Here is a 144179-nt window from a genome sequence, read left to right on the forward strand (position 1 = left end):
TCCACCCCCTGTGATGGGTCTGATGTCCCTGGCCTGTCCTGTGAATAGAGGAGAGGGGCTGAGCAAAACAAAGTGCTCATGTGCTCCTGAACCAGTTGTACCTGGTTCTCTCCTAGTCCTGTACTGTCAGAATGAGATTTAGCTGTATAAATAAGGGGCTGTGACCCCAAGTAAATGTTCTTGTTTTTGACTTGAAACTACCAGGGGTGTGCTGCTGCTGGGGGCCCAGGGGAAGACTTGCCTCCCTGGGCCCTGCCCTGCCCCTGGATGCCTGGAGGATTTTCCTTGCTGGGAGATGTTTTGCTCCATCTTTGATGCCCAGGACTTCCTGGACCTTGTTCCCTTTGTTCTTGCTTTTTCCAAGATTTGATGTTGTCATGGGAGTCTGGGGGCTGAGCAGCGCCGAGGGAATCCCCCTTATGGGGATCCCCCCTCCTTGTGGGCTTTTGCGGGACCCCGCTCGTTTCACTTTTACCACGCGCAGGTGCCCACCCTGCGTCTTCTTTTTGTTTTTTGTACTGAATGCGGGTGCCCACCCCGCTTATTGGAGCATTTTGCGGGTGCCCACCCCGCTGAGGTATGCTATTATTCGAGGATGCCTACCCCTCGTTTCTGCCTAGATATTGCCTCCGCTGCCACGGCATAACAGGAAGTCAGGCACTGTAGTGCCTGACGGCGGGCGGGACTTCCGCTTTCAAAAGGAAGTCCCGCGCACGCCGCCGCCAGAGAAGCCGCCCGAAGGAGAATGCTGTCGCCTGCCGGTGCGGGGCTCCCATTGCTGAGGGAGAGCCCCGCGGGTGCCAGGCAGAAGCCGTGGAAGGCGGAGGGGGCGCGAGGCACATTGCCGGTACCTGCCCCTGGCGCAAGTGCTAAGGAGAGCACCGTGCGCGGTCCCAGGAAGCCCCGGTGAGTGAGGCAGGGCTGGGGTCGCAGCGTGATCAAGTGGTGTGCCTGATCGAGGCACAAGGCTATTTTGCACTTCAGAGCGGCCCCGTCTTGCAGCGGGCCGCTCCAACAGTGGGCAGATTTTGCTCCTGAGCGCCAGTCCGTTCTAACAGGGGGCATGTTCCATTCCAGAGCCTCCATGGTTCCAATGAGGCCCCAGTTGTTTCAGGGCCCGTGTTGTCCCCAGCTTTTGTCCCCAGAGCCTAGATGGCTCTAACATTTGGCCATATTTACTTAAAGGGCCCAGTGGGGTCCTCAGGGGTCTGTGCTACCCCAGTTTGGCAACATTATTTCAGGAGCCAGAGTCCTCCCAGGCACATGTTTGTTTTCAGAGCCTAGAGGGGTCCAACGTTGGGCGCAATTTGTCCTAGGGGCCAGTGAGGGCCCATGTCGCAATTCTACTTCCCAGCTGCGCAGCAATTAGTGCCAGCTGCACCGTTTAGGTGCAATTCTTGTGAGAGTCTCTGAGAGGGACAGAAGTGGCACAGAGGTGCCAGACCTTCCACAGCTGCGCAGCAATTAGTGTCAGCTGCACCTTTTAGGCCCCCATATTATTGTTCTCAGCTGCCCAGCAAGTAGTGGGCAGCTGCAACGTTTAGGTTTGCGCAGTGGCGCACCCTTGACTTTCGCTGCCTAGGCAGCCGCCCTGACTTTGTGGACATAGGGCATTTGAGCCCCCCTATTTGAGATGGCCAGTGGCCAGGGGGATTGTTACATTTATAGGGCGCCAGGCCCTAATGTGATTTATGTGCTAATATGATTTTGGTGCTAGGAAATGTATTGTGTATAGTATGTTTAACGCACCCTATTTGACACCTCTAAATATGGTTTATGATTATGAGGTTGTTTTGCCTAGTTTGGGTTTGTGTTAGTGAGATTATACTTCACTGTGTGATTTATGCCCCTATTGTGATTTATACTTAGGTGGTTAGGGTCTAATGTATTTAGACTTGTGGGATACTGTGCATAATGTAGTTTATGTCACAGACTGATGCAAAGTACAGTGATTACCAGAGTTTACTGGTTGTACGGTTTATGATTATTTTACTTTTACCAATTTCTGCTAAGTGCTGATCCTGACAGTGGCCCACGTGGCCCTGTCATGTGTAAATAATCCCTTGTGAATATTGCCTGTGCCAGTTGGCACAGTGGATGTTATGTGTTTACTATTCTAATGGGTTATGAGAATACAAAGGCTATTTTTATATAACCTTGTGTGGAGTTCCTTTTGTAGTGTGCCTTGGATGTTGTTGCTGTGTGCGTGCACAAATGCTTTACACATTGCCTCCGGGATAAGCCTGACTGCTTGTGCCAAGCTACCAAGGGGGTGAGCAGGGGTTACCTTGTCGTGTAACTCCCTTGCCCTGACTAGAGTGATTGTCTCTGCCTGGCTTTGGCGCAAGCCTTAGCCAACCAGAGATCCCATTTCTAACTGTTTGTAACCCGGGGCCCGATAGGGGCCTCACGTACACCTGATCGGTTTGTCTGAGGCAGAGCGCCCTTAGGACCTTTGCGGTTCTTGTTGGGGGTGCTGTGGAGCTTTTATAAGGTAATCTCAATAGCATTTACCACAGATTTAGAGACCGCTAGTTCAATCATTTCGAGCAACTCTGGATCAATGGCACTTGGCTGTCCCACCTCCTCCTAACTCCCAATTAAATGGTCATCAGCCAGTGTAAGTTTAGGGAAAACCTACCAATCATGCCTCGAATAACTGTAAAGGTGAATGAACTAAGTGCTCGGGGTGTAATAGGGCAGCGCTGTCACTAATCAGCTGCATAGCAAGGTGTTTGAATATGAGCAAGTCGGCCAAATTAAAACTGGCTGACGCAATTCACCAAGCAAAAGCATTCAAGCACAACTGTTCCCGAAGCTGTTTGTCGATCTCCATCTCGGAGCAGTGCGCAACAGTTACAAAGAGGATTTCTCTCCCATACACCTCAGCCTGCAGTCGCTGTGAGAAAGAACATGACTTTTGAGTTTGGGCGGGAGAGAGAAAAAGCTGCGCCGACCGCACATGAGAGCGCAATTCCCTCACAAGCCCTCCCCGAGCACCAGCTCTGAGAGAGGTGACTGAACGGAGTGTGCAACGGGGAGGTAAGGGAGAGAAACTTTAAAAGACTAATCAATTAAGGCATCAATACGTGAAAAAATATAATTATTGAGCAAATAAGTGACTAGAAAAATGAGTCTAAGAAAGGCACTTATCTGAAGCTGTCATGAGCAGCAAAGAAAGAGGGCTAGCGGAGGATGATTCTCTGTTATATACTGTTATGGACATTACTATTGGTTGAAGAGATAACATATTTTTTTGTATGATTGACATAGGATTTGTACTCTTTTTGTTATGGCTGCTGTGAGTAAAGTAAAGGAAGCTTAAAGCATTTTTGAGCCTCCGGGTCCTCACATAGAATTGCATTTATGTAGCGCTTACTACTGCTGTAGAGTGGTACACTTCTTCGAAACCCAAGGTTGATGGTTAGAAAAGTGATTGCTGATTATTGAGATTAGTCATTTGCTCTCAAGGAAAAAAATCATTGTTTGCAGCAATTCACATACAGTCATGTGAGTAAAAAGGATTTACCCAAAAAGCGGAGAACTGCAGAGTATGGAAAATGAGGAGAGGCTCACAGAAGAAAAGAAGATGAATAAATAAAGAGTTACTCATGGTCAATGTTTCATGTTCAACATTAAGTTAAGCAGCCCAAGCACAGAAAACAACCTCTATAATGCGTGCATTACAACGCAATGCCTTTACCACATATCCATTACCAAGCAATGCCTTTACCATGCATTGCCTTTACAACGCAAGACTTAACCACAAATATACCTTCACAAGGAATGCCTTTACATAGCACGGTAAGTATATACTAGGTAAGTATGTGTGTTTAGTATATTTAGAAGTTAGGTATGGGGATGTTTATTGGTTGGTAAGGGTGTTTTTAGGGTATAGGGGTGATAAGGGTATAGGGTGTTAAGGGTGTTTTTAGGGATTAGGTGCGAGTAAGGGTATTGGGTGGCAAGGGTGTTCCTAGGGTTTAGATGTGGGTAGGGGCTTCGGTAGTAAAGGTGTATCTGAAAGAGACATTTAGTTATAGATTCCTTACCTTAGAATTACCCCAGGCATCAGACTGGATCCGGAGAATTTTTCTCTTAGCAGTACCCTTGCGCATCGGTAGGTAGCTTCGGTCGACTCCGTGTCCGGCGGCGTGGTCGCCGGGATGAAGTCACGGTGTCTACTTAGACGCCGCCCCTGTGCGCTGACGTCAGTTCTTTCTTTTTCTGCGCCAGCCTCGCGCAGATCTGGAGAGAGATTACACCGTAGTCACTTTTTGACAAAAAAAGTAATCTTTTGCCGACATGTTTTTTCGGGTCATCGACTCCTGGTGCACGATGGATTTCCCATCGTCAAACTGGCTTCAAGCCCTGCGACGTCTGTCACAAACTGATGTCTGTGATGGACCCACACCTTGTGTGCCTCTGGTGTCTGGAGCGCGACCCCGACCCGAAGTCGTGCTCCGACTGCCGTGCCCTGCATCCGAAGTCTTTGCAGGAGCGGTCCTGAAAGCTTTTGAAGGCCCGGCAGTCGGCTCCGCGTTGTTCCTGGTTTCGAGATTGGCCATGGAGCCACCACACCATGTCCAAGTTTTGGCACTCCTCGGTTAAGTCGAAGCACAAGAATAAGGTGAAGAAGCACAGTCGCTCTTCGCCTTCTCCCAGTCGGTCAGCTGAGGCGACGTGGGATCCGGAGTGTTGTCACTCTAAGGCTCTATCTCCGGCACCTGACTTAGGGACGACTCCGCGCCTCCCCCCTTTTTCCTGGAGCTGGAGCATCCCCTGCCCAGTGTCATATGTTTTAGGAAGCCCTCCACCGTGTCTCTGGGCAGCCAGACTCTGCTTGCGCGCCTTCAGGCCCCGCGGAGCGGGTTGGGGGCCCGCACCTTCGATGCCGGTGGCCCTGGTGCCGGTGGGCCCCTGTGGATCCAGGCCTGGATCCGGAGCAACGCCAGTCGACCTTACTCGACCATCCCTGGCAACGACACGCCCGGCATCAGCTGTGCCCCTGGCCGGCGCAGCCCCATCCTCATCCCAAGGTGGACCCCGACCAATGTCAACTGATGTCGGATCTGACGCCGGAGGGTACTTTTGTTCCTTTGTTCATCTCAGGTGTTCCCTATCACCCTGAGGGTGGTGATGAGGACGGGGAGGGGTCGCTGGACCCTTTGACAGACCAGCTGCAAGAACCGACTGGAGAGAGGAATTGGGTGAGGACAGTGTTCTGGATACTTCCCCGGACCTTGGCATGCTTTCTCACCTACCATGGCTACGGAAGAGGGAGTGTCCTATGCTGTGGTGGTGCGTGGAGCCCATGGCAACTTCCTCAGAACCCCTATTGCCCTTCAATGAAGCCCTCACGGACGTCCTTCTGGGCACTTGGTCCAAGCCCAGCACAGGTGCTCCTGTGGAACGGAGGAATGCCCGCCGCCGCCGCCAAGCTCCAGGCGATCCCCTTTTCCTCACCCAACACCCTGAGAGCTTGGTGATCTAAGCCTCTTCTTCCAAGGGCACTTTCCCTTCTGGATCATCTTGGGAAGCACATGTTCTCTTCCTCCAGCTTGGCACTGCGGTCCGTGAATACCGTGTGCCTCTTGAGCCGATACTCCCATACAATCTGGGATAAGGTGGCGCAAGTGCTGTCTCAGTGCCGCGAAGAGGCCCCGCTGTTCTCTCCCAAGTCGTGGCAGATGGGAGAGACGCAGCAAAATCGACAATTCACTGTGGACTGGATACCACGACTTACTGGGTAGAACGATTGCCACGTCAGTAGCCCTTTGCGAAACGCCTGGTTGAGGACGTCTGTTTTTTTGGAGGATGTTCCGTCAACTCTGCTGGACATGCCCTTCAATGGCTATCACATTTTTGGTGAGAAGGCAGACTCAGCGCTGGAGCGCTTTAAGGATTCTTGAGCTACGGACAGATCCTTAGGCCTCGCTGCGTGCTCCTGTCCACCACAGTTTGCCTTTCGCCCCTTTCATGGCCACGGAAAGGGCACCCTACCACGTCCGACCCAGTCCAGCCACTAGTAGCTGCGGACGTGGGACCCAGCAACGCGGTCTGGGAAGCAGCCGGCGGGCCAGTCCACCCTTTCCCCCCTGCAGCAGCCTCCAAACCCTCCGAGTCTGACCTTTCAGGCCCATCAGCGGCCAGTGGGTGGCAGGATTCACCATCACCTATCCCACTGGCAAACCATCCCGTCAGACAGGTGGGTTTTGCAGATAGTCCGAAGGGGCTACTCCCTCCCCTTCGAGACTACCCCACCCTCCATTCTACCATCTTTCGATTGCATGTCGGAGGATCATTTGGCGTTCTCCACCAGGAAGTTTCAGCTATGTTGGCCAAGGGCGCTATTGAAAGGGTCCCTGCGACAGAAGTAGGCCGTGGTTGCTATTCCCGCTACTTTCTAGTGCCCAAGAAGGTCAAGGGCCTGCGTCCTATCCTAGACCTGAGGGCCCCCAACCGCTTCCTCCGGAACGAGAAGTTCAAGATGTTAACCCTGGCTCAGGTCTTGTCTGCCCTCGACCCTGGAACTGGATGGTGGTGCTGGATTTGCAGGACGCCTACTTTCATATCCCTGTCCTGCCAGCTTACAGACGCTACCTATGGTTCACTGTAGGTCACAAGCATTTTCATTTCACCGTGCTCCCCTTCGGCCTTACCAGTGCCCCTCGGGTGTTCACAAAAGTGAAGGCAGTGGTCGTAGCTCATCTGCGCAGATCAGGGGTCCTAGTCTTCCTCTATCTCGACGACTGGCTGTTGAAGGCGGGCTCGCCCCAGGCTGTCATCTCCCACCTCCAGAGTACGGCGGAGCTCCTGCATTCACTGGGGTTCACTATCAACATGCCAAAGTCACACCTGACTCCCTCTCAGTTGTTCCTTTTCATCGGAGCCATTCTGGACACAGTGAAGTTTCGGGCCTATCCTCCTGAACAGCGAGTCCAGGATATTCGGGCTATGATACCGATGTTTCATTCTCTAGCCCGGATTTTGGTGAGAATGACCCTGAGACTGATGGGCATCATGGCATAGATCATGCCAGGTGGCATATGCGGGCTCTGCAGTGGGCCCTGAAGTTCCAGTGGGGGCAGCATCAAGGGAACCTCTCCAACTATGTCCTGATCTCAGAGGGAACTGCGCAACAACTGCAGTGGTAGTTAACGAACCAGCATTGGGTCAGAGGCAGATCCCTTCACCTTTGGACATGGCTGGAACATCAGGGCATGACCCTGGTAGTTCAACACCTCGCTGGGTCTCTGAACACCAGAGCGGACGAACTCAGCTGTCGGTACCTGGTGGATCACGAATGGCATCTTCACTCAGAGGTGGTGCAAGGTCTCTTTTAGCAGTGGGGAGAGCCTTAGTTAGATCTGTTCGCCACCGAAGAGAACGCGCAATGTCAGCAGTTTTACACGTTGGAGTTTCTGCAACGCTTTTCGCCACGAGTGGAACTGCGGCCTCCTGTAAGCCTTTCCACCTGTACCACTTCTGCTTCGATTGCTCAAGAAGATCAGGCACGACCGGACCCAGGTCATTCTTATGGCCCCGGACTGGGCACAAAGAGTCTGGTAACCCCCAGCACCTGAGTGGGGCTATCGATCCTCCGATCAGACTGCCCCTTCAGGAGGATCTTCTGTTGCAGCAGCAGGGCATGGTCCTCTACCCGAATCTGTCCACCCTCCACCTCCTTGTGTGGAGATTGAGCGGCGACAGTTGACAGCTTTTAACCTTCCTCCCGAAGTCTGTAATGTCATCTTGGCAGCCAGGCATCCCTCCACTAAGACGGTATACACCTGTGGATGGAACAAGTTTGTGGCATGGTGCACAGCAAAGGCTGTAGATCTCCTCTCCGCTGTTCTTTTGTTCCTTCTTTCTTTTGCCCTGCATGGCTCTGCTCTAGGCACTCATAAAGGCTATCTGGCAGCCATTTCTGCCTTTCTTCGGTTACCCAATCAGTCCTCTTTATTCAAGTCCCCTATTGTAAATAGATTCTTTAAGGGCATTATTCACCTCTTTACTCCATCTCCTTTGATAATGCCTCAGTGGGACATGAACCTTGTCTTGACTTACCTTATGTGTGCTCCCTGCGAGTATTCTCAGGCTCCTTACTCTGAAGGCTGCTTTTCTTGTTGCCATCACCTCTGCTCGCAGAGAGAGTAAGCTCCAGGCCCTTTCTTCTCAGTGCATCCAGACGAAGTGGTGCTTTGAAAGAGACCCATGTTCCTTCCAAAAGTGGTTACACCTTTTCACATTGGACAAACCATTACTTTGCCCACCTTTTTCCCCACCTCCTCACCCTTCCAAAGAGGAGAAGAGATTCCACCGTCTGGTCCCTAATCGTGCGCTGTCCTTCTACCTTGACCGCACTAAAGATTTCCGGGTTGACGATTAACTTTTCGTTGGCTATGTAGGTGCCAAGAAAGGGCGTGATGTCCAAAAGCGTACCATCTCAAGATGGATTGTCCTTTGTATAAAGATTTGTTACGCTTTAGCTAGGAAGGAACCTCCAGTGGCCTGCGGGCTCATTCCACTAGAGCTACGGCAGCAACTACTGCTTTGTCACGTGGAGTCCCACCTATTGATATCTGCCAGGCGTGGCCATCTATGCACACAGTACAAAAAAGGGGTTGGTCTGAGTTTCAAATATAACATACAATTCAAAATGGACACACGATCACCATTAAATTTGAAACAGGTCAGAAAAGTAGATCAACTTATTCATTTCATTCATTTTGGCATTTTATTCATTTGCAGCCAAAGTTATGAGTTAGCGATTTAAAGTATATACATGTAATTGTAACATCATTACATTCGATATTCGGAATAGGTGCTCTCTGTGAAGAGGGGAGGGTAAGTGAATAAGTGAAGGGGACAGGGTAAAGGTGTTGTGACATAATCGTTACATCCAGATTAAAAATTGAAAAACCTCTACAATCAAGTTAATGGGCAAAGGTTCCCAAAAATCACATCACACATAGATAACGAGAATGCATCTCTTATTTAGCTCCTATGGTGTGTCAAAATGGAGGCGTACATTCACCAGACATTACTTCCTGAATAGTCAGGTTCGGTCTGAAGGGACGGCTATTTTGCCTGTTCTGTCCTCCAGGATTTTCTGGTGTGAACTTGGTTCGCAGACCCTCTCCAGGGATGGTATTGCTGTGGTATCTATTCTAAGGTAAGGAATCTATAACTAACTATCTCTTTCAGATGAACAAGTTACTTACCTTCAGTAATGATGTATCTGTAAGAGACATGGGTTAGTTATAGATTCCTAACTGCCCCACCCATCCTCCCTGCTCTGCGAACTTACTTCTAGGGATAGGGACTCCTTTACAAGGCCCTAATTGTGGCGCACCAGTGGTCAGTGTCTTGCATGGCTCTGCGCTTCTGGTGTGGAAAGTCATGTAGGAACTGATGTCAGTGCGCAAGGGCAGCATCTAAGTAGACACTGCGACTTCATACCTACGACCACGACAACGGATGCGGAGTCGACTGATGCCACCTACCGGTGTGCAGGGGTACTGCGAAGAGAACATTCTCCGGATCCAGTCTGACTCCTGGGGGTAAAGTATGGAATCTATAACTAACCTATGTCTCTTACAGATACATTGTTACCGAAGGTAAGTAGCTTGACCTTTTAGGATTTGGGGTGAGTAGTAGTATTGGGTGGTAAGACTGTTTTTAAGGTTCAGGGATGTATAGGGTAAAGGGTGGTAAGGGTGTTTTTAAGGTTATGGGGTTGGTGAGGATATTGGGTGATGAGGGTATTTTTAGGGGTTGATAGGGGCATAGCATGGTAAAGTTGTTTGTAGGGTTTAGAAGTGGGTAAGGGTATTGGGTGACAAGGATGTTTTTAGGGTTTAGGAACAGGTAAGGATATGGGGTGCTAAAGGTTATTAAAAATAATTGTTTTTTGGCGGTGGTTGCCAGTAGGTAGCTATAGTTAAGACCATGTTTCCATAGGAAAATCATTTATTGACATGCCTATATTTTAGCGACGTTCGTCAAATCTTCACGAAATCTTTTTTTAAAAGTGCCCCAGTGATTCTAGTTGCGCCTGGAAAAATTCAGGGTGATCCCTCAAGCGGGAGCTGAGAAAAGGGGGGTGGGGTTTAAAAGAAGTGCATTTCCCATGTGAATTCCCATGGAGTCTTTAGACTCGCCCGCAGCCTGAACTGCTGGACGGAATTGCACCAGATGTGGCAGAAGGGTAGATTTTGTTACTGTGATCATGCTTTTTGTTATTTGGTGTAAATCCGTTCAGTAGTTTTGAAGATATTAAACGAAAAGTACATTTGTATATATGGGCGAAGCCTAAGCACACATCTCATGATGGGGTCTGATTGGCTGCCAACACTTCAACCAGGAAGTGATGGCAGCCATCTTGGGTGCCAATATACATGATACCCCTCCCTTCTATGTCAGGACCGGAGGCTTCGATTAAGCTTCTCATTTCTTTACTACAACATTTCAGCAGTCAATCACAATAACATAAACAAAACTATATTACCCATGTTTCCCTGTTCCTCCCATATCACATGCTCCAACAATATGCAAGCCCCCATTATAAATATAAATATAACAATTGTGTGTCCTCTTTCTTTTCTGCTTCGCAGCCAGATAAGTAATTCTAATAATATATGCTAATGATATTGTGGTTAACGCTTAGTGTCAGATTGATCAGTGTACCTGTTATTTACAGTTCTTTCAACGATGATTGTTGTACTTTTGCGGCATGAGCCTGGTCGTTGTGTGACCTTATCCATGCCTATGTTCAATGTGTTTATATGTTTGTTTATATAGCGCTCGACTGCCGTGTCGTCTTGGCGCTGTGGTGTGTGAACAGGATCAATGGACTGTGTTAACCGGAGACCTATGCGGAAGTAAACAACCATGTTTTCAGACCCTTCCTAAAAAGCTGCAAATTGTGTTGAAGTTTCATGGCCAGAGGCATTTTGTTCCAAAGCTTTGCCGCACATTGTGATATCGCCCTGCCTCCCCATCTTGCCCGTCTGGTATTTGTGATCCTAATAAGACTCGGACTAGCAGATCTAAGAGCACGGTGGGAAATATAAAGTGGGAACAGTCTTTGAATGTTTTCACCACCGCCACCGTGTGGTGCCTAATGCACAAGGCATAGAGATTTAAATTCCACCCCCTAGTTGACAGGAAGCCAGTGTAGCGATTTAATTCCTACTGAAGTTGACTGTCCTTTGGGTATATCCAGAAGTAGTCTCGCTGCGGCTTTCTGTAAGGATTACAAGTTTCGCATTTGGCACTTGTCAATGCCCAAAAATAGGCTATTGCAATAGTCTAGCTTGGACAGGAAAAGTGCTACCATCGACATCTTTTGCAACTCTTGTGAGATGAATGGAAAGATTTTTCTCAGGGTTTTTAGTAGAAAAAAAATGAATGAATGCACGCAGTGGCGATGCTGATATTCAGTGAATGAAGGCGTGCTACATCAAGAGGATTCCGGTTTATATATCCTATTGTTAACGTTAACAGTGGTCTGTCTTCTATGACACTGAATTGAGCCTCGGTGGCGAGCACAGTCCTATTTCCTGTTCTGCCATAGCCCCGCAGCGCGCATGTGTAGAATTCAAATACGATGCTCACAGAAACTGATCACAGCGTTCACAGGCATTTCTGCACATAGCGCCGTGATCCTGCAGTCTAGCATGGTGGTAGGCAAGTAATGCTCCCCCTACGTCCTGTCTACAGAAATTGTACAGGGTTGTAAGAATTGGCATAGGCTCTACCTAGAGTGGTTTTGTCCAGGCAGCTTCCTCCGCACTTAATCTGAGACAGATTCTCTTGCCTGGAAGGGATTCTTTCCACTCCCCCTTTACTTTCTTGACCCCCAGTGAATTCAGATTTTCTGTCAAGAGAATGGCACAATGGGAGCCTTAAGAGTCGGAGGTAGAATGCTACCATGATGAGGTTAATGACCAGCTAAAGATGGATTTTGTAGATGCACTAAACTATAATCTAGTGCATTGACTGGTCATGGCGTAATTGTCAAGATAAGCCCCTTGACAAAACAGGACCGTTGACAAAGATTCTGGAGTTGGCATGCCATGCCAAAGAGTCCTATTCTCTGGGGAATATGGATGATCTGATTGGCTGAGCGCAGAGGGCCGTTTGCCTGATAGGCAATACAAACTGCGCCATATCCATGGAACGCCAGAGATCTCTCCTCATGAGGATAGACCCAAAGCTGAATGATTTTTCCAATTCGGGAGCTGACCCAGTGGCCGATAGTCTATTGTTCGGAGGTCCCTTTGTTAAGGAGCTTTCTAGATTTTGTGCCACCTATTCAAAAATTGTCAAGGCCCAGATGTCACTAAAAAGGGTGTTTTGATGCGACCTTTTTGACAGGTCGCTACGTAGGGCGTGCACCAGGCCAAGGAACCTACAAAGGCTCACAACAAGGATATTACCCCTGGGGCAGAGGTGGTTGGTATGGAGACCAAACAGAACCCACCTTCTACCCCACACGACCCAGAGGTGGCTGTCCCCACTTCTGCCGCGGCTCCCAATGCGGTCAACAATTTGTGATCCAGGACACAGGATATTCTGGTAAGAATTATTCCTTTTTCTGAAGTGATATTGGGGGGAAGAGTGGGTTTGTTCACAGACTACTGGAAGCGCAACTCCATGGATCCATAGATACTAAAGACCATACAAGGTTTCAAACTGGAATTTTATGACTCCCCAATTCAGTCTGCCCCCCCCCCCCCAAAGATAAATGTATTTTTCCCAAACAGAACAGTCTTCTATATGACTCAGAAATTCAATCAGTATTAGAAAAAGGGGCAATATGTATGTCCATACCGCATCCCAAGGGGTTCATAAGCCCCATCTTACTGGTTGAAAAGAAGGGCAGTGGTCACCGTCTAGTTCAAAATCTCAAAGATGTCAATGTCTGGATACTATACAGACATTTCAAAATGGATGGCATTCATTTGCTGAAGGATATTCTACAAGAAGGCGAATGGATGGTCCGTTTGGACCTGTGGGATTCCTACCTTTCCGTTCCCATTTTCCCACCTCACAGACGGTTTCTTCAGTTCATGTGGCGAGGTCAGTGCATGGAATTCATATCCCTTCAATTTGGACTTTCATCAGCCCCTTGGTGCTTCACCAAACTGATGAGGCCAGTGGTGGAATCACTGAGGGCTCGGGAGTGTGACTAATAGTTTATCTAGACAATCTTCTCCTGATGGCCCAGGGCCCTCAGATTCTCAGGACCCAGCTGTCATGGACTGTACAGCTTCTTCAGAGTTTGGGATTTCTAATCAACTTGCCGCAGTGTGTCTGGTCATCGGCTCAACTAATGGAATTTCTGGATTTCCAGATAGATTCGGTCCAAGCTCAATTGCTCCTTCCAGCCCAATAGATTTGCAATATCAAGAGGGAATTGAGGTCTGAGTTGTGCAAACAGACTTTATCATTGAGGTCGATCTCCAGAATTGTGGGCCTTCTGGCTTCCTCAATCCAGTCCGTTTTTACAGGTCCCCTACATTACAGAGCCCTTCAGAGATAAAAAATTCAACATTTGAAGGAGGGCCTCTCTTACCAAGACACCTCGCGATTGGATTATGGACGGAGTAAGTCTCCCTATTGGGGCGGAGCCAAGATGGTGATAACATGGTGGCTTGAACACATGGAATCTTGCAATGGCTGACTCATTTTTGGCACCTCCACAGAAATAGTGATAGAATCGGATGCCAGCCATTGGGGTTGGGGGGCGAGGTGCGGTGCAGTGTACATAGGGTGTCGGTGGTCAGACGCGGAGCTGGGTCTCCATATAAATTGCCTGCAACTCCTGGCGGGCTCTTTCACCATCAGGAGTCTCTCTCCTTTAAAGACTGACTGTTGTGTATTGCTGAGGATGGACAACATCTCAGCGGTTCAACACGTCAGCAAGTTATTATTATTATTATTAAGATTTCATAAAGCGCATGGATGCCCTAGGGCTTCCCAGCGCTGAGCGGTTGGGTGCTGAATACGGGCAACCATGTCTTAAATATATTGCATGAACAACCAAGCCTTGATCTCTTTGCTGAACTGTAGTTCTCTGTCCATCAGTCTGTATTCAAACGGCATGGAGTTCCAGAGTTTGGGAGCTAGGTGGGAGGGAGATCTTCCTCCCAATTTCTCCCTCCTAACCTTTGTATATTTTAGGCGTTCTTCCGTGCTAGATCGCAACCGCCTCTTGGAATGTAGGGAGAAACTAGCCTCCTGACTTTTTTCTGGCCTTTATTGTGCCATGCTCTGTGGATAATAACCAGTACCTTGAATTTTATTCTGGCCAGTGGAGTCTGAGTAGATGCTTTTTTACTGACTCCCGTACCGGGACGTTACACAGCAGCCTTGCGGCTGCATTCTGGGAAACCTGTAGTCTCTGGATAACATATTTAGGTGCCCCGAGGAACAATGAGTTTCCATAATCCAATCGCGAGGTGACTAGAGAATGGACCACTGTCTTCCTTAGTTGTATGGGAATTCTATCTAGTATTGTATGCAGGCTTCTGAGAAGTCCGAAGCAAATTGCTGTGACCTTCTTGGCCTGTGTCACCATAGGAAGATCAGTTTCTAGCCAGAATCCTAGGTTTTTTACTATTTCTGTGGGGATGGGTGGGTTACCTAGGCATGCAGGCCAGTCTAATATGCGCCCGGGCACTGCTTTGTTTCCAAGGAACAGTAGCTCCGTTTTATCTCCATTTAGCTTTTATAAACTTATTGTCATCCGCTCTTTAACTTTTACCAAACAAGAACATATTCTCTCAACATCCCTGCAATTTTTTGGGTCCAGGGAAATAACCAACTGTGTATCATCTGCATACGAAGTCATGGATATGTCAAATTCCAGCCCAATCTTAGCAAGAGGCTCAACATAGACATTAAAAAGTGTTGGACTCTTATGACGAGCTTTGTGGAACGCCACACTTCAGAGACATGGTTTTGGAAAGAGTGGTATTTTCCTGTACTTGAAATGTCCGGTCACTCAGGAACAATGTCAATCATTAAAGCTCCATGCCGCTGATCCCAATGTCTGAGAGCCTTCTGCATAATATACGATGATCCACTGTATCAAAAGCGGCGCTCGGATCTAATGAGAGGAATGCAGCTGGTTTTCCCTGGTCCAGTGATTGTCTTAGCTCATCCACCACAACCAACAGGGCAGTTTCTGTTCTGTGTTGTGCCCTGAAGGCATTGGTTGATTTCTTGAAATTCTGACAGATTTCTGTTGACATGTTTTTCTAGTAGCTTGCCGACAAATGGTAGCAAGGAGATGGGGCGAAAGTTTCCTGGTTGCGATCGATCTGCATTGGCTTTTTTCAATAGAGGCTTTATCACAGCATGTTTCCAGGCAACTGAGACTATGCCTGTTTCTAGGGACTGATTCATAATCCTCATTAAAATGAATCTCCTCTTGGACCTGGAGAGACTTTCTCATCCATTGATCCTATCCGGTCAGCTCAAGTTGATAGCTTGGCTGGTTTCATGGAAAGATGGTATACCCCAGGCATTTCGCAACAAGCTGCAGCTTTCATCAGTCAAACCTAGACAAGTAGCATCCACAAACAATATTCCTCAGCTTGAAGGAGATGGTATGCTTGGTGCAATGCATGGGGTGTTGATCCTGTGGGGACAGAGTATTGTATGCTAATAAACTTTCTTTCAGAATTGGCAGCTTCTGGTTTAGCATACAGAACTGTGAATAATTTCAGATCTGCTATTTTCGCAGGGCATCTCCCAATAGAAGGAAAACCAGTAGATGGGCATCCTTTAGTCTGCAAACTAATGAAGGGTATTCGTATGATTAACCCTCCAAGGCCCAGGTTACGTCCATTTGGGATGTGAATGTTGTTCTCAAATTCTTCGAGCAATGACCAGCGAACAGGTATCTGTCATGCCAACAGCTTTCGGCCAAGCTCACAATATTATTATGCCAGATTTCATGCAAGAGAGTATCAGATGTGCGAGCTCTGGATTTGGTAGGTAGAGTTTTCTCTCCAGAAGGCGTTTCATTCACTATCACACGCTGGACCAAATCTAATTCAAGGATGGTAACCTACCCGAGTTTTCCAGATAATACTCACTTATGTGTGGTTCAGTGTTTAAAAGATTATGAGGTTGCTACTTGTGATGTGAGACAGGAGTCTGGGGAACAACTACTTATTGCATTATAAACTCCCTTTAGCTTCATTAGCCAGGTGGGTGAGATGGCTGCTGGCAGAGCAGGCACTGGCATATCTGTCTTTGGTGCACATTCCACCAGAGGAGCCATGGTATTTAAGTGGTATGCTCTGGGCTCTCGCGTAGGAGACATTATGAGAGCTTCAGACTTGTCTTCAGAATTTACATTTAAGAAATATTACTATATATTACTATATATATTACTATATTGTAGAAGTGGCGTCTGTGGTGAACCACAGCTTTGAACTAGCATAATCGGAGCATCCGGTCCTGACATAGAATGAAAAGATTTCTAGCTAACATGTAAAGATTTTTCAATTCTATTAAGGACATGGAGACGAGGATTATCCAACCTATTAGATGCATTTTTTCTTTGGTGCGTTGGTAAAATTTAGTAGAAATGTTATAACAATGTGTTGATATAAAATTGTGCTGTTGTTTTCTTCTTCTCCCACCGGATAATTATTGACAGTACTCTGTAATATAGATTTCTGATGCCACACATTACATTGGTGATTTTCTATTTCAGGAAACGACCAGAACAACAGTTGAGAGGATCACCCTGATTTGGTGGATTACATTTCTATGAGAGGAGTTGTGTATGGCTTGTTGTGTCGCTGCACTCTTGGAGACCCAGTTCAGAGTTCTGTTGCGGACCATGTTTGGTTGTTGTACATCCTTGTTGGATTGCCTGAAAGCTTTGAGTACACGTTTGGGCTGAATGGAACTTCTGTGACTATTACCCTGTTTCCCACTGGAATATTCGGTACTTATGGTCTTATCTCACAAAGAAAGAGGACACAAATCGCTGACATCTAGATTTATATGGGGGGGCTCGCATATTATTGGGGCATGTGATATGGGATGTACATGTAAACATGGGTAATGTAGTTTGTTTATTTTATTGGGATCCGCTGCTGAAATTTTGTAGTAAAGAAATGAGAAGCTTAATCCTCGCCTCTGAATCCTTAATAAAATAAAAAATTCTTGATGTGTAAGCTTGAAACTGTTCATTGAAATGCATTGTAATGAATGACATGTTTTGAGGGTCACATAAAGGAGAACATATTTTTGTTACAATATAAATTATTTGTTGATGGTACCATATTAAGTTTAGGAATTGTGGTGTGTTCTAAGTTGATTGTTCTCTGTGGAAAATCGTTCTGCTGGGATTTCATGAATCATGTTTGAGAAAAAACTGTTTTCTCATGATTTACCCATAGAGATTATGAAGGGTGCCCCAGAAGCTAAAATTAGAGCATATTTTCTGTAAATTCCCACTATCTTTCTCAGCCATATGAAAATGAAGTCTGACATTCTCAGTATCATGTGCTCCAACAGGAACAGCCTGTCAATTGCTTCCCTTGTATTCTATTACAACCTCACAGAGTGTTCTAAAGAACAACCAGAGCGCTAACAGTGTTACTTATGACAAAAGTATAGTACACATGAAGCTATGTTGATTGAGACAAACTGGTAGAACTTGAAACATTTAATTTAGCAAGGAACAAAATGTGGGGGTTCTGTTTGTCATAGAAATTATGGTTAGTGCTGAAGAAAGACATTAGGACACATTTTAAGTGAGTTCTCAAATATCTTTCTCGTTATTTCATTAAAACATTCTGACATGCAGACTGAAACATGCACTTTCAACACAGCAGCAGACTGCCTGTTGACTCCCTGGTGATCAGCTGCTTTACTACAGTGTTCTAATGAGCAACTTGAGTGATAACATTCTGAATTTATGCCAAAAGTGTGGCACATCGGAACACTATCGTGATGGAATCGAAGTGGAAAGATGAAAGCATTTTCTACTGAGGATACTGCAGTAAATGAGGAACTTAGGGAGCTTCATAACAAATAAGTCTCCAGAGAAAAAGGAGCCCAAATATAGCACAGATATCACCCAAATATAGCCAGAGTACAGCCCAATGACACAAGTGTGCAAAACGCGTACTTTTAAAAAATGTTTGCAGTTTTATATAGGTCTGTCTTGACCGGATGTATAGGCATCAGTTACATTACACAAGGACACCTTCATTTTGGTTTTAGGCATGGGGAGATTTGCCCAGAATACATTTTTTTTCTAGCTAACGCGTCAAGAATTTTCAATTCTATTTAGAACACGGAGGCGAGAATTATGCTTCTCTTTCTTTACTTCACTTTAAACAGCAGCCAATGAAAACTTTAAACTACATATCCCCATAGCCTTAGCAGTCCTTCTGTCCACCAATCACAGGATACCAGTCTGACATTATATAAGACCATCAAACTGTAGTCTTCCCTCTTTCTTTGCAACCAAACAATGGAAGTCCATAAACTTGAACCACCAACAGATCTCCACAGGTCCCTGGATCTTGTCCATCGAACCACTCCAATTTGCGACAAGGAACTATTTCGTCATCACCCGAACCCTCAGGTCGCCTTGGTCTCGTCTCCTGAAAAGAATTCAGAGCCATAATATTCCATGGCCAAATTAACAATAAATCATATTAATCCAGAACAATCATGTTAAGATATCTAATATATCAAAGGTAATGAATCAATAATCTGTCAAGTCATCAGTAATGCCTAGGGTGGGATAATCCTTGCCTCTGTGTCCTTATTAGAAGCATTAGCAAGAAATGTTTTTATTCTATGTCAGGAAACAGAGGCTTCGGATTATGGCACTTTAAAGTTGAGCCACCACATTAGATTTAACATCAACAATAGGCTTGTGATATAAGATTTTGAATGTTGAATCCACAGACCAATCCGCCGTGGCTATAAGGCCTTCCAGTCGAGAAACGGTAAGTAAGGCTCTACGTCAGTACATTGTATGCCAGTAACACTCAACATTATTCCACTCTGCACCACTCTACTGTATAGTACTTCACTGTATGCCACTCCACTCTACACCACTCTGTGGTATGCTATTGGGCTGCCTACCAATACAGTCTTTCTCAGTACACTCTACAACACTCCACTGTATGATATCCCACTCTACATCATTCCACTCTGTCACTACACTGTACTCCACTCCAGTCTACGCTATTCCACTGTATGCCACTACACTGCACCTCACTCCACTCTGCTGTACTCTACACTATTCCAGTCTATGGTAGAGTCTTCTAACCACAGAATCCTCACCCTGTAGTCCTTGTCACGTTTCATGAAGAAAAACAATATCTCGATTTGTATTTACATGGGCACTGCCCTGATGAACATCAAAATGTCTCCTTCCTTGTTCCTTTTATGACTGGTAGCTTCTATTTCCCTAACCAGTATTTCTGATAGAGACTTCTAACCATAGAATCCTCAACCTGTGAATTTCCCTAGGCGCCTGACTGATCTGGAAACTTTAAAGCAATTTGCTCGTACATTAGTAGGTGGTGTTTTGCGGCTCCATATCCGCTCCATCCCACCTCGGATGGTACAACGGACACACACACATACACATATATATATGCAAAAAACTCTTCCTCCATAACAAAAGAAGCAGGAGCCTCGAGGGGTCAGGTAAGGCGGGTTTATTCAACATCCAGGGCAACATGGTGGCGGCAAATGCATTTCGGCAGGAACGCCTTTTTCAATACCCTGCACCAAAGTCCTTCATGTGTGTAATGTCCGCTGCCTCTTAAATGTGTCTTGGCGTGGACCGCTCCTCCCCCGCTAATTGTCGAGTCCACCTGCAGCAGTCCATTAACATCCGAGGACTACAGCTCCCGGCAAGCCATATGTTCAGGGCAAGTCGGGCTGGTGGAATGGGGAAAACGTGGAGTGCAATCTCCACCGCGGCCACAGGACAGACGGAGACCAGGCTTTGATTGCCCCAATGCCGAGCAATCCGTCCTCCTGTCCCCTCATGACGCCACAGCCCCACGCACATATTTCCATCTGCAGGGATCGAATGCGCAATGCACAACGTCCAAACGAGGCATAATACCTCACTGCTTACAGTCCCTTGTGCGCGGAGCGGGAGCTGGGCTGTCCTTACCAGGAAAATGAGGGCTCCAAGGAGCGTGCGCCAGCATTTGCCCAGTTCCCTTAGTTGTGGCGGTGCTCCTGAACTGCGCCGCTGGCAGGCACAGGATACTCGTGCAAAAAACTCTTCCTCCATAACAAAAGAAGCAGGAGCCTCGAGGGGTCAGGTAAGGCGGGTTTATTCAACATCCAGGGCAACATGGTGGCGGCAAATGCATTTCGGCAGGAACGCCTTTTTCAATACCCTGCACCAAAGTCCTTCATGTGTGTAATGTCCGCTGCCTCTTAAATGTGTCTTGGCGTGGACCGCTCCTCCCCCTGCTAATTGTCGAGTCCACCTGCAGCAGTCCATTAACATCCGAGGACTACAGCTCCCGGCAAGCCATATGTTCAGGTCAAGTCGGGCTGGTGGAATGGGGAAAACGTGGAGTGCAATCTCCACCGCGGCCACAGGACAGACGGAGACCAGGCTTTGATTGCCCCAATGCCGAGCAATCCGTCCTCCTGTCCCCTCATGACGCCACAGCCCCACGCACATATTTCCATCTGCAGGGATCGAATGCGCAATGCACAACGTCCAAACGAGGCATAATACCTCACTGCTTACAGTCCCTTGTGCGCGGAGCGGGAGCTGGGCTGTCCTTACCAGGAAAATGAGGGCTCCAAGGAGCGTGCGCCAGCATTTGCCCAGTTCCCTTAGTTGTGGCGGTGCTCCTGAACTGCGCCGCTGGCAGGCACAGGATACTCGTGCAAAAAACTCTTCCTCCATAACAAAAGAAGCAGGAGCCTCGAGGGGTCAGGTAAGGCGGGTTTATTCAACATCCAGGGCAACATGGTGGCGGCAAATGCATTTCGGCAGGAACGCCTTTTTCAATACCCTGCACCAAAGTCCTTCATGTGTGTAATGTCCGCTGCCTCTTAAATGTGTCTTGGCGTGGACCGCTCCTCCCCCTGCTAATTGTCGAGTCCACCTGCAGCAGTCCGTTAACATCCGAGGACTACAGCTCCCGGCAAGCCATATGTTCAGGGCAAGTCGGGCTGGTGGAATGGGGAAAACGTGGAGTGCAATCTCCACCGCGGCCACAGGACAGACGGAGACCAGGCTTTGATTGCCCCAATGCCGAGCAATCCGTCCTCCTGTCCCCTCATGACGCCACAGCTCCACGCACATATTTCCATCTGCAGGGATCGAATGCGCAATGCACAACGTCCAAACGAGGCATAATACCTCACTGCTTACAGTCCCTTGTGCGCGGAGCGGGAGCTGGGCTGTCCTTACCAGGAAAATGAGGGCTCCAAGGAGCGTGCGCCAGCATTTGCCCAGTTCCCTTAGTTGTGGCGGTGCTCCTGAACTGCGCCGCTGGCAGGCACAGGATACTCGTGCAAAAAACTCTTCCTCCATAACAAAAGAAGCAGGAGCCTCGAGGGGTCAGGTAAGGCGGGTTTATTCAACATCCAGGGCAACATGGTGGCGGCAAATGCATTTCGGCAGGAACGCCTTTTTCAATACCCTGCACCAAAGTCCTTCATGTGTGTAATGTCCGCTGCCTCTTAAATGTGTCTTGGCGTGGACCGCTCCTCCCCCTGCTAATTGTCGAGTCCACCTGCAGCAGTCCATTAACATCCGAGGACTACAGCTCCCGGCAAGCCATATGTTCAGGGCAAGTCGGGCTGGTGGAATGGGGAAAACGTGGAGTGCAATCTCCACCGCGGCCACAGGACAGACGGAGACCAGGCTTTGATTGCCCCAATGCCGAGCAATCCGTCCTCCTGTCCCCTCATGACGCCACAGCCCCACGCACATATTTCCATCTGCAGGGATCGAATGCGCAATGCACAACGTCCAAACGAGGCATAATACCTCACTGCTTACAGTCCCTTGTGCGCGGAGCGGGAGCTGGGCTGTCCTTACCAGGAAAATGAGGGCTCCAAGGAGCGTGCGCCAGCATTTGCCCAGTTCCCTTAGTTGTGGCGGTGCTCCTGAACTGCGCCGCTGGCAGGCACAGGATACTTGTGCAAAAAACTCTTCCTCCATAACAAAAGAAGCAGGAGCCTTGAGGGGTCAGGTAAGGCGGGTTTATTCAACATCCAGGGCAACATGGTGGCGGCAAATGCATTTCGGCAGGAACGCCTTTTTCAATACCCTGCACCAAAGTCCTTCATGTGTGTAATGTCCGCTGCCTCTTAAATGTGTCTTGGCGTGGACCGCTCCTCCCCCTGCTAATTGTCGAGTCCACCTGCAGCAGTCCATTAACATCCGAGGACAACAGCTCCCGGCAAGCCATATGTTCAGGGCAAGTCGGGCTGGTGGAATGGGGAAAACGTGGAGTGCAATCTCCACCGCGGCCACAGGACAGACGGAGACCAGGCTTTGATTGCCCTAATGCCGAGCAATCTGTCCTCCTGTGCCATCATGACGCCACAGCCCCACGCACATATTTCCATCTGCAGGGATCGAATGCGCAATGCACAACGTCCAAACGAGGCATAATACCTCACTGCTTACAGTCCCTTGTGCGCGGAGCGGGAGCTGGGCTGTCCTTACCAGGAAAATGAGGGCTCCAAGGAGCGTGCGCCAGCATTTGCCCAGTTCCCTTAGTTGTGGCGGTGCTCCTGAACTGCGCCGCTGGCAGGCACAGGATACTCGTGCAAAAAACTCTTCCTCCATAACAAAAGAAGCAGGAGCCTCGAGGGGTCAGGTAAGGCGGGTTTATTCAACATCCAGGGCAACATGGTGGCGGCAAATGCATTTCGGCAGGAACGCCTTTTTCAATACCCTGCACCAAAGTCCTTCATGTGTGTAATGTCCGCTGCCTCTTAAATGTGTCTTGGCGTGGACCGCTCCTCCCCCTGCTAATTGTCGAGTCCACCTGCAGCAGTCCATTAACATCCGAGGACTACAGCTCCCGGCAAGCCATATGTTCAGGGCAAGTCGGGCTGGTGGAATGGGGAAAACGTGGAGTGCAATCTCCACCGCGGCCACAGGACAGACGGAGACCAGGCTTTGATTGCCCCAATGCCGAGCAATCCGTCCTCCTGTCCCCTCATGACGCCACAGCCCCACGCACATATTTCCATCTGCAGGGATCGAATGCGCAATGCACAACGTCCAAACGAGGCATAATACCTCACTGCTTACAGTCCCTTGTGCGCGGAGCGGGAGCTGGGCTGTCCTTACCAGGAAAATGAGGACTCCAAGGAGCGTGCGCCAGCATTTGCCCAGTTCCCTTAGTTGTGGCGGTGCTCCTGAACTGCGCCGCTGGCAGGCACAGGATACTCGTGCAAAAAACTCTTCCTCCATATCAAAAGAAGCAGGAGCCTCGAGGGGTCAGGTAAGGCGGGTTTATTCAACATCCAGGGCAACATGGTGGCGGCAAATGCATTTCGGCAGGAACGCCTTTTTCAATACCCTGCACCAAAGTCCTTCATGTGTGTAATGTCCGCTGCCTCTTAAATGTGTCTTGGCGTGGACCGCTCCTCCCCCTGCTAATTGTCGAGTCCACCTGCAGCAGTCCATTAACATCCGAGGACAACAGCTCCCGGCAAGCCATATGTTCAGGGCAAGTCGGGCTGGTGGAATGGGGAAAACGTGGAGTGCAATCTCCACCGCGGCCACAGGACAGACGGAGACCAGGCTTTGATTGCCCTAATGCCGAGCAATCTGTCCTCCTGTCCCCTCATGACGCCACAGCCCCACGCACATATTTCCATCTGCAGGGATCGAATGCGCAATGCACAACGTCCAAACGAGGCATAATACCTCACTGCTTACAGTCCCTTGTGCGCGGAGCGGGAGCTGGGCTGTCCTTACCAGGAAAATGAGGGCTCCAAGGAGCGTGCGCCAGCATTTGCCCAGTTCCCTTAGTTGTGGCGGTGCTCCTGAACTGCGCCGCTGGCAGGCACAGGATACTCGTGCAAAAAACTCTTCCTCCATAACAAAAGAAGCAGGAGCCTCGAGGGGTCAGGTAAGGCGGGTTTATTCAACATCCAGGGCAACATGGTGGCGGCAAATGCATTTCGGCAGGAACGCCTTTTTCAATACCCTGCACCAAAGTCCTTCATGTGTGTAATGTCCGCTGCCTCTTAAATGTGTCTTGGCGTGGACCGCTCCTCCCCCTGCTAATTGTCGAGTCCACCTGCAGCAGTCCATTAACATCCGAGGACTACAGCTCCCGGCAAGCCATATGTTCAGGGCAAGTCGGGCTGGTGGAATGGGGAAAACGTGGAGTGCAATCTCCACCGCGGCCACAGGACAGACGGAGACCAGGCTTTGATTGCCCCAATGCCGAGCAATCCGTCCTCCTGTCCCCTCATGACGCCACAGCCCCACGCACATATTTCCATCTGCAGGGATCGAATGCACAATGCACAACGTCCAAACGAGGCATAATACCTCACTGCTTACAGTCCCTTGTGCGCGGAGCGGGAGCTGGGCTGTCCTTACCAGGAAAATGAGGGCTCCAAGGAGCGTGCGCCAGCATTTGCCCAGTTCCCTTAGTTGTGGCGGTGCTCCTGAACTGCGCCGCTGGCAGGCACAGGATACTCGTGCAAAAAACTCTTCCTCCATAACAAAAGAAGCAGGAGCCTCGAGGGGTCAGGTAAGGCGGGTTTATTCAACATCCAGGGCAACATGGTGGCGGCAAATGCATTTCGGCAGGAACGCCTTTTTCAATACCCTGCACCAAAGTCCTTCATGTGTGTAATGTCCGCTGCCTCTTAAATGTGTCTTGGCGTGGACCGCTCCTCCCCCTGCTAATTGTCGAGTCCACCTGCAGCAGTCCATTAACATCCGAGGACTACAGCTCCCGGCAAGCCATATGTTCAGGGCAAGTCGGGCTGGTGGAATGGGGAAAACGTGGAGTGCAATCTCCACCGCGGCCACAGGACAGACGGAGACCAGGCTTTGATTGCCCCAATGCCGAGCAATCCGTCCTCCTGTCCCCTCATGACGCCACAGCCCCACGCACATATTTCCATCTGCAGGGATCGAATGCGCAATGCACAACGTCCAAACGAGGCATAATACCTCACTGCTTACAGTCCCTTGTGCGCGGAGCGGGAGCTGGGCTGTCCTTACCAGGAAAATGAGTGCTCCAAGGAGCGTGCGCCAGCATTTGCCCAGTTCCCTTAGTTGTGGCGGTGCTCCTGAACTGCGCCGCTGGCAGGCACAGGATACTCGTGCAAAAAACTCTTCCTCCATAACAAAAGAAGCAGGAGCCTCGAGGGGTCAGGTAAGGCGGGTTTATTCAACATCCAGGGCAACATGGTGGCGGCAAATGCATTTCGGCAGGAACGCCTTTTTCAATACCCTGCACCAAAGTCCTTCATGTGTGTAATGTCCGCTGCCTCTTAAATGTGTCTTGCGTGGACCGCTCCTCCCCCTGCTAATTGTCGAGTCCACCTGCAGCAGTCCATTAACATCCGAGGACTACAGCTCCCGGCAAGCCATATGTTCAGGGCAAGTCGGGCTGGTGGAATGGGGAAAACGTGGAGTGCCATCTCCACCGCGGCCACAGGACAGACGGAGACCAGGCTTTGATTGCCCCAATGCCGAGCAATCCGTCCTCCTGTCCCCTCATGACGCCACAGCCCCACGCACATATTTCCATCTGCAGGGATCGAATGCGCGATGCACAACGTCCAAACGAGGCATAATACCTCACTGCTTACAGTCCCTTGTGCGCGGAGCGGGAGCTGGGCTGTCCTTACCAGGAAAATGAGGGCTCCAAAGAGCGTGCGCCAGCATTTGCCCAGTTCCCTTAGTTGTGGCGGTGCTCCTGAACTATATATATATTTTTTACTGGTGGTCCCCAATAGGAAGTTAAAGTTAGGACCTAGCATTTTTTACTTGGCTATAACTTTGGCGTCTTTGTCCAATCTTCATGAACTTTTCCAAAAAAAGTGGCAAGGTAGGTTACGTGTGTCATGCTAAGTTTGGAAACCTTTAGCCACAGTTGCTGCCCGAACCGCTGAATGAAGTTACACCAAATTTGGCATGGAGGTAGATGTTGGTTCAAGGAAGTGTCTTTTGCTTATTTGATGTAAATCCGTTCAGTAGTTGTTGAGAAATGTAAGTTTAAAATTATAGTGATATCTCCGCTCACAAAGTCTTCGCGAACAAAGTCGAGCGTGTGCAGTGAAATGCACTGCTGTGATTGGCTGCCAACACTTCAACCAGGAAGTGTTGGCATTCATCTTGGAATTCGGCTTCACCGAGTCCCCAAAACAAAAGTGAAAATAAAGAAAAGGGGGCAGGGTAGGAATACCCTGACCCCAAGCCTTGGTCTTGGGGTCCCCCTGGGAACTCGCCACAGCATAAAAGTGTTAAAAACAAATTGCAGCAAACTTGTGATATTTGTAAGTACCCGGCAAAAAAAAAGCAAGCGCTAGCTCACGCGCTTGTTTTAAAATAGGCCCCGTGGGCCAGGTATTGGGATCATAGAATCAATATAGAAAGTGGGCGCACTGTACCCCCTCATAGGGCTTATTAAATCCCCGGGGACTTTCATCTCCCGGAGGCTATTATTAATGCAGGCAGGCCCACTAGACCCGCCTGCAGCCTCAGGGACCGCCACCTCACCGGGGTTATTGCGTCTTATGTGGGGTGGAGGCCTTGCGGACCCCTCTGCCCAGGGACCGCTATCTCCCCTGCACCATGAACTATCTAATTTCCATGGCTCCGTGTACGACGGAGTGGACAGAGATCAGAAAGAAAGAAACTAACATCAACATGCAGAAATGGGCATATATAGGGGCACAACATCATATCTGAGGCAGGACTGATGCAACACTGAGCTGAATGATACTACCCTACCAATGCGCAGGGGAATTGCTTTAAAGTTTCTGGATCCAATGTGGCATCTGTGAAAATTTACAAGGTGAGTAATCTGCGGTTAAATAAAGTCTCTACCAGAAAAGGTGTTATTGAGGGTAATGTAAGGTGGATTTGTAGATCCCTATTTATCACTTGTGAGGGTATCCAGGCGCTGAGTAGTTGAGTGTAGGCATGTGGTGGGGCGGAGAATTCAAGAAGTGAGGAGGAGGCCCTGTTGAGTTGGGGGAGGTCATTCCAGGATTTGACGGTTTAGTCTGAGAATGATCGACCTCCCGTTCTGCTTCTGTGGATGCGGAGTGTGTGTACGAGTGAGAGTGAGGCTGAGTGAAGTTGTCTGGTGGGTTGGTGGAAGTTAGGCCAGTGATTGAGGTATGCAGGTCATGTGTTGTGTAGTGACTTGAATGCGGGTATGAGAAGTTTGAACTGGCAGCGCTTCTGGATGGGGAGGCGGTAGAGATCTCTGAGGAATGGTGATGGTTCGGTGCAGGAGGTAGAGGACGAGTCTGGCAGTGGCATTTTGAATGGTTTGAGGTTTTTATAAGAAGATGGGTTGGGATGCCGGTTTAGAGTACACAGCTGTAATCCAGTCTGATTGTGATTAGGGCCTGCATGATGGTACGTCTGATGTCTAATGGGAGCCACTTAAAGATTTTATGTTACATGCGGAGTATGTAGAAGCGGTGACAGCGTTGACCTGGGAGCTCAAGGTGAGGTTGGTATCAAGGCTGAGGCCTAGATTCCTAGCGTGGTCAGTTGGGGTGGGTCTGACTCCAAGATCGGCGGGCCACCAGGTGGAGTCTCAAGGTGAGCTCATATTGCCAAGATCAACACTTCAGTTTTGTCAGTATTGAGTTTGAGACAGTCTTCTTTCATCCAGTTGGCCACGCTGGTCATGCATTTTTTTGAAGTTAGTCTTGGTGGTAACTGGGTCGCCTGCAAGGGAAAAAATTAGTTGGATGTCATCGTCGTAGGAGATGATGATATTTCCGTGGGACACGATAATGTGTGCCAGAGGAGTCATGTATGTGTTGAAAAGTGTGGGGCTGAGTGATGATCCCTGTGGGGCTCTACAGGTGAGGTCCTTCAATTCTGACGTGAAGGGCATGAGCCTGAAGCATTGTGTTCTTCCGGAGGGGAAGAAAGCTATCCATTTGTGTGCTGATCCTTGCATTCCCGCTGTGTGCAGTCTGGCAATGAGTGTGTATGGGCAGAGACTGTGTCAAAAGCAGTAGAGAGATCGAGTAGAATGAGCACGGCCATCTGTCCTTGGTCGAGGATGGTGCATATGTCGCATGTAGCAGAGATGGGGGCTGTTTAGTTCTGTGGTTGTTTCGGAATCCTGTTTGTGAGTCATTCAGGAGTTTGTAGCCTTCAAGGTGGTCAGAGAGTTGTCTGTTGATGGCACCCTGGATGACTTTGGCTGGGAAGGGGAGCAACAAGATAGGTCGGTAGTTGCTGAATACTTCGGGGTCGGCTGATGGTTATTTGCGGAGGGCTGTGACTTTGACATGTTTCCAGCTCTTTGGGAAGGTGAGTATTAGAAATGGGATTCCTGGTTGGCTGATGTATACACCCAGTCCAGGCATGAACCACCACCCTAGTCAGGGTAATCTGGATACACACTAAAAGATAACCTGTGCTCTCCCTCTGGTAGCTTGGCACAGAGCAGCCAGGTTTATCTAAAGAGGCAATGTGTAAAGTCTTTGTGCAAGACAACTACAGTAACCCAATGAATACCCCACAAAAAGACTCCACACATGTTTAGAAAAATAGATTATTACATTCTGAACAAAACAAGACCAAAACGACAAAAATTCTATGTATAGAAGTTGAGATATTGAATTTTAAAGGAATAAATGCAGTAAAGCGCTTAGAAGCAAGTAGCGCTAAAAAGGTAACTTAGGTGGCCCTGGGCCAGGGCAAAGTTAAAATTTGGGCTGACCGTGATGGAGCACCACCGTCCACAGGACCCACGCAGGCTCCGGTGAACAAAGTACCTTTCCTGGTCACAAACAGCAAGATGCGTCAATGAGAAGGCCTGCAGGTGCAGGATGTATCGATCTTCTCCACCCAGTGAAGTAAGTTCCAAAGACAGGTGCCGGAGTCTAGAGGCGTTGAGCGATTCGTTGAATTCTGTAACGCACTCTAGACATGCATCAATCTCAACAAGCTGCAGCGGCAGTGACACGCTGTCCTATGCGTTGATCTCTTGTGGCAAAGGACTGGTTTCGAGGTGGTTGCCGATTTTACTCCTGCAACCAGGTCAATGCGCCCGCTCTGCTGCACGCAGACAGGAGATGCTTCAAAATCCGTGTTGCAAGTATCAGTGATCGGGGAAGCAGGGAGACATACATGTCAAGACGGTGGACGCGTTCTGTTGACAAATGTGTGACTACAGGGACCGTCCTCCCCTGAAATCCCCATGATGCCATAACATTATTTAAGCTATCAATGGCTATACCAGAAAGAGTCCGAGCACTATGGTCTGTATGTTGCGTGCATGTTTCATAAAAAATTAAATCAAAGCATCGAAATAGGTAAAAAGCCTTTCTGGTGCAGAGTAAAAATACCAATTTAGGTCCTGAAGAAAGCTGGCTGACCCTTCACTGGCATTCCAAAGGCTAAAACTTGTCAACCTAAAGATGTTAAGGACCATAATATCCTAACAAACATCTCACTGTTTTTAATCTTGCCATAGAACCCGCTCATTAAAATAGGAAAAGGGATCTATAGGAATTTGTAACACACCTAATTCCCTGCATATACCTCCAAATAGCTCTGCTTACAAACTTGTAGAACCTGCCCAGTTCCATTAGGTGGTACCTAATGGTACGCAGGTGGTACCTGTGGTACCTAATGGTACACAGGTGGAACCTGTGGGTGAGGACCCAAAAACATATATAAAAATATATACCTAAGAAATGTGGCGTGGGCACTAATTTACTTTGGTGCCATCCGCACACTCACTTGTGATATTTGAAACATTCACGGACACCACAATACAATAGATGGTATAGAGGATCATTTGGGTACACCCTCCGTTTTGTGAGTTAGAGCAAGTATCAGTGAGCTAGGGACATGAGCAGGGGTAGAGACTTCGATATCCCTGAGTCTCAAGCAACAGGAGGTAAGCCAACAATCCTTGGAGATCACTTGGAGTGAAGGCAGAATCCAACTCTTCTTCAGCAGAGTCCGCGAGCAGCAGGGTAACAAACAAAAAAGTAGGCCTTTCAGATCAGCAGTCCCGTTGAGTCCTTTAAACAGCACAGTAGTTCTTCTGGAAGAGCGTCAGTAATTAATCCAGTAGTGTATGTACTTTTCTGGGGTCAGCTCAAACTTACTGGCCAAGATGCCCGTTGTATGTAGATAAGGTAGGCAGCAAGACACGTCTTCAGGTAATTAAGATAGATTTATTAAGTTAGTGCAGCAGAGCGGTACACCTTGCCAGCTGACCAGACCATCAACTGACAAGACTGGAACTTTCACATACAAGTTAGAACACTCATGGATACTATGGGAGACTGGGAAGGTGGGAACACAAAGGAAGGCCAACTGACACCAAGTAGCCACATTGAAGGAAGCACAAATATACAATATATCTTCTTCCTTTACAGAGAAAACAAAAATGAAAGACTCAAACACAAAATAAGAGCTTAGAGCACGGAAAACAACAAGAAAGGAAACATAAAACACGTAGGAGGTTAGCGACCTCTTGGACTTCCAGATCACGAAGGCAAAGGGACAGGATCATGATGAGGATCATGATGAGGATCATGATGACCACCTTCTCCCCTTCGATTGACGAAAAAAACAAGAAGAGCCAGTCTACTCTCTACAATCCGTCATTGTGGCCAGCAAAAACGGGAAGAGACAGTTTACTTTCTCCGATCAGTCTTTGTCCGCCGCGGCTTCCCGTTCATAGTTGAAGGTAGAACAGTTCACCAAGTGCCTCCAATGCTCAAAAAGTTCTGGAAGGATGTTCCCGAAGAAAAATTTGCAGCCAGTTCTCTTACAGTCCAAGATGAAGTTCTGGACCAGGTGTCTCGGTTCTGGTTCTTTTTCTCGGGTTATGAGCCTCTAGTTGTGGTTCAGGCTTCTAAGTTACCTTTAAATTTTATTTCTTTTGTGGACAAACTGTCTCAGTACTGTGGGCTATAAGGCCCGGTTCTAGTCGCGGAACATTTATCAAGAAAGGCCTTCTCACACCAAGTAGCCATATTGAAGGAAGCACAAATATACAACAATGCCCTTCATTGCAGTGTAATATGTCTGGTCCCCCACATCTTGTGTAAAAAGAGTGCCTCTCCACCATCCTCCAATGTGGGTATGTACCTCCACAGACTACCACCCCAGAACCCCTCTGGGACCTTGTGCACTCTTAGAGCCACTTCATAGCCACAAACCACTTATCCACGTCATCCCCCACCACATAACTAGGTAGCAAATCTTTGGGTATTCTGTATCTTGACTCGTGAAGACACTGCAGGTACGCTACCACCATTACTGTTGCTGGACCCCACTTGAAAGGCTTTGATATCCAGCTCTGTGAGGGTGAGCTCATGAGTACGTTTTCTCTCTTCCAGAGCCAGCCTCTTCTTCTCTACAGCTTGTTCCTTCTCAAATTTCAATCTTGCAAGAACTACCTTCAATTTCCTTTCCTCCCTTCTGTGTGCCAGCTCCTCTGGGGGAAGGTCCTGGAGGAGGTACTGCTCCCTGGTCTGGGAACCACTACTGCTCCTGGCAAGTTGTAGGCTCTTTCTACAGACAGTCCCAAATCCATATCAGATTCAAGGATTAGCTCATCCTCTAAAATGTCCTGCTTCTCCACTGCATTGTCATTCCCCACAACCTGGGTCTCTGACCAGGCCCCCAGATGCTTCTTCAGCTTCACCTTCCTGATAAAGCCCCTATTAGACACTTGAAATTCCTTTCTGTAATACTTTAGCTGTTGCACAGTGTAAGACTCTAAGCTGGCCAGCTCAAAATCATTTACTGCAGGTGAATACGCTGTTCTTTCTGAGTGAGACATAGTTTAGCTGCTAACTATTTTCTCCCTGACTTTTTGATTGTTCTGCTAAACTTTAGCAGAACAATCAAAAAGTCAGGGAGAAAATTGAAAAAGGTTTGAAAGTATAGAGTTGTAGTGAACAATGAGTGACTATATGGTATTGCACAAACACAAGTTATATCCTCACCTCTGATCACCAATTACACACATGTTTAGGGAAGAAACACATGCACTTTAGCACTGGTCAGCAGTTGTAAAGTGCTCGGAGTCCTAAGGCCATAAAAATGATTCAGCTAAATGTGGAGGCAAAATGTTTGGAGGAAGACCAATCTAAGGATGATAGGTATAACAAGGGAGGTCATTATGAAATGAGTGCAGCGCTGATCATGGCTCTTGTCAGGTTGTAGATATGGTGGGGCAGGGGTCAATGGGAGTCCCTGCATAGACTGTCTTCAATGTTGCGGCAGTGTTCTTGATGGATAGAGGGTTCCATGCTGTCAGTTGGTAGTCTTGTGATGTTGAGGTTAGCAAACTGGAAAGGTCGATGGGAAGTTGTTGGGTTTCGAAGTTGCTGTAGATCCTGGTGATTTTCTCAGTCGTCAAAGAGGTTGTTGCAGAGTGCTTGTGTAGGGGTGATGGTTTGGTACTCGCTGTTGGGTTGGGGAATTCGTAGACAATGGTGAAAAGGTCCTTGCTATTGTTGGCGCTAGATTTGATTCTCAGGGTCAGGACCTTTTTCTTAGTCTCTTTTACTTGATGGTGATAGTGCCTAAGTGTGGCCTTCTAGGCATTTCTTGTGGTGGTTCCTAGGATGATTCTCAATTTCCTTTCAATTTGTTTACAAACTCTCTTTGATTCTCTGAGGTCAGCGTTCTACCAGCTGGCTTGCTTCTTGGATCTTTTGAGCTTTTTGCAGGGTTGCCAGGGTATTGGCACAGGTGGTGATCCAGTTGTTGAAGTTGTTTGAGTCTCTGATGAGGTCTTTGGTGGGGTCGGGTAGTTTAAGTTGGAGAGTACTGAGCCAATCTGTTTCTGTAACATTATTTCAGCAGTAGGGTTGGTGGGTGTCCCTGCTGTGTGGAAGTGGATGATAGAGTGGCCCGTCCATGTGAGTGGGGTGATGTGGCTGACTTTAACCTTGTTGCTGGAGGAGAAGACAGGATGCAGAGTGTGTCCGGTGTTGTGGGTAGGGCCTTGTACGACCTATGTGAGACTGATTTCTGTAGACTTTCGAGCAATCCCGTGGAGTTGGTGTCCATGGGGGTCATCGAAATGAAAGTTGAGATCGCCTAAGAGTTTGAAGTCTTTGGTGCCAATGGTGAGGGGCGTGGTGAGGTGGGTGAGTAGGTTGCTGAAGTGGGTGCTAGGTCCTGGGAGCCAGTAGACAAGGGTGCCTTTGATAGTGGTTTACTGTCCATCTGAAGCTTGAAGTGCATGTGTTCCATAAAAGTGACTTGTGACTTGTGTAAGAGGTACACTTGATGGTGTCTCTGTAGATGAAGGCGAGTCCTCCTCCTGGTTTATGGGGCAAGTCCTGGTGCAGGATTTCCTATCCAGTAGGGTTGGCTGTGGCGATTTCCGGCAACGATGTGGGAGTTGAGCCAGGTTTCGGTGAGGAACAGGAGGTCCGGTCCATTGGAGTCGATGAGATCCCAAATCTCGGTGGAGTGCTTGCCGAGTGAGCATGTGTTGAGAAGCATGCAAGATAAGTAATTTGTTCCACATGCTGTTCTGCTTGCTGACAATGCACATGAAATGATCTCTGAATCCCAAAACATCATCTTGGTGGGTCATGGCAAATGTTATTTATCCATCAGTGTCCAACCTGACTGATTTCAGGCCATAATTTTGTTGAGCTACCATTGGGCACCCTCTAGTCCTGCAGCTGCTTCCATGAACAACCAGCAATTTCCAATAGCCTACCTGTCTTTTAGGCATCCTAGCAGCCCTGGCCTGAAAATGTAAAAGATTCAAAACAACAAGCCTATTGTCATTAGGTCTGCCCTAAATACAGTTTTAGCTTTATTGTGTGCCTCATGCTTACAAAAAAAAAAGAAAAAATCATAAGAAAATACATACAAGCATATCTACATAGGAAGGCTCTCTTCCAGCCTTATCATCCATTGATCTGTTTGAGGGTCATTCAAACTTAGGAGGGCGATTATGATTGCGGTTTTTCCGCATCCTCCGGACCGGCGGAGGCCACCGCCGGCCCGGAGGATGCGGAAAAACCGCTGCAGAGCCTCCAAAGACCCACCGCCATATTAGGATGGCTGGTGGGTCTGGAATTCCGTCTGCAGCTTTTCCGCCGCGGTCGCCTTCCGACCACGGCGGAAAAGCTCTAACATGGCTGGCGGTGTCTATCAGACACCGCCAGCCATATTAGGATGGTGGTAAAGATATGCTTTTCCGCGGCGGCTTTTCCGCCGTGGAAAAGCATACGGACTTGCACTTCGGGGGCCCGTTGCGGGCCCCCTGGGTGAAGGGGGTGTGGGGGGTGCACATGGGGGTTACCTATGGTACCCCCCTGCATTTGCGTGCACTCACCAGCAGGCACCGCGCGGTGCCTGCCGCTTTGTGCATGCAAATGCGATGCATGCATTTTTAACCTTGCGGCGGGTGCAGCTTGAAGCTGCACCCGCCGCAATGTTAAAGATAGAGGATGTGACCGCCACCCTGGCGGTCACATCCTAATCTGCTCGGAGGGAACGCCGCAGCCCCTGCGGACGTTCCCTCCTCCTCAGGGGTCGCGGACGGACTCAAGTCCGTCCGCGATCCTAATCGGCCCCTTAATTTCTGCCAACCACCTTCTACAGGATGGGTAAATGACTCCTTCCAGAATGAGCGACTGTATTTTGCTTGTGCACATGTGACATCTGCCTTAAGAGTGATCTACTACAGTGCTGGCACTGGTTGCTCAATATAATCTTTATTCACTTATATTTTTAAACGTGCACACCACATTTTGAAAGTGGCATTTTTCTTTTTTTTCCTTTTAATGCCTATATTATGTTTGCAAAAAATACATACAAAATGCAGGCTTTCCAAGGCCAGACTGATTGATTTTGCCAATGTGTGTTTTTAATTTTAGACGAATTTTATCGAGCAACTTTTTCTGGGTGTTTTTAAATATAGATTTTAAAAATCTCATTCTTGTTATGCCAAACGTCAGGCCTGTATCACCCAATTTAAGTTAAACATGTTTCATAATCCTAATTATGCAACATGTTTAGTAATTTTGATCATTCTCACTTTCCAAATATCATTTGAGAGTTGCCCTCTCTTTGCATGTATAAGACGAGTTATCTGTTTTTGAAAGTGTGCATTTAATCGTATATTCCTCCCTTTGGATTTAAGGCCTGTCATATACTTTCTAGGAAGCAAGATCCTATTTCTGTTTAACGAAGTATAGCTTTCTCCTTTTCTGCCTGAGCATTGTTACAGAAGTGTAATGCAGGAAAGTCATGGAGGCATTTGCTCCCATTACTGTGTAACCACAACTAAATCAACACATTCCAAGAGAGTTATGAACCCTGACATGGGCCAAAATCCACCAGTGGGCCTTTTTTCAATGACAACAGGCAAAAGTGTTATATTTTCCACAAAGACAGTTCACCTACCAACACTGCATGCAATTAGCAAATTTTGCGCGTTCAAAACGATTTTCAGTGCATTGTTGTTCCAGATTTATAGGCAAGGCTGCAGTCTGGTAACTCTCTTGAGCCCCCCCCCCCCTCTCTCTCTCACCCTCTCTCTCTCTCTCTCTCTCTCTCGATATATATATATATATATATATATATATATATATATATATATATATATATATATATATATATATATATATATTTATATCTATATATCGAGAGAGAGAGAGATAATATTGTATTTATGATTTCTATCTCTCTCTCTCTCTCCCGAGATATAGATAGCAGAAAATTACGTTCTTTCTGCAAAAAAATAGTCCCATCACAGGGAATGTCTCTTTGGGACCGCCAAAGCCTCTCACCTCCCGAACCAGGGGATCATAGATACTCCCCCTGCTCAGTTATTACACTTTTCCTGTAATGCCAGGCTCAACATTGTTCTTGAAGTTGCTTTAGCCTAACAGACAACTTTGGTTCTACCGACCAAATTTGGTTTTGCAGTCCCACAATGGCCGCCAGAAGAAAAGGTCCACGGACCAATCTGATTAAATTTTTTTTTAATTTTGGGTCTATGGAAGGACAGTTAACCTGGGTTTCTGCCGGATCTCCACTGAAATGTGTTAGTTATGCTTACCCACGCACAAAACACCTACCATAACATGTTCCATCTGCGAAAAGAGCTATGAAGAGAACAACATGGCAAGTGGCACGAGTTATAGTTTTTGCTGGTGTTCCTGTATCTTTTGCAATTAGCTGGGTAAAGTTTGCTTTATTAGTTTAGAAGATTCACAGGGGCTGTTCGGGTTAAAACAAATACGAGCTCCCATAGTTAACAATTTGTCCATCTATTTCTCAAAAAATGTTGTACCTGGTTTCACTAAATTTCGAAGCCAACTCGGCTTACCCAGAGGGCATTTTTTTTATAATTTGCATACATTTGCTCTAGACTTGAGGTCTTTTGTGCTCAACATATTCGGTTATTTGGATTTCAGGCCAAATAAGGATCCCTATATAATTGAGCTTTATACACTTGCATAGTGACTATTTTTTGTATGTGCATTCTCCTGATCACTGGAGTCCACGCATGCACTTCAATAGATGAGTCCTAGCACATGCAAATCTGTGAAGCCTTCTGCAGAAAACACCTGTCACTTAACATTAAATAACTTCCACTAAAAAGAACAGTGATGAGGGGGAGAATTGAAGTGGTTGGTATTCCTTTTAGAAAACTGACCAAATTCACTACTGAAGTATTACATGATCCATGGATGGTAACGTGTTTACAAACAAGTGAGTGTCCGACAGATGAGTCACATTCATTTCGAGTAAGGAATAGGTCTCTGTCCGTCCATTCATATCAGTAATCAAGTGACCACAACTCGTGAATAAAGCTCCCTCCCTGGGCTTCATTTCTACCTACCGGTAAATGTTTTATGCAAGATGTGAACTGAAATAGTAAAATTAGCAAAGATATTGTGCCGTGAATTAACCAAACGATAAGCATAGGAGTGGTTCGGTCGGGAGTGTAACAATTCCTTTGCTCAATATAACTAATATATCATAAACTTTTAAATCACATACATTACAGACTTTATGTAGGATTTGTCCAAAAATGTTCAACCAAACTTTTTAAGAATCAAATTAGGATAAATAGACCACACCATAGAAGAAAAAAAGTCAATTGTATTGTATGGATATGATATTTACATGTCAATTCATATGGCTGTCAATGAGGAAATACAATCTACGGCAATAACGTGAATAAAGTGCAAGAAAAGTGACATGGTGAGAAGTGAAAAGTGCTACACACATATTATACAAACAAATACAGTTTATGTTGAACTGTCCATTTCTTTAAGCATGAATCCTGGGACCCAATGTGACTTTATAGTAGGGTCAGGGAAGCTACATGGACTACCGTGACAGCGGGAGTCACCGCCCACCTCCTGTTCAGGAGGAGAGTTCTCATTGTTTGTGGCATATTTTGTGGTTAATGCCGCGATCTTCTTTTTCTGAAATTGTGGTTTAAATTTAAATTGTGGAGGTTTATCCTGTTTCTTTATCTTCAAGTCATACAAGCATTGTGAGTCCCTTTTCGGTTTCTCATACTCCTCCTGTCTGCACTCAGAATGCCCTCATTTCAGATTGTTTTTCAGATGTGTCCTGAACGGAACGAGAAGGACGAGTATCAGAAAGCTAATACCAATCAGTTGCTTTCAACTGTGTGAAATCACACAAATTATAGCATCTGTCAGATGGCTCCGATGGTGGAGAACCTCCTAGAGATCTAGACTTTTCTTTAGGTTTGGGTTTGTCCCATTGTTTTTTCAACAAACTCCGGGGTCTGCTTGGCAGTGTGCTTGTCAAAACCATGTTTGCCAAGTTGTGATTTATTGGCTCTGGTTCCCAAATTATTGCAACCTACAGAAGTATATACTTCAGTAATAATTATAGGTAACTCACGTTTCTGGTTAGCTGGTGCAACGTGTGTGGTCCACTTGTGTATAGCCAGAGAAACTGCTTCACCTTTAATGTTTGACAGAATCAATGAGGAGACTACGGGAACATTTCACATTAATGTCATCCCCAAATCCAGGGCAGCAGCTGCCCTGTCTTCGTTCTGTATTTGTTTTAACACCACCATTAAGACTGACGTAGTTGGATTACCATGTGTGATCGTATAGACTGTAGCAAAGACTGTGCACCAAGTGTTACATTCTCCTATTTGGGGACTCATCCCAGGGGTAAGCATGTAGTCAATATTCTGTGCTTGTCTTGTGATCCCTTAATGGGAAACACGGTTTCAATTTGATCCATTTTTTGGGCTATCCAAAAAGGAATTTCCTTGTGGTTTGTGGGAATTTAGGCCATAATTGAATGTATAATTACAGGACTTATTGTAGGTACAGCAGGATACTGTGGTTGCCCTGCCAAAGTTGCCCTTGCTGGGACAGCCATCAAGGTGCGCCAAACAGAGTTAAGCATCAATATAGTCTAACTAGACCAGTGTGTAATTGCTGTAGCTCATTAACATTGAGACCCTGTAGATTAGGTAATGGTGTATAACCAGCTATCGCTGGCCAGGTGGCACCTTGATTATTAAGGGGACCTATACATACAAGAGAAAGTGTGTTATTATTGCACCTTGGAACCAATTATGATGTTGCCAATCTGAAAGTGGAATTTCTAAGAGCTGATATGCTCTGTATGCTTGTGGTGCTGTAACGTTAGTGTATTCATGAAATGTTTGTGTATTACCATCCACAGCTGTAAAATTGACCCAAGAATGAAAGACTTTTAAGCAATAGACATCATGGGCTTCAGTCACAAAGATTATGCCACCTCCTATATCGCCAAGGTCATGTAACGTAAAAAGCATGGACAGCAGGTATTCAAGTGTCAGCAATTAGTATAGGCTGTGGCTGCGCCATAAATAAAACAGTAATGGAAACAAAGTGCAAATACAAATATGGGTAATCCTTTTAAAGGTTCAAGCTTGAACAACCAACAGAGAATTGGTACTTCCTAACAATACTGTGGAGGATTAATCCCAAACACCACAGGCGTCTCAAGAGGAGATGTAATGGTACTAAGTACAACTCTGGAGACCCGTTAACTAAGTACCTGACCAATCGTTGGTAGCGCCATGTCACATGGATTATGCAGATAAGCAGAATTGTGCCTTGGGATGACAGGACTTCAGAAAGTAGGGACTGAGAGCCAAATGTACAAAACCTTTTGGAGGTTGCAGACAGGCCAGTTCGCAGAATCGTCCCATTTAACCTGTTACCGAATCACAATTTGGGTTTGCGATTCGGTATTTGGAAGGGGAATGTTGAGGGCATTCCTTCCTAATACTGAATCGCAGCGGTATATATGAATGTTGTGCGACCAAAATGCAGTTGCAAAACATTTGAATTTTACCACCAAATTCAATTTGGTGATGACCCATTCGCAAATTCTTCAAGGAACCCCTTCCCCTTTGTGAATGTTTGTAAAAGCAGTTTTTAAGAGCAGGCAATGGTTACATGGACCACTGCCTACTCTTAAAAAATCACCCTAAAACACCTGTTTTCCAGTAAGGAAAACGGGCTGCATTTCAAAAAAATAGATTTATTTATTTAAAAACAATCACATACATGGAGGTCTGCTAACCCCAGTAGGCCACCATCCCTGTGTTGGCTGCGATTCCTAATGGGTCGCAAATTGTGACATACCTCATTAATGTTCATGAGGTAGGTCTATTTACGGCCCACAAGAATCTCAATTGAAACACAAACGAGTTTCATACATTCGAAATAGTGATTTCCTAAAATTGTGATTTGTTGTAAATCGCAATTAGAAAATCGCTCATTCAAATCTACGTACGTCTAGCACTGAGTCTCTATACAACGTCAGTATCTGTCTGCCCAAATCCTGGCTAGCTCACAGTGCCTCACCTGAACTCCTATTCTTCCCAGAGTAGCAGGTGATTTTGGCAAACCTAGAACACGACCTTCTAGTCCCCAAGGGAACCATGGAAAAAGGTCATCACCTTTTGTCTCTCACTCATGCATACCCTTAGTAAACAAAGGAAAGACATGATGAAAGTTTGTAATACATTTATTGAAACTATCGTAGTCTATTATGAAGCATATGTGCTGTGATAAGTAGGCAAATACAACTAAGCAATGCAATCAGTATTACTCGCAGACTGTATATAATAAACAACCCCAACTTGGCAAATTATCTGTCTGTCTATGCCTATTCTTACTGTGTGTGCCAAGGAATATATTAGTGAGCTCTGGGATTAGCAATGGACCCCATACCTTGTGTACGTGGTAAGGTGGTCTGCATCATGAATATAAACTCAGTTTACACAAGGCTGCTTGTCAGGCTCTGAGAGCATTCGTTCCAGGACAGGTCTCTCTTGACGCAATTCTCCTCTCTGACCCCAAGGGTACAAGACAAAGTTAATATGATAACAGCACAGTTTTGGAAAGCTGCAGCTGTACTATCATCTTATGCCTAAAAGATTTGGAGTTGTTGCTGACCAGGCAAAATCAAACAGTACATTATGTTGTTATGTATTCCAGGCAACCTTATACAATATGTGCAGACTGACTCCCGAGAAGAATCACTGAATAACAAAACAACATGTACAGCATATTCCTAAAATAATGGCATCAAAACAAATGTGTTATGTGTAGCTGTGCAAGTGGGCTCAGCAGGGGCATCACTACATTAATGTTGTTGTTCTGTTTGAAGAGTATAATGTAATACTCTTCATCTTTTCTTAACCATGGTTACCGCCTTATCTCGTGCATTTCACTTATTTTAATAAGGTATCACACTTCTCCCTTGCTAAGGCACATCTATAAGTGGGGCTTCTGCCCTTGACGGGTTGACTTTAACTGAGTATTTCTTCTTGTCAGATTACCCTTAAGAAGTAATGATCAAAGGTTTTGTAAATTAAATTCATAATAATTTCTAATTTAATTTTTGATGACTGAATTTCTAGATTTCCATAACTATCTAAATGTATCTCTTAGATATCTACTGAATCAGAGCTCTTGGTTACAAGATCAGAAAATTGCAGAACTTTCTATTCTATTAGTATTTAAAGACTATCAAATAAAATGTATATTAATCTGAATATTGATGTGATACCCAGCAGCCTTCTGCCGTGTAAATTAATTCCTGTTTTTCCTGATTCTGTTAAGTCCTATAACTCATGTCGTGGATGCGTTAATTTTAGCTATAATACAAGATGAATATTTAACATCAGTTCACTTGCTCCAAAAAGGATAGAAACGTCATCAGTCTTTTTGACTGCTGACCTTTGACTTCTTCCCACATGAATTCTGTGCAAGTTGCTTCATTCATCGGGTTGACAGCAACAATTTGGTATAATCATTAGTCTCTGAGCTACAGGAGTCATGTAAGTATCACATGCATTCACCATAAAAATCGATATTATTCAAGCGTTTGTGCTGGCTCCAGCCAAAATCACGCCGCGCATCACATTTTTCTACATCATCATTCTACAGTTTCCAGCATAGCTAGCTGCACCATGTGCTGATTTTAAAATAGAATCCAACAATGAGCCTGGATCCAAACAAAAAGGACTTATTGCTTGTATTTGTGTTTGACTATGATTGATTCAGAATAGCCGCATTTGCTCACTGCTTGTCATTTTGTACATCAGATGTGCATCTCCAAATCTGTATTATCCTGGCACAGAGCCACACACGGGAATGCACCAGTTATGTGCTGACGGCTGGTGGCTTCCAGGCTTTTGAATTCCCTTTGGCTATCATGGTGCATAACACATCCGTCATTCACATTTGTGACATCCTGCTACAAGACTCACATATTCCAATTTAAAGTTGTAGCTATGTTCTTATATTCAAGTGGAATATTTAGGGAAGTAGAAAGTGAATACAGTCATTCAGTAGGCTTTATCTGCTGGGTTTGAGAAATGTATTAGTTTTGTCCTTGATATGAGGCAAAGAGCGACTTATTATCAAACTGTAGTACCATTTTTGGACATGTGCCATATAAAACCTACCTCAGGTTGCCATGCAAAATGAAGCTTACAGCCGCCTTTTTTGAAGTACCCATTGGGGAACCAGCAGCCAGATTCATCATTGAAAATTGCGCTCGCAAAGGGCCAGATTCTGAGAATCTGGCCCTTTGCGAGCGCAATTTTTGCATTTGTGATTCATCACCCCAAATGCAAAAATCGCTAATAGCAAAATCGCAAAATTGCGAGGAATTGCATTAAAGGAATCTCTATTTAAGATTCCTTAAATGCAATTCATTAACCATTTTTTATTTGCGAATTCGCAATTTTTGGCCGCTATTTACCGCAAAGTCTGACTTCGTGGTAAATAGCGAAAACTTAGAAAAATGCACTTTAGTGCATTTTTCTCTGTTGTATGTTACACACACACATGTCCTTTGGACATCGGTGTGCGCAACATCAGTCTACATTTTCATTTCAGGGGTGCTACAGGGTGTCCTTTGGACACCCCTGGCACCCTTGAAATCGCATCCTTATTTGCGATTAGCAAATTGCTAATCGCAAATAAGGAATAACTCCCCATTCATTCCTATGTACCTTTAGGCCCATAGGAATGAATGGGGAGTTATTCCTTATTTGGGATTAGCAATTTGCTAATCGCAAATAAGGAAGCTGTAGGAATCGCAATTTTTTTGCGATTTCTACATGAATCCCGTTTTCAAGTCCTTAATAGCGATTCCTTAATAATCGCTATTAACTCCTTGCATGGCTCCGTCATGAGCATCGGTTGAGCTGTGCTCATGACGGAGCAGTTCCGTCATGGCCCGCTCGGCACGCAAGCGCGGCGCGGATTCCGCGCCTGCGCTGAGCGTTCCATTGAGCGGGCGGGGCCATGACGGAACCGCTCCGTCATGAGCACAGCTCAACCGCGGCTCGAGACGGAGCGGCTCCGTCACGAGCATGCGAGCGCCGCTCGGCTGCCCCCCTAGCGCTGCGGCGGAATTGCCGCCGCAGCGAAGGGGTTAAGGACTCGCAAAACGGGACAATGATAAATCTGGCTGAATGTGTCCTACGTGCAATAAAGTAAAAGATGGCACATTAAAAAAAAATGCCTTTGAATTTGACTTCATAGCTGTGAACAGCTGTGCAGTTGGACCGGTTATTGAAAAATGTAATTTATTCATGTGGCAAACCAAGTGAAGCTATACTGCCTCTTATTATATTTTGTTTCCCCCACCAAGTCGCTAAAAGAATGTGTTATGTTTGGAAACTTCTTCACAGAAGCAACCAGAGCCCCAATTAGCATATAATCCCTACCTGACTCGGGCACTTATTAATACAAAAGGTTTTTTGACAAAACCTAGAGAGAACTTGGAGAGAAGAATCATGAGGCTAGGTCAGCATGAAATAGAACATAGGGCCATGTGTACACATTTTATGAATAGCGATTACCTAATTGCGATTTTCTACAAATTGCAATTTTGAATTTGCTGTTCCTATTGTATGAAGCACATTGAGTTTCATCTAGTGATTCCTAGTGGGTCGCATATCAACCTAACCTTATGAATAATAATGAGGTAGGGTCCATTAAGAATTGCAGCCATCACAGGGATGGTGGATTACCGGGTCAGCAGACCACCATGTCTGTGATTGCTTTTTAATAAAGCAATCTTTTTTTATGCAGAACATTTTCCTTAAAGGAAAGCTGGATGCTTTAAAAAGAAACATTCAAGCTTTATTTTTTAAGAGTAGGCAGTGGTCCATGGGGACCCCTTCCCATTTGCAAATGGTTACCACCTTGTCTGAAGTGTCAGTAAAAGATTAATGTTTTGCAACTGTAACATGGTTGCGAAACATTCATATCTTCCACTGCGAATCAGTATTAGGAAGGGATGCCCTAAACATGCCCCATTCAAATACTGATTTGCAAACCCAAATTACGATTCAGTAACAGATTACCAAATCGCAATTTGGCTTTTGTACATTTTCAAAACCTTTTTGCGGTCGCAAACAGCCCTATTCTGTGAATTGAGCTGTCTACAACCTCAATAAAGGTTTAGTACATATGGCCCATAGTGCCAAAGGTGATGCGAAGGACTCAATTTGGTACTAATTAACAACTTGTAAGAGCAATTCAACATCACACTACCTGAAAGAGACCCAAAAACATCACAGTAGCTCAACCCAACTCAAATAGCTGATGTAGGCATGAATATACATCTCATCGTTGCATGCAAATTCCCAATAATGTAGGTAATGTATTATGCAATGATTAGTGGAAATGTTTACAATTATTTTGTTCTTTTTCAGATTAAAGTCGGGCTTTTTTCAGGACAACAATTAGTAAACTGGTGCGTTCAGTTTCAGACTGTCTGGTACATTTAACGCTGCCCACCCAGGAAACAGGTTACCCTCGGGAAACAGGTGCCAGATGCAGGCGTTTACCTTGATGAGGTGAGTAAGGCACTTGCTCACTAACCGCCGGACTATCGACACGCATGTATCCTAATGGTATTTTCAAGTTCCTCATCCCCAGGGTTTGACTACAGTTAGCGCCCCCCTCCATGGGGCATCGCACACTTGCGATCGAAATAAGATACCAGTAGTCTAATGTTTTTTTGCCATGTTTCCTCAAATTTCCACTCCTATAAGATTGAGTTTTATTTAGTTTTATTCATTTTAACTTAACAATCACATTGTCTCCTAATACTTTTTCGAGTAATGAGAGCCTGCATGCTTTCGGTGTCTCTCTCTCAGTGGGTCAATTTTGGCAAATAGTATGAACATTTCCCGATAAACACACCACATTACCAGCGTCACAAGTGTGATAGAAAGCATGTGTGTTATGGCAAGTAATGGTTGCCTTTTAGACACATGAGTGTCTACTAATTGCATTATGGTTATGGGTGGAATGAATGTAATGAAAATCCAGGCATGTGGATCATGAGTCATTGCAACTGGTAACCTAATGCACACATTACTGCTTTGGGATATAAGATCTCTTGATTAAATGATTATTAACCTTATGCATTTTTCTTTCAGACAAACTCGATAGCAGAATCGTAAGTTTGCGGTTCACTTCTCACTGAATAAGTGCACCTTAGCGAGTGCACTTGTTTTTCAACTGGTCCTGAAGAAAGCCTAGCTACAAAGCAATAAAAGGCTGAAACATGTAGACCGAATTATGACCGTACCACAGATGTTTATGATCAATTGAGTCACAGATAACATCCCTGCCTTTTGTTTTTCAACTTTGCCCTACAACCCCACCAATAAATTCGTAGTTGACGTAGAGGCAATTTTAAACCTGACCACTTGCCACTTTCTCTGCACTGTCTTCACAAATAAACCTGCTTCACTGTAACTCAGGCGTCAAAGCACACCTGGGACGCACTCGGCGTCTCAGGTGGGAACCCAGTGATGAAGCATGACACCAACTAGGTTGATGGGTGAGGGTTCTTCTTAAAAAAAAGGAATCTCTCCCCTTTTTCTCCCTTCTAAGCAGTGATGCAAATTCCGTATTGCTTCTTCTGTGTTGATTGTGATAAAAATTGAGCACCAGGATCTTGAACTGGACCATCGTTGCTAGCTCAGCTACAAAAATGCTTTAAAATGTATATAGTGTGGGTGTGTACAGGTGAAAGTGTGTTTGAGAGAGAGCGTGTATACGTGTGAATATGTGTGTTTGTGTGAGCAAGTGTGTGCAGCAGTGTCCGCCATAAGCAAATAGTGGTGGGGCGGGTGTGGTTGTGCCGTAGGTGTCGCGCGGGGAGGGGGTTGGGAATTCAATATAATTTTTTTTAACTACCTTCAGTCGCCAGCCGCCTCTAGCGTTGCGCCGCTTCTCCTCTTCTTCCTGGGTGAGGTCCCAGCAGCCCCTGGGACGGACACCCATCCAATCCCCTTGCTGCAGAGCAGCTCAGGAATTGGTCTGAGCAGGCAGGAAAGATGGGCTGCTCAGACCAGGGAGTCTGTGGGGTTTCTCCAGCATGGCTGCTCAATGTAGCTGGGCTGGAAAAAACACAAGTGCGCCTATGTATTTTGGCCTGCCTGAGACGGCCGGCCAAAACACATATGCGCACTTAGGGAGTGAAGTGCATGTAGCGCTCTTCCCCCTTCTTAGCCTCAGCCCCGCCCCTCCCAACACCGCTGGCTAAGAGCCAGCAAATGTAAATTAAAACGATGCAAGAACATCGTTTTAATTTACATTTGCTGGATCTGAGCCAGGCAGTGGGGCGACCATCCTCTTCCATTGCGGAAGAGCCACCACTGAGTGTGTGAGGGAGAGTTAGTGAAGATAGTTAGTGTGGACAATGAGTGAATGCCAAAGAGTTACTAGTGTGAGTGAGAATAAATGAGTACAAATGAGCGTGAGGGATTCTGAGTGAGAGTGAATGAGTGACAGTAGGAGTGAATATGACAGAATGATTGTGAGTTAATGAGAGAGAGTGAGAATAAATGAGTCTAAATAAGAATGAGTGAGAGTAAGAATAAGTGCAAGAGAGGGAGAATGAATGGAAGTAAGTGTGAACGACTGAGATTGAATGTGAGTGGGTGTACGTAAGTGAGCATGAGTGAGAATATGAGGTTATGTTTGTGAGTCTGCCATTGGCCCTGACACACTGAAGGTAATTCTAAACTTATAGTGGCACCGATGGCAAAATGCTATTGCTAGCATACTGGAGGCCGTTGTTAGCATGACAAGCACATGTGTCAAAATACTGGCTGTGATATAGTAGCGGTCATTCTTGTCATAAGGGCACGCTGTGGAAAAATGCTGGCCTACTGAAGGTAATTCATGACACGGGTGCCCACGCTGAAAAATGTTGTGCTGGCATACTGGAGAAAATTATTTGCATTGTGGCACCCATGTCACAATGCTGGTGCTGGCATAACGGAGGACAACCATGGCATAAGGGAGGAGGGCGGCCATGACAAAATGCTTGCCCCGGCATACTAAAAGTCTTTTTTTGACTGGTCACTTATGGTATATGTCAAAATTCTGGCACTGGCATTTTCCATGTTATTGTTTTGCCCAAGAGGGCACCCATGACAACAAGTGGGCTTTAGCTTCATTCTGGTATGTTTTTACATACTGGGGCACCCATAGCACATTTTGAAAGAGATGGTGTCAATTCCAGAGAAGCCTCAGGCTTTCTTCACTTGGCAAACCATGAATGGACTTGAATATTTAATGATTTCCCTTTCAGGGCCCATGGCTTGTCAGCAAATGTATGAGAAAATGTAGCTTTAAAATGCACCACATGACCTATTTTTTTCAGAAATTTCTCAGGGAAGAGCCAACCTGATTCCTCCCTAGACGAGGCCGAGCTCACTCGATCACTATAATTTGGTGCAAGTATTACGCCTCACCGCTTTCAAAGATCACCAGCTACCACTGCAAGAACAGAACGTAAATAGTGTCTTGATGAACACTGTTTACTTTCTTTAGCTTCCATTAAGACCAGGACATTTTGTTTTAGGTTTTGTATAATTAATAAATTCAGCTGTGCAATGTGCACTCTTCTCTTTAGATTTTAAAAATGAACTTAAAAAAAACACATTTTAAGCAAGTTGTTGCCATTGTTCATTATTGTAATCGGTGTAGCAGGTGATACATGTGTTTTATCACCACATAACACAAAAGAGCACTGGGGACCTACATTATTTATACCACAATTCGTCAGAATGTAATTGTTCCACTAGTGTACACTACAATGAGGAATACAAGGCACTATCACTTGTGCAAAAGGAGGTGAAGATTGTATTTAAACACATGATTTTCCATTAAGGTCTGGAACAAAGGATAATTCACAACACAAATAGTGGTTCACTGTGGAGTAATTTGAATAAGTATTGATCAATTAAAGGATGTGTTAATCAACCGTAGAGCAACTAAATCCAATATATAATACAGCCTGAACAGCACTAATCTACCCAAGTAAACTTTTAAAGCTTTTATGCGATAGCAACTACTGAGTACTCAATTAGAGTGATCAGACAGAGCAACAAGTGACGTATTTATACAAGTGAATAAATGACTGTGCACTCAGGAAAGTACATAAGAAAACATGGTCAGGGAGTCTCATTGTTTATAAATTTACAGCGTTTGGATCTCTAATATGATTTTAAGGTCATCATGAGGACTTGGAATAAAGAGCCAGTATGGAAAGAGGCCAACTGGTACTGGGAATGAACTACTTGTAAGGCAGGGCATGCCAAGGGTCAAGCAGAAAGTGCATGACACGAGGATCTTGGTCATCGGAATGTAATGTTATTTGGCGATTGATGGTGATACTGAGCAAGAACATCTTATTTACTGGGAAGTTGCCTGGGGTAATTGGCCCACGCCTGAATCTTATCACCACACGGAGGGACAAATCCAGGGAAACTGTGCTTCAGCGTGTATCTAGGACTCTGGGACAGCTAAAAGGGTCAGAGTACTGTCCAAGAGCGAATCTGAAGGACTTAAGTTAGGAGAAATAGATTTTGTGGGAGAAATTAATTCAACCCCTACTAGTAGACCAACTTTGCCGTAACCGTGAAGCGGCACAGTGGACTTATTTGAATGCGTATTGATCAATTAATTGACATATAAACTTTCTATGAAAAATTCATACATCCATTAATTGATCAATACTCATTCTGATAAATCCACAGTGAACCACTGTTTTTGTGTTATCTTCTTTTTCATTTTGCACTCTAGGCTCTTCAGAAGAACACACATTGTTTCATGTAATGCAAAGAAAAAGGAGTATATCATGCATCACCCTAATGTATGTGGTATGTAAAATAGACATTTGTCTGTGTTGTGTTGTTATATTATTCATGCACTTTTTATGGAACTTCAACTATGTCATTTATTAAGATATCACGAGGGTTACGGTCGAGTGACATTGCTTCCAGGAAAGATTGAGTCTCAAAAGTCATGTAATATAATCTCCTGTGATGTTATTAAGGTCAAAGAGTGGGTGGTGTCACCCCTGCCACCCAGGCATTTTGGCAAAAGGGGGAGTGGCAATGGGTTTGGTAGAGTGTAATTACCTTCTCTTCCACGAAAGCATTTCCTTTTGCTTGAGGTTAAGAAAATCATGCCAGTTGGTCTTTTGTCATCTGCTATTCAGTCAGGCGATAATGTGAAGAAAGTTTGATGAGCTGTAGATGAATCGTAATCACTGGTGCCCACCCCCAACACACAGGCCTCCAATACAAGTTGCCACTTCTGAGGTTGCTTGCAGATTTCATTACCCACATTATTGGAATCAACTAAAAGTATTCACTAAAAAGTGTACTATTCTATTCTGGTAATCTTATTTAGAGCGTTGCTACCCAAAGACCTCCCCGCACTCACTGAGTCAACATGCAGTTGACTTATCCTGCTGAGGTACCTACCATAGAGGCAGGTCTTCAGGGCCTTACAGAAGGAAAGCTCATTAGATTGCTGGCAAAGTTCAAGGGAAAGGGTGTTCCAAAATTTGGGAGCCTGATAGAAAAAGTAGTGGCCACCCCACCGAGATCTGTCAAACTTGGAGATCTGTAGCAGGTGAGTTGAGGAAGATCTAAGTGACCTTCCAGGAACATAAGAAGTAGCCAGCAAACTTAATAGGGCAGGACCTTTCTTATAGAGTGATATGTGTAGAAGACATAGGGCCTTGAATTGAACACGCTTCTCCACAGGAAGCCAGTGAAGATCCCATAGAGCATTTTTAGCCGAGATGCCTGGGGATATTCATCAGAAGCCGTGCGCCAGCACTCTGAATAGTTTGTAACCTTTTTGTCACATAGCGAGGTGATCTAAGGTGCAGAACATTGGCATCATTGAGGCGGGAGATGTCCTCGGCCTGAACAATTAGTCTTCTGGCTAAGAAGGGGAGTAGGTTTAATACATTCCTTAGCAACCTCAAGGCATCAGAGCAATTAGCCGCCAGCTTTTGTGCTTGGTGGTCCATTGTGAGACTAGAATTTACCCACATCCCAAGGCTCTTAGTCACCCCTTTGGGTCTGGGAAGTGTTAAAGAAAATAAGACACAAGCATATATCAGGAGACTAAAATACACTCAAAACCATCTCAAGCTGGATTGTGAATTTAGAACTAACAACTGAGCCTTTTACCCATTCTTTGTCTAGTAAAATAAAATGTTATCATTCATGTTCTCAGATAGGATTTTAGTAAGGTGGTTTTGTGCTCTTCCTGTCAGTAACCTCATGCAGTCGTGATACTAAGTGCATTCGGTGAGTCGCATCATGTCCCTGATGGGCTTCCTGGTTGCCAGGAAACCAGCAGCAGTAATCGGCAGCACTTTATCTTCATGGTACATTTAACTAATGCTGAATTACAACAGAAACTGTAAGAAAGAGCAATGCACAGGGCACGTACATTGGGTGCATTCACTGCAGTGATGGAAAACACGCACGTACCTAGCAGGGACTTTAAATGGAAGCTTACAAGCCAGGAAGGCTAATGGTGGACCACTGAGAAAGGTAGTGCCAGGAAAGGTTCGTGTTTCTCTGCATTCTGTCAGCAGCCTCTGTAAATATTTGCAGTTAGAACAAAACACCCTAAAGCAAATATGAGAAGATAGAAGGACCCAGATGGAAAAGGGAACAAAAACGAACTTGCTCCTACTATGGCATTATTTTATAATGAGTTATTTAATGTAAACAACAGCCCAACAAAAGGGGAGACTGCTATCATATCTGGTTTCCTTAGTGCATCAGATCTAATCGGAATCGGTTCTTTCAACAGATGAGAACGTGTGTGCTATGTAATCTGAATTTCTCATTGATTAATCATTGTTGATGGAAGAGACCTGGGACAGAGAAGAATAAATGCTCCTGCGTTGTCGGCCATTTTAGACAGTGCTTAATTTCTGCGCGTGTTGCAAACAGTAGGCACCGGAACTCATTTTTAGGAACTTATTTTTCATCATCAGACTTTGATCCAGAGCGAGAGAGAGAATGACAGAAATGGGGTAGAGAGAAGGAGGAAGGAAAAGATAGGATAGGATAAGAAAAGATAAGAAAACAATAGCAAAGCAGGGATGAAAAATAACCTGCACGATGGAAAAGACAAAGTGTACGGTGGCAGAAGAAAGGGGCGTGACATGAAATCAAAACTAGGCAGCCTAGGTATTTTGCAAACCTGGTATTGGACAGTAGGCTTTTAAGAAAAACTTTGGACCCATGCGCTTACATTGTTTACAAATTAATCACTGGTCAGTACTCATAAAACACAATTCATGCACCCACGATGAAAAGGCACTGGAGAGCACATTAGTTTACATGTTTCAATCACTTCACTGTTTCTGATGTCAGTAATTGTGTAATTGAGATGGACGAGTCTAGAATGAATACCATTGTGTCATCTTAAACCCAATAAACATCATTGTGTATCTTCATGTACAATATCTGTGTGTCACCTCGGCTACTACTATCATTGTGTTACTATCCCCACAATGACTGTCACTGGGCCATGACTGCACAGCCAATTTGGAGGCAGTATATCTACCGTGACTATCACTTTGATTCAGTGGCAAATTGCTCGCATGTAGGAAACATCTGAAGGTCTCTTTAGAAACCCAGGCTGCTCTCATGCAGGAAACATCTGACGATCTCTTTAGAACCCAGGCTGCTCGCATGTAGGAAACATCTGAAGGTCTCTTTAGAACCCAGGCTGCTTGCATGTAGGAAACATCTGAAGGTCTCTTTAGAACCCAGGCTGCTCGCATGTAGGAAACATCTGAAGGTCTCTTTAGAACCAAGGCTGCTCGCATGTAGGAAACATCTGAAGGTCTCTTTAGAACCCAGGCTGCTCGCATGTAGGAAACATCTGAAGGTCTCTTTAGAACCCAGGCTGGTTGCATGTAGGAAACATCTGAAGGTCTCTTTAGAACCAAGGCTGCTCGCATGTAGGAAACATCTGAACGTAACGGAGGCGGAGACATTGTTCGAAGGTGGCCAACTTAAGCCATTCCAGCGGTTAGTGGAAGAGCATGATCTCCCTGCCGGACAGTTCCTGCTTCACCGCCAACTCCTCCTACATTTCCGACCATACTATGACCTCACCCAAGGGGAACCCCCTACACACCCAGTGGTCCACACATTACTATACATGGGGAGCGGTCAACACCTAACCACCTGGCTATGTAAGGCAATCAGGGAACTCACCAAAAAACCTCTTGATGAATTGCGGACTGTATGGGAAGAGGAAATAGGGAGGCCCCTTCACGATTCGGAATGGGGATGGGCATTGGAATCCCCCAAGAAAGTCTTGCATAACTTCAGGTTAAAAAACATACAATTCTACATACTCCACAGAGCATATTGGACACCGGCTCAGTTACAACGAATCTTCCCCAACACCGAGTTTCTGTGCCCCAAATGTCTCACGCAGGACGCCGGCTTCCTCCATATGTTCTGGAGTTGCCCTGGGTTACAAACTAACTGGTCATCTATCCACGCCACTCTCATACACCTCACGAAACTCACACACTTCACCACTTGGGAATGCTGTGCACTAGGCATCTTTCCGCAACGGAAGAAACATAAAGTCCCTGCAAGGTTCATATCCCTGGCCCTCCTTTTAGCTAAACGAAACATAGCTATGAATTGGCGTTCCCCCACCGGACCCCCCCTTGAGGCCTGGGATGGTGCCGTACTTAAGTGGGCTGCAGCGGAAGAGGACGCGATCCGGGAGGAGGAGGTAAAAGGGATACGCAAAACACCAATCTCTTTGGAATGGGCATTATTACTCCACCGCTTTAAACAATCACTAACACCACCACCCCAGCAACAGGACACGCAATCCTAAACGGACCCTTCCATTGGTCCCCCAGACCGCAGTCAGGACCGGGAGGTTCCTCATAGCATCTCGTTCACACTATCCACAGATCACACATGCCGGGCATATGCTTGGGTACACCTCGATTTGGCCCAGACGTATCTCCCCTCCTTCATTCCCCTCCAGATACGACACTGGAACGTATCCTACTCACTCTGCCTTGCCATATACCCCCCAGTACTCCTCTTATCGAGATCCATATTCTATCCCTGGTTCCTTCCCCCATTTCTGTTTGGCAGATACTTAGCTTAGTACTCCCGCACGTGGCAGTTATTAGGATTGAATGCTTCTCCCCCATAAGAATAGTCTAACCTTGAATATGTACTTTACCTATACGATGTATATATGTCATGCTTTTCAAAAATGCCAATAAAAAGATGTTTAAAAAAAATGTAGGAAACATCTGAAGGTCTCTTTAGAACCCAGGCTGCTCGCATGTGGGAAACATCTGAAGGTCTCTTTAGAACGCAGGCTGTCCGCATGTAGGAAACATCTGAAGGTCTCTTAAGAACCCAGGCTGCTCGCATGTAGGAAACATCTGAAGGTCTCTTTAGAACCCAGGCTGCTCGCATGTAGGAAACATCTGAAGATCTCTTTAGAACCCAAGCTGACCGCATGCAGGAAACATCTGAAGGTCTCTTTAGAACCCAGGCTGCTCACATGTAGGAAACATCTGAAGGTCTCTTTAGAACCCAGGCTGCTCGCATGTAGGAAACATCTGAAGATCTCTTTAGAACCCAGGCTGCAAGCATGTAGGAAACATCTGAAGATCTCTTTAGAACCCAGGCTGCTCGCATGTAGGAAACATCTGAAGATCTCTTTAGAACCCAAGCTGACCGCATGCAGGAAACATCTGAAGGTCTCTTTAGAACCCAGGCTGCTCACATGTAGGAAACATCTGAAGGTCTCTTTAGAACCCAGGCTGCTCGCATGTAGGAAACATCTGAAGATCTCTTTAGAACCCAGGCTGCTCACATGTAGGAAACATCTGAAGATCTCTTTAGAACCCAGGCTGCTCGCATGTAGGAAACATGTGAACATCTCTTTAGAACCCAGGCTGCTCGCATGTAGGAAACATGTGAAGATCTCTTTAGAACTCAGGCTGCTTGCATGTAGGAAACATCTGAAGGTCTCTTTAGAACTCAGGCTGCTCGCATGTAGGAAACATCTGAAGGTCTCTTTAGAACCCAGGCTGCTCGCATGTAGGAAACATCTGAAGATCTCTTTAGAACCCAGGCTGCTCGCATGTAGGAAACATCTGAAGGTCTCTTTAGAACCCAGGCTGCTCGCATGTAGGAAACATCTGAAGGTCTCTTTAGAACCCAGGCTGCTCGCATGTAGGAAACATCTGAAGGTCCCTTTAGAACCTATCTATAAGGCAGCCAACCTAATAAGAATTTCACATGTCCACTTCCCCCCTTGTGTTACCTTTGCCAATCGCTTAACCTATTGCTTATATTCTGCATTTTAATTACATTTCCATTACTTGTAAAGCACTACGTTACCTATTTTGCTAGGTGCTCTATATAATACAGATGCTAAGAATAAGATTATTTTTATTGTTATTTAATAAGTATAAGAAATGATCATAGTTGCAGTAGCATTAAGCAATAACAGATTTGTGACTATGATCAGATTAAACTTCATTGTCAGTAAATTGCTGGACATAAACAAAATAATCCAGTATGGCTGGTTCCTAACTTATGAACGTCAAAAGGTGAATAAGGCCTCCCCTTGGACACAGCCCACATATTACTACTCTATATCACTATGCATGTTTTTATTACAGCTGTCTAGAAAGATTAAACGTTGAACCAACACGCAAAGAGGGTGCAAACGAAAACCGGTAATGATGTATGAACTGTTTTCTTTCTTGTTTTTTTCTCCGCCTTTTTTAGGTCTAGCATGACAGAGGAGCTCTCTGCGTACTTTATTTTTGCCAATGCTTTATACCAGCAGTTCTTAACCTTTTAACTTCTGTGCACACCCACTTAAATATTATTGGAGCCGGGGGACCCCTATTGGATCATTATTGGAATCCAGGGATCCCCACTGATTCATTAGTAGAAGCCGGGGACCCACAGCCTAAGCATTTTCAATTATTTGAATCGCAAAAAAATACACAAAAAACACAGAAGCAATCATTCTTGTAACAAACACAAAATTGATTAAAAGTTTAAAGGTTAAAAAAATCAACATTTTAATTTTAAAGGGAAGTGTGTAGCTTTTCTAGATTCAATTGAGGCCACTCATCGGCCATACTATATTCTGTTTGATCTATTTGCACTGCTCCCACAAATCAATCTCAGGATACTAACCTAATTTCTAACCTCCGAATACAAATTCCTTCCCATTTACAGAACATTTTACAATTTTCAGTTGCATACTTTGCTTCTTCATGTACATACGCTATTAATCTGTTAATATTTTTTAATTTTCTAAGCAGCTGCTGACCCCCTGAGTAGCCTCTGTGGGCCCCCTGGGATCCCCTGGACCCCAGGTTAAGAACCACTACTTTGGACTATACATAGCGCGAACTCTGGCTCCACTCAGGGGAGTGTTACTCTCTCACCTCTTGCTACTTGGTGTATCGTTTCGCCTTCCAGGAACTACTTGCATTGCAATGCCTGAAAGGCTAATTCACGTCTGAAAAGTGCACTCAATCATCGTGCTCTTTATAACATTGACATATTTACCTCCTGTAAGCATGCTTTACTGAAACCAATCATTTTTTGCTCCTTTTCCCCAGCACTAGCAAAGCCAACAGGCAGGCTTTAGTGTCATACATAGCATCTGTGCTTGTAACACGTGTAAACAGCATTTGCGAATGCCTGTGTTTACATGCAAAGGCACATTAAAGTCAGACCTATTGACTTTGTTTTCCTTCAATTTTTTGAAAGACATTGTGAGATGCACTATTCTTCTGCACAAGAAGCTTGCCACATCGCAAAGGCAATTCTGTAGCCAAGGATTCAGCACATATTAGCAGGAAAGTGACAGTAAAGATTACATTTTACCGACCAATAGTTTATTCAGTCAAGTTAGTGTCTAGTTTCTAAGGTTAATCTTCTGGTTGCTAGAATATTTAGGTAAATTATCTTGCAGCAGAATCAGTACAGTTTTGGAAAAGGCACTCAGAAATTGAAAACGGAACAGCACAATGCAAACAATAACATAAAATACAAACATTAAATAGAAATGTCCTCAAGTTTTTTCCACAAGTATTCTGCAGTCAGTTGTACCCCAGAATTCCAGGACAGCTGTCAAATTATCAAATCAAATGCTCCCCTATTACCTTCAAGTAACTTTTCATCTCCGATGGTAGTGTGAGGGTCCCCTTCCAAGCCGTACCTCATCACTGGGCGGTGCCAACCCCACCCTCCCCCTAGCTAGTATACCTGACAACTTGGAGCTACTATAGCACTAGGAAACCAGAGGCACAAAACCCCTTTTGCATCTAACCCCATAACTGCGGGGTTCAAAGCTACTGCACGGCAGACTCCCAGTCTTCATGGTTGGCATGAACAGGCCAAGTAGCCTGTGCTGGCAATAACCCCTAGCACTGGTGCACATGGCCTATCCTTTGCCTCCATGCCCACAAGGCCAGGGCAAGATGCCCTGAAAAGTCCTTGCTCCAGCTCTCTGGCACCACGGAATGGCAGGGGGCCCAGCGAGGACACCACTCAGACCGTGCCACTTGGGTATGCCCAGGCCTACCTCTGTAGCGGATGGCAGACTGGATCCTTCTAAATGTGTAGAAAGTCTTCAGAACACTGTGTGTCAGTCTTCATTAATCACAATTTTGTTGACTTTTCCTGAATGTTTATGATTTCTTGTACAGGCTGGGTGTAACCCTCTCACCACTGGGTACCAATTCTAACAGACTTTAAGTATTTCCCTCCCCTGGAATTTGTGTCATCCCTTTAGCAACTTCTGGTGTAGAAATGGCGATCTCCTTGGTTGCCAATGCTCTTACTCATTCTTTGAATCGTCAGTCAATGACTTAGTTATTCTGTATTTGTATCTTTCTTCATTCATTCTTTTAATTTCTCTTGAATTTAGGCATTTCCATCATGTACTCAGGCATGTCGCCATTTGGCCGTTTTTTTTGCTTTATTAACTCCATATTCCGCAATGCATTTCAGGTTGTGACCCTTCTTCAGGAGTTTGATACATTTTTCTGAAACTTAAAATAACCAGAATATTTGCCTGTGCATATTTACAATTCAACTTTTCTCACTTTGTAAACATCATTTTGTCTGATTATTACTCTAGTACAAACCAGTGTTTGTGCTATAATCAAAAACAAAGTACTTCCATATATATTATATTCTCTGTCACTTGTGCATTGAGAACATTGCTAGTTTCCTGAGGGAAAATATGAAAAGGCAAACATTTGACAACCAAGGAGGTGGCCATTCCGACACCACAAGTAGTTCATGTTAATGAGATGACACAGGCCCCAACAGGGGACCGTGCTTCTCATTTTTTCCCCTGTGTTTCTATATCTAATTTTGCCGTACAACTGTCTCTTTATCTTGCATACTCTGTACCTCTCTCACTACATCTTCTCTCTCTGCTCTACCTCTCTCGAATCCACATTTCCTTCTACCCTATCTCACTCTCTAACGCACATCTTGGTGCACCCCACTTCATCTTGCTCTCTCCACTCTTCTTTCGCCTTATTTCTGGTGGTCTCTAGCTCTCTACCACACTCTAAAACCTTAGCTATCTCTGTACCTCCTTCTCTGGCTAGTGCATCCTCTTTCAACATTTCTGTCTCTTTTATTTCTGGCTACCTCACCTATCTCTCCTTACCCTCTAATTCACCCATAACTCTACATCATTATCCCTCTACTTAACCCTCTTGCTATACAAAATTCTCCTCACCTTTCTGCTCTTCTCCTGTCTCCCACCACTCACCTTTTTCTCTCTTTTCATAGTCAAAAGTCTCTCTCTAGCAGAGAAATATACATATAGAGAGAGGGTAGGATGGGCAAAGCAGTGGAAAGGAATTAAGGAGTGGAGCAAATGATCAGATTTGCCCCGACAGATTGGTAAAAATCCTTAGGGCAATGATTTGATGTTCACTACAAGAATACAATGTGTGCAGGGGTGTTAATTTGTTCATGCTTCCTTTTGGTACTATTTGACTATTGGACGCTTGGCAGATTAACTTTTCAGCTGTTTCTGCATGCTGCCATTTTTGTGAGTTTATTGTATAGTTCAATATTGTTTAGGATCACAAGATTTTGTTGAGCTGAAAATGAGTAATACATTCAACATTTTTCAAAAGAATAATCCATAAAATATTCCTTGTCTGGGGCCACAAAAATCCTTAAGATGACATAGCCTACCTACTACCTTTACCGTTTTTAGTCGGCATTTAGCCACTTTTAATCTTCAATCTCCATTTTGCCTCCATATCTGAGCATACCTTGTGTGGGCTTTCCTTTCACCTTCTATCGATAGTACCACTTCCTATGCATTGGTCTGTGCCCCTTAGCTGCACAGGCTCATAAAACTTTACATCCCCCTCTGTCCCCATTCATTACATTTTTCCAAAATAGTGTAGACCCAGCTCCATCCCGTGCATGTCCCATCATGCTTAAAGTCTTTCTAGACATTTGTCTCAAACACTGGTAGACCACATGGTGGGGGTCCATAGTCCTATTGAAAGCACTTTTATCCAGTTTTTCATATGCGATCACCATATCTCGGGCTCTCAGGTCTTTACACCGCCGAGAGGAAGGCTGTAATCCCTTGTTGAGGCACACTAGGAAGTGTTTGTCGCTCTTAGCACTGAAAATTGGTATCTCCTTTATACCTTCCTTCAATCCTATCCAATCTGTTTCATGACATTCCTTGTAGTCCAAAAAACAAGTTCTTCCAGTAGCTTTCATGATAGATCTCCATCAACACAACACGCTGGGGACTGGCCTGTGTCAACCTTTTTTGGATTTTGTATCATCTTCTGTGCTGTTTCAAATAGTACATTCAGCACTTACAGATAAGCCCTTTGTACTAGTTTGCTCATCGTACACATAAAAACGTGTGTATTTAAAACTTTACACTATCAAAGGTGGACATTTAAAACTTTCACTTTCTATCATTGAAAACTTGCATGAAAACATCCTACCCTAAAAGTGTTTTAGAGTTGCGGCCAGGAGTTGCAAAATAATGTGAAAAAACATATTTTATTTTTAGGTCTGGCCTGAAGGTGAGGTAGCCTTGCTAACCTCCTGTAATCAAAAACTTTAATGAATACAAAATGCATACTAATATGCAAGAGAGAGGTGTTTTGAGTTGGCCATCCATTGGTCTCTCCAACTGTGATTCACATTTCGCTTCTTCTCCCCACAGCTTGCAGCATTGGGAAATAGATGATCTAACTTCAGCTGATGGCTCTTTTGTATTGTGAGTGACATATTTTGCCTGGTCACATGTTGATCACGTGTGCCTATCTGCCTAAAAAGATCATTTCAATCATAGGGCCTGTGGGCCAATAGTTTACTATACCAATGTGCTCTCTTTCCATGGCTGGGTTCAAACTGGAATGGCATGGTGAGCAAAAAATTAAGGATTTAACCCCAGATCGCTGTACTGGGGTGAATCTATGACACTGTTCTGCATTCTTTCAATCAACTGTTGTTTTTGCATTTGTCATCCCGAGTGGGACGGGTATGCTCAGACGTGAGTCCCGTGCTCTCCATGCCACTGGAATCAAGCTATCCAGGCTGATGAGGGTTGAAAGCCCGAAACTGGTCCTAGGATGATTGTTTCCGGTCCAGGCAGGACCAAGCTTGGCAGTTGGGCTGGACTGTTCCCATGGGGCACAGGGTCAAGAGTGATTTGCATATGGCTGGGTTCAAACTGGAAAGGCATGGTGAGCAAAAGCACGATGGATTTAGTCCCAGATCTCTGTACTGGGGTGAATGTATGACACTATTGTGAACTGAAGCACTCCTGACCCAAACAGCGGCTCTGTGAAAACTACAGCGGCACTTTCAAGGACCCCGCCTACCTCTCGCCGCACCCGCTCCGCGGGTGCCGCATCGTTTGTCTGGACACCGGGACACAGCCAGGGGAGTTTGCAGCAGGTGTACCGGGTGAGTGCGGTCAGCGGGGCTGCGAGCACGCAGGGGACTCCATTTCCCAGGAGTCCCTGCTAGACCGTCTGCCAACTTCCGGTCCGCTCTCCCCGCTGCCGCCCCCCGCCCCCCTGCAGTATTTAGGACACCTTCACTCCTCTACCTGTGGGACGCTATTGTGAACTGAGGCACTCCTGACCCAAACAGCGGCTCTGTGAAAACTACAGCGGCACTTTCAAGGACCCCGCCTACCTCTCGCCGCACCCGCTCCGCGGGTGCCGCATCGTTTGTCTGGACACCGGGACACAGCCAGGGGAGTTTGCAGCAGGTGTACCGGGTGAGTGCGGTCAGCGGGGCTGCGAGCGTGCAGGGGACTCCATTTCCCAGGAGTCCCTGCTAGACCGTCTGCCAACTTCCGGTCCGCTCTCCCCGCTGCCGCCCCCCGCCCCCCTGCAGTATTTAGGACACCTTCACTCCTCTACCTGTGGGACGCTATTGTGAACTGAAGCACTCCTGACCCAAACAGCGGCTCTGTGAAAACTACAGCGGCACTTTCAAGGACCCCGCCTACCTCTCGCCGCACCCGCTCCGCGGGTGCCGCATCGTTTGTCTGGACACCGGGACACAGCCAGGGGAGTTTGCAGCAGGTGTACCGGGTGAGTGCGGTCAGCGGGGCTGCGAGCGTGCAGGGGACTCCATTTCCCAGGAGTCCCTGCTAGACCGTCTGCCAACTTCCGGTCCGCTCTCCCCGCTGCCGCCCCCCGCCCCCCTGCAGTATTTAGGACACCTTCACTCCTCTACCTGTGGGACGCTATTGTGAACTGAAGCACTCCTGACCCAAACAGCGGCTCTGTGAAAACTACAGCGGCACTTTCAAGGACCCCGCCTACCTCTCGCCGCACCCGCTCCGCGGGTGCCGCATCGTTTGTCTGGACACCGGGACACAGCCAGGGGAGTTTGCAGCAGGTGTACCGGGTGAGTGCGGTCAGCGGGGCTGCGAGCGCGCAGGGGACTCCATTTCCCAGGAGTCCCTGCTAGACCGTCTGCCAACTTCCGGTCCGCTCTCCCCGCTGCCGCCCCCCGCCCCCCTGCAGTATTTAGGACACCTTCACTCCTCTACCTGTGGGACGCTATTGTGAACTGAGGCACTCCTGACCCAAACAGCGGCTCTGTGAAAACTACAGCGGCACTTTCAAGGACCCCGCCTACCTCTCGCCGCATCGTTTGTCTGGACACCGGGACACAGCCAGGGGAGTTTGCAGCAGGTGTACCGGGTGAGTGCGGTCAGCGGGGCTGCGAGCGTGCAGGGGACTCCATTTCCCAGGAGTCCCTGCTAGACCGTCTGCCAACTTCCGGTCCGCTCTCCCCGCTGCCGCCCCCGCCCCCCTGCAGTATTTAGGACACCTTCACTCCTCTACCTGTGGGACGCTATTGTGAACTGAAGCACTCCTGACCCAAACAGCGGCTCTGTGAAAACTACAGCGGCACTTTCAAGGACCCCGCCTACCTCTCGCCGCACCCGCTCCGCGGGTGCCGCATCGTTTGTCTGGACACCGGGACACAGCCAGGGGAGTTTGCAGCAGGTGTACCGGGTGAGTGCGGTCAGCGGGGCTGCGAGCGTGCAGGGGACTCCATTTCCCAGGAGTCCCTGCTAGACCGTCTGCCAACTTCCGGTCCGCTCTCCCCGCTGCCGCCCCCCGCCCCCCTGCAGTATTTAGGACACCTTCACTCCTCTACCTGTGGGACGCTATTGTGAACTGAGGCACTCCTGACCCAAACAGCGGCTCTGTGAAAACTACAGCGGCACTTTCAAGGACCCCGCCTACCTCTCGCCGCACCCGCTCCGCGGGTGCCGCATCGTTTGTCTGGACACCGGGACACAGCCAGGGGAGTTTGCAGCAGGTGTACCGGGTGAGTGCGGTCAGCGGGGCTGCGAGCGTGCAGGGGACTCCATTTCCCAGGAGTCCCTGCTAGACCGTCTGCCAACTTCCGGTCCGCTCTCCCCGCTGCCGCCCCCCGCCCCCCTGCAGTATTTAGGACACCTTCACTCCTCTACCTGTGGGACGCTATTGTGAACTGAAGCACTCCTGACCCAAACAGCGGCTCTGTGAAAACTACAGCGGCACTTTCAAGGACCCCGCCTACCTCTCGCCGCACCCGCTCCGCGGGTGCCGCATCGTTTGTCTGGACACCGGGACACAGCCAGGGGAGTTTGCAGCAGGTGTACCGGGTGAGTGCGGTCAGCGGGGCTGCGAGCGTGCAGGGGACTCCATTTCCCAGGAGTCCCTGCTAGACCGTCTGCCAACTTCCGGTCCGCTCTCCCCGCTGCCGCCCCCCGCCCCCCTGCAGTATTTAGGACACCTTCACTCCTCTACCTGTGGGACGCTATTGTGAACTGAAGCACTCCTGACCCAAACAGCGGCTCTGTGAAAACTACAGCGGCACTTTCAAGGACCCCGCCTACCTCTCGCCGCACCCGCTCCGCGGGTGCCGCATCGTTTGTCTGGACACCGGGACACAGCCAGGGGAGTTTGCAGCAGGTGTACCGGGTGAGTGCGGTCAGCGGGGCTGCGAGCGCGCAGGGGACTCCATTTCCCAGGAGTCCCTGCTAGACCGTCTGCCAACTTCCGGTCCGCTCTCCCCGCTGCCGCCCCCCGCCCCCCTGCAGTATTTAGGACACCTTCACTCCTCTACCTGTGGGACGCTATTGTGAACTGAGGCACTCCTGACCCAAACAGCGGCTCTGTGAAAACTACAGCGGCACTTTCAAGGACCCCGCCTACCTCTCGCCGCACCCGCTCCGCGGGTGCCGCATCGTTTGTCTGGACACCGGGACACAGCCAGGGGAGTTTGCAGCAGGTGTACCGGGTGAGTGCGGTCAGCGGGGCTGCGAGCGTGCAGGGGACTCCATTTCCCAGGAGTCCCTGCTAGACCGTCTGCCAACTTCCGGTCCGCTCTCCCCGCTGCCGCCCCCCGCCCCCCTGCAGTATTTAGGACACCTTCACTCCTCTACCTGTGGGACGCTATTGTGAACTGAAGCACTCCTGACCCAAACAGCGGCTCTGTGAAAACTACAGCGGCACTTTCAAGGACCCCGCCTACCTCTCGCCGCACCCGCTCCGCGGGTGCCGCATCGTTTGTCTGGACACCGGGACACAGCCAGGAAAGTTTGCAGCAGGTGTACCGGGTGAGTGCGGTCAGCGGGGCTGCGAGCGTGCAGGGGACTCCATTTCCCAGGAGTCCCTGCTAGACCGTCTGCCAACTTCCGGTCCGCTCTCCCCGCTGCCCCGCCCCCTATTTCATTCGGCCACTTATTTATTGCTCCAACACTCCCGCAGCGCGGGACGCAGCCCGGGCGAAGACAGGGCAAAGACTGGGCCGTTTGAGGCCGTTCGAGGTCTAAGAGGGCTGGGCTGGGCCACCCCCCCTTGATTTTAGTTTTAGTTTTATTGTAATCTAATTACCTTACAGGGCGGCACATATTATAGTCTTATAGTTGTGTGTATATTTATTTATTAACTTGTACTCTGTAGTATGTGTACACGGGGTAGCCGGAGCAAAACCCTTATGGCTGCTAGTAACTCTAATAGGTCCATAGATGATTTCCTGGTCAAAACCAATTTGGCTATTGACCAGGAAATCTGCAAAATGCAGCATAAAGTCTCGCTAGAACTTGATGCCGCACGCAGGCTGTCGGCGCATATTGCCAACACCAAAAAATCTTCACTGGGGAATATTGCATCTGCCCGTACCCCCGATCGTTCTGTCAACTTACAACCCTTGCTAACATCGGTTGTGGTTCACCCCGCTCCCCCCATTATCCCTTTACACTCCCCTCCAATTTCCCAACCTAACCCAGTAAATCAAAATATTGGCCCTGTTCCTCTGTTTAGCATTGCTGGCCCCCTTCCACCTCCTAAAACAAGACAGGCACCTAGCCACTGTAATGCTAAAAAAGCGGCAGCATACAAAAAGAAATGCCTTGCGAGAACTTTACAAGCTAGGAAAAAAGCTAGAATAGCAAGGCTAAAGTTTTTTAACAGTAGGCGGGCAATGGGGTCTCCTGTGGCGAAAGATGTTAACCCTAAATCAACACATAGTGTCTGTAATGGGGTAGCTATTTCGGAAATAGCTAGTATGGCGGAAGATGATATTCTTATCATCTCCCCTAGTCAGATTAACTTGAACAACTCGGAGGGTCAAGCTAGTGGTCCCGAGCAGGCCAAGGAGGGTGACAGCGAATTTCTCCAACTAGTCTGGGGAACGCTAAAGCAGTTACTTTCCCCCCTAGAATTAAGGCTCTCTCGTATAGAGAATAACCTCCTCGAGATGGATAAGACCATAGTTACTCTGGCTAGTTTGAGTCTCAAGGAAATGGATGCTAGGCAATTATGTATGACTGCACCCACACCACAGCCCCTAGAAATAGAAACTGTTCATCCACCCCCACAACCAGCCCCAACCATCCCTGTGACTCTACCTATTCCTAAACCTATCCCAAAACCCCGTACTACCATTGTAAAAACTACTGTACCTACCCCTAGTCCAGCGGTACCTAAACTTTTCCCTCCGCATAAAGCAGCATATAGGCTGAATACCGTCACTAGGGCACCAACCAACCATACCCCTAGGCTGCCTTTGACGCGTAATCTAACACGTCAGGTTAGTCGCCATAACTTTCGCGGAGGGTTTATAGACCTTCCGCCAGAAGTAGGGTCGTATGTTATTATATTAGCCGGTGTTCCAGAGTTGAGCCAAGAATCCCAGGAGAATGACCTTTCTTTAAAAAACAAAGTCATCCACTGGCTGAATTCCAATAAACAGCTCCCCGATCATCTAAGAAGTAGTGTACTTATGGTTCGGAGAGTTCCTTGGATTGGCCGCACCCATAAGTCGATAGCTGGTGACTGCGTAGTGGTTTCATTTTCTGATCCCCACACCGCCCAGAATCTTTGTGCATGGCCATCTTCTGAGGCCAATTCTACAATAGTAGTGAGGCCTCTTACCTTTTTCTATCCTCCTAGGCAACAATTAGTGAGTGAGGGGCCATGGACCACGGTTAGGAATGTTAGTCGCCCGACCCATAGTTTTGTTGGACAAAATCAACCTAATTGGTGGCAAGGGTTTCCAACCTCCAATAGGTTTGGATGTTTGGAGGAGGTGGATTGACTTGCAAGGTCTGGACATTCACCGCCTCCTAGGTCTCCCCTTCACCAACGGAGACCTCCATCTCCAAAACAATCCAATGCTGGGTCGCCGTCATCTAATAATCCGGGAAAAATTTTAGACCCGTTATTCACTCCTGCTTTGGTCAATAATGAAGTTAAGGGGGTGTCACTGCTACCATGCGCACCGACTAGGGATTGCCCACTAAGAATGATTTCCTGGAATATTGCAGGACTACGGGGACGCCTGGAGAATGACGATTGGGTCAATTTTATCGACTCATATGATATTGTCATTCTTCAAGAAACTTGGTCAACTATTCCATTGTATAGGTTGGGTTATCTGAACTTCTCAAAACCAGCAATTAAGAGCCCCAAGGGTAGGGCCTCTGGTGGTCTTACTATTTGGATAAAAAACACCTTGGGCTTTCATGGTAGGGAAATACTGGTGGAGTGTGCGGACCTCTTATGCATTAGACTGACTAAATCTAATACCACTGATATCCTTTTAGTTGATGTCTATGCTCGTGGTCATCAGGGTGGGAAAAAACAAGCTGTCCTGGACGATCTGGATCTTCTATTCAAGAATCTTGGGACCAACCAGATCGTAATAGTAGCAGGAGACTTGAATACCCCCATCGAGCCCATCTCCACTTTGGCAGAAGATGTAGGCTCTGAGGAGGACATCGTTTGGGCAATCCCCCCACTTACTATTGCAAAGGGTGTCAGGGGCACTGAGGCAGCCTTACATTGGCTGGGCTTTTGCTTGGAATGGGGCCTTAGGGCCGCCAATGGGCGTACACGTTCTGATTGTCTTGGGTCCAACACCTTCGACAACGGCTTGTCTTCTAGCCGTATCGATTATATATTGATTAACATACAGTATTGGTCCATTGTGCAAGACATGGTGATAGAGCCTCGCCCAGAGAGCGATCATAATCCCCTTTCGCTTGAGGTTTTGGTCCAAGGTGTGGGGGCACCCGTTAGGAGCACTAATAGTCTAACATCTGATGTTATTTTGTGCGATAACAGGCGCCGCGTGAAATGGCCTAGGGTGTTGGAGGATCCCACACTTATTTCATTGATTGAGGAAAAGGTACGGGACGTATGGAATAGAATGCTTTTGCTATCCCCAGTTGGTAATCCAGATTCCACAATTACCAATCTTCATGAGGAGTGTTTTTCGACCCTCAAGAACCTACTCACGAAACCATCAAGGTCTGTTAATACCAGAGTACACAAAAAATGGTATAACAAGAAATGTAGAGCCGCCCACAGTGACCTATTAGCTGCCATAAAGGCCAGGAACCTTGATGTCATAAGGATAGCAAGGCAATACTACAAGCACACTATCCAGGCTGCTAAACGAGAGTGGGATGATTCCTTTTGGCTTGACCTTCTTGGTGCATGTGATTCCCCTAACCCAACTGATTTCTGGCTGATCTTAAGGAGGGGAAAGGATCCTGCTGCCCAGATCCCGGTAAACCATGTTTCTGCTCAAACATGGGTGGATTTTTATACCGCTCAATTTAATGACCCTAATGTTGCGGAGGTATCGCCGACAAAACCCGCTGTCCCACCACAACTATCACTGACAGGAGACAGTCTCTTGTTCTCGGAATCTGACACCGCACTTGCCCTCGAGTCAGTTCAGTCGGGTAAAGCTCCTGGTATTGACACTATTCCCGCTGACCTCTTTAAACTTAAACCTGACCTATGGATTCCCTATATCACCCTACTGGCAAATAACATAGCTTTAGGGGCCGAGATTCCTTTTTCATGGAAGGGGGCAGAAATTTTGCCAGTACATAAGAAGGGTGACCGCTCCCTCCCCAATAACTATCGGCCCATTAGTTTGATCGACTCAGTTCAGAAAATCGTGTCGAGAATGATCTTGGCAAGAATTCTGGACTGGATCGACTCAAATAATGTACTTTCCCCTATGCAGGCGGGTTTTAGGTTTGGGACTAGTACTGTGGACCAAGTTTTTCGGTTTACACTACTCTTTTGGAAGGTGGTCCTGTTGGGCGGAGGTATGTTATTTGCTGCATTCGTTGATCTTAAGTCGGCTTTCGACTTAGTGCCAAGAAAAAAGCTGTGGGAGGCTCTTAGTCACATGGGTTTTCCGCCTGAGCTTTTGATTTTAGTCCAGCGACTCCATGAGGACAACTATGCCCAGGTTAGGTGGGGTAGTCAGGGGCAGGTGACCAAACGATTCCCAGTACAACGAGGGGTGCGTCAAGGCTGTGTCCTTGCCCCCACGTTGTTTCTCTTATTTATTAATCAGGTCACACATTTCTTCCTCAATACCCAGTCGGATGCTCCTAAGTTGGGTGGCCGAAAGTACCCCATGTTGATCTTTGCAGATGACACCCTTCTGCTTTCTAAAACAAGAGCCGGACTTCAGGTAGCCTTGAACAGATTCTCTGAGTTCTGCACTTCGAACGACTTGCAAATAAACGCGGACAAAACCAAATTTATGGTTTTTTGCAAGAAAAATCCCCCTAAGTGCACAGTCTCCTTAAACGGAGTCCCGATTGAGCAGGTTATGACCATGACATACCTTGGAGTGACCCTAGATCATCGTCTCACTTGGAATCCCCAAGTGGAAACATCCAAACTCAAATTCAATAGGTTGGCTGGCAGTTTGATTCGTGAACAGAGGAATTCGCTAACTAGGTGTGTTACCCCTGTTCTAAAAATTTATGACGCGAAAGTTGTCTCTGCCACCCTTTACGGAGCCGAAGTCTGGGGTCATAAAAATCTTTCCAGTTTGGTAACTGCTCAGAACAGGTTTTTACGGAATCTGGTTAGCCTCCCCCAGTCTACCCCTACTAAACCCCTACTATTGGACCTTGGTTGCAGACCAATCGACGAGATGGCCCAGTACCGACTGGTGGCCTTTTGGCGCCGTCTCTGGTCCACTCCCGAGCTTGGTCTGTTTACCCAAGAGTTGGAGGAAGTTAAACTGATGTGGGGGGCACAGTCATTACAATGGTTTGGGGTAGTGAAAAATACATTGAACCTAATGGGCCTTCCAGAGCTCTGGTCTAACCCAGGGGGGTCCAGATTCCCATCCAAACTTGAGTTTAAGGCACTCTTCTGGGCCTGGAGAAAATCTATTCTTGTAAACCAATCATGTGACGTTAATTTAACTGGCTCCTTCTTAGTGCACAAGGCTGTCCCCTCGTTAGAACAGTACTGGGACCTAATCACAAGTGTATTGGATCGAAAACTTTACCATCAGTTTCGAGTTGGCACTTTGCCCATCAACACCTTTAGAGCAAAATGGGACAAGTGTGTAGGAAACAACTGCCCCTGGTGCCCAGACCAGGAAGAAAGTATGGGTCACTTCTTCTTTGGTTGTCCTATCTATGGAGCACCAAGAAGCAAGTGGTTAAGACCGATTTGCTTGACCCTTAAAAGTAGAGGCTATCAAGATGCACTTCTGAAACTTCGTACTATTAGATCTGAAACCGTAGTGGTATGTGTTGCCAAATTTTTGAAATGGGCATGGCTTATTCGATCCAAAAAATTGGGTATCCCCGTATGTTGAAAGCCTTCTTTCAGTCACACATAGTATTCTGTATGTTTTTCTTAGCGGTATCCATTTATGTGCATTAATTTGCGTCCCATCTGTCTTATTATACACAATTATGAAGTATTTTTTAATTGCTCCTAGGAATGAAATGTGTATATTAGTATCTTATTGTAAAATGTTTTTTAATATGTCTGTATGATTGTACACTGTCTTTTATGAATCTTTTATTCGAAATAAAGACTTATCGAATCGAATCGTATGACATTGTTCTGCATTCTGTCCATCAATTGTTGTTTTTGCTCTTTCCATTTTTGTCATCCTGGTGTGTTTAAACGACGATGTTTTCATATTACATATTGAAAGCCAATAGTGCCGTTTGTTTGTGCCAATAAGATTTATATTTTCCTGTGATATGCAATGAAACCAATAAAGGCTCCTGTACCCCTTGCAAGGAAGTATTCATAGTGTTCCATTATAATGATATGAAATGGTCAATTTTGTATTCTTTTTTGTTTACTGCATGCGCATGGTAACCACATTTAGACTGCAGCATGTGTTTCCCTTTTTTATTTTTTTCCTGCATGCGCTTCCAATATCAAAAATAACATTTCACTAGCTTGCCAAGACCACACCTCTTGCCTTTGCTTGTGCTTGTCAGACAGTGTGATCACTGTCACAGATTGAATGGAAAGAGTTATTTTGCCCACATGTGCCTGGGCGGGGGCATGTGGCAGATTGTAGCCCAGCTAGGATGCAGACCCCTGCAGGAGCTAAGGGGTTTGGAAGGGATGCTGCCCTCCGCCTGTCCTGGCGATGCCTCCTCCTTTCAATGCCTGGCATTCATTGTGTCACAGGGCACCCTCTGCCAGCTGGAAGATGTCCGACCCTGCGCTGTGGTTTGTAAAATCAACCCGAGCTCATTCTCCTGACTAAAACACTTCCATCTGGTGCCAGGAGGATACTCTACCCAGCTATTAGTATCCTTGTTTACAAACGACTCGTTCTTTTTGCCTGAGCTCAGCATTTCATTCAGGCTAGAAATAGCTGCAGGCATGGGCGGGCTGCAGCTTTTCCTGCACACTTACTGTACGAGGCACCATTCATTTGCCACAGGGTAGTGGAAATGCGAACAACATAGCAATGATTTTGGTTTTATTGCTGCCTTGTGTTGACAGTAAGTCGTGATAACAGTTTGCGCCTAAGTACAAAAAGTTTCTCCAAATCTGTAGATGTAGGAAATACGTTCCAAGAGGGGGTTTTAAGTTATTTGAGAAGATCTTACCAAAGTTCATCTTCGAGTGATAGGCTCTTCAGACCTGATTTAGTTGCAATTACCAAGTCCTTATTTAGGAAGCGTAACTCTTGGACAATAGAGCGAGGTTTCACACATGACTTCAGTTCCTCCTTTAGTAATGGTTACTGGTAAGGGGCGGAAGAATGGGGCGGTGATGGTGTGCACCGACTGCTGGATTCAAGATGTAGACTTCACCAATCATTTCTGGAACTGAGAAGCAAGCTTTGATGGCATGATTAAAAGGCACTAATTTAGAGTGGTGGATAAGTGACCCGAAAGGGTAACATGCATTAGCAAATCCAATAGGTCTCGCCTATGAGAGCTATTGCCTTTTGCCTTTGGCATCGGTTTGTAGCCTAGCCAGCAGAGCAGCGCAAATGCTTTGCAGTGTCCTTTTTGTATTATGTTTAGCCATGCTGCCCAGCAGACGCTATGCTATACAGTACGGCTACAAATCATTGCCAGAGTTGGCAATGCCGGTGCTGTACAGCATGAGGAAAATGCTATGGCAGAGTCAATAGGCTCAAAGGTGAGACCTATTGGCTTTTCCAGTGCCTGTTAGGTTTTGGCACAACACCCGTGGGATTCTGAGCCAATCGGTTAATCTCCCCATGCATGAATATTGAAAAAACTATGACATTTGGCAAAAAAAACTATCACATAAAGCAATTGTGTTCATGTTTTAATGAAAATACATTTGGAAGCAAATGACCTCCAAATCTAAGATGAAAATACAAACACAACCGCGGGTCTGTCACGCCTGCTTAGGGAATGAAAAGTGGGAGCACAAGTATAGACCTCAACTATGTTCAAGGGGAGTCCTTTTAAAAGGACGGAATCCCATCACTCACCGAAGTGACATGCTCATCATCTGGGATCTCCTCTTGGTTACAAATCCTAGTGCAGCCAAGGGCTACAACCCCCTTTTTTTATTGCCAGTATGATGAAGGAAAAAAGCTTTATTCATTATCCCCTGATGTCCAGATTAAAAACAGTGCAAATGCAGTTTGTTAAAAAATGACTGCATATGTCCAAAAACAGGATCTACATGTTTCAGCCATATTGATTCCACTGGAATCGCGGCTTTTTTCAGGACCTAGATGGTATGATGCTACTGCGTAATAGTGAATAGTGACTTTTTTCTCCTGGTAGCCCATTTTATTTGCACTTCACTTTAATACACATGCACTGCGCCCATCACTCTCAAGTATTTACTTCTGAAGGATTCTAGTGATCCATCATACTGACAATAAAAAAACATCTCTGAGCTCCTCCCTCACAGTGAGGGGGTTGCAGCCCTTGGCTGCACTAGAATTTGCAACCAAGAGTAGATCCCAGATGATGAAGCATATCACTTTGGGGAGGGATGGGATTTCTTCCTTTTAAAAGGACTCCCCTTGAACATAATTGAGGTCTATACTTGTGCTCACGCTTTTTATTCCCTAAGCAGGCGTGACAGACCCGCGGTTGTGTTTGTATTTTCATGTTAGATTTGGGCATTACTTATGCGCTGGTCTATAAAATTGTTCGCTAAGACCCCCCCTATCCTGTTTGTGTATTTTTTTAGCAAATGACCTACGTCACAATAAAAGATAACTTCTGTTGTCACAATAAACATCCATTTGAAAGGAGAAAGGGGCTCTTTGAGGTGTGTGTGGTGTAGTAAAACAGTTACAAATGACAAGAAGTTCAACAATTGCAACATGCAAGTACAAAAAATAAAATTAGTACCTCAGTCACAGCCCGATCAGCGAAAGGACTGCAATCAAGCTGAAACAATCAGTACTTGGTCCATGCTCCAGCCGAAAGAAGAGGAAATTACTCAAGCATGCATTTTCCAATTTAAGGACAGCAAATAAAAGTGACATTGAAACCAATGAGCAGGCTCCAAGCCCCCTGTATAAAATATTCTTCACAAGCATGAGCGAATGCAGCGGATTTGCTGTTGCAGGCGAGATCTAAAAATACAGAGTACATAAAGCATAATGGCTGCAATATGAGTTAGCCAGAGTTTGTGAAGGAGATACTACAGTGGCATAACACAAAATGATGGGGCCCACCTGCAAAATGCAATGAGGGGCCAGTTGTCTCCCAAATCGCATCAATATTCATTGGTCTTGGGCTTAATGTGGTCCCCTTGAAGGGTTGGGCCCCCTATTCTGCAGTTTGCCTGATCAGGAAAACAGAGTGACATTCCCGAGCGCTTACATATTTCTTAGTCCATGCCATTGCACAAATTCCGCAAGGCATGCAACAACATATCTTTTGGAGGTGAGTGGGGACCCCTTTAAAACAAGGTACCTGATCATTACAGGCCCTAAAATACTCTTAATTTCGGATTTCTTTATTTCACCTGTTACTACCCCGGGAGAAATAGCACAACTCGTAATGACAACCAAAGTCAGGTGAACTAACATTTCGGGTTTAAGGAGCAACGTCAATAGGTGTATATTACAACTAACAACACTAAAGCAACAGGGGTATAGGGCAAAAAATGACTGCACTTTATCCAACGTTGTATGGTCTATTTATTTTTAAAGAATTCTGGGTGCCAAGAACCTGAAGTCACATACCCCTAGACTCCCAAGGGCAATCCCCAAACAACTTTGCAATAAAACACAATGGTTCAGCACTCCCCCACAATAAACAATAACAATGATAATCAAAATGATGATTTCAGGAATCAATTCAGTAGGACTTAAAGTTTTCTTTTTCTTTTATTCAAAATCTTCATAAAGAGCGTAGCCAACGCGTTTCGTCCAAAGGACTTCTTCAGGGCGAAAAATACGGAGATTATGTCAAGTGTGTTCCAGAAATATGATATTCCAAACTTCCAGTATGTGTGACAGTAATCGCCTTATTTTTAATAAAACAGGCCAATCCTTCTAATTTAAATATTCATCTTTATTGGTGGTCAGGAAGGATAATTTCGAATGGTGCCAATATTCGCATCCAATCACTATGGCGTCTGTATTCGCTTGTATTTAAGCAGCGTGTCAGCTCAACCCCAGTATCGACTTCGCATTCGATTTCGCACTAAAAATAGCATCAAAACATAAAGTGCAATTCACAGCCACTTGTACTCTGTTGCTCATGTTGTTCCTGTGCTCCCTCAATAGGATTTTAAACCTGATCAGATTTGGAATTATATGACGTGGCATAGTTTCAGGAATTTCACATAACAGGCGTAACCTGAGATTACATGTGCGTAACAAGCATTTTGTCTGTGGTATGTGGTTAGCATGTCATTTAGCTATGAACACTCTGATCATTCAATATATTTGTACTTGGAAACAAAACAAGGTTAGCATAAAGTGGAGGTGCAGGGCTCTGGTCTTATATGAGTTTGAATGTTATTACCTATTGTCACCGATAGGGTACCTAAAAAACATGAATTGTTCCAGACCTTTCAGCAGATATGAACATGATTATTCTTTCCAAAATGATCCACTCATTTACTGAAGGGATTTCTGTTTAAATACGACCATCCACATTTTTTTAGAGAAATTATTTTTTTTTAAAGAAAATGTGGTTCCAGGCCATTGCACATTTACTAGACTTATAGCACTACACAGAACTTTATTAACATGCCTGAGTTTGTGAACTTATTCCCTCAACCTCGAGGGAAGAACCTGTGAATGCTATCTCAGATTTATAGAGGAGTGAGAAATGTGTGCAAAAGTTCTATATTTTCTGGATCAAATAAAGGTCAATGGCAAACTGAAGGTTTGGGAATTTACAAAGAGGGTATGTGTCACTGAAAAATATCTCCACCTGCGCCATTGTATGCTGGTCACTAAGAGGTTATTGGTAGCAATCTTGAGGGAGGGGGAACTCCAGTATACAAAGCAGTGGATGTCTACCACATATTCCCTACAGTATCCAAAGTCTGCTCAGTTGTGCCAAAGGTTGATGGAATAAAACATTCAATATTCATTTATGCTGAAGACTCCATTGTTCTGGTATCAGGTGCAGAGAGTGTGCCCTCTATGCTCAACTCATGGTCTTGGAAACCTAATGAACACAAGACAGAGGCCGCCTCATAGAGGCTGATTACCTTGTGCCTTCAATCTAACAGAAGACACTCAAAGCCTCTTTTTGAGTGTATGTCAGGGGGGTCTTCCAGTCGCTAAGAGAAACTATTCAAACTCCTGCATCTAGATGCATCACCTGTAGGAGGTGACCACCGTAGCAGATGGAGTCTGTAGGTGATCCCAACAATTCTCAAAACAGCATGGAATAGCCATCCGTCAAAATAAAAGTCAATCCACCAAAGGCAAGATGGAAGGAATCATTTCTTATGGTGTCCAAATCGGCGGGCTCATCTACTGACACTCCGTCAAATGATTGACTCAAGTTTTCAGAAAAAAAGCCATGGGCTTACCACATTCAGCATCCACCAGATCCCTGACTTTGAGTACATTCTGGACAAGTCACCAACAATTTTCTACACAATCTGGAGGAAATTTAACAGAACTGGCTATGTGATCAAAGGTTCAAGGAAGGAGGCCCTAAACCCTAAATTGTAGTAATACATCCTATGTGATTCCACCACCTGTTAGTAAAACTGAAGGCAAAAAATATCCAGCACCTTGCATAAACATAATTGTAGTAAGCTTTCAACGCTGGTCCTTATTTCCAGAGACCCGAGAGATGGGTCAAAATGGCGGAATGGTGCATGGATATTCACATATTGTAAAAGAAGCTTGAGACCTACAAAGGCCACTGACTTAGTTTCCATTTCACAAGACATGCTACATGAAAGCAATGCCGGATGCCACAATAAAACCAATATCACAAGACTAGTGGAAATAGAACACGAAAACAGCTCGTCACACTTCATAGTGTCCCTCTGTCACTGATGCAGTATTCAGGAGAGCTTTAAAGAACTCTCTGGCGGTTTCAGGCTGGGTGGAAATTGTGGCAGACCCATCTAAGACTATCCACAATTTAGTAGGTACTAAAGAGTAGTCTTCATCTAACTTGAAATAAATGCCATCTTTATTACTAGAAGGTTCTGTTTCTACATCTGAGGAGCACAGGTCAGGAAAAATATCCTGGAATGTTGCAACATCAGTAACTTTCGCTTTGAGGCTGCTCGCTTTACAACCTCCATTGCCCCCTGGATTATTCCTTGATTCATTGGTAGGGATCCTACTGGCTGTGTATTGCAAACGATACTGGACCAGCTCCTCCAAAGTCCTCTCATTTAAAGAGCATTGTCACCTTTCACAGCTGAGGCACACCCAGTACCATGATCCTGTAGGATTTTGCTGCATTTTGATTCAAGTGTGAGGACTCAAGCGATGACATACTTCTTTAACTTTTGCTGCCCTTGTGAGGTTTTGTGCTGCTGGAGTTGTAGATCTATGTTTCTACTTTTGTGTCCAGACCTTTCACCTAACTTTTAGCTTTTGTCTCCCCCACTCTGACATGCATTTGTTCCATTGCCTGCATCAACACTGGCATTTGTTTTCCAAAATATATTTAGAGGATTTTTGTACCCCTTGCAGTGTGTCAAACAGGACTGTTTCTCACTAGGTAATGGTCAGGCGTGGGGCTTCCTTTTCTCTTTCAAACTCCTCCACTGCTGTGAATAGTCTTGGGGTACAGAAGTCCCTCTTGTCTCTGAGATATTTGTATTTATTTTTCTGATGAGAATTGATGAGACTCAGAATAGGTTCCGGGGTACAACATTACTTTAGCTACTCTTTAGATTAAAGAGAACATTTAATGGCAGCACTCTGCGTAATCTTCATCTTAATGCAGGTGGTCGCATTCATACCACTGAGTATAGTATACAAGGGCTACTGCCCATTCTTCTTAGCTCTACGCCTAACATCAGAAGCTCTCTGAACACCTCAATGTCACACTGTGTCAGGCGTCCTGCTGCCTTGAGAACTCCAATAGATTTATGGGTCGCTGGAACTGTTGTTTGGTGCCACATTGTTGATGGCCTTTGTCTTAAAAGTGGAGGTCCACCAGACTCAATCTCCAGTGACCAAACCGGTCGGCCAGCCTTCAAACACCTTCCGCTCATGGCTAATCCACTTTGGAGGACGTGTCTCCTGCATTCAGATGAAGACTCAACTACATTGGATCTTTCTAGATTTTCTACATTTTAACAACAATGAGTGGTCTGGTGCAACACCACTTTCTACATCCCCTTTATGGCTCTGGTATCTCAGATACAAGCGTGGGTATGTCACAGTGTCCAAAATAGGGCGCTACATCCGAGCTCCGAAAAGAGGCATCCATTTTGGAGCTTAGTTTGCCCTGACAGGAACAAGACCCTTTTAAAACATTGCATACAGAAGAGAAATGTCCAAAGAACACACCCAGCCTTAGGATCCCAAAAAATAAACTGCATCAGAGAAAAGCTCTAGATAGACAGACACACATACTTAATATTATCATGACAATGTAAGAGAATCAGAAGTGAATGCTCTTTATAGCCCTCAGAAGTAATCTTCTTATGCGTACTGTCTTGGCCAGATAAGCCAAATCAGACTCTTCATCCGGTCTCTTTTGTGTATTTTTCCAGCAAACACCGCACATACTTCCTTTTTCCTTGTCAAATTTACAGTCAGCAAACTAGATAATTTGAGGTCTAATCAAGGAATAATGCATTAGGTTAACCGAACTGATCATGGCTAATTCTGAGCATCCATAGAAGAGGTCTCCATCATGAAGGTGTTATCGTTTCCATGGTTCCAGTGTGATAAAAAAATCAAAACAATTACTACCCTCAAAATGGTGTCAGTCCAGTATGTCAAAATCAAAAAATGGGACTGACTTAGTAGGAGTAGTATGTTGTGAGACTATCATTACCTGATTCCGTGACCAAGCAACTCTGGAATCATCAGATGCAACTGTGCTCATGACATTCATCTGATCTGTGAGCTTAAAAGTCGGTGGGTTTTGCCCTACATTCTGCTCCTGTAGTTGTGCGAGGTGGTCTCAGGTCATCAACGTCAGCCTGCCTGCCAGGAGCAGCATCAGTGGGCATGTGCACAGTTAGCATGCTACTGATGACAAACATGCCCTTTAAGCGCATTACTGCTGAGTATCATTTGGGAAGCTCCAACTAAGCACTTAGCATGAAACCGCATCCTCAACTCAAGCCAAGTGCATCCAGGTCAGACAGTCCAGGTGTTCACAACTGTGCTAACAGTAGTAAGACTCAAACCTTCTTTAAATTCTCCTATGGATTTTAAGATTATGGTTCATTGCATTTCTTTAGCTGTTAACCATGTCACAGTTATTGTATTTCTTTGGGAGATTTTGTCTGAGGCATAGCCTCTGAAGCAGTTGATTGGTTGGCGTTGTGTAGTGTTGGCGCGGGATTACCAGCTTGGGTTTATTTCTAAAACACCATTCTCACCCGGGCCCATAAACACACATACAATAAGCTGATCATTTTCGCTGCCGATCAGGGTTTATTTGACCTTATAGTGAATTATACCTCTACACCATTTCTTACCAATACTTTAACACCTTAGCTCTCGATTTCCTCTGGTCGATAGATAAAGTTGTTAGAATAATAGGCATAAATAACATTGACCTTTTATCTGAATAACCACCAAAGACTCGGGAGAGTTTTAAAACTTTTATCTAGGCAATAATTTTGTGAGTCAAATACCTATACATGTCAAAACACCAAACTTTCGAAAAATTATATTCTAAGTAAAGACAGAAAGACTTAATAAAATCTCATGACGTTGGTACCTGGGATGGGTGGAAAAGGAAAACAGTACAAGGACATACCACACAGATTTATATTTACCTAGAATGGTGTGAGGACCAACCCCTGGCCAAGGGGTGGAAAAGGGACTCCCAAGTAGTCAGGAGCCAACAGGCAAGGACAAGTTCAGGACAAGACAGGTAACCTCTTCTAAGTGCAACGCCTACGTTACACCCCTCTCTGGTACTGCTCTCAATTCTCCCCATCTAGATGGACAGGTACGTCTTCTTCAGCGATCTCTCCGGCTCTTCTTTCTCTCCATCTCTCCTCCTCGATTCTTCTGTCAGAGTGCTTGGACAGCGTCTCTGACCTCCCTGGCCTCCGGCGTCTTCTGCAGCAATGTTGGGTTGGTGACAGGTCGGTGATAAGTCTGGCAAGTCGGTGAAAATCTAACTGACTGAGCCTACGTTAGTTATACTATTCTCAGTGTATGTACCACCCTCCAATGTTTCAATATTTGTGTATTCCCTTAATTCGATTGGTCAATGGCATGGGGAGAGGTCATCACACCACACTAATGTGAAGTCATTTTCTTTGGTTTAATTGTTCTATATTCCCGCCCTTCATTTTACTTTCTCATGCTTTATTCTTCCCAGGTACATTCACATTGCTTCATTTACAATGTATATAAAAATTGTCCATTTCTTCTTCCCTTCTCCGGGTCAAGAGGTGAAGTTCTCAGGTGCATCGCTGGTAAGATGGGATTTGGCAGTGCTTCAATGTCACCACTCGAAGTTTGACTGTGTCCCAGGCGCATGGGTCATTCAAGATGGAGATTTCAGTCACCCTAACTAAACACAAAGAAGATCCCAGGGGAATGTTTTAAAGACCCTAACTGCTAAACCCCCTGATTAGAATTAACACCAACCTCAATTAGCAGTGAGTCCACACAAATGTAAACCAATATATTCATGTACCCGAATACACAACAAAACAATAAGGAAAAGTTTAACTGAAACGAGTTCCCATCAGTCCACCATCGAGACCGCCCTTCATCATCTGGGATCTCTTGTACATATCACATACAAGGGAAACACACCTGACCAGGCAGATCGTTTACCATGTTATACCGGAAACCGACGGCAAGGAATTCCTTGTTAAATTATGATAGTTTCCATCCCAAAGCATTAAGCGATAATTTGCCCTTTGGGCAATTCCTCCGGATTCAGAGGAATTGTTCCACCAAAACTGCTTTTCTAGAACATTCCCAAGCCCTTGAAAGGAATTTACAAGACAAGAAATATCCTAAACGCCTAATAAAACATGCAAGGAAAAGGGCTGCTAACAACAACAGGGAATGTTTGTTAGAATTGGCCCCTCCGAAAATCCAACAAGAAAGAATCACTTGTGTTAATACATATAGCACATTTTCTAACAAGATTAAAAAAATTGTCAAAAAACATTGGAAGATTCTCAATACAGGTACAGACTCAATACCTCCTCCTCTGTTTGCCTTTAAGAGAGGCCAAAACTTGAGGGATCAGCTGGTCCACACCAGACCGAAAACGGCGATCCCCCGGGCGGTTGGTACTCTATGGGACTTGCCCGCAGTTACTGGACACCATCCTTGTGGCAACTGCGCGGCTTGCCCCCAAACCACTAAAACACTAACCATAGATATAGGCACTGACAGACCTTGGCAACTCAGACGGTTTACAAACTGTAATAGTTCCAACTTGATTTATTTGATAACTTGCCCTTGCAAACTGAACTATGTGGGGATGACCACCAGAAAAATTAAATTAAGAATTTCTGAGCATAAGAGTTCGATTCGTTGCTGTAAACAAGCAACAAAACTGACCAATCACTTTTTACAAGTAGGTCACCAACCTTCTGATATATGTTGGACGGTATTGGACCAACCATGGATCCCTCCTTCTGTAACTGATACTGCTAAATTCCTGTTCAAATGTGAACAAAAATGGGTCTACAGACTTCGGAGCGATAAATGTGGGCTGAATGAAGACATCCCATGGATGTCGCTTTAAATGCCTGGCACGACTGCTAATAAGGTCTTCAAAATATTCAATCCTTCTGGATCACTCGACTATACACAACGTGTCTTTAATTAGCCGCACTGTGCATATATATAGGGTGTCTGTAACAAGTGGCACTGTGCATATATATAGCATGTCTGTAACAAGTGGCTCTGTGGGCATCATAGTGATTGCCAACACTGCTTGTATGAGAGAATTTGGTGTATCCATTTTTATGATCACATCGTTTACATAAATATGTGTGCCTTTAACAAGATGAATTGTAGATACTTAAGTGCTCTGGATATTTTGACTGAGCAGTAAGAATTTGAGCGAATTCATGCCCACGTTGCATTTTATTCCTGCTATATGTCATGTATTAGAGCGGGGATTGGAATGGTTGTCACCGAGGTATCGATTGATAACATTGTTGAATTTACTTTCAATTCGATGATTACTTTTAATCAAAAGCAAGACACAATGATTTATAATGTGTTTCATCGACAGTAGGGTTCATTGACAATAAATTTGAGCGTTATGAACAGGAGATAATCTATATTTCTGTAGGTTTTGGCATCCGAGTGGGGATTCGAACCTCTGTTCTGTATGCGCTGCTCACAAGAACTACACTTCCCGGCAGCCTCAATGCGTAGGGACGCAATCACGCATTGGGCACGTTTGTACACGCCCAACGCCTAACGCGGATGTGGAAAATGCATTTACCCCCCCCCCCCCCGGTACACCGAGTCGGTTCCTCCCCACGATAGAGCTCTGAGGGACGACCGGTGTACCAACGGAGAGGTAAGCTTGACTTACAAGTATCAAGGAGCACAGACCGAGTGCGTGGGACTATTCAGGGCCTCGGCTGCTGCGTTTGGGTGTTTTGGACCAATAATAATTCTGTAATAATGCATTCCCACAAGCGGCGAATGTAACCAGGGAGTGCTATTGATATCAGCGGAAAAATGCAGCGCCGCTATGGGTATATACTAGACTAGTTAGATGAGGAATGAATTCAGGTGTACATATACACTATTTTTTTGTCATTTTCTTTATAGTGCGGTGCATCCACTACCTGAGCTCGTGCCAGGTGAGGTGGGGTTTTTCCTTCCCAGCAAGTTGGTGAGTGAATTTAAAACTTGCAATTCACGAATTGGTGATTTGTGATAGTCTATGATGGTCAATAGCTGTTTATGACCCATATAAATGATATACATTATAATGAAGGCACAATGTGCATGTTATTGATTTTAACTTTTTTTTCGTGTACCCTTATATATACTATTTTCTTCTATTGTCCAGGACGGGAAGAGGATTATACATACACTATTCAGGTGATATGGTTTTATTTTTAATTGAGCAGTAGCACTAATGGTCCTGAGGAAGCAGCAGGAGACCTCGAGGCTCCGTTCGACTGCAGAAACATGTCGACCTTACATCTCTTTTTAGTGGTCATTTGTTATACTACTAATTTGCACTGTTTTTTTTGGTTTAGGAGTGTGAGGGTGTATATTAAAAAAAAAAATTCCCGATCACAACCTAATTTTAGAGCTTTTTCTCTTTCTTCTTTTTTCACCACACATTCTTTTCTAAGCACTGCTACTCAGTTCCCCACTAGGCACGCCATTTTTTCACATCTGCATAACTGTTTTGGGACACTCCTGGGCATGGTAAACGATCTGCCTGGTCAGGTGTGTTTCCCTTGTATGTGATATGTACAAGAGATCCCAGATGATGAAGGGCGGTCTCGATGGTGGACTGATGGGAACTCGTTTCAGTTAAACTTTTCCTTATTGTTTTGTTGTGTATTCGGGTACATGAATATATTGGTTTACATTTGTGTGGACTCACTGCTAATTGAGGTTGGTGTTGATTTCAGTCACCCTCCAGGCCCAAATACGAACTAATAATAAAGTCACAAGAAGAACATGTTAAAATACGAAAATAAATGAATGCACTGTATACCACTTATTCCTACTCTAATCCCATTAGTTTATTTTAACTATTGCATTAGCAGTTTAGTAAGACAAGCAAGGTTTAGTTTCAGCGTAGCATGTGCATTATCATGTGAGTTTCAAGCGGCCATTGTAAATACTACTGTGCAGCTGCCAAAGTTTTCCACCAAAGTAAAAGACGTCATACTACGTAGATGCAGTAGACGGTAAACAGCCTTTAGTGCATGGCTGCTACAGTGCATACCATTACTTCACAAGCGTTACTACGCTTGCGATGTTACAACGCGTACCATTAGTACGCAAGCTGTAACATCACAAGCGTTGTTACTACGCATGCGAAGTAATGGTATGCTTTAAATGAAAACAATCCATGTTGTTGTAAGGAAACTGAGGCTGTTTCCTCACAACGACGTGCACCGCCCATCGGAGATGACGTGAGGAAGGTTCCAGGAAGAGAGAGGAACCATAAGGAGAGTGAGGTAAGTGTTGTGTTTTTGTAGTGTAGGGGGTTGGGCTGGGAGTAGTGTTAGGGTTCAGGGTAGTGTTGTGTTTAGCATAGAGTAGGGGTTGTGCTGGGAGTAGTGTATTAGGGTTCAGGGTAGTGTTTTGCTTATGTAGTGTAGGGGGTTGTGCTGGGGTAGTGAGTTAGGTTTTAGCATAGAGTAGGGGTCGTGCTGGGAGTAGTGTATTAGGGTTCAGGGTAGTGTTTTGTTTATGTAGTGTAGGGGGTTGCGCTGGGAGTAGTGTTAGGTTTCAGGGTAGTGTAGTATTTTTGTAGTGTAGGGGATTATGCTGGGAATAGTGTTAGGGTTCAGGGTAGTGTTGTGTTTTTTGTAGTGTAGGGGGTTGTGCTGGGGGAGTGAGTTAGGGTTTAGGGTAGAGTAGGGGTCATCATGGGAGTAGTGTATTAGGGTTCAGGGTAGTGTTGTGCTTTTGTAGTGTAGGGGGTTGTGCTGGGAGTAGTTTTAGGGTTCAGGGTAGTGTTGTATTTTTGTAGTTTAGGGGTTGTGCAGGGCGTAGTGAGTTAGGGTTTAGGGTAGAGTAGGGGTTGTGCTGGGAGTCGTGTATTAGGGTTCAGGGTAGTGTTGTGTTTTTGCAGTGTAGGGGTCGTGCTGGGAGTAGTGTGAGGGTTCAGGGTAGTGTTGTGTTTTTGTAGTGTAGGGGGTTGTGCTGGGGTAGTGAGTTAGGGTTTAGGGTAGAGTGGTGGTGTGTAGTGTTAAAGTTTTCAGTGTAGTGTCGTCTTGCATGTGTAGTGTAGGGGCATGTACGCGTACTAGTGGTTTGTGAAGTAATGGTCTGCGCATTAAAATACATTTGTTTTATTTTGAATGCTTTTGTGAAGTAATGGTTAGCAAAGTAATATTATGCGTACTAATGCTATTTGCGATGTAAAAACATCGCACTAAAAACATGCGTAGTAATGGCGTGCTATGTACCGTCATACATTCCAGTAGACGCATCTGTAGAAGAGTTCCCGCGTTTTTGGCAGACATTTTAAAAACACTCGGGTTACTTGATAGTAAAGCACATTTAAAAGCTTCCCCTAGATTAAATAAATATTGTGTGGTGCACTTATTTAGTATCCACAAACATTTTAGTTACATTATTACATGTTATTTTGAGAGGATTGAATTCGAGCAAGTTTCTTTACGTACGAAACCTTGCTCCAGCAGTAATATTTGGCTTCCAAGACGTGTTTTTATATGGTGTATGGGTTTGTCAAACATTGGGAACTAGGACTTTGCCGTGAGCTTCTGGGACACTTCTACCTTGGATCCTTGTAGTAAATTGCTCTGGAGTGTTTTGACCATTGGATTCCTTCCTTGTTCGTAGGAGTGGCTGGTTTATTTATGCTGGAACTGATTGTAAATATTATTTGCATCTTTGCAGCTTGTTGTCACTAACTTCTGAGCCCTCCCTGTTTTAATCATGCCAGCACTGGCATGACTGTCTCTGTCTGGGCAAGGCAGCATGCTACTCAAGCAACAACGTCATTACCCATGAAATATACCATTCTACCCAACAGCTAGCACAGATTTTGGAGCACACCAAATTACACCAAGGCAGTGGGAATCCAAGATGGATTTCTCTAAGACCTTCTGGCAAGCATTTCAATGTTTGCAACCCCAGATAGTAGCATCTCATGCTGATCTAACTTGCTAATGTGTGTCCAGTTAACTCCAATAGCAAAAACGAACAGATGATGAACGGAAGGCTGAACATATCAAACATTCACACCCAAACATAGATCTGGATTTCATCCATTGTTTTTTTCCTCACCACGCCACCCCAGTTTGGACCCAGCCATATACAAATCAGCCTATACCCTGCTCCTCATGGGAACAGTCCAGCCCAAACTCCCAGGCTAAATCCTCACTGGACCAGAAACAAGCATCCTGGGTCCAGTTTCAGGGTATCACCCCTCATCAGCCAGGCAAGCTTTAATCCAGTGGCACAGTGAGCATGGAACCCATGTCTGGGCATACCCTTCCACTTAGGGTGACAAAAGCAAAAAGAACAGATGATAGATGGAATGCTGAACAAATCAAACATTCACCTCAGTCACAGATCTGAGTTTAATTCATTGTCTTTTTGCTCACCACACCACCCCAGTTTGGACCCAGTGATATGCAAATCAGGCTTGAACCTGCTCCCCATGGAAACAGCCCACTCCGAATTGCCAGGCCACCCCTGGACTGGGAACAAGCATCCTGGGATCCATTTCAGGCTATCCCCCCTCATCAGCCAGGCTAACTGGGTCCATTTTCAGGGTATCACCCCTCATCAACCAGGCAAGCTTTAATCCAGCAGCACAGTGAGCACGGAACCCATGTCTGGGCATACCCTTCCACTTAGGGTGACAAAAGCAAAAAGAACAGATGATAGACGGAATGCTGAACAAATCAAACATTCACCTCATTCACAGATCTGAGTTTAATTCATCGTCTTTTTACTCACCACACCACCCCAGCCTGGACCCAGCGATATGCAAATCAGTCTTGAACCTGCTCCCCATGGGAACAGCCCACCCCGAATTGTCAGGCCACCCCTGGACTAGGAACAAGCATCCTGGGACCGGTTTCAGGATATCCCCCCTCATCAGCCAGGCTAGCTTGAATCCAGCGGCGCAGTGAGCCCGGGACCCAGAGCTGGGCATACCCTTCCCACTGAAGGTGACAAAATCAAAAAGAACACATGGTGGACGGAATGCTGAACAAATCAAACATTATCAGATCTGGGTTCGAAGTTCGTTCATGAGCAGGAAGGTGCTCCTTCCTGTACATAAACAATCATCCCTGCAACGGAGGCACCCTTGCCCCATAGTGTAAGGGTGTCTGTGATGGCGCTAGGTAGCTTTTTATAGCGCCGGCACAAGAGAGAACACAGAGTTGCACCATATTCTTGTGAATATGACACTTCCCTGCATTTTTGCTAAATTGCTTGCAGCACCACGCTGCACTATTTCTTTGTAAATGTGCCCCTCTATTTCTTAATCTCCCCTGATTCCTTTATCATTTTTTCCGATTTTACTTTAATGGTTGTATTCAAAGAAAATAACTTTCCAATATGTAATTCTTATTTCACTTGATATTTATGAAAGCAGGCAAAGATGAAAGTGTAACAAAAAATTGATAGAAGTTCTGAAAACCTATGAAATGGCCTGATGTTCTCCTGTTATAGTAATAAATAGAATTAGCTTACCATTAAAACAGAAACTGGTTAACAGGTAATCAAATGGTTCCCGTTGCATCAATATCTTACCAGAAAGTGTTTGCACATTAAAAGCAACATGTCCTCAATAACATCACTGATTCAGTATGGAAACAGGGATAGATTGGGAACCAAAATATTTCCAAACGAAAAATAAAAAAGCTAGCATTTGTTAATGAAAATTTTGGACCTTTATAACCACTGTTTGGGGGGTACCTGGGTGGATGGTGGGCTTGTGACCCTGCGGGGATCAACAAAGAAATGCAGTGCTTTTTGTCAGCTAAAAATGGTAAAGGGATAAACATGAGCATGTATTTGTTATTTACTGACTTATTCTTAATGGGATCATTGTTGACAGTACTCTTTTATAGGGAACCAGTGTTAATAGTACCATTATTTACAGACTTGTTTACAGGACTAATACAATTCAATCTCGCAGAAGTGCAAACAGAGTGCTCCAGAGATGCCATGGTACCGGTGATATTTACCAATTATTTATTTGGAGGTTTGGTACAGCACTTTTAGCCACTAGTTGACGCCTCTGTGAGCAGGGGGAGCAAGACAGGAAACAACCATTACAATGCAGTCATTACTATGCACTACCTATACAACACAGTCATTACAACTCAACATCCTTTACATCACATGCCATTACAACGCAGCCATTACAATGCATGTCACTACAACGTATGCCACTACAACCATGGCATTACAACGCATTATAAGGTAAGTAATGGGAAATAGTCATTTTTCCCCATACACTATCCAACACTTACCCTACTGTTACACTCACTGGAGTGGGAACAGTAATGTTTACCCCTACACTATCCAACACTTACCCTACTGTTGCACATACTGGAGTGGGAATAGTAATTTTTACCCCTATACTATCCAATACTTACACTACTGTTGCCCTAAAAGTATTATGCGTTGTAATGGTATGCGTTGTAATGGTATGCGTTGTAATGGAATGTGTTGTAAGTGTAGTGTCTAAAATGAGTTGTGATGGCATGTGTTGTAAAATCATGCATTGTAATGGGTGTTGTGATGTAAAAACTGCGTTGTAAAGGCATGTGTTGTAAAAGTTTGCGTTGTAACGTGTCCTATTCGAGCAAGACACATAGGGAAAAGAGTGAGCAAAGAAGGAAAATGAAATAAGAATTGTAAAGCAATGACGTAGGGACCAATCATGAGTCGGGCATGGCGGTTTCCCTGCCCAAATACAAGTTTTAACTGGTATGGAACCAGACGTACTAAATCAAATGTTTTTCCTTACTCATTGTTTTTTCAGCAGAAGGACAATGTGGATGCAAACCCCCTCAAATCTGTGGTGTCGCAGTCTAGCTTCCCCGCGTCACGTGACACACCCGAGGCTTCGCGGGAAGATGTGACGCGGTGGGAGCGGGTGATTCCGACCGCAGCAGAGTGAATGCCGAACGGCTCTTCCTTTCACTTATTATAAGTTAAAAATAAAGCAACCAGTGAACCACCCCAGATTGTCTCGGCCACTCATTAAGGGGGCGCACGTCAGAATCCCACAGTGGCGATGGGGTGGAAGCACCACCCGCCAACCGATGCCTTACCAGGTAGGGGAGAGCCGGCGCCGGCACTGGGAGGAGTGGGAAGCGCTGCCCATCGCACTCTGCTTTGCTCTTATACAGACTGCAGCCAGCAGCCACCGCAGCGCAGCAGCGGCGGACCCCACCCACTTAAATTTCAACACACAATTTCGGCGTGTAGGACTGTGATTCTGTTCCCAGCTAGGTGAGCCTGTAAGACGGGGGGGCAGCCACCCCCACAGCACTACCCTGTGCAAAAAGGGGCACTAAAGGTTAACCATTCACAGGCCACAGGAACTGCCACCTCCTACCACGGTACAGCACAGTTGGGGGTGCTTGGGACTACCACTACCAGGCCTTTGCTTCGCACTGCCACAGCCTATTGGAAGGCCGTGCACAAGAGACAGTATTCCTAGGACTACCCTCACCAGCGACCTCTCATTTTGGCACGCTTATCGGCGCACACAGTCCTTCCCACCGATCTCACCCACAGAAGGGCTCCTGCTGGCTTCCTGCGGCCTTGGGATCCACGAGGCCACACAACTGCCTGCCTCACCAGCACGAGAGGCGCCCCATTGTGGAGAGAAGCGGCCCAATACTCGGAAAGCGACACCCTCTCTGCCCACGCAGGGGGTCCTCCTCCGAACCTGCGGTAGCCCTCCTGGACTCTAAGTAACCGGTTAGGCTCCACTGCCGTCCTCATCACACACACCATGTGTGCACAGACCTTCTCCCTGACCAACCCAGTACACTTCCTGCCTAAGCCCGGGGAGCCGGCCATGAAATGGGCCGATTGGAAGGGGTACTTCTTGAATTATCTCTCAGCGTTGGAGGATGAAGGCGAGGAGGAATTTTCAAGTAAAAGGCGGAAGAAGTTACATAACCTAAGGCCGGAGGGTCTACGGGTTTATGACCAGATGGTGAAAAAGACCAGAGCCTCCACAGACAGCGACTTTTTCCAACACGCACTTGAAGACCTGGACAGCCATTACCAGCACGTGATAGGGACGGCCATTGACCGTTACAACTTCTTCCAACGGACTACGTGGTGGCCCTCAAGAAGCTGGCCATCAACTGTAAGTCTGACACCCTGCACAACGACCTCATATGGGACCAAATCATAATGCACTCCACCCACACGAGCGTCCAGGAAACGCTCTGGGTCCGCGGCGAAGCGCCCCTGCCAGAAATCATCGCAATTGTAAAAAGGGCGGAGTTGTACAAGCGATGCACTCTAGCGGCCAAGAAAGACGCAGCCCAAACGGCACATTGTGTAAAATCACAGATCGCAAGATGCCACAATCTATAACTGCGACGGACTCCGCATCACACCGCCAAGCGTCATCTAAGGGCAGAGGTGCTGGGCGTGCCCCCCAGGAGAAACAAGGGGCCTGTTATAGATGCGGCAGCCGCTCCCACCTGGGCAATGACAAAAAATGCCTAGCGTTCCACGTAAAGTGTTCATTCTGCGGCATCACAGGACACTTCAGCAAGGTCTGACGTCAGAGACCCAAGAACTCTGCAGTCAAATACGTCCAAGACGATTCCGACGATCAGGAGGGAGCAGATCTCTCAGAACCAGACGGCATCCTTTGCATCAAGGAGCACATCCTGGGCATAGGAGGTGTTGCAACGAAGAAACCCTCATGCAACTTGTCGAAAGGGGGAGTCCACGTCATCATGGTAGCGGACTCCAGGTCACCCTACACCATCATCCAGAAACAGATTTGGGACCGAGACTTCGCGCAAGTTGGTAGGAGACCGGCTTCACCCCACGGACGTCCATCCAGTCACATACACGGGAGAAAAGGTACCGATCAGACGGCTCCTGTTTGAGTTCAAAGGATGGCACACCACAGCAAAACTGTACGTGGCAAAGAAGGGCCCATCGGTCCTGGGTTGGGCCAACCAAGGGGCGCTCGGCATCCAGCTCAACCCCGGTGGCGACACGCAGGTGCTCCTGATGGAGGACAAGTTCCTACCGTACTCACTCCAATCGGAGTGCTCCACTGTCTTCAGCAACCAAATCGGAAAAATGTGCAAATTCTCCCATAAGATCATTCTAAAAGACGGAGCAGTACCAGGCGCCCACAAAGTCAGGAACATTCCGTTCAACTGCCGGGAGGCAGTACAGCTGGAACTGAAATGCTTAGAACAGTGGTTCCCAAAGTGTGCGCCGCGGCACCCCGGTGTGCCTTGATGAGAAGCCAGGGGCGCCGCGACTCTGCGCAGGAAGTGGGGGGGTTTGAAAGAAATGTCACCTTCAACACTCACAGCACGTGCTTCAAGACATTGGCGCAGAGCGGCGCGCCCTCTCTCCACCTCCCGCCCCCATCACCGAAATATATTCTGTGGTAGTGGGGAAAGGGGCTTCCGGGTCCGGAGAAAACTCAGGGCTAAAAGTAGTTATGACTAAACCCATCTGTAAATTACCCTGGAAATTGACCGTCGTTCCGGTCAGGGTGGCCGGCGGGAGGGAGGGAGGGGTAAGATGCATTTACGGTAAGGAGTACTCAAGGCAGGAACTCGAGGTGTCTGGCTACAGCAGGAATCCTGGCCTGAGATTTCTTTTGTAGCCCTCCCTCCACGTGTGTGGGGGGGGTAGGGGTGATCATCATTAGCCCTGGGAAATGGAAGAACACAATCCCAACGAAGGGCGCACAGTGGTGCAGCGCGATGCCTCATTTCCTGGGACCTGGATGGCATGTGAGCAAGCCAGCCAGGCGGGTGCCTAGCAAGCACTTCCGATTTAGACAAGCCAACAATTTACCAAAATAAAATAAAAAGCAAGTAAGAAGGTTTCTTGGAACTCACAATTTTGCCATTAACTGTACTCCTTCCTCCCTCTCAGCTTTTGAGTTTGCTCCCCATGTGCCCTGGGCATTTATTTTTTATGACTGGGTGGATCTTGGAGGCCTGGAGGAAAAAAAAAAGGCACAGAATGTCTTATCTGAAAAAATCAAATGTTTATGCCTTTGTCTCTCCACACGTGGGAACATACATCGCCACATCCCCAGTACCCCTTGATCTATCTGAGCTAGAAACAACCCCTCCATGAACATCTGCAGACTATGCAGCAGATGGTGAACCATGCAGCTCATCCCCAATCCTGCAAAAAAGCAACTTCAGCAAAATCACACCACTCCAGCGGCGCTTTTCAAAACACAAACCCATGCAGCTAGTAGCACGACGGGTGAAGCACTCCTACATCCATGCAAATGCAGGGCCCCAAGTGGGATGAAAAAAACGGGGGGGTCTCAAAGGGGCGTGGGCGATGCAACAAAGGACATGGCCTAAACACTCAAGCCAAAAATCCGTGCCTAGCACAGTGCGCTGCCTGACCCACCGGCAAAAAAATGGTGGGGAGACACGGCCAACCGCCAACCCGGTCAAGAGAGCCACGGTTTAAAAAAGTTTGGGAACCACTGGCTTAGAAGATAGCGGCATCATCGAACCAATCGAGTGTGCCGAATGGCTCCCACCTGGCATGCAAACCGAGTGGGACGATCCGTATCTGCATAGATCTCTGCGAACTAAACAAAAATATCATTGTGGACAAGTTTCCGCTGCCCAAGATAAATGAGTTGCTCGCCCAGACCAAAGGGATCAAGTGGTTCTCCACCATCGACCTCAACGCTGCCTACCACCAGGTCTCACTGCCGTCATGCCGGCAACTAGCATCCTTCATCACACCGTTCGGATGCTGCAGGTTGAGACGCCTAGTTCAAGTTCAAGTTCAAAAATTTGTATAGCGCACTACTCACGAAGAGGGTCTCAAGGCGCTTGAGGGAGGGGGGGATGCTTTACTTATCGAATATCCAAGTTTTTAGTTGTTTTCTGAAGGAGAGGTGGTTCTGTGTAAGGCGGAGGTGGGTGGGGAGAGAATTCCAGGTCTTGGCCGCTAAGTAGGAGAAGGACCTTCCCCCCATGGTGGATCTTTGGATACATGGAACTGCGGCGAGGGCTAGGTTGGACGATCGAAGTTGGCGGGTGGGGGTGTAAAAGGACAGGCGCGTGTTGAGGTATTCAGGTCCTAGGTCGTAGAGGGCTTTGTGTGCGTGGGTGAGGAGACGGAATGTTATTCTCTTGTTGACGGGGAGCCAGTGGAGGTCTTTCAGGTGTCCGGAAATGTGAGCTTGGCGGGGGATGTCTAGGATGAGTCTGGCTGAAGCGTTTTGGATGCGTTGGAGTTTTTTCTGTAGTTTGGTTGTGGTTCCAGCGTAAAGAGTGTTTCCGTAATCCAGTCGGCTTGTGACCAGTGCATGGGTGACCGTCTTTCTTGTTTCGGTGGGGATCCAGCGGAAGATTTTTGTGAGCATACGTAGGACGTTGAAGCATGATGATGAGACGGCGTTGACTTGTCTGGTCATAGAGAGGGAGGAGTCGAGGAGGAAGCCTAGGTTACGTGCGTAGTCCGTTGGTTTGGGTGCGTTTCCCAAGGCCGGTGGCCACCATGAGGCGTCCCAGGCGGAGGGGGATGATCCTAAGATGAGGACTTCCGTTTTGCCCGAGTTCAGTTTTAGACGGCTGTTCTTCATCCACTCGGCTACTTCTTTCATCCCTTCATGTAGGTTGGTTTTGGCGGTGTTTGGGTCTTTGGTGAGGGAGAGGATCAGCTGGGTGTCGTCTGCGTAGGAGATGATGTTGAGGTTGTGTTGGCGCGCGATGGATGCGAGGGAACTCATGTATACGTTGAAGAGGGTGGGACTGAGTGATGATCCTTGTGGTACGCCGCAGATGACTTTGGTGGCTTCTGATCTAAAAGGGGGGAGGCAGACTCTCTGGGTTCTTCCGGCGAGGAACGAGATGATTCAATCCAATGCTTGTCCTTTTATTCCGACGTTGCTGAGGCGTTGTATAAGGGTGCTATGACAGACTGTGTCGAAGGCCGCGGAGAGGTCAAGTAGGATGAGGGCAGTTGTTTCCCCGTTGTCCAGTAGAGCTCGAATGTCGTCTGTTGCTGCGATTAGGGCGGTCTCGGTGCTGTGTTTGGCTCGGAAGCCGGACTGTGAAGGGTCGAGGGATTTGTTGGATTCGAGGAAGGCGGCTAGCTGACTGTTGACGGCTTTCTCAATGACTTTGGCAGGGAATGGGAGGAGCGAAATGGGGCGGTAGTTCTTAAGTTCAGTGGGGTCTGCTGTGGGTTTCTTCAGGAGGGCACTGAGTTCGGCATGTTTCCAGCTTTCCGGGGAGGTAGCGGAGTTGAGGGAGCAGTTGATGACGTCTCGGAGATGGGGTGCGATAATGGAGTCTGCTTTGTTGAAGATGTGGTGGGGACATGGGTCAGTTGGCAATCCTGAGTGGATGGAGTTCATCAGGCGGATGTTGTCTTCAGTGGTGATTGGGTTCCAGGCGCAAAGGTTGTTGGAGGGGGGTTTTAGTTCGGAGGTGGGTGGGGTGGACTGGTCGCCGAAGCTGTTATGTATGTCAGCGAATTTGTTGTGGAAGAACGAGGCTAGAGAGTCGCAGAGGTCTTGGGATGGAGTGATGTCGTTGGTGCCGGCGGTGGGGTTGGTAAACTCTTTGACAATGTTGAATAGTTCTTTGCTGTTGTGGGCGTTGTTGTCGAGTCGATCCTTGAATGCTGATTTCTTGGCGGATCGGATCAGTTGGTGGTGTTTGCGGGTGGCGTTCTTGAATGTGGCCAGGTTGTCAGCGGTTGGGTTTTTTCGCCAGGCTTTTTCGAGGGTTCGACAGATCTTCTTGGAATTCTTGAGGTCGTCATTGAATCAGGGGGCTTTTTTGCTACCTTGCTTGATTTGAAGGTTTTTCAAAGGTGCTAATTCGTCAGCGCTGTGGGTGATCCAGTGTGTGAGGTTGGTGGCTGCTTGGTTAGGGTCCGAGGATTTGGCAGGGGGGTTTTGTTGAAGCGATGAGAAGAGCTGATCGGTGGTAAGTTTGTTCCAGTTTCTGCGGGGAATTGGTTGTGGGTCGTAGTCTTTTTGTAGTTGAAGTGAACGCAGCTATGGTCCGTCCAATGGAGAGCTGTGGTGTGGTTGAAGGAGATATGCTTGCTGGAGGTGAAGATTGGGTCGAGCGTGTGTCCGGCATAGTGTCAAGTCAAGTCAAATCAAGTCAAGAAACTTTATTCGGTTGTTCTTATTGACAACCATAAAAGCATTTACATTATACAATTATTAACACGATTATTCATTAAAAGAAGAAATCAAATAAAAATAGAGTCATAAACAAGACAGATCTACATTAAGCATTCAGAATATTTAAAAGAATCCTTAAAAGAATCAGGAAATAACAATTCATGTATCAATACTTTTATCCTTCCATACTGTTTCTGAATTTCATTGCCAGTTTTAAAAAACTACATATATACAAGGTGTATTCACTTCTTAGCAGCTGAAGGAAGTGTAGTGCAGGACGAAATTGTAGAAAATTCAGTTTTTTCAAGCAGGGTTTTAAATATAACTTCCTCGGTATAACATAATAGGGACAAAAAAACAAAAAGTGTGCCAGGTCTTGCGGAGACTTATCGTCGCAGCCGCAAGCCGGCAACACTTGCCCATGATGAGATCCCCTAGGAACAGCCAACAGTAAATGAAACAGGTTAAACCTGAACCTTGTCAATAGAAAACGGTCATAACTAGATATTTGCCATGTTAGGTACGGTTCCAAAAGCAATGTACTTTTTATTAGTACGTGATTTCGTACACTATCTTTTTTTAATTCACATGACTCCCTATCCTGGTATCTAGAATCAATAAAAGCCTTCTTGACCACAATAACATCCGATTTAGTAATGGATTCAGGAAATAAGAAAAGTTCAGGACGACCTAAATCAGTAAAGCACTTATACAAGTACTTTAACCAGGGAACCTTCATCCTGTTATCCCATATAAGTGCTTCTCTTAATATAAGCTGGGTGAGTGGTATGTTGTCATTTAGCCAGCAATTCATCCAACATAATAGGGGATTTACTGCAATTTTGTCACATACGAAGGGGACCCCCAATTCCTCATGCACAGAGAAATTTGCCGTACCCCTGGGAACCCTTAATAATTGTTTTAGAAAGTTATTTTCAACTATCTCTAGGGCTTCCAGAGGAGCATATCCCCATATTTCACTACCGTAGCATGCTGTAGTAACACTTTTGGCCTGGTAAAGTTGGAGTAATGCAGCAACTGGACTGTTTCCCATTTTCCTGGAAAAGTCCATTATAGCCGCATTTGCCCTGATAACCTCTCCCTTCTTTTTTTGAATCACGGGTCCCCAATTTAATTGAGTGTCAAAAAGGACCCCAAGGTAAGAGAATGTGTTTGTTGCAGGGATTTGTACTCCATTTACATTTAAGCGATTTGGTTTTTTATTTCCTTGGCCAACCTTCATTATGTAGGATTTAGAATTATTAATACTTAAATCTCTGTATTTCATGAATGAAAAAAAGGAGTCTAATAAAATTTGAAGTCCATTGGCGGTCCTAGATAAAAGGACTGCGTCATCCGCATATAGCAGAACCGGCAGTCCCTTTCGGCCAATGTACGGGTAGTCTGTATTAGTACTTAAAAGGTGCTCTTCCAAATCATTTATGTAGAGGTTAAAAAGGAACGGGGCCAGAATGCATCCTTGTCGAACACCCCCATACACTCCAAAGTCTTTTGTCACATTTAGATCTTGTGTGTATCTGACATTCGCTTTGGTGTCAGAATGCATATCTTCTAGCAGATTAACTAAGTTCTGGTCCACACCCATTTTTGCCATGGCGCCCCAGAGCTTCCCGCGACTCACACAATCGAAAGCCGAGGAAAGATCCATGAACGCCATGTGGATCGTTCCTTGCTGGGCCTTAGTATACTTCCCAATGATAAGGTATAAATTTAAACATTGAGAGATCGTAGAATGCCCAGGCCTAAATCCGTATTGGATTGGAGATATTATTTTGTTTTCCTCTGACCACCTGACCAATCTATTCAAAATTACTCCTCCCACGACTTTAACCACGGAGTTTATTAATGATATTGGTCTATAGCAGAGAGGACTGTTACGGTCTCCTTTCTTGAATACGGGCACAATAGTAGATACCCCCCATGATTTTGGGCATCCACATGACACAGCCGCATTAAGTACTGCTGTAAGGACCGGTGCCCAAAGTAGTATACGAGATTTAAAAAGGTCAGGAGGAAGACCATCAGGTCCTGGGGCCTTGTTGTTTGCTAGCCCTTCAATTCCCTTTATTACCTCATCAATTGAGAAGAGCAATACATTTTCACTACTTTCATTTAATCTGTATTCTGCCTGCGACTCATTATTTTTAAAAATAGAGCTGAAGTGGTTAATCCATTCTTCCTCTGGGATGTTAGTGCCCACATTGGAAATGCTAGTATAGTCAAATATAGGCTTATTAATAATCTCCCAGAACTTCGAGCTGTTTTTCAAAGTCTCAGGGTCTAGCAAAGACTCCCATAGACTTTTTTTTACTGCTCGCTTGCGATTGGCAAGTGACTTCTTATACTTAGTCCGGCATAGTGGGTGGGGGTGTCAACGAGTTGTTTGAGTCCGAGATTGGCGAGGTTGTCCAGAAGGGTGGTGGTGTTGCTGTTGTTGTTATTTTCCAGGTGGAAGTTGAGGTCTCCCAGTAGAATGTAGTCCTCGGAGGGGAGGGCGTGTGGGCTGATGAAGTCAGTGATGTCTTCGCTGAATTGTGTGCAGGGTCCTGGTGGCCTGTAGATGAGGGTGCCTCTGAGTGTGGTCTTGGGGTTGGTGTGGATCTGGAAGTGAAGGTGTTCGGAGTTTGCGAGGTTATCGTCGGAATTGGTCGTGATGCGGATGGTATTCTTATGGACAATGGCGATGCCTCCTCCTTTTTGGTTGATGCGGTCCTTTCGGATGATCTTGTAGCCGTCCGGGATGGCTATGGCGATGTCGGGTGCTGATGAGGCGTTCATCCAGGTTTCTGTAAGAAAGGCGACGTGGTGTCCAGTAGGTTCCAAAGTTCAATGGCGTGTCTGTGGACCGAGCGGGTGTTGAGTAGGATGCATTTCAAGTTGTTAGTGTCGGAGCTCTGTTTGGAGTTTGTGGATTTGGTGTGGGTTCTGATGCAGTCGAACTTGCAGGAGTGGCAGGTGAAGGGTCCATGGGTGTGTCTTGGGGCGGATTGGTAGCAGTCTGGCAATCGGCCGGGATTAAGTGCTGAGTGGGATGCGGAGTCGTACGTTATGCGGGTGGGGTGGATTTTGCGGAGGCCAGGGGGTTTGGCGCGGTCCAGGCGTGGACGGGCGTAGACGGGCGTAGACGGGCTTACCTTTGGCGCGCCTTCGGCGCGCATAGGGCGTGACCGCTGCGCGTTAACGCTGCATGCAAAAGTCTTTGTCATATGTGGATAGTGGAGGGGGGTGGGGCGAGGGAGGAGTAGCTGGGAGGCGGGAGCGGGGCGGAGGGACGGGCTACGAGGCACAACAACAACAAAATGACTGCAAAGCAAAAGCGAAACAGGGCGAGATTGGGGCACAGTCTGTGGTGTCTCGGAGATATGGACAGAGGCACAATCGGGCACAAATGACTCACGAAGCAATGTGATCAGTGTAATACAATGTAGTTCAACGATCGTACCAGGCAGCTCCTAGAAACAATGCAGGCAATGAGAGCAATGCTACAGCAATACAGCGCTACGATATAACAAACAAGCACAAACAATATTATAATAGACAATGCCAGCTAAGCGAGCGATGCGCAAATCAGCTGTTAGCAGCAATGAACAGAGGGAGCGTACTAGCGCTACGATACCAGGAACCAGGGAGCGTGGGGAGAGACCGCCTCTGAGCGAGTCAGGAGGGTCACAGCACAGGAACAGACGGCACGAACTACAACTATCTGTGGGAGGGAGGAGCAGCTGGGAGGCGGGAGCGGGGCGGAGGGACGGGCTACGAGGCACAACAACAACAAAATGGCTGCAAAGCAAAAGCGAAACAGGGCGAGATTGGGGCACAGTCTGTGGTGTCTCAGAGATATGGGCAGAGGCACAATCGGGCACAAATGACTCACGAAGCAATGTGATCAGTGTAAAACAATGTAGTTCAACGATCGTACCAGGCAGCTCCTAGAAACAATGCAGGCAATGAGAGCAATGCTAAAGCAATACAGCGCTACAATATAACAAACAAGCACAAACAATATTACAATAGACAATGCCAGCTAAGCGAGCGATGCGCAAATCAGCTGTTAGCAGCAATGAACAGAGGGAGCGTACTAGCGCTACGATACCAGGAGCCAGGGAGCGTGGGGAGCGACCGCCTCTGAGCGAGTCAGGAGGGTCTACCCTTTGGGCTTGCATCTGTGGCAGCCGTTTTCCAAAAACGCATGCACAGGCTGTTCCAAAGTATACCGGGAGTCCTCTACTTTCAAGATGACATCCTCATCATGGGGAAATCCAAATCGGAACACGATGACATACAGCACACCATCCTACACACGCTTGCAGCCAACGGCCTCACGGCCGAATTGGAGAAGTGCAGGTTCGGTTTCAGCAAGGTCACGTATCTAGGGCATGAAATCTGCGACACAGGCATCACCTGCAAAGCAGAAAACGTGGAGGCCATCACATCAGCTCCCTCCCCAAAACCAAAGACGACGTTCGCTCGTTCCTGGGGCTGGCGGAGTTTTACAGTAAATTTGTCAGAAATGTTGTGACAAAGACGCACAGCCTACGCCAACTGCTCAAGGAAAAGAATAGTTTCGCCTGGACAGAGGAGACAGAAGCGCAGTTCGTATCCATCAAACAGGACATCTGCAAGGCTGTTCCTCTATATGAATTTGATGGCTCCGCATCCAGCATCCTCACCGCGGACGCCAGTGACAAGGGACTGGGAGCAGTCCTTTCACAGAGGGCATCAGACGGTACCGAAACCACAGTGGCGTTCGCATCTCGATCCCTCACCGCCAGTGAAAAGAAGTACAGTGTGATCGAGAAGGAAATGCTAGCCACCATCTGGGCGATGGAGAAATTTCGACAGTATCTGTGGGGCTCGCGGTTCACAAGCCCCTGATCAAGATACTCACTTCTAACGACAATGTAACAGCTATACCACGCATCGCAACAATGACATTACGGCTGTTGGACTTCGTCTACGACGTGGAGTACATCCCGGGCCTGCAGAACAGGGTGGCGGATTTCCTGAGCAGGGCAGCAGCCATGGAAGAACCCGTCACATCATCGGAGTGGGCCGAATACAGCGTCGCATTCATGGTAGATCAGGAGAACACCATCAGTGCCCAGGACTGGGCAGAAGCCTACATGCAGGACCCGGAACTATCCCAAGTCAAGCAGTACGTCACACGAGGCTGGCCGGAGAAGAAGCACATCGACAGCAGCCTCAGGAAATTCTGGAGAGTTCGAGAGGAACTCTCCATTGGTGAGGACTCCGTATTCCTGCTACGAGGTGACAAAGTGGTGTCCCTGCAGGCTCTGTACGACCACATTCTTCACATCAACCATGAAGGACATCTGGGCATAGTGAAGGCCAAAAGGTGGATGAAATCGCAGTACTGGTGGCCCGCCATGGACACCCAAGTGGAAAGGTTTGTGCGGGACCGCACCCTTTGCGCCAGAGCTGACAAATCTCTTGTTACCCTGGGGTCCCCCATGGGCGAGTTCTCCACCCCCAATAACCCTTGGTAGGACTTGTCCATTGACATTGTAGGCCCGGTCCTAGATGCCTGGGGCACACCCAACACCTCATCGTCGTTGTGGACCGTTATTCCAAGTAGCCAGAAGTCGAAATCTGCGACTCTGTGGATTCCGACGCCGTCATCACTTTCGTCACCAACATCTTTTTGAGGGAAGGCATCCCCACGTCCATCACCAGCGACAATGAACCCCAGTTCACATCTACCAAATGGACAGCCTTCACCAGCAGAAACGGAATCCAGACGAAGAGCACATCGGTCTACCACCCAGCGGGCAACGGCCAAGTGGAACGCTTCAATCGGGTGATCATGGGCTCAATCCAAGCAGCCATTAGCGCTGGCAAGAACTGGGAGACCGAAGTCAGAAACACAGTATGGGCCTACCGCATCACACCTACCATGACAGGATACAGCCCGTTTAAGATCCTCAGAGGCAGAGAACCCTTCCCCAGAAACAACACAGCCTGGATGACCATGAAACTCCAAAGCAAATGGTCCCCGGCCATTGTCCGCAGCAACATAGAGAAGGCACAAAGCATCTACAAGGCGCATTATGACAAAAGGAACAGTGTGTGTGAAGCCTCATTGGCAGAGGGCGAATGGGTCCGAGTCAGAAAGGGACAACCAGGATGCAAGGGAGACAGCAAATTCACCGAGCCCTTGCGTGTGGTGGAGGTATACACTCGGTCTGCCTTATTGAGTGATGGCACGGTTTGATCCCAATCCAGAGTAGCAAAGTGCAACAAGATCATGCAGTGGGGAACGGACAACATTGCGGTAGAAGAAGGCCCCAGCGTGGAGGGAGTGGCTGCACCCTCTATAGACCACACGAGTGAGTCAGGATCTGTAGCCAGTGCAGAACGACAAGCACCCTGACATCCAACGCTGTGCCTGTCCAGCCAGGTCGCAGACGGAGGTGAAGTTCCGAGCGAGATGCCCAACACATCCGAGAGAAACCAGGAGGAGGGCGTGGGCGGACCCCAAGGAGGAAGAAAGCAAGAGACGGGAACGCACACCCGCAAGGGCCGTGCGGTGAAGCTACCGAAACACTTCAGTGACTTTCAGTTGTGAACCATGTCAAATGTCAAATGTCAAAGGTTCTTATATAGCGCCTTATCACCGAAAGGTCTCAAGGCGCTTGCTTTGGGAACCCGTCCTGGCTTTTTCCCTGTGAGATAACCCGTATTGGGCATCCCCAAGGTGAAAGCCAGGCATCCCGCCGCGGGGGGGGGGCGTAGTGGAGATTAAGCAAGCTATTACCATCATTATCTCTCTCTCTCTCTCTCTCTCTCCCTCTCTACCTCTCCGGGGGTACAGTTATCTTTGTGTCTGCTGTTGTTAAGGGGGAAGATGTGTGGTGTTGCGGTCAAGCTTCCCCGCATCATGTGCTCCGCTGTGAGGCTTCGCAGGAGGACGTGACGCAGCGGGAGCGAGAGATTCCGACCGCGGCAGAGTGAACGCCGGACGGCTCTCCCCTTCACTGATTATAAGTTAAAAAATAAAGCAACCAGTGAACCACCCCAGATTGTCTCGGCCACTCATTAAGGGGGGCGCACTTCGGAATCCCACAAAATCATGATCCCATGTAGCGTTTGCACTGACAGATGCGTGTACTGTATGTTATTTTTCATTCCAAGAAACAAACTTGTTATGGAAGGAGATTGGTAGAAATAATAATACCCGTAATTGTTAACTCCTCCCCATTATCTTCCCTTCTAACCACCGGGCATCTTGTAATGATGCCCATTGAGTTTCTACCAATGGTGGAACGGTTTTAAAGTGAGATTTCTAGACATTGGTAGCCAGTTTTGGCATGAAGTGAAGGCTGCAGAACCCTTTGTATTGAATACAGTGTGCATTACTTTAACTGCGCTCCAAACCCTATTTCAAATATAAACAAAAAACCTGCTAATCTGTGAGTCAGACAGTCCTCCCACATCACCATCATATAGTCAAACCTGTACCAAAGTATAATAGAGCCCCACACATACACATTGCACACACGTGTCCACTTCAACCTTCCCTGCTCCTCACACAGACTCCTGCAGCACCATTAAACTTAGTTCTCTGGCAGTGCTATCTCACAGACACATAACATTGCCCCTTTGCACAACAGGCACAATAGTCAACTTCCCATTCCACTGGGTCCTTTGCTCCTTTCTTTGTCATTTTGATTAAAGGTTTTGCAAGGTCTGCAAATCCCACAATCCATTGTCTGCAGTAACCTACAACCCCAAGGAACATTCTGACTTCTTTCTGAGTATTGGGTAACTGCATGTTTCGAATTATTCTAATTCTTTCTGAAGTAACTTTTCTGATACCTTTCTCTATCTGGTGCCCCAGATATTTTACTGACTTTGTACAGAACTGCAGTTTGTCAGGTGACACTTTATGTCCTCCTTCACCTAGATGGTTCAGTAGGGCGATGGTGTCAACAACACAGTCTTTCTGACTCTTAGACGCCACCAAGAGGTCGTCTATATATTGCACCAAAACTGAGTTTCCAGGTAAAGTTACAGATTCAAGGCATTTTTTCAAAACTTGATTAAAGATTGAGGGGCTTTCTGTGTACCCCTGGGGGACGCGATTCCAAACGAACATGTGACTGTTGAAAGCAAATGAGAAAAGAAATTTGCTGTCTGGATGCAATGGGATCGAAAAAAATGCATGACATAGGTCAATCACAGTGAACCATTCAGCATCCCAAGGGATCTGATACAGAATCACTGCTGGGTTCGGAACAATAGGGCAGCAGGGAACAACGATTTTGTTCACCTTTCTCAGGTCCTGCACTACCCTGTACTTGCCACTAGGTTTCTTGATTCCAATTATGGGTGAGTTACACGGGCTACTCATCACTTCTTGTATGATGTTTGCTTCTAATAATATTTTTATTTCAATGGCAACTCCTGCTCTTACTTCTGCACTCATTTTGTAAGGCTTGGTATTGGGGTAAACTGCATTTTCTTTCATGGCTATTTTGATTGGGTCATCGTTTGCCATCAAGCCTACATCCTTTCCAGTAAAGTCCCATACTTCTGGTTTCACTGTCTTTTGGAGTTCTTCAGGTAAGTCTTGTATAGTCAATTGTTTAATTTCTGAGTCAGGTTTGATTAACATTAATTTGTATATTCCATCTTCGTCTGGGGTTTGAATTTCGACGCCCTTTGGTGTGCAAAAGATGGTACAGTTCATTTTACACAACAAATCACGTCCTAGTAAGTTTACTGGACTGGTGTCACAAACTACAAATCTATGCATTTCTTTGAAGTTCCCTATTGTAATCTCCATGGGCTCAGTAACTGGGGTACTAATCAATTGATTAGAGACACCCACTACTTGGATTGCTTCTCCCGAGAGGAGTAGGTTTGGAACGTCTGCTGTTCTTACAGTAGAACGGGTAGCACCAGTGTCCAACAGAAAAGTGACATCATTGCCTTGAACCTTTCCTTCAATGTATGGCCCAGACTGGTCTACCGGCAAGGAGGCGCCAAGCACGCACTCCTCGTCCTCCCCCCTCAGGCCCCGTCAGTATTGGTCGTCACAGAAAAAAGTGTCATTCAACAGAAATTGCGAAGTTGCTGCATTTCTATCCTCATTTCCTCCCCAGATCTCTATGTCATCACCCTGCGGTGTTTTCCCTTTATAATTCGGTTTAGGTGCACGGGGCAACTGACTCGCCTTTACCTGTTGCTGGGTCTTTCTTGGTCTTTCATTCTGCGTCTGTGGATTTAAATCAGTGTTTTGGAAGTTACCATTCTGTAAATATGGACACTCGTCTCTCCAGTGCCCGATTTCTCCGCACTGGTGACAGGGAAATTTCTTTTTAGCTTCTTCTCGACTCATTTTCACTCTGGGCTTCCCTCCTCCCCCAGAACCTTGATTTTGGGAATTCTTATTCAATTTACCTAATTGCTTTTCCTGTTGTTCCGCTAGTTTTACTTGTGCCCACATAACCTTTTCCTTCAGAGCCTTTCGCTTATCTGCCATTTCATCTTCGCAATATTTTGCGTATCGCAAGACTTCGTCTATTTTCTTTGACTGCCAACAGATTTTGTTGTCTTTGATCCACTGACAAATTTCGAGTCTTAAACCGTTTACAAACCTGTAAATGAAGTGTGTCATATCCTTCATCTCGATGTTATCTATACCACTGTACGTTTTAAATACCTGTAACAGTCTTTCATAAAAGGAATGCACAGTCTCATCTCTTTCCTGTGTAGTTCTATCTGTTCTGGTCCAATCAGTTTCCTTTGCAGGCACCTTTCCCTTCAAGTGCAACATCACTTGCTGATATTTTTTCATTACCTCATCAGAAGGTGCTCCCGTATTAGCATCCCTCGGATATTCTTCACTAGGCCAACCAATGGCAATTTTACAATCTGTCCATAAATCTACGGGAACGACTATGTCGAAAAACCCATCCAGGTCTTTCCACAGGCATTTTTGCACTTTCACGAACCTTTCCACCTGCCTGTACCATTCCACTGGTTTCTCTCGCAGTTTTGGAAAGTCATTCGTGAAAGACACAATATCCTGTCTGAACCATGGAACGTGCACATACTTCCCACCAGGCACCTCTCGCATGGGGTATAACTGTTCGGGTGTGTCTGTTTCCCTTAAAGCAAACTCAGAAGTCGTTTGTCTGGACCTAACCTCTTCCTTTTTCTTTGCCCACCTGGCTTTCCACTTGTCTACATCTCCCCATTTTTGCAACACGGTCAACAATTCTTTGATCTGAACCTTCTTTCTTGACACATTCATATTCTCTAGATCTTTGTCTGAGAAATCTGCTCTGTAGGGTTTTTGTAATGGCTTTGATTTTGAAATATCTATCCCCATACTAGCTGCAGTGTCAGTTAATTTCTCATGGAGCACTTTAGTATTACGGGTAAGACTCTTGCAGATAAATAGCAGCTCTTCCTCGGAATAGGTATTTAATCTGTCTAACCCCACGTTTCCGGCTGTCAGTTCTTCCATTTCAATTCTTAATTTGTAAATAAGTAATGGTTTGGTCTGAGGAGTTTGTCTCTCTAATTCTCGACTCCATCTCTCAATTTCTTCAGGAGTTACCAAAGTGACACTTTTGGTACCTGAAGTCGATTCCATTTGAATCTCTCTCGTATTGAAAGGATTATGTCTCTTCTGCAGACTCCTTCCTGAGTTCCTAATTGGTAAATCCATTAAAGAAGCTTCAGATTCACATTCACTCGTCTGATCATCTACAATTAAGGGCTCTCTTCGGGGCTGTACTACAGTCGGGGTAATAATTGGGGCTTGTGGACTTACTTGTCTATCCCCATACAAAGGAACAACGGGTCCAATAGTTACTGGGATCGTCAAGGCTTCGAGGCTTGTATTTAACTGGGAGAGTTTCGGAATGATTTCGGTTCTCTGTTTGGCTAGAGCCTCTCGCTCTTTTTCCTGCAGCATTCTTTCCAAGCTTATTTCAGGTACTATTTGCGGACTTAATGTTGGGGCAGTTGGATGCGTCATACTAGGTCCTTCACCATAATTAGGTTTTGGGAAACAGCTTCCTGTGTTTAAAGCTCTCGGTCCTCCCTCATAAGGAGGTCTTGAACCAAAATCTCTTTCACCTGAATATCTTGATTCTCCACTAAATGGTGGTCTTAGACAGGTGTCTCTGGCACCTATAAGTCCTAGGCCTTCGCTATAGGAAGGTATTTGACAGCTATCTCTTGGGTTTACAGATCTATTCCCTTCCTGACACGGTGGTCGTTGGGAAGTATCCTCTACACTAGACGATCTGGGTCCTTCATTATAAGGAGGCGGACTTTTCATAAACATGTCATCTAATAACTCATCATCCGAAACCCCAAGGGGCACCCAATGTTTGCATTTTTCTGTCTTTTTCTCTCCCGCCGGACCACCCATTGGCATCATTGGAAACAATCCTTCCACAATCATATTCTGCCTCCACTGTTTCATCTTTTTATCACGGGTCTCTTGTTTTAACTTCGGATAAAATTTTGTTAACCCCTTGTCCAATCGGGGCTTGTCTCTCTCAAAAGCCTCGATCTCCCATTCCTCTAATGCTTCGTACTGCGTTAATCTAGGTCTGAGATGTAAGTCATTCATTCGGGTTCTCAAATTAAATAGAATTCTACCATTAAATGTACCTTCTAACGGGAAAGCCAAAATTCCGTCGTGTTTTGTGTATTCCGCCCAATTTTCCAACCATACACATGAGTGGTACCCTTTATCAAACATCATGAAAGATGCGGGGGTATTAGGTGGCGGTATGACAACACCTTCTCTAGTTTTGATAGGTTTGTCCTTTTTGAAGTAATTCTTCACTTTATTCACAAGGGACAATTTTCTCTTATTTCCGTACATAATGCTGGTGTTATGCCCTTTCCACTGATCGTTTTCAAACCCCAAATGTCGTGGATCAGGTCTAGTATTCAGTCTATACGTGTGCCACATACGATTTCTGCGAGTGACTTTGTTTATAAATCACTCCCAATCCAAATGCGTCTTTTATTTTCGTGCAACCAATCAAGTGCACGGTTTCAAATAATTTCAACCAATGGGTGCGCGGCCTTTCGCGAGACAGGTTCCCACGCTTCGGCACTCACCCCTCCTTTACAATTCCAGCTCCGCTACACACCCGCTGTTTCAACCAATACCAGCGCGGCACAGAGTGACGTCATAGCAGCTCCGCAACTGACTCCCTCCTTTACACGGTAACGGAAACTTGATTTCTCTTTAAAGTGCAAGTGCTTTAGTTATTTAACAACATAAACACATTCGCCACTGTACTCGAGTGTTCTAGAAAGGAAAGATTATGTTTTACTGCAAGCAAACTACTTCCGTTTACTTTTCAATTACTACGAGTAGATCTCTTCTGCCTACCCTTCACACAAGCATTAGAGAACCTGCTACTTCTTCGACTCATCCACTTCTTTTCGGGATATATACTGAGTCTAAAGTTTCACTAGCGAACCCTTTTGCTGTCACCCAAGCTCCGATGAACCTACTACTCCTTTCTCATGTGACCCTTACTAGGTTATATCACAACTGAAGTTTCATTAGCGAACTCGATGCTAACAGTTATTCAAACATACATTCAGAAAAAACCCTAATTAGCGCTTCCGGTTCTGCCTAACCTGCACTAATTTTCCTCTAGTAAGTGACCTCACCACGGCGTGGATTCTTCTTACCACCCGCTATTCAATTCCCCGGGGATTCCAAACAAACACGTAACATTGACTAACAAGTTTTGTTAGAACATAAATCAATATAACAATAAGAAAAACAATTTAAAACATTTCATAATTTCCAAGGCAATAACACATTTGTAAATACGTTCGAACGGTTTTTAGCAGCAAAATTTTCACAATTAGCAGCAATAACTTTTAGCAGCATCCGACCTACCTATCTTAACTAGTCCTAACTTACTTTAACTAGTCCCTAACCATTTCCTCTGCTACCAGAAAATTACTGATAGAAATCACAGGTCACCCGGCCAACGATTTCACCACACGTACCGGGCCCATATACTTTTCTCTAATTCTCATATACATTAATCGGGTGACCTTACACTCTACTACCAGTAACCCTAGTTCCTTCCTATTTTCTCTACTGTACCCGACTTACCATTCCACCGTTACGGGTACCTAATGACCCCAATGGATCAGGGAGCTAGCTGTGGAGAAAGATGCAACCCAAAATACCAACTTATATTCTTTTATACTTTCATAAAATAACCACAGACTACTGGGAAGTTTTAAAGTTTTATCTAAAATTCAGATTCGGAAAGCATACAGTTTACAACTAATAGGCAATCGATAATCAAGATAACGAACAGCACATAACCATAGAGAAAATATATTAGGGTAACCATTTATGAGTCTAATGAAAGATAAGAACAAGAAACATGCTACTCAAACTTTCAGGGATGAAATGTAAGATTGACTAACTATAGATGAGCAATCTTAGACACAACTAGAATTTCACTTCTGGGAAATTTCTTCAAAGTTGGATAAGAGTTTGGGAAATCCTATACATCTATAGGAAGGGGAAAACAGGGTACATGCTATAAATCTAGCAATCTTACTTCAATCAACTTGGAAAAGGACAATTATAAACCACATCTATATTTCATAAACGATATGAAGAGTTGTACTTAAAGGAAGGGTAACATAGGAACATGCTAGGAAACAGCAATAACGTATGAGCTTTTATTCGGTAGCTTTGCGAAAGCATGGAAAATCAAAATATGCGCAAGGGTATGTCTTTATTAAAGCAAAAGACAGAAAATAGAATGTGCAGTATAGAGTTTTCAGCACTATATATTTACCTAGAATGGTGTGAAGACCAACCCTGGCCACGGATCAGTCAAGGACAGGAAAAACCCCAAGGAAGGACAGTCATCAGTGGGACAGCAGGTGCAGAATGGACACCCCAGGACAGGACAGGAAACCCAGATTAGGATCAGGGCAGGACCACCAAGGCACGACCAGCACCCACAGTTTGGAAGCAACGCCTGTGCTCCACCCTCTCTGCAGCTATCGGCCAGAACCCCGATTGGGTTATCGAACTCCCCAGCAAAGTGCTCCGCCAGCACTTAAGGTTCAGTAAAACCTCTTTGAGTCTATGGTATATTTTCGGACAGAGTGCTCCGCAGCGCTCTGTATTCAGTCACCTATTGAGTGCGTTGGGTCAGTGACAGGTCAGCTATTCGGACAAGTCGGACAATTTCTCTAGCTAAACCTAGGCTAGTTATACTGTTTTCGGGTCAGTGTACCACCCCCCAAATGTTGCAAGTGTCAGAATCCCCAATTTCGATTGGTCCCCAAGCAGGATAGGTCAACACACCAATCACATTAACTCTTTTCAAGCCTACATTTGCATTCTCTGGGACCGCCTAGCAAATTTGGGGTTCCCATGAGATACTCTACAGAATACAATAGAAGAAATACATTTGTATCAGTTGCGGTACAGTTCAGCTCCATCCTGCTGGGTCGCAGGTCATGTTCTCAGGAGCATCTTGACTGTGGCTGCCAGCTGGCTGTGCTCCACTGTTCAAGGTTGTCTTCCCTCTGCCAGGGTGACATGCGCAGTAGGGATTTTCAAGATGGGGTTTTCTTCCCTCCCAGGCCCATGAGTTGCGACACATGAAAAGTAAGCGAAAACAAATTAAAACATAGAAATAAATGAATTCACTGTATACCATGAATAGCTACTCTATACCCCTTTACTTATAATATACTAATGCGTGAGTGTTTTAGTGCAGACAGACAATGACATGAAACATTTGCGCAAGCTTCACCATGTGAGGACACAGACAGCCATCCTAAAAGCAAGTGCGCAAGCGCAAAGTTTCCCACCAGTACTGCAAGTACGTCATGTCACGTGAGTGTGACTAACGCATGCGCAGAAAGAAACCCGCCAAGCAGCGGCCATTTTAGATACGAACTTTATTGAGTTAGTAAACACATATGCAAGCGTCTCTAGGACACCCCAAATGTCAGAATAAAGGGAAATTAGTAAGACGAACAGGTTGAATTATGTTGTTATAAGTTATTCGAGGTTCATGAGTACGAGCAAGCCGCGCACCATGCGAATTCTTGCTCCTTCCCAGTCCCAAACTGACCAGAAGAAAGGTGGTTATATTTAGAAGAAATACTCAGGACTTTATCCCACTAAATGACTGCTACAGGTGCGGGCATGTCACGGGGAACCACCAGGTTGTAGTAGCTGGCAACCACAAGAGTCACTATCCTGTGGCTCTGGCTCCCTTTGAATGGGGAGGTCTCAGCTTCCCTATGGGTAACTGTGAGTTCAGAAAGGCCAGTGAATTGCCTGCCTGATAAAAACAAATGCAGCACACCATCTGGAAGGAGGAGATCTGGGGCCAGATGTAGGTAACTTCAATTTACCGACTCATAAATACCGAATTTTACCGATTCTGTATTTATGAATCGGTAAATTTGAAGGAGGGAGATGTAGGTAAATGTTATTTTTGAATTACCGAATCGGAATCATTCGGTATTTACCGATTCGGTATTGCCCATTGATTCCTATGGGCCTTGAAGCCCTTAGGAATCAATGGGCAATACCGATTCGGTATTTACCGAATCGGTAAATACCGAATCCTGCAAGGGTGCAGGGGGTGTCACTTTGACACCCTCTAGCACCCCAAGTACGGGCATGTGTGACATGTGGCACACATGCATGCCCTAAGGGCATGTCTGTGTGTCACATGGCACAGGTGTGCATGCACAGATGTGCATGCACACCTGAATTCGGTATTTTACCACCCAATAGTATTGGGTGGTAAAATACCGACTCTTAAGGGCCTGTGGCACACTTAGGAGTGTCACCTACATATGGATTTACCAAATCGGTAAAAATACCGATTCGGTATTTTACAGAATCGGTAAATTTACCGATTCGGTAAATTTACCGATACTGTAAAATAATGGCCCCTACATCTCAATCACCAAATACCAGTCGGTAACGGCCGAATTCGGCCGTTACCGACCGGTATTTGGTGACCTACATCTGGCACCTAGTCCCATGTGGAGAGGTTAGGGTTGCTTGAATGTGTGTGCCTGACCATACGGTCCATGGAAGCCCAAGAGGGAAGTCAAGTGGATCAGTAGCCTGGAAATATGGCCAAGGTACCTACCAAAAAGAGGAAAGCCAGGGGGCATGGGAAAATCGCACCCAAGACTCTCATGGTCAGGGAGCATGCTGAGCCTGATGGTGAATCCCAGAAGGATATTGCTGCTCAGCGTGACCTACCCGAGCTGGCCAGTTGACAAGCTGAACTGGGGCCATCTGGGTGGAGTTCTGTAAGGCTCAGAAAGAGTACACAACTCTTGAGGGCCTACAGCAACTTGCCTTGGCCGAGGCAGCTGGTGACACCTCTGATGGTTATGTGATTTACTGAGAGTATATAGTGAACCTAATGTTCCTGAGCATGGGGCAACTGGTGTGCACTACAGGGCCCTCCTGCTGGGAGTGGCTCATGACAGGACATCTGAGGCAAGGCAAGACCTTTAAGCGGCTTGTCACCCACTTCTATTGGTCCGAATGAGACTGGGCTCAGATGCATTCTGAAGCCTTGTCCTCAGGATGCTTATTTTCCTGTTCAGGGAAGACCTGGCTTGTCAGTTTGGGCTGGACTGTTCCCATGAGGCACAGGTTCAAGACTGATTTGCTTATAGCTGGGTCTGAACTGAGGTGGCAAAGTGAGCTAAAGAATGATGATGGATTCAACCCATATCTGTGACTGGGGGTGAGTGTCTGAAAAGTGTCAGCGCTCCTTCCATCATCTCCTTGTGTTTGTTTTGTTCGCCCTAAGTTGGCAGGGTATGCCCAGACGTGGGTCCCTTGCTCACTTTGCCACTGGATTCATGCTAACATGGCTGATGAAGGGTGTTACCCAGAAACCGGTCCTAGGATGCTTGTTTCCGGTTCAGGGAAGACCTGGCTTGGCAGTTCGGACTGGACTGTTCCCATTAGGCACAGGGTCAAGACTGATTTGCTTATAGCTGTGTCTGAACTGAGGTGGCAAAGTGAGCTAAAGAAAGATGATGGATTCAACCCATATCTGTGACTGGGGGTGATTGTCTGAAAATATTCAGCGGTCCGTCCATCATCTCCTTGTGTTTGCTTTATTTTCCCTAAGTTGGCAGGGTTTGCCCAGACGTGGGTCCCTTGCTCACTTTGCCACTGGATCCAACCTAGCCTGGCTGAGGAAGGGTGTTACCCAGAAACCGGTCCCAGGATGCTTATTTCCGGTTCAGGGAAGACCTGGCTTGGGCTGGACTGTTCCCATGAGGCACAGGGTCAAGAGTGGTTTGCTTATAGCTGGGTCTGAACTGAGGTGGCAAAGTGAGCTAAAGAATGGTGATAGATTCAACCCATATCTGTGACTGGGGGTGAGTGTCTGAAAGGTTTCAGCGCTCTGTCCATTATCTCCTTGTGTCTGCATTGTCCTTCCTGCTATGCCAGCAGGGGAAAGCAGAAGGCTCCCGTTGTTTCCCTTCCGATCAAAGACACCCTCTTTGAGAGAGTGGGCATTGACAATGTTTGGCCCTGGACCCTAAGACTACCCCGAGGCAACAGGTTCATCCTGAACTTGGTGGAGCATGCCACTCGATACCCGGAAAACAGTGACTGCACCTGCAGTGGCCAAGGCACTGATGGGGATCTTTACCCAGGTGGGTTTCCCCAAAAAGGTAATGTCAAACCAAGGTATCAACTTCATGTCAGCATACATGAAGTCAGTGTGGGACAACTGTGGAGTAATCTACAAGTACTCCACACTATCATCTTAAGACCAATGGGGTTGTTGAGAGGTTCAATAAGACCCTCAAAGGCATGATCATTGGTTTGTCAGAGTCCCTGAGGCAGACGTGGGACGTCCTCTTGTCAAGCCTATTGTTTGATTACAGGAAGGTACCACTGAAGGGTGTAGGGTTCAGCCCATTTGAACTTCTGGATGGCCACCCTGTCAGAAGACCTCTTAGCCTCGTAAAGGAGGGGTAGGAGCAAACTCCTAAGAAACCTTCCCAGGATGTAGTCAGGTATAAGTTGGCTCTCAGGAATCAGATGAAGTGCTTTTGGAAAAAAGCCACTGAAAACCCAGAAGCTAGCCAGGAAGTCATGAAACTCTGGCATGACCAGAGGGCCACACTGATTGAGTGTCAGCATAGTCAGAAAGTGTGGGTGATAGAGCCAGTGGAACCCAGGCCTTGAAGCATAGGTGGACTGGGCCCTATGGGGTAAAGGAGTGCAAGGGGCAGGTCACCTACCTGGGGATAGCAATACCCCAAGGAACCCCTTACAAATCCTACATGTAAATCACATCAAGCCCCACTTAGAGAGATCCAAAGTCACCATGCTCTTGAGGAAGAGGAGTGTGAGACTCTCTCTGACATCCTTTCTTCCGTGGAGCAGGATTGCTCAGTGGAAGGAGTTTTCCTCTCCCCTACTCTGACCCTTGAACAACAGAGGGACTGGCGACAATTGTTGGGGCAGTTTGCCTCCCTATTCTCACTTACTCAAAGGCTCACCATTTGGTGCACCTTTGACATTGACACCGGGGACAGCATGGCTGTAAAGAACAACATTTCTCAGATATCTGACAAAGTGAAAGCCAGCATCAAGGAGGAGGTCTCAAAGATACTTGAGCTAGGGATGATTGAGCACTTCAAAGCCCTTAGTCCAGTCAAGTAGTTCTGCTATCTAAGGCCGACCCACTGGGTGTCACACAAGAACTCTGATCCTGTGTGGACTACATGGGTCTCAATTCAGTCACTAAGGTTGACCCCCTCCACTAAGCTGATGAGCTCAACATTTTAGGAGCTGCCAAGTTCCTCAGTATGTTTGGCTTGATCTCAGGGGTACTGGCAGATTGCCTTAAATGAAGGGGCTAAGAAGAGGTGTGTATTCACCATCCCAGAAGGTCATTTCCAGTTCTGGGTGAAACCCTGTGTATTACAGAATGCCTCTGCCGCCTTCCAGAGGTTAGTACACTGGGTCCTAACTGGGATGGAGTCTATCAGTGCTGCCTATCTCGGTGACATTGCAGTCTTCTGTTCCAACTGGGAGGATCACCTGTTCCTCCTCTAGCACGCGCTTCAGGCCCTGCAGAAGGCAGGCCTGAATATCAAGGTTAGTAAGTGCCAGATAGGACGTGTATTTGAGGTTTACGTGCGCCACCAAGTTGGTGCGGGCAAGGTGCAGCCCCTCCAGCCCAAAATTCAGACCATCTTCTCTTGTGGTCTTGGGAACACTCCAAGACCCTTACTCAGGTAAGAGCCTTCTTGGGCTTCACTGGATACTGCAGGAAATTTGTCAAGAAGTATGGAACTATTGTTGTCCCCTTGACCGAGCTGACTTATAAAAAGCAGCCCAGAAAGTTGATATGGAAGGAGGCATGCCAGAATGCTTTTGACACCCTAAATGAAGCCTTGTGCACAGCATCTGTGCTCAATTCCTCTGACTTCTCTATAAAATTCATTGTTGAGAAAGACACCTCAGACCATGGCATAGAGGCTGTACTCTCGTGGCTGAATGAAGAGAGCTTAAACCAACCTACCAACCTGTAGCCTTCATCAGTAGGAGGCTACTTCCTAGGGAATAATGGTGGAGTGCAATTGAAAGTAACACTTTTGCTGTGGTCTGGGCACTGAAGAAATTGAAACCAAATTTGTTTGGGACTCACTTTTGGGTTCAGACATACCACAAGCCCCTTCAATGGCTAATACTGATATGGGGTGAGAATCCCACACTGTAAACTATTGTGGTGGTCCATATCCCTAATGGGAATGAACTTTACAATGGAACATCACCCTGTCACTGACTGCACCAATACTAATGGTCTTTCCAGGTTATTTGTCTTAGCAATGAGAACTCACATGATAGTGGGGAGCTCTCCCTTCTTACAGTTCAAAGGCCTTTGCCTCCTGCACACAATATAGAACCAGTCCCAGGCTTGCCCTGTGTTCTGTCATCCCAGCAGGTTTGGAGCCTTGACAGGGAAAGTGGAAGAACTTTACCAGAACCAGATGAAAGGGTAGGATAGGGTGTCCCCCCACAAAAAGGATGGTACTGGGTATACATTTTGGACCTCCAAAACCACTCTGCAGAACACTCCTGGGCTCCTGACCTCTGCTGGAGTGAGCGCCTGATCACCAGGAGGTGTCTCCCCAGGTGGTGGACCCATGGTTGCCATCAAAGTGTACCCCTCCTGAAGTAAAGCTAATAATCCTGACCTTTGGGCTCCTCATGGATTGGAATGGCCCAGTTCACAACAAGACTCTACCTACCTTAAATGACCGCCAACACAAAGCTTAGGTGAGATCTACTTTCACGTCGACAGCAACTGCCAGCGACAAAAGGCAACACAAGCACTGCACTTCACTCTACAGCAACGATAGCCCACAACGATTGCCAATGTGAAGCTAAAGCAAAAACCATTGGCAATATTTGACTGTCTCTTCATGCTAGAGCGACGACCGTCCACAAAACCTTACCTACTCTTCATGCTACAGCGAAGACCATCCGCAACACTCAGCCTCCTCCTCGTAGCCTTCCTCAATACGAAAGGAACTCTTCACGCTGGACTTCGTAGGTAAATTTTCAGCAGGACTAACCTCGCTCCTGTATATTACCTGCGCTCCATCGCGGGTAGCCTGAGCATTTGTCTTTTCCCTTGTCTAGCTTGATCAGATAACCGGAAGTGGCGCTTTGTGCTTATAGGGGCTATTTTAACTGAAAGCTTTACAATTGAATATCTCCTGGTCTACTGATTACATATTTGTTGTTCTGATATTTAGGGCTCCCGTTTTTATGGTATTTATTTTTTTGTCATTTCCATCTTTATTTATCCATATATTTATTTTTTGTCAACTTGAACTGTATTTAGCCATTTTTATTATGGGTTTTGTGAAGAAAGTAAAGCTGAAACTGGTATATTTCCACATTTACATTTATTTAACCAATAAATATGCAGCCATGCTTGAATTCCTGCCAGGTTTCAGTGATATGAACACCCGCAGACAATAAATCAATGCACTTATATAATAATATGCACATTTCAGTATCTGCCTTGTGCATAGCTACTGCTGTTTAAGGTCTTTACTAAAATTCATTTATTTTTTAACCCCATTACCTATCAATACACGCAGTTATTGCCCTGGCAGTCATAGTAAAGTGTATTTAGAATCACTCAAAGTGCACCCAATTTTCTGTTTTATCCACATTGAAAAATAAATACAGACAAGAAAATAAATGGTTTTCTGTCTGTATTTATCTGTAAAAATCAGTAAAAACTGAAAACAGGGAGCCCTAGATATAATTGTATTTATTACAATTATCTCTATTTTTCTAAATTGTTTTTGGATTTTTCTTGTGTTGTGTTTTTACTTTATTACTGTTTGTGTGCTACATAAATACTTTACACTTTGTCCCTAAGTTAAGCCTGACTGCTTTGTGCCAAGCTACCAGAGGGTTAAGCACATCATAGTTTAGTGACTTTTGTGGTTCACACTGTCAAGGATTGCGGTAGTTGCCTGAGTGGGGCTTCCACACCCCTCGACCAATAGCCTGATTTCTTACAGCCCCCTTTGAGGTCCAAATGAAAACCACCAATATTTGTGTCTTATTCTCTGGAAGATGCCAAGATGACCAGAAATGCTGCTACCAACCATGTGCCCAACCCACCACAGACCAGTATGATTTACCTATCAGCCTCCCTCCAATCTGTACTATGACCTACAAAGCAAATGAAAACAGTAAATGTACAAAAAGTTTATTAACCTCTGTTACAAAATTAACCCCAAAAGCGTGAAAAAGCATTGCTCCTGATGACCCATGTGAGAGAAACATAAGGCAAGATGTCTTCAGTAACTTCAGCCTTTTCCTGTACAAATATTTGAGTTTTGTTGAGCACCTTAACAGACATCCACACGCATTTGGCATATGCACTTCCCCATAAAAAGTAATGTCTTAAGTATGCTACACTTCCATTTCCTACCCAAAAGAGTACAAAAATCAGTTCTACAGATTCAGTCAGTACCATTACCTTCCTTGTGTAAGCTGCACACTTCTCAAATACGGTCAAAGGTTTGTTTAGGCAAGCTCTCAATAATTACTGTCCTACACTAGATAACTGTAGATAAGGTCAGAGAACAACTGGAAGATTGGATCAGAGAAGCACTAGACCAAATTGCTCCTCTTGTACAGCTAATCCCACGCAGACAAAAGCCTTCAGCCGGATGGTTTAGTGATGAACTTCTCATTCTTAAGAAGTGTAAGCTTCTTGAGCACCTTTGGTGCAGAGCCTATAACCCAGCATGTAGAGCTGGCTGCATGGCAGCGTTAAAAGCATATCACCGACTTATTAATCAATTCCGCCGTGACTCCTACACAAAGAAAATTCGATCCGCTATCAACACCTCACAATAAATCTTATATAATATTAGATAATTCACCTCGCTGTCCTCAGTCTCGCCTTCACCTCCTCCGTCATAAGAGAGTTGCAATGCTCTGGCTTCCTTTTTGTCAGAAAAAGTGGAGAACATTTATGCTTCTTTCCCTACTGAAACTAGAATCTACCCACGGCTGAATATAGGGTTTGATTCATAAGCTAACTTCCCCAACCTCCTATATTATAATCCTATCCAACCTGAGGGGCTGACATCTCTATGCTTTTCCATCAAGTCTGGTTCCCTATTAAACCCAGTATCTCATTCCATCATATAGCAGGGCCTTGACATAATCCAGCTGGTCCTTTGTGAATTACTGAACCACTCTTTGACCACTGGCTATTGTCCCTAACACTGGAAACATGCTATTGTGGTTCCACTTCCAAATAAACCTTGACTCGACCCCTCTATGCCTGAAAACTATCATCCCATATCGCTGCTACCACTCTTCTCTAAGAATGTAGAGAAGCGTGTGAATGTGCAGCTCTCCAGTTTCATGGGCGATAAGGACCTTCTTCATAAGGCACAATCAGGCTTTTGTCCTTCCTTCAGCACCGAATCCGCCCTGCTGTTAGCTTCTGAGTCAGTTCGTCAGATCCTGGACTCTGGCGACACTGTAACAATTTTAACGCTGGACCTCAGCGCTGCTTTTGACACTGCATCAGACAACATCATGATTGATAGACTATGGAGTTGCAGTATTGGCAGCAAAGTGCTGCTCTGGCTTGCCTCATTTCTGCAAGGACGTACCTTGCAGGTGTCCCAAAAACCCTTCCACTCAAAGGTGCACCCCTTGCACCAAGGAGTGCCTCAGGGTTCCTCATTGAGTTCAATCTTATTTAATATCTATGTTCACCCTCTGACTTTGTCTCAGAATAGAAAACACATGGCCTCTTCTCTTTGCCTATGCTTGTTAGAGGATCACTGAAACAATATCGACGTCAAGAATATCGAGTTACAAAAATATCGAGGTAAAAATATAGAATACCAAAATATCGACCTCCTATCTCCAAAAAGGTAAGTACAAAAATATCGAATCAAAAATATCGATGTAAAAAATATAGTTAGTCAAAATATCGAATTTTTTAAAATACTTTAAATTAATTAAAAATTAATTCAATAATAAATATAATTAACTTAAACATACTTAAAATACTTAAATAACCTTAAAATTAATAAATAATTAATGTAAGTAAAAAAAACATACAAATTGATTTGTTAATACATATATATATATATAAACGTAATATTAATAAAAAAATTACAATATGTTTACCGTAGGATAGCGGAAAGGGTAAAATTTACTATTACCACTCCAGTGAGTGCAACAGTAGGGAAAGCGTAGGATAGCGTAGGGGTAAAAATTACTATTTCAACTCCAGAGAGTGCAACAGTAGGGAAAGCGTTGGATAGCGTAGGGGTAAAAATTACCACTCCCACTCCAGAGAGAGCAACAGTAGGGAAAGTGTTGGATAGCATAGGGGTAAAAATTACTATTCCCACTCCAGAGAGTGCAACAGTAGGGAAAGCGTTGGATAGCGTAGGGGTAAAAATTACTATTTCAACTCCAGAGAGTGCAACAGTAGGGAAAGCGTTGGATAGCGTAGGGGTAAAAATTACCACTCCCACTCCAGAGAGAGCAACAGTAGGGAAAGCGTTGGATAGCGTAGGGGTAAAAATGACTATTCCCACTCCAGAGAGTGCAACAGTAGGGAAAGCGTTGGATAGCGTAGGGGTAAAAATTACTATTCCCACTCCAGAGAGTGCAACAGTAGGGAAAGCGTTGGATAGCGTAGGGGTAAAAATTACTATTCCCACTCCAGAGAGTGCAACAGTAGAGAAAGCGTTGGATAGCGTAGGGGTAAAAAGTACTATTCCCACTCCAGAGAATTCAACAGTAGGGAAAGCGTTGGATAGCGTAGGGGTAAAAATTACTATTCCCACTCCAGAGAGTGCAACGGTAGGGAAAACGTTGGATAGCTGCAGGGTAAAATTCACTATTCACACTCCAAAGAGTGCAACAGTAGGGAAAGCGTTGGATAGAGTAGGGGTAAAAATTACTATTCCCACTCCAGAGAGTGCAACAGTAGGGAAAACATTGGATAGCGTAGGGGTAAAAATTACTGTTCCAACTCCAGAGAGTGCAACAGTAGGGAAAGCGTTGGATAGCGGGAGGGTAAAAATTATTATTCCACCTCCAGAGAGTGCAACAGTAGGGAAAGCGTTGGATAGCGTAGGAGTAAAAATTACTATTCCAACTCCAGAGAGTGCAACAGTAGGGAAAGCGTTGGATAGCATAGGGGTGAATATTACTATTCCCACTCCAGAGAGGGCAACAGTAGTGAAAGTAAATACTTCATATATAAATAAAAATAAATTAAATATTAATACCAATTACAAATTAATTAAAAGTAATTAACAATTTTATATAATATAATAATTAATCAATTAAAAATAAAAATACAAATTAATTATTGAAAATTATTACCTATTAATACAAATTATTTACCATCAATAATTAGGTAATAACAATTAAAAAATAATAATAAATTAGAACAACAAAAAAACAATAAATTAAAATATTTCATTAATTACAATTAAATTACTTCCCACCCTATTCCCCTATAAACACACTACCCACAACAGAAAATAAGTTAATAAAATGAACATACTTATCAAATAATCAATTAATTAAAATTAATTACCAATTATATTTTAATTAATTACCAATTAAAAATTTAAATAACTATTAATTCAAAATAAATACCAATAAATACATTTAAAAATGTATTATTTATAATTAAATTACTTCCCACCCTATTCCCCTATAAACCCACAACCCACTACAGACAATAAATTAATAAAATTAACATAATTATCAATTAATCAATTAATTAAAATGAATGACCAATTATACTTTAATTAATTACCAATTAACAATTAATTAGCAATTAATTCAAAATAAATACCAATAAATAAATTAGAAAATTTCATTAATTATAATTAAATTACTTCCCACCCTATTACCCTATAAACCCACAACCCGCTACAGAAAATAAATTAATAAAATGTACATAATTATCAATTAATCAATCAATTAAAATTATTCACCAATTATATTTTAATTAATTACCAATTAACAATTAATTAACAATTAATTCAAAATAAATACCAATAAATACATTAAAAAATGTATTTAATTATAATTAAATTACTTCCCACCCTATTACCCTATAAACCCACAACCCGCTACAGAATTATATTACGTAAAAATTAAATACCATAAAATTAATTAATTAAAATAATTCATAAAATAAATATACACTTTTCACACATATACTAACATAAAAAATCACTTTAACAAATTGGATATTATTAAAAAAATTGAAATTAACTTACTTACCTCAAATTCAATATTTTTGCTGTCTATATTCTGTCCATTCTATATTTTTGTTCTCTATATTCTGTCCATTCTATATTTTTGTTGTCTATATTCTGTCCATTCAATATTTTGTTCATTCTATATTTTCAATTCGATATTACTGCTATTCTATTCGATATTTTTGTAGTCTATATTCTGTCCATTCGATATTGTGTCCATTCTATATTTTTAATTCGATATTAATGCAAATCGATATTAAAAACTCGATATTTTGAATGTATACCCTTGTCAGAGGTTACTGCTTGAATGGACTCAAATTCTCTAAAGTTGTAGGCAGAGAAGATTGAGGTGTTGGTTCTGGGTAAACACCTTAGCATCTGGTCCAATACGTGGTGGCCCAATAGTCTCAGTCCCCTACCCTCCCCTAAGTCCAAGGTCAAGAATCTGGGCATCTGGTTCTATGATAAACACTCCTGTGACAACCAGATAACTGCACTAGCAGGGAAATGCTTTGGGAAGCTGAGATCTTCGAAGAAAATTCTCCACCTTTTACCAGAGTCTGCAAGAAAACTGTGATCCAGGCCTTGGGTATATCCAGGCTGGACTACTTCAATGTTCTCTATCTAGGTGTGTCTCAATCTCACCTACGCAGACTTCTCTGGGTCCCCAACGTTGTAGCACAGGTATTGCTGCAGCTGCCCAATTGGCCTCTATTGGAACCGCACTAAGGAAACTACACTGTCTCCTGGTGGGGCAGAGAATCATCTTCAAAGCCCTCTTCTATTGCTACAAGGCTCTATGCTCTCATGGTCCACGCTATCTTCAGTCGATGGTCAAACGTTATGCCCCATCCAGAAATCTGAGATCAGTCGACACGAAACTGGCCTTTTACACAAGAGTCCGAATCGGAAGCAGCTCCTTTGGCTACTTCGGGTCCAAAATCTGGAACTCTCTTCCCCCTGGAATTTGTCAGGCTTTATCTGAAACTCTATTCAGAAAAAAACTAAAAACCTGGCTTTTTGGGTGCGGTTGAGAACTGGTTCAGTATGGTGAGTGATCTCTTTCTTGGAAGTCAGGATTCTAGTAGTGGGACAGTTCGCAAGAAGTAGCTGTGCTTTATAAGTCTCATTATTATTGTTAATATTATTATTACTTTGCAAAACCCTTGGTATAAGATCTCTCTTAAACCTCTGGAATACTTCCTCACCTTTCTCCGCAGAATGCCTTTATTCTGAATTGGATGTAAGCATTGTTTACCTGCAGCACCACCCAAATGAAGCTGGTGACCTTTTTTTTTACAAAGCGCAGGACTATCTCAACTTATTCGAGAAGTCTCAGGCCCTCATTCCATGGGCCAAAGGAATTATGTTTGTTCCCAAATCAGGATAAAAAAAAATATAGTAATTACCACTCCCCATGTTTTTTTCCGCATGATTTTCAACAGGTAAAGCATAGCGGAATTTGTGCGATGGGGGAAAATTGCAACATTCCGTGTTTTGCTCCTCAGAAGGGGAGAAACCACTAGGTACGTGCGTTCATCCACATTTAAGGGGTGAAACATGGAACGAGGCATATACATAAACATTATTATTGGGCATATTTAATTCCATGTGTTACAAGTCAGTGGATTAGATTCCCATTAGGCTCTTTTAAAATGAGCATTAAGGCACAATTACAATGTTAATGTCTCCACGTTGCACAAAATCCCTCTAGAACATCACTTTACACGTTATTACATTTCACATTCTAATGACCAAATGTTAACACAACAAAAGAAAATATGCAGATCCAAACTTCTTGTGATTATAATGCACCCCTACAAATTGAATAGCACAATCACACTCTATCTGTACTCACCCTCATGCCTCCAGCTTCCCTCACAATCAGTGCCAATCTTCGATTCTCACTGAGTCCACATAAATCCCTCCCACCCCTGTTTCTTCCGAGTCCAGCATTATATATCCAACAGATCAGTCTGTGCTGCTGTTGTAGAGTCTTTTCCTCTGTGGCGGCGGACACAAACAAGAAGTGGTGGGGGGAGAAGGCATGGGGGAGCGCGGGTAGGGTTTAATTATTAAAAAAAAGACTTACCTGAAGCTGTCCACTGCCTCGCACCTCATGTTCCTCTTCTTCCTGGTCCCAGCAGACACTGTGACAGCATCAGAGACTCCTTGTGCAATCCCCAGGCTGCTCTCATGCTACGAGAGCAGCCCAGGGATTAGCCTGAGTGGGCTGGTTTAATGATTGTTTAAGTACAGGGAGTCTCTGCTGTTTCTCCAACCCGGCTGTGCAATACAGCAGGGTTGGAGAAATCCAACTGCGCATGTCTGTTTGGCCGGCCACACAGACATGCGCACTTAGAAGTGCCCTCCACTCTTTCCTCCCATGACCCGTCCCCGCCCTCCCTACACACACTGGCTCAGCCAGCAGGTGAAAAATATAACAATAGTAAAATATTGTTTTCTTTTTCAGCTGCTGGCTCTGAGCCAGTGGGGCGACGCTCCCCCGCTATTGCGGAAGAGCCACTGCTGCTTTTCTAAGTATTACGCTGCCCTTTGTGGAGTATTCCAACCCTTTACGCACAAGCAACAATGCTGTGTTTTGCACCAGAAAAGAATAAATTGCATTGCCTCCAAGGGATATTTCACCAAATCCGCAGTGTGCTCTCATGACTCCATAATAAATGTTCTTACCTCACAGGCATGGCAATCACCTTCCAATGTTAATTGGCAGTATTTGGCTATATCCGTTTGGCTGCTCCTTTTTATGAATAAAAAAACCCAATGGCATGCTAGTGCACTGAGGAGACAAAATCAATTTGCACAGGAACTGATTGAATTTCCATGGTGCATAGACCCTACATATAGGTATATGAGCACTTTTGGACCAAGGGTTTTCTAAATATATAGTCCTTAAAAGCCTGCGTTTGCATAGAGTATATCATTGTTAGATAAGCCATAATTCAATACATAGGACATACAATTTGGCTTCTGATTTGGATTTCTTAAATCTAGTCACTGGTCACAAACACAAATTCCTATTGTGCTTGGTGATCTTTGAGACCGAGGTAGAAGAGAGATGCTGAAGTAAGAATGATTTTGTGATGGTGTAGACGAGAGGTAAAAAAGCTGGTTGGGTTTCAAGAGGTAAAAGAGATTCAGGTTAATAGATGCCGGTTTTCCCTGTTTTTATTTCTCATTTCTATCCCCCATCTAATTCTATTTCCCCATATTCTCCCACTTTTGCCTTCTGCTTTTAATCTGGGTGTCAACTTTGACTCTTCGCTTTATTTCTCCCTTCACTACTCAGCAGTTGCTAGTACCTGCAAAATTCAGCTACTCATATGTAAATTAGGTTAATTTCTAACCTTGGAGGCTACCAAAAAATCTTGTCTTCTTGCATTTATGTCCAAAAGTTTTTTCCAATGCTTATATCTCTTCTTCACTCTTTCTATCTTTCACTCTCTTCCATTCCACTGTTCAATCTCTCTGCTTAATTTCCTTCACCTTTTCCAGTTCTATTTGTTGTTTGATTTAATCTTTATAAGAGACCAAGCACATGTGGTCCTCTAACTTTGCCCTAACTTGATCCATGTATAAATATGAGTGGCTTGAAAAAATGACACCCTATGTGCAGCACTACTAGCGCTTGCCAGTCTTCCAACCTTACTTTCAATCACTTACAGTAACTTCCCCATTTTGGGGTTGATTTAGAGTTTGGCGGAGAGCATACGCCATTGCCACCCTCTCTTCCAAACTCAAGGTCCACCCACCCGATTTAGAGGTATGCGGATCTCAACTATGTTGATGATGGAACCTACTCTGGCTTAGTTGCCAACATACTCGACCAACACCCCAGTGGAGTACAGGCCTTCGAAGGTTAACACATAACACTGTCCGCCCTATTCAGAGTGGATAGGGGTATGTATTTTTCTTCCTGTCCATCACTGCAGGTCACAGGTTTGCTGTGCGAGATAGTAAGAATGAAAATGAAAATAAATTACCACCACTCTCATGGTGTGGCTGCCATTAGTTTACATTTTGAAAATGTTTAAAGTTTGTAAAAGCTTGACATATGGTCGATCTGTCAAACCTTTACATCATTGACAGGAACCAGGACCAGCGGACATCTCTCAATTTAGTGGATGGCAGGAAATGGAGCTAGTGGACATTTCACAATTTAGTAGACGTCATATTGGTCAGGGTGACAAAGTATTTTACACCGTCACACTGACGGACATGCAAACGCCCGCTACACTCTAAATCTTTGTTTAGGACATCTACGTCCATGCCCAATTCATACCTCAACAAAACGTTTACAATTACAACATATCCTCTATCACAGCCCTGAATTACCCTTAACAAATACAAGACACTACATCATTTATGCATTTGATAGAGAGATGGTAACAATTTTCAGCTTTCCCACTAGTCCTCCATTTCTGGTTACATCACAGTTCGCATGAGTGGCCTATAGACTACAGAACTATTCTGTAACTTATAGAATAATTTCTGCCAAAGCCTATCCATGTTTTGCCATAACTCATAGCAATGGCTCCTGCCAATACCATATTGTTTTGAATATTATTACCTATGGATTTGTACAGCTTCTTGACAGTAGCCCTTGCCCATTTCTAGCCATGCAGAACTGTAAAACTAAATCAATGAAGTGTATGAGAAACGTTACCTATCTTATATTTCTTCTATCATTATTATCTATATTCCATCACACAGGCTTCTCTCATTTTCCTAGATCCAGCAAGCCACCTGTTGTAAAACAAGCAGGACAATTTCTTTCCATAAATACTGGACGTTTATTCAGGTAACAGCCCTGGGACACGTTGCCCACAGCCAGTTTCAAGGTAAACAGGAATGGAATTCCATGACACACAGATGGAAGTCTGTTGCACAGCAAACATTTTTTGCATGTAATTATCACACCATCCATCATCCTGGCTGTGGTCAATCATGCATTCACTCATTTTAGATTTGGTTTCATGGGTGCCTCATGCCTACACATAAGAATAAGGAACCTAGTACAGCAAGTTGTATTGCCAGCATTGTGATTCGGTGTGAGAGGTATGCAATAGCATGCTTCGGGAATAGTGTTTAGCCTTAGTGTTTAATTTGAGCCAGTGGTTTCCGGTGCTTGGCACAGACACTTAGGGGTCGATTACGATGGCGGACGGAAGGACGACCGCCGGCCTGGAGTAGGCGGAAAATGCCTTTTTTCTGTCCGCCTGCGGCGGACACTCCGTCCGCCATATTAGTATGGGAAACACTGTCAAATTACCGTACGCGGCGGAAGAGCACGCAAAGCCGCGGAAGTACACCCGACCCCGCGGCGGACACACCCAATCCAGACACACCGCCGTACGGAATGACGTCTCCGACCGTTCTCCAAATCACGAGGGCGGAAAACACACATAAATACGCTGCAGAAAAACAACCTGCCTGAACACGGCGGACTCACCACAGCGGAGATACACACCACAAGCAGATCGCCATCATGAACCCAGCGCTACACGCATTTCCGATACTCTTCGTGCTCCACCACCAGCAAGTCATGGACCATCACCGACGACGACGCAGGTACGCCAACACACCAATTCACGTCGGAAGGGGAATACCTTCCAGGGCTGTGACGTAGGGAGGGGAGTGTCATGTGTGTGAAACTGCCTTTATGATCGCACCAATATATCAACAATTCAAGTACACAACCAGGAATGACAATGACAAACCACGACACATGATTGACTTGCTTTATTAAACATAATATTGGTATATTCGTACACTACCCAAGAGCATGGGCACTGGGTACAACAGAGCAGGTACATCAATGGCAGCACATGAGAGGGCATAATGCAGTATCAGAACAGCAACAGGGCATTGTGGCCAACAGAGCAGGTACATCAGAGCCAGCAAATGAGGGCACAATGCAGTATCCCAACAGCAACAGGGCAGTGTTTACAACAGAGCAGGTACATCAGAGCCAGCAAATGAGGGCACAATGCAGTATCACAACAGCAACAGGGCAGTGTTTACAACAGAGCAGGTACATCAATGGCAGCACATGAGAGGGCATAATGCAGCATCAGAACAGCAACAGAGCATTGTGGCCAACAGAGCAGGTACATCAGAGGCAACAAATGAGAGGGGCAATGTGCATCAACAGTCCATTGCACAGAACAGATACATCATTGGCAGCACATGAGAGGGGCTAAGTGCCTCAACAGTCCATTGCACTGAACAGGTACATCAGAGGCAGCACGTGAGAGGGGCAATGTGCATCAACAGTCCATGGCAAGGCACAGGTACAGCAGAGGCAGCACATGAGAGGGGCTAAGTGCATCAACAGTCCATTGCACTGAACAGGTACATCAGAGGCAGCACGTTAGAGGGGCTAAGTGCATCAACAGTCCATTGCACTGAACAGGTACATCAGAGGCAGCACGTGAGAGGGGCAATGTGCATCAACAGTCCATGGCAAGGCACAGGTACAGCAGAGGCAGCACATGAGAGGGGCTAAGTGCATCAACAGTCCATTGCACTGAACAGGTACATCAGAGGCAGCACGTGAGAGGGGCTAAGTGCATCAACAGTTCATTGCACTGAACAGATACAGCAGAGGCAGCACATGAGAGGGCAGAAAGCAGTATCAGAACAGCAACAGGGCATTGTGGCCAACAGAGCAGGTACATCAGAGGCAGCAAATGAGGGCACAATGCAGTATCACAACAGCAACAGGGCAGTGTTCAAAACAGAGCAGGTACATCAATGGCAGCACATGAGAGGGCAGAAAGCAGTATCAGAACAGCAACAGGGCATTGTGGCCAACAGAGCAGGTACATCAGAGGCAGCAAATGAGGGCACAATGCAGTATCACAACAGCAACAGGGCAGTGTTTACAACAGAGCAGGTACATCACTGGCTACCCAAGTACGTGTGTCAAGCGACCCGTCACAAGGACAATAATAATGTCAGGGTGGTTACATTCGTCAATCTACACACAAAGTAAAATGACATGTGAGTGATGGAAAATGAAGCTCACACCACAGAATCTGGTGGAGTGCTTGAACTACTCGCCTCGGACACACTTCCAGCACCAGCAACAGGAGTGTGAGACACAGCCACCGATCTACTGACTGACACATGAGCCATAGACCCAGACACACCGCCAGCACCAGCAACAGGAGTGTGAGACACAGCCACCGATCTACTGACTGACACATGAGCCATAGACCCAGACACACTGCCAGCATCAGCAACAGGAGTGTGAGACACAGCCACCGATCTACTGACTGACACATGAGCCATAGACCCAGACACACTGCCAGCACAAGCAACAGGAGTGTGAGACACAGCCACCGATCTACTGACTGACACATGAGCCATAGACCCAGACACACTGCCAGCAGCAGCACCAGGAGTTTGAGACACAGCCACAGCTGTAGTGACTGACACATGAGCCATAGACCCAGACACACCGCCAGCACCAGAAACAGGAGTGTGAGACACCGCCACAGATCTACTGACTGACACCTGAGCCATAGACCCAGAAACACTGCCAGCACCAGCAACAGGAGTGTGAGACACAGCCACAGCTGTAGTGACTGACACATGAGCCCTAGACCCTGACACACCGCCAGCACCAGAAACAGGAGTGTGAGACACAGCCACAGATCTACTGACTGACACATGAGCCATAGACCCAGACACACCGCCAGGACATGTCCCTGTACACTGACCAACAAATACCATGCCTGCATCTGACACATGAGAGTGGCTGACAAACACAGTGCCAGTACCTGCAACAGGAGAGGGCACAACTGACACAGTGCTACTACATGATGCATGACAGCGTACAATAGACACATTCCCACTATCTGACACATGAGAGTGAACTGCAGCTGACCCACTAGGACCACTGAAATGATGAGCCACAGGGCTGTATGGGCTAGGAGGCAGGGTGGCTCTGGGAGCTGGGGAAAGCTGTACTGGAGCGACATTGAGGTGGTCAGATGTCACTGGTGTTTGCCTCCTTTTCTTTGTGAAATGTAGGGGCACCCCGGACATGACTGGACTGGTAAGTGGAGTGGCATCATCAGACATCAAAGGTGGATCATGTGCTTGTGGTGGTCTGCTCTCTGGGGACGTGCTGGACCCTGCCTGTTGTTTGCTGTGGGCCTGCCTTCTGCCCTCTGCATCATGTGTAATGGAAGATGCAACAACAGTGTACTCCTTCCTCTGCTTCTGCGGGGCGTGGGTGGGAGTAGAGGTATGGGAGGACTCCACCGCTGACACATGTGTTGTACGTTCCTTAAACATCAGCCTCAGTGCAGCCAGGGGTGATAAATGCCTGTCCTTGATGGAGCTCGTGTCCATGGGAGAACCCTTGGCCATGGGATGAGCCTTGGACGTAGGAGGTGTCCTGTCTCTGGAATGTCCCTGATCCCTGGGCGGTGCCCTGTCCCTGGGTGCAGATTTGTCCATTGTAGTATCCCTCTCCTTTGAAGCTACCTTGCCCTTGGGAGTGTCCCTGCTCTTGGGAGGTGCCATTTCCTTTGTAGTGTCACTGTCCTTGTGAGTGTCCCTGCTCTTGGGAGGTGCCCTTTCCTTTGTAGTGTCCTTGTCCTTGGGAGTGTCCCTGCTCTTGGGAGGTGCCCTTTCCTTTGTAGTGTCCTTGTCCTTGGGAGTGTCCCTGCTCTTGGGAGGTGCCCTTTCCTCTGAAGCTACCTTGTCCTTGGGAGTGTCCCTGCTCTTGGGAGGTGCCCTTTCCTTTGAAGCTACCTTGTCCTTGGGAGTGTCCCTGCTCTTGGGAGGTGCCCTTTCCTTTGAAGCTACCTTGTCCTTGGGAGTGTCCCTGCTCTTGGGAGGTGCCCTTTCCTTTGTAGTGTCACTGTCCTTGGGAGTGTCCCTGCTCTTGGGAGGTGCCCTTTCCTTTGTAATGTCACTGTCCTTGGGAGTGTCCCTGGACTTGGGCTGTGCCCTTTCCTTTGTAGTGTCACTGTCCTTGGTAGTGTCCCTGGACTTGGGCTGTGCCCTTGCCTTGGGAGTTCCTTTTGTGGGGGATGCCTGTGTAGCATGTGAAGCCGTTTCCCCCAACACCCCTTGATGATCCTGTGTGTCAACTCCAGTGTAGCTCACGTCGTCTTCGGAGAAAGATATCCCAGTCCTAGGAGATGGTGTCTGTGCCCTCCGTGCCCTGCCTTGCTGCCTGTGGCTGCTCCTAGTGAAATAACCTGAATAAGAGGCTGGGTCAGATAAATCACTCTCCCCTGAAACATCAAGTGGTGTGGATGGTGGTGCAGAAGTAGCACCCTGTCTATGCGACTGTACAATGGCTGAAGACACAGTGTTTGCCAATGACTGAACTGTTCTGTGGAGACCAGCAACATCGCCATGCATCCCCTCCATGAATGCCACCACCTGCCCCAACTTCCTATCGTGGTCTTGGAATGCATTGATCATGTTAGTCTGCCCTACACACAGCTGTCGCAGCAGATCTACTGCCTCAGCACAAAGTGCACTTTGTGTCACAGGGGCAGGGGCAGCGGTGCCTGCACCGAAGGCCACTCTGCTCCCGCCCCTCTGGCAAGCACGAGCAGTAATTGTTGTAGTGGGTGGCAGTGTGGGCCCTGTGTGCTGTGTTCCGACTGAAGGTGTCGATTGCCCACTCCCTGTCTGTGACAACAGTGCTGACTCACCAACACTTTCTGAGGATGAGGACGATGGTGTCTCCACAGGTGAGTCCTCAGGGATGGTTCTGTCCCCCTCTCTGTGGCTGCCCTCTTCAGTATCAGTCTGCGTGTGTGTCATCTCGGATCCGGATGCATTGCCACCACTCATCTCCGTCGTCTGTGTGTCAGTGCCCTCGGCCAAAGCTGGAAGAGAGAGGGAAGAGATGTTAACCTAAGTGCCACAGTCACGTACTGAAGGTTACAAAGTCACACCGTTCCTTACAGTCGATTTACATGTAGCACCCATCCTGGACACGAACCACCCCTACCACACATCCTCACATCATAGATCCGTGGGTGTCTGTGAAACATGTACATCATACAAACAGGGCAAGTGCATGCAGGCCACCACACATGTCATGCCATGGGACACCAGACCTCAACGGCATGTCCTGGAACTCTCAAATACAAATCACCTGGTATGTCCACCTGGCGGACATGGGTGCTACCGCTCACACCGCTAATGCCACCAACATGCAATATATGCAAAAGATACGCACCACGGATGTCAACACTGTGTCTGAGCACGAATACATGCATGCACTCACAACTTACAGACACATACAGTCTGCTTACCGCCAGTTTGCTGTTGATCCCCTCTCAGCCGGGCGGACAGCTCAGGATGCGTCACAGCAATTATGCGGTGCATTAGAGGGGTCATGGTGCGTCGGGCAAGGCGGACTGTTCTTGGAATGATCCCCAGTGTCATCTCTGCAACATTCTTGCTGAGCCTGGATATGTCGTCCCAGCGCTTGTGGCAGTGTGTGTGTCGTCTATTGCACACCCCCACTGCCCGTACATCACGTGCTATGGTCCTCCACACGGCCTTGCGAAGGTGCAGCTTCACCTACCAGGATGGGAGACAAGAGGGGAACGTCAGTGGACTGTTTGACATTCAAAAACATTGCAGAAACACGTATCTTTATGCAGCCATGCGCAGTACAACACATGTGAAGGTCCCACAGCACACCGCCAACCTTGCAGAAGCAAGGAGTCAGTGACCACCTCATGCCCACCAACATGTTACCCACTTCACTTACCACCTGTCCGGGGGCACCGTAGAGCCGTTCATAGTGGCTGAGCACACCGTCCACAAGGACATCCAGCTCCGCTGCGGTGAAGGGACGAGACCGGATCTCTTGCACTCTCGACATGGCAAGGTCCTGGACTGTGGCACTACAGCAGCAGTTGTTGGATAGCTCAGGAGCAGCAGGTGGAGGTGACGGTCGCAGGCAGCAGTTGTTGGATAGCTCAGGAGCAGCAGGTGGAGGTGACGGTCGCGGGCAGCAGTTGTTGGATAGCTCAGGAGCAGCAGGTGGAGGTGACGGTCGCAGGCAGCAGTGGCTGGAAGCAGTGAATGTGTGCAGAAAATCTTCACACATATATAGGGCCCAGAGCTCATATCAGTGGCACACGCCTGCAGCAATTGGTTTTCCCTGGATGCATCATTCAAAAAGAGGCAATGACTCGCACTGGTGTGGCGGTGCACGTCTTCCGCAATTTTTGAACGCGTAACCTGTTCCCATTGGCTACATGTGCACGAACCGTCAGGTTCACACACCGGCAACCGCATGTGCGCACTACCGCGACGGTGCATCATTTGAAAATAATCACTCCGCGGGGTGGTGCAGGCCAACACATACATTTGATGATGCAATCTGAAATGGCAGTTGAGAAACCCCCTTACAGTGTCATTGCGGCACCCACCGCCAGTCCAGGCCGGTCACCCACCGCCAGGACTGGGTGGTCACCCACCGCCAGTCCTGGCCGGTCACCCACCGCCAGTCCAGGCTGGTCACCCACTGCCAGGACTGGGCGGTCACCCACCGCCAGTCCTGGCCGGTCACCCACCGCCAGTCCAGGCCGGTCACCTACCGCCAGGACTGGGCGGTCACCCACTGCCAGTCCTGGCCGGTCACCCACCGCCAGTCCTGGCCGGTCACCCACCGCCAGTCCTGGCCGGTCACCCACCGCCAGTCCAGGCCAGTCACCCACCGCCAGGACTGGGCGGTCACCCACTGCCAGTCCTGGCTGGTCACCCACCGCCAGTCCAGGCCGGTCACCCACCGCCATGACTGGCGGTGGGTGACCGCCAAGTCCTGGCATCCTGTACGTGTGTGTCAAGACATGTCCGGAATGCTGGAAGAATATTGATGTGAAGTCTATGGACCGTGTCTACGTGCGACATTCATGTCCATTTGTTGCATGTGTGCTCATACTGTTGACCTTGCCAGTGGTTAACAAAGGCTAGTGATGTGTGCCCAAGTTGCGTCAGATGTGCATGGCGACGTGTTGACGTTTTGGTTTTGGGGACACACGTTTTCATTTCTACACATCTACACAGTACCGCAATTCATTAGCAGTTGTGAGTGTGTGGTTTGTGTGTGCAAGTAACAATGATGTGTGTGTACATACATTCTGTGTATGCGTGTCTGTTGTTGTATGCCCATGCATGTCAGCTGAGGGGGCATTGTAGGTGTGTTCATGGGTGCATGAAGACAAGGAGGGTGTGTTCCAATTTCATGTTGTGTGTGCACGTACATGTGTGTCTGTGGGGACGCTTGTCCACATATGGGCCCTCAGTCATTTGTTGTAGCAAGATGTTTGAACATGTGTGCACGTCACATTGTACATGTTAGCCCACAGGATGTTCGTTGTGGTTGTACATTGTGTGTGTTCAGCTGTATTGCCTTATATATTGGTCCGCTCACACATATTATCACTGTCTGCAACATGTATTATTAGTATTGTATTGGTCAAGATGTAATAGTGTTGCACAGCTATGCGTTGTTGGCTATTGACATCTGCTGCCATCTACACCCACACAGGAGGGCTCCAAATGTGCATCGACCATACACTATGCTGGAGGACATGGTTGACGAGGAGGTGATCCGCAAATACCGGCTTGACCAACTGAGATTGCAGGAGCTTGTCACACAATTGTCACCTCATCTGCAGCCACGCAGGACATATCCTGGAGCTTTCACACCCACAGCAAAGGTGATGGCGGCACTTAATTTCTTTGCGACTGGCACTTTCCAGTACACAGTTGGTCATGCCGGAGGGATGTCACAATCCATGTTCAGCATGGTACTGCGGGATGTTCTGAATGCCATGATACTTTACAAGGATGATTACATCCATTTTCCACGTCCGGCAGAGTTGGCAGCAGTCAAAGGGGACTTCTATGCCCTGGCCCAGTTACCACACGTAGTGGGTTCCATTGATGGGACACATATTGGTCTCATACCACCCCAGGCACGTGAAGGTGTATATAGGAATCGGAAGCACTACCATTCGATCAACGTGCAAGTGGTGTGCCTGGCTGACAACATCATCTCGCATGTGTGTGCCAGATTTCCCGGTTCCGCCCATGACTCCCACATCATGCGGAGCAGCATTGTGCCCCAACTGATGGCTAATCTGCGTCCAGAACGTGCGTGGCTTGTAGGTGAGTGTGCTGAAAGGACAATTGTGTTGTCAGTGTGTTGTGAGGACAATTGTGTTGTATGTGTGGCATGGTGTTCCCACAAATCCTGGTAATGAAATTTGTGTCTGTCATCCCCCCACCTAGGCGACTCTGCGTACCCAAACCGGCCGTGGCTGCTGAGCCCCATCAGGAATCCGACTACACCTGGTGAATTGCGTTATAATGATGCCTATGGGAGGACACGTCGAGTGATTGAAAGTACTTTTGGACTGCTGAAGTGTAGGTTTCGCTGCCTTGACAAAACGGGAGGGGCCCTGCCATACTCACCAGGCAAAGTATGCAAAATCGTGATTGCCTGCTGCATGCTCCACAACCTGGCCTTGCGCAATAACATTGAACTTATCATGAACCCTGAAGACCAACAGGTTGCTCGTCCTCCCATCCCACCCATGTCGACTGATGAGGATAGTGGTGAGCAAGAAGGTGTGGACCAGAGGCGTCAGCTCATTGATCGCTATTTCCCTTGAATGTGAGTAACTACCGCTTGTGCAGCCAGAAAATGCATGATGTATGTTTGGTGGTGGAGTGTGGATGTGGTGTGTCTATGATGCCTGTTCTGGTATGTTCTGTTTGCAAGTGTGTGGAAGATGGTGGACATGCAATGCTCCCTGATATGTGTCCTGTGATCCACTTAATTGGTGATGAGTGTGGTTTGTGGAATGTTGCAGTACAGTGTGTTGTGATGGGTGTGAATCTCTTTCCTGACCCGTGTTTGTTGTTCTCTCATTATCCCTAGGTCACTCCCACAGAGGCATGATTCTCAACAACATTGATCCCTGCACCTGGTAACGTTACATTCTAAGACAATCATGTGATTAAAACATGGAGGCCACACATCATTGAGTGTTTACGTGATATTTATTTACAGGTTGAGGATTGATGTTGGTGCATATTTACAAAGAAGTGTTGGTGGGGGAGTGGGAGTTGAAGGTCATGGCAGATGAAACACCGTGGGGACACCACAATGTGTGATGTCCAGCTAGTCCAACAGACGTGTGGCAAGGCTTGGCATTGTGGGACAGGATAGTTTGCAGGGTGAATGGCAGGCTCAGACAAGGGTGAAGTCATTGTCTTAGAGCAGGTAGGGGGGCAACACCACTGCTCTCACCTGGATCCAGCCTTGGACGGCCCCTCCGTCTTGTAGCCGGAGCGGAGACAGCTGTGGGGGCAGGTTGGTCAGGGGCCACCTCCCTGTCCGTGGGCTCAGTTGTGGGTGGCGGTGGTGTTGGTGAGCGGTCCCGCTGGGCACTTGGGTGAGGGGGTGGTGGTGTGGCGCGGGATAGCCAGTCCCTCCACAGAGCAGTTTGCTGGCCCATGAGGTCCACAATTTGGCCTATGCGGGTTTCCATTGACCGCAACAGATGACTGCTCTCTTGTGAGTCTTGGTGGGCCCGACCAGACTGTGCCTGCGACCGCTCATAGGAGGCATTGACTCTGGCGATGGCTTTCAGGGTTTCGGCGCCAGGATGGGGTGGGTGTCCTTCCCCACCTCGCCGGACAACTGCACTCCTGGTTGTGAGCTGTGCCCTCACCTGTGTCCTCTCACGTCCTCTCTCCCTGCTTGCCTGGGATGTTGATGGCCCATCATCGGCCGATGGGTCAGGCAGGGTGGCACAGGCAGGAGTGGTGGTGGTGGTGGTGGCTGCACAGCTCACAATGGCAGCTGTTGGTGTGGTGACACAGGCCGAGGTGGTGGAAGCAGTGATGTCCTCGGAGCCTGATGGCGCTGGATGTCTGCTTGGCCCCGCATCGTCCTCTGCGCCTGAGCTGGCAATGGTCTCGTCCCCAGAGAGTCCGTGCTGTGAGGGGGGCGACTGGTGCTGGCGGTTGCTGCTTTCGCCAGTCAAGTTGCGTTCACCTGAGGGACAAGATTATCATGATCAATGCTGTGGACATGACATGTTTGTGTTACCAAGACTACAAATCAATGACCTTTCTCGCACCCCCCACCCACCACCACCCTCCCTGTGGACATGGGGGCCTGTTGGGAGTTGTTGTGCTGGTCTGTCACACACCCCACACACCTCTCTCACACCCCCCACCCACCACCACCCTCCCTGTGGACATGGGGGCCTGTTGGGAGTTGTAGTGCTGGTCTCTCACACACCCCACCCACCTCTCTCACACCCCCCACCCACCACCACCCTCCCTGTGGACATGGGGGCCTGTTGGGAGTTGTTGTGCTGGTCTCTCACACACCCCACCCACCACCACCCTCCCTGTGGACATGGGGGCCTATTGGGAGTTGTAGTGCTGGTCTCTCACACACCCTACCCACCTCTCTCACACCCCCCACCCACCACCACCCTCCCTGTGGACATGGGGGCCTGTTGGGAGTTGTAGTTCTGGTCTCTCACACACCCCACACACCTATCTCACACCCCCCACCCACCACCACCCTCACTGTGGATATGGGGGCCTGTTGGGAGTTGTAGTGCTGGTCTCTCACACACCCCACCCACCTCTCTCACACCCCGCACCCACCACCACCCTCCCTGTGGACATGGGGGCCTGTTGGGAGTTGTTGTGCTGGTCTCTCACACACCCCACCCACCTCTCTCACACCCCCACCCACCACCACCCTCCCTGTGGACATGGGGGCCTGTTGGGAGTTGTAGTGCTGGCTGCTTTGACAACATGCAAGGCTGGGAAGGTAGGAGGCAACATTTGTGTTTGGTCATGGTGTGTGCATTTGAGGCCAGGACTTCACATTTGGGTGACTGTGTGGTCCACATGCATGGATTGGGGCCAGGGAGATGTGTGTTGGCAGTTGTGCATGGCAGACCATGGCAGTGTGCTAGTGGTCATTGGTTTGTACTTACCAGCCTCTTGTCCCTCCTCGATTCCTTCCAGGCTCTCAGGGTGCAGTATGCCCAGCACCTTCTCCTCCCATTCTGCATATGGTATGAGCTCCGGGGGAGGGCCGCCACCAGTGTGGTGTGCCCACAGGTGGTTCTTGGCCCTGATGCCTTTCACCCTTGCCTTGAGGTCGTGCCACCGCCTCTGGATCTCGTGTTTGGTGCGTGGCACGGTCCCTGACGCATTGACTCTGGTCACTATCCCGTCCCACATATGGTTTTTGGTTGCCAAGGTGATCTGCTGGACTAGGTTGCCGAAGAGATGTGGTTCGACACAGATGATTTCATCCACCATGACCTTCAACTCACTGTCTGTGAATTTGGGGTTTTTCTTTGGTGCCATGGTGTGTGATGTGCATGGTGTTGGTGGGGTGGGGTGGGTTGTGCAGGTGTGTGGTGTGTAGGGATGGTGTTGTGTGGGTTTGTGTGGTATGTGTGTTTGTGTGCAGGTTATATGTGTGTTTGTGTGTGTCTGCTGTTCGTGGTATTTCGGCTCTTGCTTGCAGCTATGCTGTGATGCAAAGGACTGTGGTAGTGGGAGGGAATCTTTTTATACTCTGGGTGGTGGTGGTGTCCCAATGGTTGTTGGCAATCAGGTGTTCTGTGGGTGTGGTGATTTTGGTGCATTTTTCGGTGCTTGGGGGGGTGTCATGGGGGCGTGTAGTTCCTGGGGGTGGGTGTTTCAGGTGGTTGGGTGTTCTGTTTGTTGTGTTTTCTATTTACTTCCGTCTGCCATTTTGTAATCGGTTTGACGGCAGGGATGGTGTTTGTGTGGTCCTTCCGCAGTCATGGTCCGTTTTCCGATGTATTGTTTCCGCGGCGGTGGAGGATGGCGGTGAGTTCCGTTGGAATGGCGGAGTTATCCTAATCGCGCGCCCGGACCCTCCGCAGGTATAGCGGCGGTTGGGCCTGTACCCGCGGTCATGTTCGTCCGCGGCGGTGGATGTTCTTTTGGTTCCGTCCGCCGCGGACGGTGTTTGATGTGTTCCGTCCGCCGCGGACGGTGTTTGATGTGATCCGTCCGCCGCGGTCGGAGTTTCTTGACTTAAATATCCTAATAGCAACCGCGTATTCTCCGCGGTGCGGTCGGGAGTCATTTTGCCACGAGCATGGCGGACGGTACCCGTTTCCGTCCGCCATCCTAATGAGCCCCTTAATTGCCAATATCGGCACTTGTGGCAGTCTGCCACAAGCTGGCGCTGGCTAACTAATTTAGAGATGTCCACAACAACAATTAATTATTTATTCAATATACATTAGAAATTACTATTACCTGCCGCCCAAGCCATTCTTATTTTGGGTGCCTATACTAGTCCAAATTGTCACACTTGTAGGACTGCGATGGTTAGTAGTTGTGTTGTTACTATCATTGGCAGCATGGCAGGGGCAATGTGTGGTGCAAGCTGCTATGGCCTTTTGATGAGAGCCCTGGAACTTATTTTTATTTACAAATTAAGCACTGTTTTTCACTCCGTTACCAGGATAATTGATGTTTTAAGTAGTGGAATAGATAAAAATTCTGACTCTGTAAAAAGTATTTGAAGGAGGCATTTTCTGTTACTACATTCTGTGTGTCTATCAGTAGTAGTATGACAGTGCTGCCTGGTTCAAATAATCTTGTTCAATGTGTTTCAGCTACTTTTTGAATAGCCAACGAGCATGATGAGGTGCACTGAACTCTTCATTATGTTTAGCAGACAAAACACTGTGCATTTTTTCTAGATTTTGTTTTTGGATTCCCATAACATATGACACGGTCTGTGCCTTCCCTGCAACCAAAATATCCACTCATTTTTTATTAAGTCTCAGCAGAACTATGGGCCTGATTCACAAAGGTAAACTGAGATGAAAGTCTAACTTTATTTATTTGTTTCATTTTATTTATTTATAAAAAAAAGTTCAGTATTCACAAAGGGCATTTACGAGTAGCAAACTTAGACTTTTGTCTCAGTTTTGGTCTCAGATAAACTTAAGACCAAAACTTAAGTTTAACTGAGAAAAAAGTCTAACCTTACTACTCGTAAATGCCCTTTGTGAATACCAAAATTCGTAAAGTTAGACTTTTGTCTTAGTTTACTTGTCTGAATCGGGCCCAATATGTTTGTTAACCACTTCCAAAAATGTCCACATCTACTTAGTGAAGGATATCATTTTCAGAACCCTGCTATGTTCTACAACAGTGGTTCCCAAGCTTTTGACTTCTGTGGACACCCGTTGAATCATTACTGGAATCCTGGGATCCTCACTGAGTTACTATTGGAAGCTGGGGACCTCCGGCCCAAGCAATTTCTATGATTAGAACTTCAAAACAATACACGAAAATACAAAAACAAGTTTACACCAAATAAATACTGAAATATTGAAATATTTAGTTTAATTCACAATAAATATAGGAAAGTTTCACATTTTCAGTTTTGCTTCTTTATTTGTATATACTTTATTGATATGCAAACTTGACCCTGCACCAAGGTCGTGTGACTTCACCCTGTGAAGACACAATCTTTAGAGCCACTCATGAAAACTTCTCTTTTTTTAGTGTTGCCCGAGTCACCAACTTATGTTGTCTTGGAGAAGCCAATTCTGCAAAACTCGTGCCAAGGCCTACTGCTTTGTCATTTGCCACTTGGACATTCTTTGTGCCATGTAGAAAGACTCAGTTTAGGAAATATTGGGCCTAATTTTTCAAATCCCTGCTCAGAGCTGTGGTAGGCTTTCTAAAGACTGGTTCTCTGGAAGCATATGCTTTGATTTCTAACATTTCTATTTTTCCTCAAGACCTTTGATTGGGGAGCAGGCGGATTCTTCAAATCTCGGTCTCCTTCTTTCTCTTTCTTGCTCCTTTGTGATAGATTTGCAATATTTTCTTCAAAGTTGAAATCCATTTTGTGCAGGTTCTCCACTGCAGTCGCTGTTTCTAACTTGCCACTCTTAATAGATTCAAGTAGACAACCAATTGCAGCCATGTTGTTCTCTATTCTGTGAGTGGTCACCTGTAATTCTCTAAGTGTGGACATAATGGAAGAATATCCCTGTGTGTACAAGACTAATGATGTTTCACATGTTACAAGGCCACATTCACGTGATTCTGTGCTGTATGTGTGTGGCTGGGGGGGGGCTCAGCTTCATAAAGCAATGTGTATTCTCTTGAGGAGGAATCTTAGTGTGTATGGGATGCCACACTATGAACTCCTGAGTGCCTTATTGCAAAAGGCAGACCTTCCCTCTGCGGGTACTGTGATGCCAGGCTCCTACCCAGTCCACTGCTCTGCACCAAACCCTGTGACAAAATCTCCCCAGTGCCAACACCAGTTCTACCCCCAGCATTGTCTCTGGCATCTGGTTCTGATTGGGTGTCTCGGGTACGTCCCAGGCACCTGCTGCTGCACTCTCAGTGTAGTGGTGCTCCCCAGATGAAGAGGGGGTGATCTGCAGTCTGTTATGAATGCCTGGGTGCCATGCAACAACAGAAAGAAACAGGACCTCTGCAGCCCCAGATGCCACAGAGCTACCAATTGGATAATCTGCCATCTCTACAGGGAAAGGTTTCAGTCCTGCCACACACTCCTGGCAACAAGAAGCTACTCTGAACATAGACCCACGCCAGAGCACCATGTCCAGCCCAACTTATTCTACCCTCCTTTTTGAATGTTTGCGAAGATTATTTGCACACTTCCTACAATATTTACTGGGATCATCGGAGTGCTTGCCTGTGGCAAATGGTTTGAGGACACTAGCAGTGCAGTGTATGTTATGGTCACCCTTAACTTTTTATTTATTTGGAATAATGTCAGTCAGATAATGAAGGATGGATGCTGTCCTCAACATTATCTGCCATTTATTCCTTCGCTGTTATTTGTGCAAAGGAGGGAATAGAAAATGGTTCCCATAAAAGTCAGCTTCTCCATTATGTTCTGGATCATCAACCTGGAGTGTATTTTGGTAGCATGGCATGGGATGCCAATCCAGGAAGCCCCTTTGAAGTTGGAAAATCTGCCCCAGCCTCAGTTGGCTGGGTTTTCAACATTTGTGGAATGCACAGACTCTGATTGTCTGTTGGCTACAGCCAAATACAAGGACTGGGAAATATACTCTAAGATTTCCCCCAGTTTAATGACACCATTTTGATCACAGAGCAACGTGGGCCCTGTTGCTGTTGCTTCTAGAACATGGAACTCAGTGCTGCTTGTTTCTCCAGGGTTATGAACAAGCCTGAAGGCTCTGCTGAAACTCTGCTGGGCTGTCCTGCTGCAGTTTAGCTAGCTGGCTTGGAAGCCATCCACTTTCCTAAGGCATCCAGTGACATGGGGAACAACACCTTGAATCCCTCTCTACCCTTCACCATAGACCTGAGTAGTACTTCTTACTGCTACAAGTACAGGTGAGTTGAGTCATGACTCTTGCTCATGAAGACACTCACTCCCAGCAGGGATTTTTGTTACTTTCTTCATCATTGACCCTTCTGATTTGGGGTAGGTTCCAGCGGCTGGTTCGCTTGCGACCTAGCTTGATCATAGAGACCTTTATGGTCTAGCGCAAGCCCTGCCTGCCTGTGAGTTTGCACCTTTTGTCGATGACTTGTCTGTGATATGCTTCGTCGCTGAAGTTGGGCCCCCTGAGTGAGGAGCCCCTGCCTCCAGGGCCACCACGTTGTGAAGCATCCGCGTTTTGAGATACCAACACCACTTGACCCTAAACAGGAGCCTTATCTCCTCGACCTCAGTATCTCACTTGCCAGATCTCTTAGACACTCTCCCTTTGCTTAGCAGATTGCTTGTACACTGTTTTGCAGTTTATAATTGTGTATGATTTGTTTCACCTTCTGATCAGTGTTCACAATTCATATGATTGTGAATAGTAATAGTTTGCAAACCCATTACAACCTATTTCAGTTTTGAAAGGAAGACTACAATCCTTAATTTTACAGTATGGTGATTGCGCTCAGGTAGCAACTGTGGGTAGTTCATGTTTGCGAACATTATCTGCAAAATTTAAATGTTACGATTAAATGTTTTGTTTTCCTTTTCAAGAGTGTATTGGCGTTCACGATTATTTAGTGATTGCAATTGGTCTCAAGTATCCATACATAGCCAGTGGCTTTGGATTTACTGCTGAATTGCATTACATAATTTTATTTTATACTGTGTTTAGCTTGCTGTAGGAGAGTAGGGTCTGCTTTCCTATGGTCACCCCACTTTTTGCTTTTTGCTTCACTGGTTTTCGACTTAATGTGGCTGTGGGCCTGCTAATCAGACCCACAGCCTGCTGTTCTCTCTCTAAATTCATAACCATGTACTTTAGGTACATCACCAATTGGGTATTGGATCACCTTATCAGCCCCTGTACAGTGTACTATAGGTACCCAGGGCATAGGTGCATCCAAGGCCTACCAGGGGCTGCAGCATATCTTTTGCCACCCCTGGCTGGCCATCCAAACTGACACAACTGGCTGATCACTCAGCTGGGGCAAGGTCGTGTAATCACCCCTTGCTTAGATATAGTATACCTATGTCTAAACCTATATCTGGACACATATACACCTATAAGTCACTCCTATGGCAGGCCTTAACAATCCTGGAGGCAGAGTGCTTGGTTTTATGTGAGATGGTGCTCTAGCATGAGCTGAGCCTGTCTGCAGCTTTCGGAACCATGTCCTTATAGCTGTTCTAGGGTATTGCCATACCATATACTCTTAAGTGCATTATAATCCTCGCGGTTAGATGCTATCTTTGGTTTGGCTTTATCAAAACATGTCAAGTAAGGTGTCATACGGTTTGGAATACTACCCCCTTGCCAATTCTGGTGACGGGGGTAGCATTCCACCCTTCTAGAGGGAGAAGACATGTAGGTAACAGTAAACGCGGTTAAAACTAACCAGAGCCTCAGCATCACAAAATGGATGCTGCTGCCACAGACACAAGTCTGGCCTCCTGCTGCTGACCGAAACTCCTGCAGGGGAGGCCTGGACAAATGGTATCCTGTCACAGGGAGGTGTTACACCACCCCAGACAGGAGATAGTGGATTGAGGCAGGCAGGGCGAGTGAAACTAGACACTGCCTGGGGCGCACAAGGCTCCCCATGCATAGCCCAGTTCAAACCGGTGCTGGGGCACTCCAGCTCCAGCTCTGGCGGGAAACTGCACAAAGGGAAAGGGGTGTAACCACCCCCTTCCTGGGTCCCACCCATAGGAGGGACCTAGCAGAATATCCAGCCCCTTGATTTGGAATAAAGGTAGGAGCTGTGCCCATAGACTTTAGATAATCCTTACTGAAACTTTGAAACAAAACTCTGGACCCTTTGACATCCTACTCGACGTAGAAGACTGAAGAATCTCCCTTGTGGTCAAGAAGTGACCACCCTGTGCAAACAGGCACCATCAAGCGCTCAATGGTTTGCTTTGTTGCAGCTCCCGCCGGAGCTCGAGTGACAGAGATCCACAAGAACCAGATTCCCAGACATCCATCAGTCGGATCCACAGCCACAGCAAAGCTGAGACCCGTGGAGGCGACGTGAGACGTGGGACCGGCCATCTTGGAAAGCCTGCGAAGTGCTTCCCGTGCAGCTCCCATGGCACCCTTGAAGCTGTGCTTTGGGGTTTGAGAAGCCCTTGCCCCGAGCAGCTTTTGCATTGAAGATCACCTCTCCACACTCACCGAGTGCTGCGTGGGGCCCTTTTGCATTTTTCTGCTTGACGCGTCTGTCCTTTCACTTGCCCATTGGCTAGTGGCCACTACGATGACCAACCTTTGAATTTACACCACGATCTGGTTGCTCCAAACTGGGCCCCACTCCCCTGAAAAGGAGCAGCCTCTCTAACCTTGCTGGTCCGAGTGGGAAGCAATCTTCAAATCCTGTGTGGATTGCATTTGCCAAGGCCTGTTGACTCCAATCCGGAAGCCGACACCGCCGACAGTGAGAGCCTTTGTGGGACAGTCCGTGTTCTACTCCATGTCATCGTCGATGCCCCCGAGTCTACGTGGCAGCGGAGACAAGCTTCACGACAACTGCCTGCTTGCGCCCGACATCGCCTGGTTCCTTCCTGGTTCCATCCTGGTCACTGGCTAGTGACCCAGACTCTGTCCCCTCTGCTTTCAGGTACTCTACATCTTCGATCCACCCTTGGATCCAACCGGACTCTTCTCTCCTGGCCGCCTCCAGCATCTTCATCTCCAGGTTCCATAGAACTCCACGACGAAATCCGACACACTTTGACACCTATGCACCCGCTTCCTGTGGGTGAGGTAACGAGAGTACTCCAGTGCTCCTGTAGTGGTTTACACCTCTAGTGTCCTAGTTTAAAGTGGTTAAGTTCTAGTCCAGTCGGAAGACTTCCAAATCTGCAACTTTGTAACTTTTACGCGCCATTGACTTTGCATCGGTGCATGCGTGTGCTTTAGGCACTGCACCCGTATCCCGCGGGCCTCTCCCGTCCTAACCGCTGTTAGTCCAGGGTAGCCCCAGCGATTCACAAGGCCCTAGGCCTTACCATTGTTCGTGACGTGGTCCTTATACCACTATTTTAGTATATGGTTTTAGTGGCCACCGGGCCTATCCATAATTGTGCAACTTTTGTATGTTTCACTGTGCTTTTGTTTAAACGCTTGTGCCTCTGGCCTCATAAAGAGTACAGAGGATTATTCTAGTAATAAATACATATATTTTTATAATATATAATTTGTGTGGTGTCCTTTCATTTGGTATTAAAAGGATTGCATATGGTAAAACAGCTGGCTTCACATGCCCTCTTGAGTTAAGCCTAAGACTGCTTATGTCCATGCTACCCCTATTATAGCTTGTCTATAAGGTTGACTTTACAACCACCAACATAAGGGTTGTTTGGACTGATACAAGGTGCTCACTAGAATAGTGAACATCATACATCAGGCCAACTTCTCACACTTGCTTTACACGCCTTGATTTCCATCCGTACTGTAAATATGTGTATATATTTTGAGATATTATGAAAGTGAAGGGTACTCACAACTCTGGATGAACATTTACATCTTTATTTTGAGGCTTAGTTGCCTCTTCGTCTGGACGAAGTGATGGGGAACCTTTGTAGACAATAAGCATTACCTTAGTGAACATGGATAATAAACTATTTCATGATAGTCAGACGAGGTAAAAATTAAAAACAGCCGATTTCTTTATTCAGGCATGTAAGAATGATTTAACTAAATCTGATTACATGAGCCTGGCTAAAGATCAACTAAGTTGTCTACATATGTATCCCAAGATGAGTGTAAACATTGATGAAATGTAATTTGAATAATTGCAACAAAAAGTTAGTTAACATAAATTATTACAAGCATCTATCTAGATGTATACGCGATAGACAGAAGACCGAGGTGGGCTGTTCGCCAGCACAGAAGACTGCTGCGGGGGCAACCTTCTGTGCTGGTGAACCGCCCGCTGTTGCCGTCCTGACAGCGGGGTCCCGCCAAGCAGATCTCGATGTTCCCGTTGGCCTGGCTGTGCCCTGTCAGCGGAGTACTGACGGGGGTGACCCTGGAGGTGGGCAGGCAGGTAAGTGACTTTTTTTTTACCTAAATCATGTGTTGGGTAGGTGCATATATGTGTCTGTGGGATAATGTGTACATTCTGCACTGCCACCACCAACATACACACACATGCAATGTATACCCGCACACACCACCAACACTTACCTTTCAGACCGTCAGAATAGTGTGCTGGTCCATCACGGTCAAGGTGCAGCAGGACAGGGGGGACTGAAAGCTCAAAAAAGGTGTGTTCACCCCTTTACATCCATTTCCTCAGAATTGAAGTAGGAGGGATTCCCATCGGAATTTCCTCAGAAACAAACAAGAAACACATACCATAGGCGGACACATTGCTTGAGTCTTGCCACAGCCTCCTACAGCCCATCCCGTCGAAGCGGCGGGGAGCTCAGTCCTGGCAGAGTCGGTGGGACCACTGCAGTCTTCTCGCTAATCGCAATGCAGCATCTAAATCGGTTGGGTGGATTGCCAGGTAGACGAACCGGAAGACCACCAAAAAAGCCCCTTCCGTCGTTGTCCCGCCAACATCTAAATCAGACCCTTGGT

This window comes from Lissotriton helveticus, chromosome 10 (assembly GCF_964261635.1).
Source record: "Lissotriton helveticus chromosome 10, aLisHel1.1, whole genome shotgun sequence".
Classification (NCBI taxonomy): Eukaryota; Metazoa; Chordata; class Amphibia; order Caudata; family Salamandridae; genus Lissotriton; species Lissotriton helveticus.